Below are 125,059 nucleotides of genomic sequence, written 5' to 3'. Positions count from 1 at the left end.
AGGCTGGAGGCTGAGAGAGTCAGACCCCACATATAGTTACCACACTGTCACCCTCCCAGCAACACTGTGATCAGCTGTCACCACCAGCCATCCCCTTCACCACCATCCAGTCAGATAGTGCCCTGTCATTTCCACCAGCATCAAGATCTAGCAGAGCCATCTCCTTTCCATCACTGACAACTCTACCATCCATGTCACTAAAACCACTGCCATGATTATCCCCCATTACCTCTGTCCCCAGTAGCAGGGTGGTGCCATCTGCCAGTGAGGTCATTGCCCTGCCAGGGCACTCCCAGAAATAATTGTTTAATGAGTTGGTCTCAGTGCTGAGTTACCCTGCACATCAAGGTCGGGAAATGGCTGGTCACTGGAAGGGTTTGCACTGAGAGGATGAGGGTGAGGCCAGTTGGCTATTTTCCTGCCTTGCTGGTGAAGACCAGGAACAGAGTTTAAGGAGATAGGCTGGAAAGATAGGACAGTGGTTAGGCCAATAGCCAGGCACACTGCTGGTTCCACTTTTATCCCAGGCACTGCATATGATCTTCTGAGCACTTTAAGGGATTACTTCTGAGCAAAGAGCCTGGGATAGCCCTGAAGTGGTGGCCAGCTATGACCCCCAAACAAATAAAAACAAGAATACAAGTTGAGTCAGTCTAGGCCTATGTAGGCAAGTGACTTCATCCTTCTGGCCTTCAGTTTGTTCATCTGTAAAATGGGAATTCTCAGAATGGCCATTGAGAAGAATGTGAAGATTTGAGGTAACATGAATCGAGAATTTGTAACAGAAGTATACATCTGTGAAGTCACTAGTATCTTTTATGGCTTTTAATTTTTTTAATTACTGTTTGGATTTTGGGTCACACCCATCGGTGCTCAGGGATTACTCTTAACTCTGTGTTTGGGGTTCACTCCCGGCAGTGCTTGGGACCTAATATGGTGTGGGAGATTGAACCCAGTTTGACAGTGTGCAAGGCAGCTGCCTTAACTTCTGGTCCTTTGGTTTTTATTTTTAACTATTTTGGAGGAGGCTCATCCAATGGTGCTTGGGGGCTAATCCTGGTTTGGTGTAGGGTTGCTCTAGCAGTGCTTTGGGGACCCTGAAATATGGGGGGATTGACCCTAGACTCTTACATGCAAAGCATTGTGCTCAGACCTCTGAGCCATCTCTCTGGCCCCTCTTTTTCTTTTTTAACACCTATGTGTGTTATTTATGTATACACCTATGTGTGTATTTAAGCAAACACCTATGTGTGCATAAATAAATAAATAAATAAATAAATATATAAGTTTAAAAATATAATTTTGTGCCAGGCAATGTTCTGAGCTCTTTATAAATTTTTATTCATGAATGGGAATCTCATAAAGCCTTAAGAGATGGGTCCTACATTACATCCATTTTATAGGTGAGAAAATAGGGTCAGATGCCAAACAGCTAATCTGTGATCATACAGTGAGCCAGTGACTGAGCTGGGACTCTTTTTTTTTTTTCGTTTTTTGGGTCACACTCAGCAGCCCTCAGGGGTTACTCCTGGCTCCATACTCAGAAATCGCTCCTGGCAGGCTCAGAGGGACCACATGGGACACTGGGATTTGAACCACCATCCTTCTGCATGCAAGGCAAATGCCTTTACCTCCATACTATCTCTCCGACCCCTGAGCTGGGACTCTTATACAGGGGCCTTCACTCAGGAAAAGCGTGAGGGAAGGTACAGGTCCAGATATAGCACAGGTCCTTGCCTCTGTTCTAAAGTGTTCCCACTCTGCCTCATCCAGCAGAGAACTCTGCTTGTTCTGTCAGGCAATCTAATGAGACCTTCTCAAGTCTCTGCCCCGGGCCTTATTTGCTCCAGAAATGCCCTCATTTATCTTGTTGGTCTCCCACCCCAGGAAATCCTTCCGGAGTCTGACTGAGACAGCAGTTCTGTGGCTTCTCTGAGGCGACACCTTGTGAGGAGACCAGGGAGAAGTGGTGGAAGAGGGACAGGATTTGAACTAGCTTCTGAGATTCTGAATCCAGGAGGCTTCTGAGCACTGTGGGGGTAGAGCTCATGGGGTCCTCCTCAGAGGGCCTGGTTTCTCCTGTACCTTCCCCCAGCTGTACTGTAGACTCATGGTCTCCCTCCTAGCCCCCTCCCAGCCTCCCTGAGGGCCCCCCTGTGATGTCCTGGGAACCCCTCCCCTGTACAGCCAGCACTGTGAGCTCCCAGGACCTCTGAATTCCATTCCCCCTTGTCACCTCCTCTCTGCCTTCATCTCCTTTACTCCATCACTCAAGGAGGTGACACCAGATCCCCGTGCCCTGGAGTCTTGACACACATTCTTGATACATCACAAATCCACCACATCTCCCTACTTTGATCACAGTCTTACCTAGAGGTGCCCAAGCCAGAGAGAAAGTTGGGGTCTCCCTAGACCTGCCCCTTCACTGACAGTTGGGCCACTAGCACCCAGGTTGAAGCTGTCTCCACAGGCCTTGAGTCTCGCTGCTTCAGGGAACAGTGAAGACTGTGTCTACACTATTCACACTGAAGTTGGGGTGAGGAGGCTCCCCTGAGAGCCATGTGAAAGGGTGCTGGGGCACCACCCAGACACCCTCTTTATGGCTAATGCAATTCCTGAAGCGAACTCAGATCAGGTTCTGCCCCCTCTTTTGTCTGGAATGTTCCATGTCTAAGATCTGAACATGCCCCACTTGGAGCTAACTCTGAAGGGCCCCTGGACTCCCAAGCTTCCCTGAGAGGGCTTCTATGCCAGCCCCACCTCTCCACTGCACAGGCCCAGGTGCCCGCTTTCTTCACTGCCTTCCAGAGCTGGTCCTGAGAGCAGCCTGGGAGATCTCTGGAGGGGGTCTGAGAATGAAGCACAAACTTGACTGCCTGGAGACATCAGCCCGTCAAAGCTGAGGCTTCCATTAGGCACTCAGAGGTCTGACTCACCATCTCAGTCTCTATTTCTCAGTCCCCATGTGAGGTTGTTTCAGGACTCACTAAGGTTACCTTTGTGGTTACCTTTTTTTACCTCACTCCCAGGACAGCTGTTCAGTCCTCCAAGGTTGCTTAGGAAAAGGAATCTAGAGCCTGTGGCTTTCTTCCTCCCTCCTAGCTCCTCTCAGCTCCTTCCCAGCTCCTACCTTTTTCGGGGACACTCCAACACCGACCAGCACCTCCATTCTCTAATCATCTCAGAGACAAAATCAGACAAAATGAAACTGGTGTTACTGGTGTCTTTGTTTTGTATTGTTTTGTTTGGGGCCACATCAAGAGTTACTTCTAGCTCTACTCAGGAATCACTTCTGGTGTGTTTGGTGGGGCCATAAGGGATACGGTGATTGAACCATGATTGGCCACTTGAAAGGAAAATATCCTACCCATTGTAATATTGCTATGGAGAGGGGGAATGGAGCAGGCACCATGTTGTGCCAGGGGTCTAATGAGACTGGTCATAAGCATAGGAGGGTGCCCTAACTCCTGTACATTCTCTTGCAGTGGCTGTCTTGCCTCAGATTGGGTTATCTTTTTATACTGTTGGCATTTTGTTTTGTTTTGTGGTGCTAAAAATCACAGAGTGAGAAACTAGGGCCTCACACACATAAGGTAGAGGCTCTAGATGAGCCCAGTTTGGGTTAAGTCTGAAGACTTTACTAGCTCCTTGGGGAAACCTTTTCTTTTCTTTTTTTCTTCCTTCTTTTCTTCCTTCCTTCCCCACACCCTGCTAGGTTCAGGGCTTCTCACTCTCAAGAATCACTCCTGGAGGGCTTGAGGAATCATATGGGATGCCAGGAATCAAATGGAATCAAACCTGGATTGGTCTATTGCTATGACCCCAGAAACCATTTCTTTCTTTCTTTCTTTCTTTCTTTCTTTCTTTCTTTCTTTCTTTCTTTCTTTCTTTCTTTCTTTCTTTCTTTCTTTCTTTCTTTCTTTCTTTCTTTCTTTCTTTCTTTCTTTCTTTCTTTCTTTCTTTCTTTCTTTCTTTCTTTCTTTCTTTCTTTCTTTCTTTCTTTCCTTTCTTTCTTTCTTTCTTTCTTTCTTTCTTTCTTTCTTTCTTTCTTTCTTTCTTTCTTTCTTTCTTTCTTTCTTTCTTTTCTTTCTTTCTTTCTTTCTTTCTTTCTTTCTTTCTTTCTTTCTTTCTTTCTTTCTCTCTTTCTCTCCTTTCTTTCTCCTTCCTTCCTTCCTTCCTTCCTTCCTTCCTTCCTTCCTTCCTTCCTTCCTTCCTTCCTTCCTTCCTTCCTTCCTTCCTTCCTTCCTTCCTTCCTTCCTTCCTTCCTTCCTTTTTCTTCTTTCTTTCTTTTTTTTTTTTTTGGTTTTTGGGCCACACCCGTTTGACGCTCAGGGGTTACTCCTGGCTATGTGCTCAGAAATCGCCCCTGGCTTGGGGGGACCATATGGGACGCCGGGGGATCGAACCGCGGTCCTTCCTTGGCTAGCGCTTGCAAGGCAGACACCTTACCTCCAGCGCCACCTACCCGGCCCCTCTTCTTTCTTTCTTTCTTTCTTTCTTTCTTTCTTTCTTTCTTTCTTTCTTTCTTTCTTTCTTTCTTTCTTTCTTTCTTTCTTTCTTTCTTTCTTTCTTTCTTTCTTTCTTTCTTTCTTTCTTTCTTTCTTTCTTTCTTTCTTTCTTTCTTTCTTTCTTTCTTTCTTTCTTTCTTTCTTTCTTTCTTTCTCTTTCTCTCCCTCCCTCCCTCCCTCTCTCTCTCCCTTCCTTCCTTCCTTCCTTCCTTCCTTCCTTCCTTCCTTCCTTCCTTCCTTCCTTCCTTCCTTCCTTCCTTCCTTCCTTCCTTTCTTTTCTTTCTTTCTTTCTTTCTTTTTTTTTTTTTTCAGAAATCATTTCTAACAGCACCACCCATTGTGTGAGGCCTCTTGTTCCTTCATCTGCAGGTTTCTTGGAATTTCCCCTTAAAGATCTTAGGCCACTATATTCATAATTGTATTTGTCTCTTCAATAGCTCTCAGGAACTGGGCATGTCCTTGGCACTGATGAAGCCGTGAACAGGAGATAAAACCCTTCCCTGGCTGGGAGACAGATGGTGACAAACCACAAACAATGGGACATGCTGATGGTAGAGGGGGATGGGTATTCTGGAAGAATGGAAGGCATGACAGGAAAAGAAGGCAGAAAGATGCTATTATCAAGATATAACATCTGAGGAGAGGCTTGTGTGAGGTAAGAGAGGAGGCCACAGAATCATTTAGACATGGAACATTCCAGACAGAGGGAACAACGAGTACCAAGGGCCCCCAGGCTCTCGGACTTGAGAAACAAGGAGCCAGTATGTCCAGAATGGAAAGAGCTGTGGCAGTAGAGGAGATAGAGGCCTGGTCCTGAAATGCTTGTGTGTCACCAGAGTCTGGATTTTATTGTAAGTGGGAGGCTGAGGGTTTGGGGGAGCACCAGGAAGCTCCAAGAAGCTGGGGAAGGCAGAGGACCACAGAGGTGAGCTGGAGGTCTCACTTGCTGCCTAACACAGCAATCCTAACTAGAGGTGGTCCTTCTGAAAGGGAGGAATGGTGTGGAAAAAGCAAGAAATACTGGTAGTTGGAAGAAGCTAGAAGGTGGATCCAAGAGATCATCTCTACGGATTCCCTGAGATATGAAGGTGACAGAGTAGAGTAGAAGATGACACCCAGCTATTAACCCAAAACAAAGGCAGCCCCCAATCTTCCGCTTTCTGTTAATCTCTCCTTTGATATGTAAAAGCCCATCTGGATCACTCTGTCCTGCCCTGGTGGATTTAGTTCTAGGAGAACAGAGTTTTGGTTTGGCTCAGGGAGAGACCATGAGAAACCACGGGCTCCATGTTTCTTTTCTGACTGGCTTGGTTTTATTATTTCTTTGCTGCTACCCTGCTTCCTCAGACCCCTGTGTGAGGCTTAGAAACACGGTGCCTAGGGTGATCTCACTTCCCATGGGTTTTAATTTATAGAGGAGGATAAGACTATGAGTGGAAACCAGATGTAATTAGGACTTACTCCTGAGTCTGAGCTCCCCTGAGTTTGGGGTTTGGTATATAAGGGATTGAACCCAAATTAGCTGTATCCAAGGCAAATGCCCTACCCGATGTACTATGCTCCAGTCTCCTGGGAATGTTTGACTGCTCTTGTCTGGGCAATGGCTTTGGAAGTGGCAGAACAGAGCACAGGGTCTGGTGGCTACCCAGAATATCCAAGACATGGCTTTCCCCAAAGCAGAGAAACCTTTTCCCCACTCACAGTCCAGTGCCCCAGGTCCAGAGGAAGTCCCAAACTAAGTCAGTTTTGCTCAAAGGATTGGCAGGTGTCCAGGGAAGGGTACACTCTGAACTTCTGATCCTGGGAGTTAGGGCCTGTACCCTATGCTCAGGAAAGTCAGGGGTAAAACAAAGAGGGCTCCAAGCAGGGGAAGGGGATCCTAGGGCCATGTAGTCCTGCCTGCCAGATCAGCTTGTCAGAAAGGAGGTGCAGGTGATGCAGCCCTTCACCTACTTCCTACCACTCTAGCCTGAGGTGTGTTGGGATTGAGTCTGGGCCCTGCGAGCCTTTCCCCAGGTCTGAATTTTGCTCTCTTTGCTTTCACCTCTTTTCTGCCAGTTCATTTGTGTCTCCATTGGGTCTCACTGCCCAGGTCTGAAGTCATGATCCCCGAGGGTACACAATGACTTCGCCAGCCATCTCCTCACTACTGTTATTTTTGCTTTTGATTTGGGGCCATACCTAGTGATGCTTAGGGCTGGGTTTTGGCTCACTCCAGGTGGGCTCAGGGGACCATATGGGGAGCTGAGGCTCAAACCTAGGTTGACCATGTGCAAGACAAATGTTCTGCCCACTGTGTCACTGGTGTTCTTGCTGGGTGGTTGGTTTGGGGGCCACTCTGACACTACTCAAGGGGTGCTCCTGGCAGTGCTCAGGGCCCATGTGGCACTGGAGTTTGAACTCTGAGCTCCCCAGTACTGTCATCTCCCTGTCCCCTCTCTTCACTTTTTTTTTCCTCTTCACTTTTAAATGTTGAAATTCCCCTAACCCTATCTTGCTTTTTTCTGACCCCTTGCTGCTTTGAGCAGGGCCCTGTGAGGTTCCCATCTCAGAGTTTGTAATCTTCTCTGAAATGGTTACATTCATCTCTGCTCCTTTTCCAGTGAAGGTCCTGGGGTACCCTCTGTAAACAGGGGTAGGGGCAGCAGGTGACTCCCTGCCTGTGGCTTGGTATGATGGGAGGAAGCTTGAGGACTGGGAGTATGTTAGAGGCAATTTGAGTATGAGAAGTGGAGTGTTGAATGTGGGAGGAGTGGGTGAGTAGGGGTGGGTTGGGGGGTGGGCAGGGTTGAGAAAATAGAGTGTGACTGAGTGTGAGTGTAGCCCTGCCTCAGGCCTCTTGGAGGTCATAAAAAAAAAACACCACATTTCCAATTAAAAAAATTTCAGCTTACAAAATAAGAAAAAAAAGACTGCATAAGACATGGTCTATTTTAAATGTTTACATTTAACAAATGAACGCTCTTAACACACACAAAATACAATGCGATATAATTGTGCTATTCAGAAGATAATTACAGGATTTATAGAAAATATTAATTCATAGTGCACTGCAGGAGGTGTGGCTGGGTAATGAGACGCAAGTTGAGAGCTGCCTGCTGTGCAGCTCTGCTCCTCTCCTCCATCTTTGTCCCTACATGTTGGAGCCTGATTTGGGATCAGTGGCCTCTCAGGCCCTGCTCCACCTGCTCTGCCTCCCTCAGGCCTCTGTGACTCCATGGGTCCAGCAGGCACCACCTTGCCCCACCACTTCTGAACTTGCTGTTCTGTCTGCTGGGGAACAATCTTCTTGCAGTGCTCCAGGCCATAATCCCACCACACCTTCTGGTTTCAGGGTGAGGAGAGAGTCAATGGGCTGAGCATGTGCTTTCTCAAGGGAACTCCAGGTTGGATCTCTTGTATTAAGGGTGAGAAGCTCAGGGGCTGGAGCGATAACACAGCAGGTAGGATGTTTGCCTTGCATATGGCTGACCCAGGTTTGATCCCCGGGCATCCCATATGGTTCATCGGGGGACCAGGGATTTCTGAGTGCAGAGTCAGTAGTAACCAGTGAGTGCTACTAGGTGTGCCCCCTCCCCCCAAAAAGGTATGAGTACAACTGAGAGCAATTCCTGAGCACTGAGTTAGGAATGACCTCCACTGTTCTTGTTGCCCAGGGATGTAGCTCAGTGGTAAAATAACAGCTTTGCATATATGAGACTTTGGGTTTGATCCTTGGCACTACAAAAAATAAAGTAAAGTAAACAAAAGGTCTCTGAGTGGGGCAGGGCATGTGGTTCTGAGGTACAGTTCCTGTTGTGTTCACAGCTCAGATTGTAAAGCCTGATTTTGTGCTGCCAAGGCCCTGTGTTATTTAGTGAGTCCTTGCTGCACTGTCTGTCCTATGTAAAATTCACGCTATTCAGGCTGGAACAAGTGTACAGCTACCAGGGCACTTGCCTTGCATGTGCTCAACCTGGGTTCAAATCTTAGGCATCACATATGGTCTTCTGAAGTCCACCAGAAGCACGACTGGGTGTGGCCCAAAATAAAACAATTTATACCACCTCCACTTCCCTCATTCTCCTTTTCATCTTAGTTTAGTTTTTTTTTCCCTTAGAGGAACTTTTTTTTTTTTTTTAAATTTTTTATTTAAACACCGTGGCTACAAGGTTATTCATAATACAAGGTTTTTTTTTGTATTTTTTTTTTTACTGATAAAGTTGTTCATGATTAAGTCATAGTCATACAATGTACAACCTTCACCAGTGCGCATTTCCTGGCATCAATGTCTCCAGTTTTCTTCTCACCCTCCCTGATGTCCTTTTCCTTCCAACCCAGCCTCCTCTACCTGCCTCAGAGCTAGACATTTTACTTCTCTCTCTCTCTCTCTCTCTCTCTCTCTCTCTCTCTCTCTCTCTCTCTCTCTCTCTCTCTCTCTCTTTCTCTCTCTCCTTTTTTGACAACCGTGGTTTGCACTACTGTCAATGAAGGAGTGCCATGCATTTCACTTTATTCCCTTTCAGGACCCAGTTCTTGCCTTAGAAGAACTTTTTATTTTTTTGTTTTTGTTTTTGTTTTTTAGGTCACACCCAGCAGCGCTCAGGGGTTATTACTGGCTCTAAGCTCAGAAATTGCTCCTGGCAGGCTCAGGGGACCATATTGGATGCCGGGATTCGAACCACTGACCTTCTGCATGAAAGGCAAACGCACATAGATCATGCTGGTTTATCATTCCCATGGCCTTGAATAAACAAAATACAGTAGGCAGGTGCTCAGTATACACTACTGGCAGGAAGATTACATTGCAGGTTATAGCAGAAGCAAAGTTCTTCACAGGCTCTGCCCTGTGAAAACCACCCTAGCTTTGACTTGCACCAGGGGCCAATTTTGAGGTCCCAAGCTCAGTGGGAAATGTCCTGAGGCTAGGAGATGGAGGGTTTCACCCAGTCCAGCTACATTTTGGGGGCAGATGGGGACCTCATGCAGTGATGCTCTGGGGTTAACCTTGGCTCTGTGCTCAGAAATTACTCTTGGCAGTGTCTTGGGAAACCATATGGGATGCTGGAGAGTAAATCCGGGTCAGTTGTGTGCAAGACAAGTGCCCTACCCAGAGTACTATCTCTCCAATTCCCAGTCCAGGTACTTTAAATCAGCACCTTAGAAATGGTAACACTGGGCCGGGCGGTGGCGCTAAAGGTAAGGTGCCTGCCTTGCCTGCGCTAGCCTTGGACGGACCGCGGTTCGATCCCCCGGTGTCCCATATGGTCCCCCAAGCGAGGAGCGACTTCTAAGCGCATAGCCAGGAGTAACCCCTGAGCGTTACCGGGTGTGACCCAAAAACCAAAAAAAAAAAAAAAAAAAAAAAAAGAAATGGTAACACTGGGCCCGGAGAGATAGCACAGCGGCGTTTGCCTTGCAAGCAGCCGATCCAGGACCAAAGGTGGTTGGTTCGAATCCCGGTGTCCCATATGGTCCCCCGTGCCTGCCAGGAGCTATTTCTGAGCAGACAGCCAGGAGTAACCCCTGAGCAAAGCCAGGTGTGGCCCAAAAACCAAAAAAAAAAAAAAAAAAAAAAAAGAAATGGTAACACTTGGAGACTGCTTGGGGCCCAGATATCCAAGCCCCAGAGGCATCATGAATTTTTATTCTTTACTATAGGTCAAATAAAATGTTATAGCATGGAATTATAAGGTCTGGAACATGATAAACTGGAGGGAGAAAATGAGGCTGAATTCAAGGAAATAGTGTTGACCTGGTTCCCTTACACCGGGCAGGCAGTTTCAGAAAGTATCACGAGATGGCGCCAGAATCCAGGTTATTCGGGAACCTGCCGTTCTTCAGAGGCCCCAAAAGGAACCAGAGAAGCAAGTGGACTTCTGTGGTTGGGACTGTTTGAAATCTAGCATCTTCCAGCCTGTCTCTCTTTACTTGTTATCTCAGGGTACCCCTTTTCATGTTTAAACACTCAAATCTGCCCACACCCACTTTCTTCATAGCCCCCAGCAAAGCTCAAGGCTTTTGATAAATTTGTATTTTGTTCACTTAGTGTACCAGCCTCTTGAGTCACATCCATTCTTCTGCAATCTGGGAGGGGGACTGAACACTTCCTCTGGGCCTTGTATCCTAGGGGTGGGCTGGGGTGCCTAAACCTTGTCATTACCAGTAACTGTACCCCAACCTTACATAAATTCCACATCAACAACTGCACCCTCCTAGGGGCCAGAGCAATAGCACAGTGGTAGGGTGTTTGCCTTACATGCGGCCGACCCAGGATGAACCTAGGTTCAATTCCGAGCATCCCATTTGGTCCCCCAAACTTGCCAGGAGCAATTTCTGAGCTCAGAGCCAGGAGTAACCCCTGAGCACCACTGGATGTGGCCCAAATCCCCCCCCCAAAAAAAAAGGAAAAGAGAGAGAGAGAGAGAGAGAGAGAGAGAGAGAGAGAGGAGAGAGAGAGAGAGAGAGGAGAGAGAGAGAGAGAGAGAGAGAGAGAGAGAGAGAGAGAACAGGAGGTTAGAAAGACATTTGCTTTTTGGCCACTTTGACTACATCTCTGGTTCTATCTCTGCTTCCACCAGAAGTGACTCTGAACATAGACCAGGAGTAAGTCCTTAGTACATCCAGGTATGAAAAACAAACAAAAACAAACACACACATAAACATTCATTCAACATCTTCTCCAAACCCTGCAGCCCCAGCAAGAAGCAGACCCAATCTTTACCCACAGGGTTGGCAGCCAGGAGGCAGAGGCTGGCAAGGAAGCTTACAAGGACAGTTTATCCTTGAGTCTTTACTTAGCACAGTGGGAACACAGTGATGCAGTTGCTGGCGCCACCTGAACAGGTTGGGGGTGCAGGAAGGGAAAGGAGGCATGAGAGACTCTGGAGATTCTTTGTGAACCAAGGATCTGTTCAAGCATGATTTTCCAGAGGTAAAAGCAAAGCATGACCCTCAGGCAAACAAAGGAAGTGATGCAGTTTGAGTTTTTCTGTACTTTTGTCACAGACAAGGAATTGGTCAATGCTAACTGATTCAAATGAAAATTTGACTTTCTGTGTTTACATTCTCTCCTGGACAAAATACCTTTGTGCAGATACAAGCAAGAATTATTTGCTTGCTATGGGCAGAAATGATGTGCACTAATTTTTTTCTTACTTAAAATAATTAAAAATAATTACTATTCTTTTCTTTTGGGTCACATCCAGTGGTACTCAGGGGTTTCTTCTGGCTCTGCACTTAGGAATTTCTCTTAGCAGTTGCTTGGGGGACTAGACGGGATGCCAGAGATCAAACCTGAGTTGGCCACCTAAGAGTCCTATCTGCTGTATTCCAGTCCCAATAGATAAAAATGTTTTAAAATAAGAACAAAAAGGGGCCGGAGAGATAGCATGGAGATAAGGTGTTTCATGCAGAAAGTCATCGGTTCGAATCCCGGCGTCCCATATGGTCCCCCGTGCCTGCCAGGAGCAATTTCTGAGTACAGAGCCAGGAAAAAACCCTGAGCACTGCCGGGTGTGACCCAAAAACCACACACACACACACACACACACACACACACACACACACACACACACACACACACACACACACACAAAAGAACAAAAAATGTTTCCTAGAGTTCAAACCCAGGATTTCACACATTTCTACTGCTGAGCGATTGTCCTGGGCCAGGAAGAATATGGGTTTTTGTGCATCTGGGTTTTTGTTTGCTTTTTGGTTTGGGGCCACACCCAGCAAGTGCTCAGAGGTTACTCCTGGCTCTGCACTCAGAAGTCAATCCTGGCAGGCTTGGAGGACCATATGGGATGCCGGATGAGCTGCATGCAAGGCAAACACCCTACCTGCTGTGCTATTGCTGCAGCCCAAGTATATGAATTTGAATGTCTCATATAAGTTAACTTCTGTTGCTATAAAGCTACAAAGTCAATCAAAGACAACTAGTCACACTCTGGACTTCAAGAATTATGTCATCCTCAGGAACAGACACCCAACAGATCCCTAGCCTTCTTTTTCCAGACACCCAGGGATTGAACCTGGGTTAGTCCCAAGCTGCAGTGTGCAAGACAAACACCCAGGAATCTCTTTGGCCTTTTCTAAGGCTTAATATGTTTCCTTGGCTAATCCTCAAAGGTTCGGATAAATCAGGGAGTTGCTGTTCCTGGCATGGCAAGTAACCTGGAGAGTGGATCTTCTTTATCCTGCTGTCCCTTGTTCCCCAGATGGCTTCTAACTCTAACAGGGACTATCTGGGACACAGAGGCAAATCTCAGTGACACCATAGGAAATCTGGGCCCAACCTTTGACCTTTGTTGGCACCAGGAGTCAGATTTCAGGATTTGGGATTTTCCATATGAGCTCACCTCTATAGACACTGCCTCCTACCCCTAAGCTTTGCTGGATGGAAGCTCCTGGGCTGGGGCAAGAATCAATCTTGCCTGGGGCCAGAGCAATAGCACATCAAGTATAGCATGTTTGTCTTGCACACTGCAGCTTGGGACTAACCCAGGTTCAATCCCTAGCATCCCATATGGTCCTCTAAGTCTGCCAAGAGCAATCTTCTTCTTTCTTCTTCTTCTTCTTCTTCTTCTTCTTCTTCTTCTTCTTCTTCTTCTTCTTCTTCTTCTTCTTCTTCTTCTTCTTCTTCTTCTTCTTCTTTTCTTCTTCTTCTTCTTCTTCTTCTTCCTTCTTCTTCTTCTTCTCTTCTTCTTCATCTTCTTCTTTGTCTTCTTCATCGTTGTCTTTGTCTTCTTCTCCTCCTCCTCTCCTCTTCTTCTTTTCTTCTTCTTTTTCTTCCTTCTTCTTATCCTCCTCCTCCTCTTCTCCTTCTCCTCCTTCACCTCCTCCTCTTCTTCTTCTCCTTCTCCTCCTCCTCTTCTTCCTTCTTCTTCTTCCTCCTCCTCCTTCTTTCTTATTCTTCTTCTTCTCTTCCTCCTTCTTATTTTTCCTCCTCTTCCTCCTTCTTATTTTTCCTCCTCCTCCTTCTTCCTTCTTCTTCTTCTTCTTCTTCTTCTTCTTCTTCTTCTTCTTCTTCTTCTTCTTCTTCTTCTTCTTCTTCTTCTTCTTCTTCTCCTTCTCCTCCTCCTTCTCCTTCTCCTCCTCTTCTTCTTCATCCTTCTTCCTCCTCTTCCTCCTCCTTCTTCTTTCTTCTTCTTCTCCTCCTCTTCTCCTCCTCCTCCTCTTCTTCCTTCTTTCTTCTTCTTTTTCTTCCTCCTCCTTCTTCTTTCTTCTTCTTTTTTTTTTTTTTTTTTTTTTTGAGCCACACCCGATGACACTCAGGGGTTACTCCTGGCTATGCGCTCAGAAATTGCTCCCGGCTTGGGGGACTATATGGGATGCCAGGGGCTCAAACTGTGGTTCATCCTAGGCTAGCATGGGCAAGGAAGATGCCTTATAGCTTGCACCACCACTCCAGCCCCAAGAGCAATTTCTAAGCCAGAGCCAAGAGTAACCCCTGAGCACTGCTAAGTGTGGCCCAAAAACAACAAACAGAATCAGTCTTGCTGTTAAGACCCAGAGGTAGATCTTTTAGGCCAAATTCAGGAGTTTCAGCCCACTCCTAACTTGCTTCTTCCCCTGGAAACGTATCCTTATGAAAACCTTGATGAGAAGGTTTACTTCTAAAATGTCCTTGCAAGCTCTTTTTGTTTATTTGTTTGTTTGTTTGTTTTGGGGGGACCACACCTGGTGGTGCTCAGGGGTCCTTGTAGGGCTTAGGGGACCATATGTGGTACAGGGTTAAAAGCAAGATTGACAGGATGCAAGGCAAGTGCCTTAACCCCTGTAAATCTCTCCAGTCTCTCCATTCAAACTTACCCTGACCATTTTGCAGGTGAGCTTGTGGCTTGCTCCCCTCCTAGGGCTGTCCTAGCAGGGGGAGGCACCAGGGAGTTCCCTGGCTCCCTTGTAGTGTGTCATTAAGACCTGGAGGGGGGGCCGGGAAGGTGGCGCTAGAGGTAAGGTGTCTGCCTTGCAAGCGCTAGTGTAGGATGGACCACGGTTCGATCCCCCGGCGTCCCATATGGTCCCCCCAAGCCAGGGGCGATTTCTGAGCGCATAGCCAGAAGTAACCCCTGAGCATCAAACTGGTGTGGCCCAAAAACCAAAAAAAAAAAAAAAAAAAAAAGACCTGGAGGGGGTTGAGATGCTAACTCAGATCTTTAGGTTCCTGGCCCCCCACCTCTACTCCATCAGCTCGAACTCTGAGGCTGTGCTTGAGAAGCAGCTCCCTAACCCTTCCCTGCAAAGTTCTCCAGGATGTGGTGGGAATTGTCACAAGCTCAGAACCAACCCAATTTGGCTGACAGTGCTCAGGGACCCTTTCTGGGCTTAGGGCCTCCAACCCAGGGAGTGAGGTAGGCAGACAGGCCCTGACAGGCCCACAGTTGATGAGGCTGCCAGGAATTTAGCTGCCTAACAGGCTTCCTGGCCCTCTTTATGTGCAGGACTTAGGAAAAAAAAAAAAAAAACTTTTGGCCTAGAGAGTAGAGAGTAAGTCCCTGTACCCAATATCAGCAGGATGAGTCACCCCAGTGCTGTGATTAAGCCCCTCAGGAATGTCCTCACAGAAGAGTGTCTGAGAGAAGAGCTGCATGTCTGTAAGGAGGCCCCTACCTCAAATGCACCACCCCCCAGCACCCCAACAGAGAGATAGATAAGATGGAGCAGAGACTTGCTGGGAATTGCACATTTATGAAGTAGAAGCCAAGAAAGGAAAAGGTATTGTATGACTCCCAGAGGTCCCCCTTTCCCTGAGGGAAAAGTACCACAGAGCAGCCAGAAGTCCTAAACCATGAGCAGAACCCTAAGACTACTACCATAAGGTGTTGGGGGTTGAAATGGAGTCCTGTGCTATCCAGGCATGAGCTCCAACCCTTTGAGCACCCACCTAACCTGTCTATGTCTCCCCTCTTTCCTGGGAAGCTGCAGCCTGACTCAGCAATCCCGCAGGACAGCTGGACCAATAGCTGTGCTTCTTTGTTCTAACAAATCTAGGCTTCCCAGACTTATTCCCTTTGGAAGGTTCCCTGGGGCTTTGTGAAGGCAGCATTCATTTCCACTGAAACTGCTGGAACTTCTGGTTTGGAGCAAGCTGTGCAGCAAAAACTGAATGTCATTGGCGGCTGAGACAGCTTTTCTGGTTTCTTCCTCTAGCATGAAAAATGAGCCTGGATGGCCTCCCTTGAACTGGCAGCTCTTCTGGACCCTTGGACTTAGCTCAGGAGAATAAAAGTGGTTCTTGACTTAACTAGGGTGGACACTCAGAAATCCATATGTATATTTTTTAAACCATGTCTGGCTTGATGCTGGAGGAATATGCAGCACTGGGTTTGAACTTGGGTCTCCTGCATGCAAAGCCCCACCCCTTTGAGCTGTCTCCCCGCCTAATCTTGGTATAGAAGTTAACTAAAAAATTGTGAACTTATTTGGACTTTCAGAATGATGAAGCAGGACAGACCTTAAAAAGACATAGGACAGGCTGAAACAATAATACAGCAGATAAAGCCCTTGTCTTGCCTGCGGCTGACCTAGATTAGGTCCCAGGTACCATATATGGTTTCCTATGTTCCACCAGAGTGATCGTTGAGCACTGTCATGTGAATGTGGCCCCCAAACAGAGATACAGGAGTTAACAACTCTTTCTGCTCCATTTCCCTCCCTCTTTATGCAGACTGGGAGGTTTTCTTTGGTTCCTCTGAGGCTGGAGTACACATCACCTTGTCTTTTTTTCCATCACCCCCTTGGTGATTGCTCTTTGGAAATGCTTCCTGAGAGTTCACGGTCCTCTCAGCTGCATTCACTGTCTAGCACTAGGTCACAGACAGCCCTGAGAACCTGTAGCTGAAATAACAGGCACGTTCCTTTCCCCCACCTTACTGCTGGCTCTGCCTTGGGGTATCTATCAAGTTGGCTCAGGGTGTGCTGGGGATCTGAAGACTAGGACTGGGGGCCCTGCTCCATGTACCTCCCTCAGGGTGAGCAGGTGGCTTCAGTGTTTTATCTTAGAGCAGCTGTGTGTGCCCACCACATGGAGGATGACTGGGACCAGGAGGAAGTGGTTTTGTGGAGTGAGTCTGCAGCCCTGAGCCATTTTGAAAATCATTTGCCATCTCTCCCACCATGGCCTATTGGTCACTCAGATCTGCCTTCTTCTCACTGAAGGGGGTTCAACAAGACCGTCATCCCTAGAGGTGATGTGCTGGGAGCCCCTGGCTGGGCTCCGGCTCTCACACCAACTGGGATCTTTCCTGGGACCTGGAAGTGCTGACGAGACCTCAAGTGTTTCTTACATCCCCTAGTGTTCACTGAGAGTTCTGAGGAGGGATGAGGCTGACATTCAGTACTGGCCTGATCGACTTCCCAGTCACCCTTGTCCTCCTGTGCTCTCTCTCACTTAGCTCCCACCTTCTGCATCTCCCCAGCGGGTTCCAACTGCAGCATAAGTAGTGTTTCCCAGGCTTCACAGCCCTTCCCACAAAGGCTTCAGCCTTTCAAAGTCCAGGCCTTTGTTAGGAAATCAACTAGATGGCCTATTTCATTGCTTTTCTTTCTATTTTTAATGCTAGGGCGCAGACTCAGGGCTCACATTTGAGGGGCATAATCTCTTAGTAATCTAAGTCCCACTATTTACTTATTTATTGACTGTCTTCTTTTGGGTCACACTCAGTTGTGCATAGAGCTTAGTCCTGTCTTTGCACTCAGGATCATGCCTGGCAGTACCAGGAATCAAACCAGGATTGGCTGCATGCAAGGCAAGCACCTATCCCTGTACTGTCACTCAGGTTCCCACTTCTCACCTTTCTTCTCTGCCAACAATGAGTATAAGTGCCCAGGAGTGCTGGGGCAATATGCAGTGCCGTGGATCAAACATAGTGTCTTGGACATGCCAGGCCTCTAACTTGCCCCTTGAACCACCACCCTGTTGGGCCCATTTCTTAAAAACAGCTCAATCTGGGTTAGGAGCTGCCTCTAACTCACCGAGCCCATTTCCATTTCCATCTGCCAGTCTGCAGCAGTTATGTTGCATCTGGAGGCCCAGAATGGATTTTGTGGAAGATGCCCATGATCACAATATGGAGGAAGCAGAAGAGTCTGGATGGGGAAGAGCAGGGAGCAAGCTACCACCTGGACTTTGGCAGCAGGGCGCAGGGACTACACTGTGCAGCTCAGCTTTCATGAACACAGCCTGCTTCCACACCAGGCAGAGAGAACCGATATAGCCTGAGCCAGGTGTCTCTAGTCCAATCAGCAAAAGCCAGGATGGCGGGCCTCTGGCTTGGTAGGGGCTGCTGCCACTGCAGGTCATATTGTTAAGGTTGTGACTTACTAGGAGATGTCTGTTTGGGGGAGAGATTTGTTCTGTGCAGGAATAAAGTATTGGTTTGTTTCTATCTTTTTGCATTCCCTTCCCCTTTCTAGAATTGTCCTGGGATTCTGAAAAGGAGCCATTTATTTATGCTCTCATTCTGCCCCTCTGATATGCTGGCCAGACATGTGTACTGGATTCAATTTCACTGCAAAATGTAATTCAAAAACCACCTACTTCAGCATCAGCTCCAGGGCATGGTGGAGCACTTGCTTTGCATATGTGAGGCCCTGGGGCTTATCACTTCTCTCTCTCTCTCTCTCTCTCTCTCTCTCTCTCTCTCTCTCTCTCTCTCTCTCTCTCTCTCTCTTCTCTCTCTCCCTCTCTCTCTCTCTCTCTCTCTCTCTCTCTCTCTCTCTCTCCCCTCTCCCCTCTCCCCTCTCCTCTCTCTTTCTCTCTCTTTCTCTTCTCTCTCCCCACATCTCTCTCTCTCTTCCTCTCTCATTAAACACCCTGAAGGCAGGGATTGAGTGGAGGAATCTATACCTGCCTTACAGGGGATCCTACTGACTGCAGGGGTGGGGGGGCAGGAGCAGTTTAGAGCAGCCTAGCCAGATCTGAGTACCTCAAAGGGGGTAGGGAGACGGGGTAGGGGGCTCTTTGGGAGCCATTGCCCCACCACAGACTTTTCTGCACTCTCTCAGGGACCCTCACCAGGCTCCTCCCTAGAGATACTCATTTCTAGGATGAACCTTTGGTTCTGACCCCACTTCAGCTCTCTGCTTTGCTTTCTTTTCTACCTTGATTTCTCTTCTGAGCCGCTTCAAAAACTCATCTTACATTGAATTCTATTATTGAAGAATCTTTTGCATTTACAGAAAGAACTCAAACCCTTTTTGGGGACCTAGGTGATGAATAACCAAATAAAGAAATGGATTTCAATTGTCCCTAATTGTAGGGGGTTATTAGTCTGTGCAGATGGGCCTAATGAGTACTGCACCAGGATTTCTAATTATCCTTAATGAGTTTCTAGAATTCCTGGGGCCTGATAGGGTGAGGCTGATTGTTGCCCAAATGACCCCATGAATTAAGTCTCAGGGTAGCTACGCCCTCCCTTGCTGACTCTGCGCTTCAGCATGTGACTTGCTCTGGCCAGTTGAGGGGTAGCAACATCCAGTAATAGAGCCCTGGATAGTATTTGTGCTTTGGGGCTTTGTCTGGGAACTATCATGGGACTACATAAGAGGAAGCCTGGCTAGCCGATCTTCCTTAGGGATAAAACAGACAGGAAAGCTTCCCACCCCCACTGTTTCAACTAAATTCTCAGCTTAATGCAGCTGCAAACACAGGCCCTGGAGAAGCAGAGAAGAATGCAACTGACCCACAGAATGATGTGAAATCATAATTCATTCATTTGTTATACAGCATAGCTAACTGGTACATAGAGTCACGGTAGTTCTGTCACTAGTTCTATTTTATCTTCTGGATATATCCATCATAATGAAGCAATAAAAAATAATGATGTGACTCATGCAGTATAGCACGTGCTGAGTTCCACCTCTAGCCCTACCTCCCAGCATCACCAGCTGTGACCTCTATTAAATAATAATTGTTGGGACCTGAAAGATAGCACAGCGGTAGGGTGTTTGCCTTGCATGCGGCTGGCTGGGGAGGGACCTGGTTCGATTCCAGGCATCCCATATGGCAGGGGTCTCAAACTCAATTTACCTGGGGGCTGCAGGAGGCAAAGTCGGGGTGAGGCAGGACCGCATAAGGGATTTCACACACAAAAAAGTCCTCAACGTCATTAGTAACAGTTTTAATTATTTCTTCTGAACATGAATAGAACATTGAGTGAAGATCATGAACAGTTCTTCTGAACATGGCATCTTTTGCCTATTCCTTGCTGCCAGAGACTTGACAGTGCTTCTGCTCACAAATCTGAACCACATTTGGCTTTAGAGAGGAAGCAGTTGAAACCCTCAGTATGGCTTGAAGATGATCATCATTAAGTCTAGACCTGTACTTTGACTTATTGAAGTTCAATGTGGAGAATAACTTTTCACACAAATATGTGCTCCCAAAAAGGCACATGGTGCGCTTGAACATTCGGGAAAGCTCAGGGAAGCTGTGGGGCAATTCTCTCAAAAATTGCCCATACGGGCCTGGAGAGATAGCACAGCGGTGTTTGCCTTGCAAGCAGCTGATCCAGGACCTAAGGTGGTTGGTTCGAATCCAGGTGTCCCATATGGTCCCCCGTGCCTGCCAGGAGCTGTTTCTGAGCAGACAGCCAGGAGTAACCCCTGAGCAATGCCGGGTGTGGCCCAAAAACTAAAAAAAAAAAAAAATCGCCCATGCATGTCTGCTTTTTCATTAATCTCCCTGAACTTGGCTTTGAGATCAGAGTTGCATTGCAGGTCAATGAGCTCCATTTGAAGCACAGGAGGGGCATCTTGCACATCAAAAGAAAAGGGGTCCACAAAAATTTGGAAAGTGGCTCTGTGCTTTTTGAAGTCTGCAAATCTGTGATCAAATTCCTTCTCTAGCTTAAAATAGCATCAACATATTTCTTACCACTGAATGGTATGCCTGCATCCACAAGTTCCTTGCATGCTGGGAAATGGCAAAGGTTTGTCTGAGAGCTGGGATTTCCATAACACAAGTTTTGTGGAGAATGCTCTCACGTTGTCATAGGCAGCACTGATAAGCTGCCCTGGGCCTCGTAACATCTTGTTTAGTACATTCAGCTTATGTGTGATGTCAACAAGAAAAGCTAAGTCCATGAGCCATTTGTGATCACTCAACTCAGAAACAGCATTCCCATACTTCTCCATGTAGGCTTTCACTTCTTCTCTCAACTCAAAAAATCTTTCCAGGACATTTCCCCTGCTGAGCCAACGTACCTCGGTGAAATAGAGCACATCTCCATATTCTGACTCCATTTCCTCTAAAAAAGCATGGAACCTCCTGTGCTTTAAGCCCCTGGATCTGATTTGGTTGATGCATTTCACAACAACAGACATCACATTGTCACATGGCAGGCATTTACTGCAAAGGGCCTGCTGAGGGATAATGCAGTGAAGAGCAATGGCCTTCTCTACACCCTCCTCTTCAAGTGTTTTTTTGAACAAGTGCCACCAGTCCATTTTTCCTCCCTTCATCGATGGCACTCCATCGGTTATTATTCCAACAAACCTCTTCCATGGCAAACCTGCATTCTCAATGGCATCACACAGATAACGAAATATCTCATTAGCGGTGGTCTGGCCATGCATTGGAATTTTTGTGAGCAGCTCCTCTGTCAATTCAAATTTGCAATCAACACCACGGACATACATTGTGACCTACGCAGTGTCTGTTATATCTGTGCCCTCGCCAAGAGCAACTGAGTATGCATCAAAACATTTGGCTTTCTCAAACAGTTGATGATAAATGTCACTTGACATGTCAGAAATGCACTCTGCCACAGTGTTGGCAGAAAGGCTGATTTTGCTAAACTAACCTTTCTTTTCCAGACAGATAATACTTGCAGCCTGTAACATACATTTTTTTTAAACAAACTTTCCTTCTGTGAATGGTTTCCCTGCCTTAGCAATCATCTCACTAACCATGTAACTAGCTTCGACTGATGCAACATTCTCTTTGATTGCTTTCTTGAAGAAATCTTGTTGCCTCATTAGACATGCTTTAAGACTGGCAACCCACTTGGCTCTCTCATTTCCTTGATATTTTGCACATTCCTCAGCATGTTTAGTTGAATAATGGCGTTTCAAGTTGTATTCCTTGTGCACTGCAACTTTCTCTGAGCAAATAAGACATGTGGGGATGCCTCTGTGCTCAACAAAGTAATACTGTGTCTCCTACTTTTTCTGAAATTGTCTGTGCTCATCATTAATCTTTCTCTTCACTGCAGGCTTTGATGAAGTCATGATGAAGGTATGACAAAATCTAATTCTGTAATAAACTTATCTCCCTTTTCTCCCGTAGGCCTCCAATAATGCAAGGGACAGTGGGCAGGAGCAGCGGAAATGACGTCTGTACTATGTGCAAAGTATTCATGATTATTTGCTTACTGAATATTCACAATAAAAAAATTGCATTAGTAAGAAAAAAAATCGCAAAATATCGCATTAAAAATTTGCATACCCCGAACGGAACTGCTGGGGTATGTGAATGTTTAATGTGAATTTTTTCTTACTAATGCGATTTTTATTGCGATTATTCGGTAAGTGAATAATCATGAATATTGCGATATTTGAAGGCTGGCCATGGGCCACAAAATGTTGTACGGAGGGCCGCAAATGGCCTGCGGGCCTCGAGTTTGAGACCCCTGCCATATGGTCACCAGCCTGCCATGGGCAACTTTTGAATGCAGAGCCAGGAGTAACCCCTGAGCACTGCTGGGTGTGGCTCAACAATCAATCAATAAATAAAGTTGAAAAAAATAGTTGGGGAAAGCAATAGCAGAGCTGTTAGGCCATTTGCCTTGCACATGTGTACCTGGGTTTGATTCCTGGCATCCCATATGGTGCCTTGAACCCTCCAGGAGTGAATTTAGAGTGCAGAACTAGAAGTAACCACTGAGCACTAATGGGTGTGGCCCAAAAACAAAACAAAACAAAATTGTTGGGCCAGAGAGTTGGTACAATAGGTACTTGTAACTGACAAGGGTTCGATCCCTGGTATCCCATATGGTTCTCCTAGCCTGCCAGGAGTGATCCCTGAATGCAGAGCCAGGAGTGATTCTTGAGTATTGCTAGGTGTGGCCACATAACAAAAAATTCGGGGGCCAGCAAGATGATACAGGGACTAAGATGCTTGCTTTACATGTTACCAACACCAGTTTGATCCCCAAGACCACATGCTCCTTGAGTACTATTCAGAGAGCTGGGAGGAGTCACCAGCAATACTAGATGTGGCTCTCAACAAGTGGTTAAATATGGGGCTGGAAAGATAGCGTGAAGGTAAGGCATTTGCCTTGCATGCAGAAGGATAGTGGTTTGAGTCCCGACATCCCATATGGTCCCCCGAGTCTGCCAGGAGTGATTTCTGAGCTTAGAGCCAGGAGTAACCCCTGAGCACCGCTGGGTGTGACCCTCCCAAAAAAAAATAAGTGGTTAAATAAAAGAATTTGTTTTCCTTGCATGGAAAAGGGCAGAGGCAGGTGGCTCAGGGCTGAAGGGCAACCCTCAAAATGACACTTCCATCTCCAGATCCAAGGAGACTGCTTCTGCTCTTGCCACTTTCCTGCCAGCAAGGAGAAGAATGAGGGAAAGAAGAACATGCCCAATCCCTTTTGGGCAAAGTCCCAAAGAGGAAATGACATTTCTTTTTTATTTGGATCCAGGAGGATGTTTGGGTCATACCTGATTGAGCTCTGGTGCTACTTGTGGCTCTGTGCTCAGGGGTCACTCCCAGTGGTGCTCATGGGCCCTACATGATATGGATGGAACCAGGGTCAGCCCATGCAAGGCAAGTGCCACGGTCTCTATATTGTCTCTCTAGCCCAGCTATCATTTCTACTCATATTTCTTTGTCCAGAATATGAACCCATGGTTTCATCTGGTTACAGGGCGACATGTGCATGAGAATTTTCTTTTTAAGTAAAGGAAGGAGAAACTAAATTATTTGAGATAATTTGCTATGAGCCAGGAATAACCCCTGAGCACTGCCGAGTGAGACCCAAAAACCAAAAAAAAAAAAAAAATTTGCTATGACCTGCTTCCAGGGCTAGTACTATCAATATTAGTGTTCCATGAGATAGGTGGTTTTATTTCTCATTGTAAAGCATCAGCGGAATCAAGATTTTTTTGTATTTGGGGGCCCCAAGACAACATAACAAAATTGTTGTTGTTTTTTGAGCCATTCCCAATAATGTTCAACTTTCCCAACAATGCTCCTGGCTCTGCACTCAGAAATTACTCCTGGGCCAGGGAGCAAACCCAGGTTGACCACATGCAAGGCAAACATCTTACCTGTTGTATTATTGATCCAGCTCCACTGTAGGGGGTTGGAACCACCACTGCTATCCCAGGAAGGGAAAGCTGGATCAGGAACAACTCTAAAAAAGCTCATGCTCGGGGCCGGAGAGATACCATGGAGGTAAGGCATTTGCCTTTCATGCAGAGGGTCATCGGTTCGAATCCCGGCGTTCCATCCATATGGTCCCCCGTGCTTGCCAGGAGCAATTTCTGAGCGTGGAGCCAGGAATAACCCCTGAGCACTGCCGAGTGAGACCCAAAAAACAAAAAAAACAACCCCAAAAAAACTCATGCTCACTTGTAACCAAATCTAAGGTCAGATTTGAATCCAAGGTCATGGACATTACTAGAAAAGTTCATGGTTCAGAGTTTGGTCCAAGAACAAATTTACTCAAGTGCTAAATACCTAAGGTGGCACTGATTGTCCCCGCCCCCAATACTTTAGTTTCATGCTGGGGTTTGAGTTTCACATAGAAAAGGAAAGGGGGGCTCGGAGAGATAGCACAGTGGCGTTTGGCTTGCAAGCAGCCGATCCAGGACCAAAGGTGGTTGGTTCGAATCCCGGTGTCCCATATGGTCCCCCGTGCCTGCCAGGAGCTATTTCTGAGCACACAGCCAGGAGTAACCCCTGAGTACTGCCGTGTGTGGCCCCAAAACCAAATAAATAAATAAATAAATAAATAAAAAGAAAAGGAAAGGGTAGTGGGAAAAAATGGGGAGTTGGGAAGGCGCTAGGCTGTGGCTGCTTGTTGCTATCAGTATTTGTGACAGCAACTTGCCTCTGATAAAAGAACAGAAATATCCGCTGGAAAGAAAGGGTTTAAGACACATGTCTTGAATCCCATTGATCTCTGTTCAAAGCCTTGGCACCACTTATGGTCCCCAGAGCATGGCCGGGGGTCAGTCCTGAGTGTAGAACCAGGAATAGCCCCTGAGCATTGTAGGAGTTGACCCTCCTTTCTAGACTGAAATACCATTTCTGTCTCAGAGGAAACTGGGATTGTTCTCTCTCATTCGCTATGACTGCTCTAGCTTAACATTAAACACATGGATGAAAACACTTCCTCGTATTAATAAACAGACAAGGCAAAGGCCAAGGGGAGACAGAGGTTAAGAGAATCATATGTGTGGAGAACAAATGGAGTCCCTAATGTCTGCTCACTCACTTCTTTTATTCTTGGGGAATCTTTCCCAGAAGATCCAGCTGATTTCCCCTCTGCCTCACTGGCCAGAACAGAATCATACCTTTGACCAGTCACCATGTCTTTTTTTGTTTTGTTTTGTTTTTGGGTCACACCCGGCAGTGCTCAGGGGTTACTCCTGGCTATCTGCTCAGAAATAGCTCCTGGCAGCACGGGGGACCATATGGGACGCCGGGATTTGAACCAACCACCTTAGGTCCTGGATCAGCTGCTTGCAAGGCAAACACCGCTGTGCTATCTCTCTGGCCCCTCTATTTTTTTTTTTTTTTTGGCTTTTGGGGCACAGCGGTTACTTCTGGCTCTGTACTCAGAAATTACTCCTGGCTTGGGGGACCATATGAGATGCCTGGAATTGAACCTGGGTTGATCATGTACAAGGCAAACACCCTACCTACTATTGCTCAGGCCCAAAGTTCTTTATTCTTTCCCTGAATAGAATCATCTTTTCAGTCTGTGTGCATGTGTGTGTGTGCACACGCACGCACAGACACGTACAAACATTGGTCCTGTAGGCAGAACCCAGGCTTGCCGGGACTTCTCAGATCACTGGAGTTGAAATCATTGGCTCAGACCCATCTTTCATCATTTTCAGCCTTCTGTAATTTCTCAGACCTGTGATTGTGTGGCTTTGGCTTCCTGCTTCTGTTAAATTCCAGCTGGTGTTCCCTTTATTTCTATCCTAGAATTGAATCAACTTGTATGAACCATTTAGAATGTACCTGGCCAGTCTTTGAGTACAATTTCACTTAAGTGTCCCCTGAAGGATGACCGGATAGACAGCTGTGCTGGGCCAGGGAGTGCATTCTAAGGTCCTGGGACATTGTGGGTTTGGTTTTTAGACTACACTCAGTAGTGCTCAGGGACTATTCGCAGCTCTGTGCTCAGGAGAAACCCCTGGGGTACTGGTTGGGGACCATATGTGGTGCTGGAGATGGAAGGGGAGTCAGGTAGGATACAAGGCAAATGCCTACCCTCTGCTGTTCTTGAAGTGGTAATGGGGTGGGTTTTCCTCACTCAGCCTTCCTCCCATCCCCACCGCCATTATGCAGGGCAGTCAGCCTTTTGCTGGCTCTTCACTTTCCAACCTCTCCTCCTTCCTTATTCACTGTCCAGCTTCTGTGCCCCCAAGGGCTTTAGCTATCTGGCCCTGCCCAGCCCCTCCTTGCCAAGTTGTAACTGGGTTGCTTTTTCCAGACCAAACTGAACAAGGGGCCTGGGAACAAAGGAGCCCTTTCTTTCCCAGTAGGCCCTACTCCACCAGGAAGGCACTTACACAGTCAAGATCCAGAGCAGGGCTGCTCTCAGAGGTTGGGAAGTGTTGATTTCAAAGCATGCTGGCTGCCAAGAGAAAACCCTGGGGACTGTAGCCCCTCAATGCTTGTGGCAAAGGACATGGTCCCTTTTCCAGACCTAGGACCTGGACCCTGACTGCATTAGCCATCTCCAGTCCTCCCCAAGTTTTCTCAGCCCCAATCCTATGCAAACTAAAAATCCCAGATGTCTAGGGGTACCTCTGGGCCCCAGGTTCTCTGATTCTGTATGACCTCTCATATTTCTTAGGAGCCTTTGTGAGGGTTTTGAAAGTTGAAGAAGCAGGACAATTCTGCCCAGCACCCCAATAGACTGTCCTAGAATTGTTCCCTATCAGGATAGTAAGAACCCTGAGGAGGCAGAATCTCCCCCTAGCCCTGAGCATCCCCACATCCCCACAGAACCCTAGCCCCAGGATATGGGTTTTCCAGCCCCAACCTCCTGGTTCCTGTCTATCCTCAGGTTTGCTCTTTCCCTTACTGAGGCTTAGTTCTCATTCCACACAGTCCTGTTTCTACACACTCTTACCCTGGGTTTGACCCAGGCTGGACTCAAATGGAGGTGAGGAAGAGGGCTGCAGTATGTGGGAGGCAGTTTGGGAAAAGGTGAGTGGGAAGAAGAGGAGGGAGAGCTGAAGGTGAGGAGATGAGAGCCTCAGGACTTTTCAGAGCTGGAATGTTCTAAGTCACTTGTGAACTCTTACTCAGAGCAGCTCTGGGAGCAGGGAAATGTACTTTGTCCTCTAACCCACATTTGGGTCAATTCCAGGGCAGAAATAAAAGCAACAGCTGCAAGAAATCAGCAGAAGCAGAGCAGCATCCAGGAGAACTGGCAGAAACCAGGAGAAGAGCCCTGCACAGTGCTGGCCTGGCTGGGAGCTCCCTACCCCCCATCTCAACCTGCAGGAATGCAGAGAGGCTGTAAGTATAGGTGTAGGCTATAGGTGCCACCCTCCACCCCCCATCCAAGCTGAGTTCTCAAAGTGACCCCAGAGCCTGCAGTGCCTCCAGCATCTAGAAACAAGAGATTGTGAGTCCAATGGTCTTCCCAGTGATTTTAATGGGAGTTTGCAGTGTACACTATGACCCAGAACACATTTAGGTGATTGATCACCTCCCAGGACAGCTTCTACCCTCCCCACACTGTTGACTCCTTGCCCTGCTTCACTCTTCCCATGTTTCTCTGGTCTGAGTTTGTTTGGCTTGAAATTTGATACATATTTTTGACTATTCCAGATATGAATAGATTCATGTGGTATCTGTCTTCCTCTAACTTATTTCAGTTAGCCTTGAGAATTTTTGTTTGTTTGTTTTTTGGGTCACACCCGGCAGTGCTCAGGGGTTACTACTGGCTCTGTGTTCAGAAATTGCTCCTGGCAGGCACAGGGGACCATATGGGATGCTCGGGATTCGAACCACCATTGGTCCTGGATTGTCTGCTTGCAAGGCAAATGCCCTACTGCTGGGCTATCTTTCCGACCTCTTGAGAATTTCTTAATGTCCTTAGATTCCATATGTGTTGTTCCAAATGTCAAGAGTTCCTATATTTTTTCTATGTCTGAGTCGTGTTTCCTTGTGTGATCACCCAATTTTTGGATGGCTCTCTAGTTTTGCAAGGGGCCACTATGTTTTCACCCAGTGATGCTAGGGAGTCCATACAATGATAGGGATTGAACCTGGGGCCCTGTACATGCAGGCATGTGCTCAGTCCTTGAGCTCTCTCCCCAGCCCAGTGCACGATGTCTTTATTCATTCATTCTTCAATAGGCATTTAGGTTATTTCCAGCTCTTGACTATTGCAAATGGGACTGCAATGAACAGGAAGGTGTATATTTTTGAATTGGTGTCTTTATAGAAAATGGACAATTAAAAAAATTAAAACAAATGTTTTTTTGGTTTTGGTTTTGGGATGTTCAGAGCTTACTCCTGGCTTTGTGCTCAGGGGATCACTCCCCATGGGGCTTGGGAGACCCTATATGATGGAAATTGAACTGCGTGCAAGGCAAAAGCCCTCTCCATTGTGCTATTGCACAAGGCCCTCTTTGTTTTCTTTTTCTGGGGGGAGGGGCATGCCCAGCAGTGCTCAGAGGTCATTCCTGGTTTTGTTCTCAGGGGTTGAACTGGGATCAGACACATGCAAGGCAAATGCCTTAATTCCTGCCTGTCTCCCTGGCTCTTAGCTAGTGACCATCACACATGCCAGGTGCTGCTCTATGCACATTGCTTAGGTTTCCCCTTCCATAGATCTGAGAGGTAGGTTCTATGACCCAATTTGTAGGGGCCCTTCAGGCACAATGAGGTTTCAGTGAGCTGTCCAAATACATACAACAAGTGGAGAATCTGGGTTCTGACCAGACCGTGATGTTCTCCTGGGGATAGAGTACTGGGTTCCCTCAGCAGTTGGTAGCCACTGAGGAGTTCTGAGCAGGAGGGAGAAGACCTGCTTTGCTTTTGTGGCAGGGTTTGGTTTGGTTTCAGTGCTGATAAACTGCACAAAGAACCACTCTGACACTTGCTTCATCCCTGACTACTCTGAGTGATAGCTTTCTGTCACGAATCAGCAAGCTTTTAGGGTACATCTTCCTTGTGCCCAGCATTGTGTGCATGGCAGGTCCCCTAGAGGTCCTAGAGTCAGCAGTGGCATCTCCTGGGCTCAAACACCTGCATGGCAATTCAATAGAAGCTCACAACAAAGTTAGATCTCCCAAAGTGTCCTAGTGCTGGGTTGGGTTAGGCTTTGAATGAAGTGCTACTCCATTTCTTGGGTCTACAGATTACAGGGCATCAGGGCATCTCCAAGCTTTTAATTCCAGGTGGCAAACATCAGTTGTGCTATTCAAGTTGTTGGGGGTGAATACAGAAACATGTTAGTCTCAGGGTGGGGATAAGGGGCTACTAATTGCCTTTTTGCCCACCAGCTGGTTGCCCCACCCTTTCTAAAAACTACTTCTTTTGAGACCAGAATGATAGTACAGAGCACTTGCCTTTCATATGGTCAGCCGGGGTTCGACCCTTTACACAGTATATGGCCCACAAGCCTCACCAGAAGTGATCCTAAGCTCAAAGCCAGGAGTAACCCCTAAGCATCAATTGCTGTAGCAACAAAACAAAAAATCACTTCTTGTGAGTGTGCCGACAAAGAAGTGGGTTCACTGTATCTCAACCACCAAGCTTGTTTTTTTATGCTTTTATTTTTTGTTTGTTTTTGGGTCAAACCAACAGCGGTGCTCAGCTCAGGGGTTACTCCTGGCTCTGTGTTCAAAAATCACCCCTGGCAGGCTTGGGGGACCATATGGGATGTCAGGATTCAAACTGCTGTCCATCCTGTGTTGGTTGTGTGCAAGGCAAACGCCTTACCTCTGTGCTACCACTCTGGCCCCTACCTCTCAGCTTGTTACTCTGGGGTCCTGGGTTTTGAATGAGGAGGGATACCATTTTGTAAAGGCCACATGGAGTAGCCACATACTAGGTTTTCATAAGCGTATTTCTTTTAACACCACACCAAGCTACCTGGTCATACCAGGTATGATCGTCTAGAGGCAACTCTAACCTGCCAGTTTTGGGGCTGTTGGCAGACAGATTAAAGTTTTGTTCATTTTTATTCTAGTTGTGTGGCTGCATCCTTCAACTCCTGACCCTAACAGTTACTACTCAAACTCTTTTGTTTTGTTTTGATTTTGGGTCACACCTGGTGGTGTTTAGGTGTTCTGCACTCCGGAATCATTCTTGGTGGGCTTGGAAGTCCACATGGGATGCCATAGATCAAATCTTGGTTGGCTGCATGCAAGGCAAATGCTCTACCTGCTGTATTATCTTTCTGGCTCCTTAAAGTTCTTAGTTTGGTGTTTCATCCCTGCTGTATTAATTTAGGGACCTTGAATGTACACTCAAATCTGCAAACACAGGGCATCATTCTTTTGGCACTGGAGAGTCTTCAGACAATCAGGCCTCCATACTGATTCCTTGCTGAGTCTAAATCTTGTAGTCCTTAGGCCTGATAGGACAGGGAGGCTGGGGCTTCTGTAGGTGGCCAGGTCTTCTGGTAGTGTGTCCCCATTTCTCTCCCAGGAGGTTGTGCTGTCAGCCTGGACCCTGGATGGGGTGAGGGGAACCATCATTTCCTCACCCCTATCTTCACGCGGCTGTTGCTCCAAAGCTGGGGTCCTTGGAGCCCTGAGTGCCTCTGCCTGTTGAGATGCCCTAATGGAGCCTGGGCCAGTCCCTGGAGAGCCTGTGCAGACTCAAGGCTTTATCCACGATCTCTGCCTTCCAAGAGCCTCTCTCCTGTGCAGAAACTTCTCTTATCTTTCACCAGCTGGCGGGCCCTGGGGGAGAAAGAAGGCCTGACACAAGGCACCTGGGGACCTTGTGATGAGAGCTGAGAACTGCTGTCTGACCCAGCAGCATCTGTTGTCAAGGGGAACCGACCCCTTGGGAAGAGGGACAGGCCTAGGCAGATCCTGAGGCCCAGGTGAGGAGGTGGCCCAGTCCTCCAGCCCCTTCTTGGGCTTCTGGCCCCTCCTTCTTCCCTAAGGTTTCTGGATTGAAAACACCAGCCTGTTTCTGGGAAGGAAGCAGTGGGTGTTGGTTGTATCCTGATGCAGATGGGCCATCCTGGGCATAACATCTCCAAGTGTGGCACCCACAATTGGTACATTAGCCTCTCTCCCCTCCCTGAGCCCTCCATTTTTAGAGGAGCCTGTGGGGGTGGAAGTAACTATTGAGGCTCAGAGACTGTGCCAATGGGCTGATGTGTAAGCTGCATAGGGCGTGGGGGGATGGTCTAGAAGCTCCTATGCCCCTGTGTCTCACCTAAGGGAGACTGAGTTCAGGAACAGCCCCCGTCAGGGCCACAAAGCCAGTGGTCTCTGCTTGCGAGTTGCCAGGCAACCCAGGATGAGCCATCGAGGTCATTTCTCAGATAATTCTGGCTTTCTCCACAGCCTGTTAGCAGATGGTTCTGTGAGCATCCAGCCCCATCCCCAGCAGAAATTGATGGTGGGGGCTCTGCTGTCCACTTCTGGCAGCCACAGTGACAATGACCGAGATGAGAAATCTTGTGAGGGCCCCCACCCTGTATTGGGGGTTATGAAATTTGGCTGTATCAGCTCTAGGCAGTGATCTTCTCTCTGGTTCATGGCCAAGGGCCATGGAGGGAGGAAGCATAGACAATGGGCATCAGGAAATACCTACATTAGACTCAGAACACACCCTGGCTGGGTGAGCACTGCCCAAAATCTCTTTAAGCAAGGGTACCTCTGCAAAGGAGGTGTATGGGTCTCCCATGGGTGGGGTACTTTTCCATTCTATATTTTTATTTTTTAATTTGATTAAATTGCTTTTATTTACAGTACTGGTATAAAACCCAAGGCCTCATAAGTGTACCTGGATAATTCGGAGATGATGTCTCAAGTTGATCCTGGATGCATTTTGCAAGGAGGTTAAATTTGAGGACAAGAGATACGGATGGACGGTTCTCAGCCTGTCACATTCTGGTGCTTTTCCCCAAGAATAGAACTGGTCATGACTAGATTGTGACTCTTACTCATGTCAGGAAACTTCAGCAGTGACTCCTCAGCATGATGACCTTGTCTTATCTTCTGAAGTGTGAGGAGCCTTAATGCTCTAACAGAAACATGCAACTGCAAGTCAGTGGTTTTATTTATTTATTTTTTCCTTTTTCAGGACAAGGACAAATTCCCTAAAGAACTTTGCAAGCATCCCACGTTCTCTTTGCCTGGTTGCAAGATGTATCGTTCATCTTCCAGGAGAAATTGCCTAATAGACACGGAGGTTCATCCATCTGCTCCCAAGAGGAAGACAGATGGTCACGTGGCAAAGTTCTGGGTCCTATGAGGCTCCCATAAGCCACAGCTGGTCCAGAAGCAGAGCGGTGGACCAGCGGTTTGTCTGCAGGCAACAGATCCATGCTGGAGAGAGGGCTGTGTGATATCTCCCCCTGCCTCCCCACACCTCCATTCATCACCTTTGCTGCTGGGCCTTGTTCAACACAGCTTGGTGTACTGTGTCCCTTCAAAAGACTCTCATTTTTGTGAGAACTGAGGATATAAGTCATTGGCCATTGTCCATGGAACTCACTTAGGATCATTCCACTGTGGTCTTTATGTGTAATCATTCCTAATGTGTGAACTCAGAGACCACCTCATGGGATCTGCTGGTTTGCACACTGGCATAGATTTGGAACAACAGTCAGGCAGGTCTGTGGTGATGCCAGCATCAGACAAAGAGACTACCAAGCCTATAGCACACTGAGGTGATGGCCTACTGGGACCACTGCTGTATATGTGGACCACTGGTGTGTGTAGGCTCCTGAATTACGTGGTAGTGGTGCTTGTACACCCATTTGGTTGCAGGGTGCCAGTGATCACACATTTTGTGGTGCTGCTAGGGATCCTAAAGGGCAGTATCCTCACCCCCCAATTGCATTTAGGGTGATGTTGAAGATTGAACTTGAACTAGCAGCCTCATGCCTGCAAGGAAAACTTTCTACTGTAAGGCTCCACTTGCCGTAACCTATCCCAGGGTTTGAAGCAGGGTCGCAGTACGAATTAATATCCAAGACACTCATAGAGGAAGAAAATCATGGATTCACATGGCTTCCAGCTTCTTGGACTGAGGTCCTGCCAAACAGACCTCTCCACTATCTTTACTGACCAGCTCAATCCACAACAGGGGTGGGGGTGAAGTGGGGGAGAGGGGGTCAAGTGATGGACAAAAGTACCTATCTCAAGCTAATGAAGTCTAGGTGGGCCTTTTACATGTTAAAAAGGATGGGTGAAAAGGAAAGAGGAATCTGGGGGAAATACTTATTTGGGTAAAACAGTGTACTCCAACACTCTACCATTTATCTATTCCTGGAGATTGAGATCACCATATTATTATTATTTTTTGTTTGTTTGTTTGTTTTGCTGGGTTTTGTTTTTGGGTCACACACAGTGGTGCTCAGGGGTTATTCCTGGCTCTCTGCTCAGAAATTGCTCCTGGCAGGCACGGGGGACCTGTTTTGCCTTTTTTGACATATCAGCAGTCCTCAGGACTTATTACCCCCCCTTCTCTTTCTCTCTCTCTCTCTCTCCCCCCTCAGGGTTCTATATGGGGTGCTGTGGATTGAATCTGGGTCAACTGCATGTAAGGCAAGAGACTTACTGTGGGTATCCTTTCCCCCAACTTCTTATTTATCGCACCCAAATGATCAGAACTGCCCATACCTGGAATGGATGGATGGGTAAAGGTGTTAAGGGAAAATTTATGAAAATACATGTTAGATGATTATAATGACTCAGATAGGTGATCAGATATAGATGCCTGTTAAGCCTTTCTCCACCCCCACCTTCTTGATTCTCTTGATCTGGAATTTCATCTTGAGATGTCAATGGTCTGCTGCCCTGGTAACCATTAGCCAACGCCCACCCTAAGAGGAACTCGACATAGTTGGGCAAAAAATGGACTTCTGCTCATGCCTCCTAAGGTTTTCTCCTTATTTGAGAAAGGACAAGCTCACCATCTGATTGGACATTGTGTTTGAACCTAGACTAGGGATTGGTGCATTCTACAGCCCTACTTTCCATATTGATCCTCCTCCTAAGGTTCCATAAACCTATAAAAGACACCTCTCTAGATTGCCTGGGGCTTCTGGTTTCAGTCTACAGGACAGAACCTGCACCCCCAACTAGCTGGAATCAATAAACCTGTTTGCTTTTGCATTCTTTGAAGATTCGTGGTCTTCTTTTTTTTTTTGGGGGGGGTCACATCCGGCAGCGCTCAGGGGTCACTCCTGGCTCTATACTCAGAAATAGCTCCTGGCAGGGTAGGGATGCCGGGATTTGAACCAATGACCTTCTGCATGAAAGGCAAAGGCCTTACCTCCATGCTATCTCTCCGATCCAGATTCATGGTCTTTATTTGAGGTGGTGGGCTTTCTCAGACACTTAACAAAGGGGCTGACTTGAGGGGAGAGGAGGATTAAGAAGAAGAGTTAGGGGCCAGAGAGATAGCACAGTGATAGGGTGTTTTCCTTGAAAGCAGCCAACCCAGGACCAATGGTGGTTTGAATCCAGGTATCCCATATAGTCCCTGTGCCTGCCAGGAGGGATTTCTGAGCAGAGAGCCAGGAGTAACCCCTGAGCGCCACCGGGTGTGGCCCAAAAACTAAAAAAAAGAAAAAAAAAAAAAGAGTGTTAGAGAAAGAGAAGTGTGGCAGAAGTGAGAATCAACAGCGAGACTGAACAGAGAGATTCAGCATCAGATTCAGTATCAGTGATTCAGCAAAGGGAGTCAAGTCAGTCATCAAGGAAGCCTGGAGAAGTAGCTGAAAGGGAGAGAGAGCCAGAGAAGAAGCAGAGAAGTGAATGCTAGGAAAAGGCTTAGCATAAAAGCCATGTGAGGAATTGTACATGGTGGTTAGGATAGGACAGTAAAATAAAGCTGGCTGGTTCCTGGAACTTTATCTGACTGTTTTGTAAATTTTTCTGCCTCACCCTGCATCCTTCAGACCTGCTAGGCCCTAGCAGCTGCAGGAGCAGAGCCCAGGCATCTGAGAATGGCCTTATCATTCTTCTATCAACTCTAGGTCTTTTAATTTATATATTAAAACAACAACTTACTATCTCTTTGGCCCCAACTTATACAGGATATAAAAGGATCTCAATCAAGAAGCAGATGGAGGGGCCGGGCGGTGGCGCTGGAGGTAAGGTGCCTGCCTTGCCTGCGCTAGCCTAGGACGGACCGCGGTTCGATCCCCCAGCGTCCCATATGGTCCCCCAAGAAGCCAGGAGCAACTTCTGAGCGCATAGCCAGGAGTAACCCCTGAGCGTCACCGGGTGTGGCCCAAAAAAAAAAAAAAAAAAAAAAGAAGCAGATGGAGGATCAGAGTGATGGGGCATTTGCCTTGCAAGCAGCTGACTGGATTTGATCCCTGGAATCATATATGGTTCCCTGAACACTTCCAGGAATGATTCCTAAGTTCAAAGCCAGTACAACCCCTGAACACCACTGGATATGGACCAAAAATAAAAGAAACAAAAAGAAGCACAGGGAGAGGTATGGAGAGAGGGCAGATGTTCTATGCCCAAAATTACCCTTCTTCCCCAAATCATGTGCTGACTAACTGGGTGCTTTTTGGGTTTCATCCTCTGCATTTATTGAGGCTTATTACAAAGACTAGGTTGATAAACTTATTGACCATTGGCCATTGAACTCAACCACCAGCCCTTGTCCCCTTCCAGGAAATCAGGGGACTTATCATTCCACCTCCTATTCAAGCTGGTTCCCAGGCAACAGCCCATGAATAGGTGCTTTCCAAAGGTTACCTTCATTAATGTAGCAAAAACAAGTTAGAAAAATCCCAAGGCTTTGGGGAAATATGTGAGAAAACACTTTTGTCATGCCAATGACCAAATAAACATGTTTCCTATAAATTATAGGAAACATATTTATATCATAGAAGGGAAAAAGTACCTAACTCTTAGGAGATGCTGTAACTAAAATTACAAAAGCGTCTAGAGAGAAACAGGAGAAAAAAGCTTTGTAATCAGAGGAAGGTAATGGTTTTGTTTCTATTTTTTTTCCCTTTGAGTTTTGGGTCACACCCAGTGGTGCTCAGGGGTTACTCCTAGCTCTGTGCTCAGAAATCACTCCTGGCAGATTGGGGGACCACATAGGATACTGGGGATAGAACCTGATTGGCTACATGCAAGGTAAAAACCCTACCTATTGTGCTATTGCTTTGACCTTAGCAAAGGTTAGGTTTCTGTAGAGGCACTGAAAACAAGAATCATTAAAAATGTGAAGGGGCTGGAAAGATAGTACAGGGGTTAAGGTGCATACCTTAAATGTGGGCCCACTTCAGTTTCATCCCAGGCACCACATATGGTCCTTCAAACACAAACACTTCCTTCTAGCACACATATGGTCCTTTGGCCACTCGGGAATCAGGAGTGGAGAGAGAGAGAGGAGAGAGAGAGGAGAGAGGAGAGAGGAGAGAGGAGAGAGAAGACAGGAGACAGGAGAGAGAGGAGAAAGGAGAGAGAGGAGAGAGTGGAGAGAGGAGAGAGGAGAGAGGAGAGAGAGGAGAGAGAAGACATGAGACAGGAGAGAGAGGAGAGAGGAGAGAGAGGAGAGAGTGGAGAGAGGAGAGAGGAGAGAGGAGAGAGAGGAGAGAGAAGACAGGAGACAGGAGAGAGAGGAGAGAGGAGAGAGGAGAGAGTGGAGAGAGGAGAGAGGAGAGAGGAGAGAGAGGAGAGAGAGTTGGTGTTCTGGGTATCAAAACTCAGGGCCTCACACATGAAAGAAGAATGCCCCACCATTAAGCTATATCCTCAGCCTTCAGGGTTCATTCTGAGTGATGACCTTGCCTCATTATTTTGCTGACAGACAATCTTTTATCTTCTCTCCACTGAATCTGCAAGCTCTCCAGCTCTGGCATGACCTGGAGAACCTGCTCTTTCTCAATTGCTTTCTCTTCACTTCTCCAAGTTTTTCCTTTTCAGATGAATCATTTTCTTTCTTTCTTTCTTTCTTTTTTTTTTGGGGGGGGGCCACACCTGTTTAATGCTCAGGGGTTACTCCTGGCTAAGCGCTCAGAAATCGCCCCTGGCTTGGGGGGACCATATGGGATCCCGGGGGATCGAACCTCGGTCCTTCCCTGGCTAACGCTTACCTCTAGTGCCACCTCTCCAGCCCCCAGATGGATCATTTTCAAATAGCTTACAAATATCTCTAAAAGCTCCTCATCCAGGCATAAACAAAACAAATATCTGTATTTGTTTCTTGCCACACCCAATGATGCTCAGGAGTTACTCCTGTATTTGCACCCAAAAATCATTTCTGGTAGGCTCAGGGAACCATATGGGATGCCAGGCCAGGAACTGAACCCAGGTCAGCTGCTTGCAAGACAAAAGCCCTACTGTTCTGTATAACTTGAAGTCACAAAATTAGTAATTAAAATATATAGAGAGTTAGAGGCTGGAAGGTAGGGCACTAATCTTGTATACATTAGACCCATGTTTGATCCTTAGTACTACATATGATCCCCTGAGTATTGATTGCCAGGAGCAAGAGTAATTCCTGAGTGCAGAACCATGGTAATCCCTGAGTACCACTGGGTGCCTCAGATCTTCCACTCACTCAGGGTCCTCCTCCTGTCTTGTCTCTATCTTGCCAAATCCAATAGGTAGGATTCTTCTAAAATTTTCCTTTCTTGAAATCTTTTTCTATTATTTACAGACATAACTAAAATAGAACAATAAGATGATGCCTGAGGTCACCAACCTGTTGCTGCTGTTTTCTGGCCCTCCACACCTCTCCTTGCTCCTCTTTGTTATTTTAGAAACAAAACACAGTTATTTATTGCATTAATGAAGAAATCAATACTCAGTATGGATTCCTAAAAGATAAAGACTTTAGAAAATATGACCACAGTCTCATTGTTAACATAAAAATGAACAGTAATTTCTCAGCACGAGTGTGGGTTTCCCTGATTGCTCCATAAATAAAGGTTTCTGACAGTGGGCTCATTTGCATAAAGAGCCAAACAAGAACCAGTCATTGGGCCTTTTTACTCCTTTTTTTTTTTTTTGGTCTGTTCTTTTTTTCCTGAAGAAAAGGATCATTGTTTCTGTAGAATACCCCCATTCTGGTTTTGTCCCCCGAGTCCCTGTATTTAACAAATGTTCCTGCTCTGACTAATGTCAGTTGGAACTGTCTCTGGGCCCACCAGACTCCTGGGTTAAGAGCAGAAAAGCTGGCACTGCTCTCTCCTTGCCTGACTTCCAGGAAACTCCCACTCTGTCAGACCTCCTCAGTTTGCGCCTCTTCTGCCTGGCCTTGAAGTGCTTGTTGGGAACCTCTCCCTTCACAGTGGGTAGCTTCAGCTCACCTGGACACTGGTTCTTCTCCATGCTCCCTGGTCCCCCAACTAGACCCATAGATGCCAAGAGAGACTCTCGATCTTCTACTACAACCCCTTCCTCGCTGGGTGAACATGCTTCTCTTTAAGAGCCTGGCACTGAGGTCTTCCTTGACCCTTGCCCTCCCCGAATGTCTTGTGTAGCCCACAGGTCTGTCATGGCACCTATGGAAGACACTAGTCTTCGGCCCTGTACACTCCCAGCCCCCTTCACCTGTGCCTACAACATTGTTCCAGTTCCCTGATATTTTTCCAGGGGAAGTTTGGGCCATACCTGACCGTACTCAAGGGTTATTCCTGTCTCTGTTCTCAGGAGTCACTTCCAGTGATGTTTGGGGGTCATATGTAGTGCTGGGGTCAAACTAGGATCAGCCATGTGCAAGGCAATCATTTTAACCCCTATCTTTTCAGTCTCCTTACATAATTTATTTTCCTTTATTAGTTTTTATTTTGGGGAGTCACACCCGGTGATGCTCAGGGGTCACTCTGGCTATGCACTCAGAAATCGCTCCTGGTTCTGGGAACCATATAGGACGCTGGGGATTGAACCCAGGTTCATCCTGGGTCCCCATGTGCAAGGCAAAAATGCCTTACCACTGTGCTATTGCTTTATTAGTTTTTCAGCAAGGCACCATGGTTTACAAAGTTATACATAGATGGGGCCGGAGAGATAGCACAGCGGTAGGGCGTTTGCCTAGCACACAGCTGATCCAGGACAAACAGTGGTTCGAATCTCGGCATCTCATATGGTGCCCGGAGCCTGCCAGGAGCGATTTCTGAGCACAGAGCCAGGAGTAGCCCCTGAGGGCTGCCGGGTGTGGCCCAAATCATTCCCCCCCCAAAAAAAAAACCCCAACAAAACCCAACCCAAAATTATACATAGTTGAGTTTCAGGCATATAATATTCCAGTACCAATTCCACCACCACCTGTGTCAACTTTCCCCTACCAATGTTCCCAGTTCCCTCCCTGATAAGTAATTTTAGTTGTAGTTTGGGTCTCTTGTTTACAATATGGTTGGCTTTGTGGTTCAGGTATATTCATATCTCACCTCTACAACACTGATGTAACTGAAGGCACTGTGCTTCCGATCCACTTCTTGTCTCCCCCCTAGAATTTATTTCTTACCCTGTCTTTTTTTGTTTGTTTTTTTGGGTCACACCCGGCAGCGCTCAGGGGTTACTCCTGGCTCTACCCTCAGAAATCGCCCCTGGCAGGCACGGGGAACCATATGAGATGCCGGGATTTGAACCACCGGCCTTCTGCTTGGAAGGCAGATGCCTTACCTCCAGGCTATCTCTCTGGCCCCTCTTACCCTGTCTTTAACATTTCTGCAATCCAGACTCAAAGATAAACATTCCCTGTTCTGCTATTCTAGATACCACAATAAGTGAGATAATCCAGTGTTTGTTTCTTCTTATCTTGACTTACTTCACTTAACATGTTATTCTCCACTTCCAGCCAAATTGCATGCTTTTATCCTGCGTTGAAGCTGCATAGTATTCCATTGTGTAGATATACCACACCCTTCTTACTCCTTACTCCACTCCACATCCTTCACATCAGTTATCCACAAAGCACAAAGCAATACCATTCCCACTTACAGCTGTGATCATAGTTTCTTCCCTCACCTGTGGAACCAGTGGGGCTGAACATGGCCCACCTCTCCTATGATGCTCTCTCCCTCATTCTCTAGCTGCAAAGACCTCTTCTCATCTCTAAAAAATGTCAGGCCTGGGGCCGGAAAGATTGCACAGCATAGGGCATTTACCTTGCAAGCAGCCAATCCAGGATAGATGGTGGTTTATATCCCAGCATCCCATATGTTCCCCTGCCTGAAGCGATTTCTGAGTGCAGAGGCAGTACTTCTGCCTCTGAGAGCTGCTGGGTGTGACCCAAAATCCCCCCCAAAAAAGAAAGAAAGTTAGGCCTGGGACCAGAGATAGTACAGGGGTTAAAGTAATTGCCTTTCAGGCAGCTATCTTCAGTTTGGATCCCTAACACTTTACATGATCTCTTAAATTCTCTCAGGAGTGATCCAAGAACACTGATAGGTGTATTCCCTTCCCCCAAAAAGTCAAGCCTGGGGCAGGAAAATTGCTTAAGTGTCAAACACATTCTTTTTTTTTTTTTTTCTTGGTTCCCCCCAACCCCCGCCCGGCTTCAAACACATTCTTACCTTGGGCCAGGTCCCGAGTTCAGTCCCCAGGGTTGCATGGGCCCTCCCTAGCATCCTGAGTTCCACTGGATGGAACTCTGGAGTCCCTCTCAGCACTGGGTTTGGTCCCTACAACATAGGTCCTTTCTGATATTCTAACAAGACACCCTCCAGCTGCCCTGCCTTCTTCAGCTGCATCTTTACCTTCTCAGGGGCCATATTAAGAGTTCCCACCTTTTGTTTTGTCCCCAGTAACGTGCATGCTAGCTAGGTGCTTCTCTGAGTTGCAACCCATGTCTGCTTCACTTGCTCTTGAATGTGAATTGGATCCCCGATAGTTGGGCGATAGGAGTGAGCAGCCCTAGCCAGCCAGACTCTAGGGCTCTCTCCTGCAGCATTGGAACTCTAGGAGCTCCTGGGATGAATTATTCAGGATGTAAAACCTAGAGCTGGTGGCTAATTTTTTTAATAGCATCTTTAAAAATGGAGACAGCATTTACAGAGCAAAATGCATGAGGTCCTAAGTTTGCTCTTCAATGAGTATTGACAACATCTGATCAAGATAGAAAATGTCTATAGCCCCAGAAATAATTCCTGCTTGCCCTCTTCCTATTAATGCCCAAACCATGAGCAATCAACCCAAGTATATATATATATACTGAGCCACATCCTTGGTTGAGTCGCATTCCACACTCCCTAGCTGGGTTTTCAAGACCTTCAGCAGGCCAGAGCAATAGAGTATTTCTCTAATAAATACTCTAGCTAGTCCAGGTCTCATGCATCAATTTGCCCCCTTTGCTGTCATTGCTGTTGTGGAGAGCTGCAGATGGCACACACACTGAGTTGCAGGTTGCTAGCCATAGTGCACTTTGAGGTGGTGCCAGCACCCCAAAGGTCAGCAGCTGGGATTATACTGATTATGTCTGGTGTAACTCAGAGCTCATCTATGCAAAGCTGGAAGGGCTTGACCAGAGTCAGCCATATTTCCTTTTTTTTTTTTTTTTTTATTTTTGGGGTCAAACCCAGCAGCGCTCAGGGGTTACTCCTGGCTCTCTGCTCAGAAATCACTCCTGGCAGACTCGGGGACCATATGGGATGCCGGGATTCGAACTACCATCTTTCTGCATGAAAGGCAAACGCCCGACCTCCATGCTATCTCTCCGGCCCCGAGCCATGTTTCCTTTATAGCATGTTTTTTTTGGAAATTCCTTACTGAGATTCAGGGTGTTAGCCTCAGGCATGGGTGGGAAATAAAATAAGCTGATACTCTGGCAGTGGTCAGCTTGGAGAACAGCTCTTCTGGGTAAATGAGGTCCACTTGGTGTAAACACTTTTTTTGGTTAAGTTTTTTGATTTGCTTTTTTGTTTTGGTAGGTTTTTTGGGGGCACACTTGATGGTGCTCAGGGGTTACTCCTGACTCTGCACTCAGAAATTACTCTTGGCAGGCTGGAGGAACCATATGAGATGTTGGATTAATTAAATTAATTACTTAAACCTGGATTGACTGCGTGCAAGGCAAATGCTCTACCTACTATACTATGACTTTGGCCTCTCAGTCGTGGACTATTGATCTGTCTACTGTTAGCCTCCGAGCAGAACTTAAATAGATGCATATGTAATATTTGTGTTCTGCTCAGTCACAGCTGCAACAAAGAACCATGGAACATAATGGGCAGCAGGGCCTGGTGTGACAGGGACTGTTGATGGGTCCAGAAAATTCAGGGTCATGGCTGGTGTTTGCTGAAACAAAGGGTTGGTTCGTGAGTCCTTCTAGGTCCAGCCTGAACTCCAGACATGGACCATATGGGACCACATGCTTCTCTGTCACCTGCCACTGAATTTTGGGGTCACCTCTTTATTCCTTCCCATGCCAGGGTGCAGGATGATATGAGACTCTGGGAAGGGAACAGACATATAACCAAAGCTGCCACTTTTTCTTTCTTAGAAGCCCAGACACATGGACGCCCACTCCTGGTTTAAGTATCATGTCCCTCCCTCCTGAGGGCCTTTTCTGGGAGACCTGAGTTCAAGGAGGGGAACTTCAATACTAAGAATTACCCCCTCCTTCTTCCTTTTCCTTAACATAGAGCACAACATACTGGGGCTCTCAGAAAAGAAGCCAGGCTGGGGGACCCCATTCCAGGAGAAGGAGGGAAGCTGTGTGCCCCCACCAGTGCATCCAAGACAAATGCCCTGCTCTATAGCAAAACACGCACATTACAGAGACACCACTACATATGTCACGTATTATATACATGCCATTTTATATATACATATACACTGCCTATACACTGCACACACACATACAACACATACAAACATGCTGTATATACACCACACACAACCCACTCACCACATATGCCACACATATACACCATTATACACACTGTATATCCACTACACACATTACATATATATATATATATATATATATATATATATATATATATATATATATATAGACACAGTATGCACAGCACATCTTATAAACACACCACTCATTATCCACACTCTATACTTTATACATGTTAGGGTTCAATATCTGAAAGATCACACCAAGCAATGAGCTTTGTATTAAAAGATTTTACTGGGCCCGGAGAGATAGCACAGCAGCGTTTGCCTTGCAAGCAGCCGATCCAGGACCAAAGGTGGTTGGTTCGAATCCCGGTGTCCCATATGGTCCCCCGTGCCTGCCAGGAGCTATTTCTGAGCAGACAGCCAGGAGTAACCCCTGAGCACCGCTGGGTGTGGCCCAAAAACCAAAAAAAAAAAAATTTTACTATGCACAAATCATAAGTCTAATAAGCATTGAGTCTTGAAGCTGACTGGGCAGGGCCATTCCCTTTATGAGGAGAATGACCCCGACCTTGGGTAAAGGGCTTCCTTTTATGCTCTAAAACCACAACTAACAATTTCCTTATGCCCTTTACAATGATTGGTTAGTCCTACCTGGAGGATGCATTGTTCACATATTTTTGGGAACTGTCAGACTACGGTTCCCTCCTGCCTTTTTGATGGATTGGCACTTTGTTCACAACATGGTTGGGAGGTTTAAGATTTGGTTGGGGGAGTAACTGCTAGGTCAGCTCACCCTGTCTGCTTGCATAAAGCCTCATTCCTGAGAGGGGAGGGTTTCAGGTTTCACGGTAGGGGGTTGATTGAGGTCAGACAGTGTGTTAAAAATGGCTAATATATAAAAAAAAAAGGCTAATATCTTAAGATGAAGAAACATGCTAATTCTTTTTTGTTGTTGTTGTTTTATTTTTTTTGTTTGTTTTTTGGGTCACACCCGGCAGTGCTCAGGAGTTACTCCTGGCTCTATGCTCAGATATTACTCTTGGCAGGCTTGGGGGACCATATGGGATGCTGGGATTCCAACCACCGTCCTTCTGCATGCAAGGCAAATGTCCTATCTTCATGCTATCTCTCTGGCTATGCTAATTCTTTTTTTTTTTTTTTTGTTTTTGGGCCACACCCGGTGATGCTCAGGGGTTACTCCTGGCTATGTGCTCAGAAGTCGCTCCTGGCTTGGGGGACCATATGGGACACCGGGGGAATTGAACCGCGGTCCATCCAAGGCTAGCGCAGGCAAGGCAGGCACCTTACCTCTAGCGCCACTGCCCGGCCCCTCTATGCTAATTCTTAATTCAGGGTGGCCTTGCAATTCACATCTCTGTAGACACTGTACATACCCCACTAATATATTCACACTGTGTATGCACAACACATAACATACACAATATATATATATATCACACATACCTCACACCACACAAATTAGACACTCCATCTACACATCATCCACATTACATACCCACAGGCCAACCCTGTCTGTGGGCCTGCATTGGGTTACTTTCCTTATCTGCAAAGAGGCTTGGTGTCCTGTGTGCTGTGTCTCCAGTCCAGCTGGCGCCTCGCCTTTCTCCAGTTTCCCAGAGAGGACTCTAGGACCTTCCCTGCTCAGTGGCAGCAGCAGCCTCCTGCATGTTTCTCCAGCCTTTAGGCCTTTTCTAAATCTGCCACCCCCCACTTTGTCACCCTCCCTTCATCACCCCCTCTTCAACGACCCCTTTCAATGAGCCATCTGTTTCCATCTTCAGTGTCAGGCTCACCACAGTAATTGGTTTTAGTAGCCAGGGAACAGGTCCTGGGCTTGCTCACACATCTTGATTGGCATCTGAAAGAAGGGTGATGGAAAGGACAGGGGAGGTGGGTGGCAGGCAGTGTCAGCACAGTGACTGACTCAGGGCCAGGAGTGACCTGAGAGCTGGGCTGGGGAACTGGGGTTTAGTCACTATGGAGACAGAAGTGCCTCTGGCACTTCAGAAACTGTGAAAGGAGAACCAGGGAAGGCTCCACAAAAGCTTGAAGAGCAGCTCTTGCAGACCTGGAGGGTTGTGTGCAGGCGGCTCAGAGAAGCCCCATGTCTCAAGAGTTTGTTTACTGATTTTCAGTACCTGTACTGGGGATTAACTACAGGGCCTCACACATGCCAGGCTAGCACTCAGTTGCTGTTACAGAAATTTGACCAAGAGGAGCTGGAGAGATAGTACGGTGGGTAAGTCTCTTGCCTTGTATGCGGCTGACCCTAACTTCAATCCAGCTTCAATCCCCTGCATCCCATATGGCTCCTGTGTCCTCCAGTAATGATCCCTGAGCACAAAGTTAGGATTAGGTTCTGAGCACCACTGATTACGACTCCAAACAATACCAAACAAACCAAACCCAAGAAATCTGGCCAAGAAACAGGTGCAAACACTTGGGAGCTTAAAGGGAAAGTCAGTTTTGTTTACACATTTAGACTCAACCTAGCTAACCTCAAAATGGATTGAGCTCTGAACATGGTGCACTAAGAGTTTATGTAGATTAGATACGGGATACACCAATTCTTTGGAAACAATTTTCTCATCTAACATATACAGTGGTTGCTAACATATGTAATGCTTGGTACAATCAAGGATTAATACATTTTATTTTAGGTTCTATATAGATGTGTACTAATTGTTTCTGTAACCCTACTCGGGCAACCTCATCAGTCTGACTCTTCTTCTCTATTCTGGGCATAACATTATGATTTGTAACTTATTTATCTTTGCCCAGCTCCTAGAATGGGTTGCAAAGAGGTCCTGTCTCTAGTTTTCCACTTCTGTGTCTAATTTTCCCACTATAGTGCTGAGTCACATCCATGGCCCATACCCCACCCCACTTTGTTTACTCCTGGCTCTGTACTCAAGGATCCATCCTGGTGGTGCTCAGGGAACCATAGTGCCATAGTTATGGGGAATCAACTGGGATTAGCTGTGTGCAAAGCAAGTGCTCCAAACCCTATACTCTCTCTCCAGTTCCAGAATATGTAATTTTTATTGGCATGAACCAGTATAACATACATATTCTGGTCTAACATAAATTTTTTTGTTTTATTTTTTTTTTGAGTCACACCTGGCAGCGCTCAGGGTTTACTCCTGTCTCTGTGCTCAGAAATCGCTCTTGAGAGGCACAGGGAACCATATGGGATGCCGGGATTCGAACTACCATCTGTCCTGCGTGCAAGGCAAACACCCTACAGCTGTGCTATTGCTCCGGTCCCTCTAACATACATTTTTTGTTTTGTTTTGTTTTGTTTTTGGGCCACACCCTGTGATGCTTAGGGTTACTCCTGGCTATATGCTCAGAAATCGCTCCTGGCTTGGTGGACCATATGGGACGCCAGGGGATCAAACCACGGTCAGTCCTAGGCTATCGTGCACAAAGCAGATGCCTTATTGCGTGTGCCACCACTCTGGCCCCTAACATACATGTTTTTTAAACATCTATTTATAGTTTTGGGCCACACCCATGGCGCTCAGGGGCAACCCCTGGCTCTGCACTCAGAAATATCTCCTGGCAGGCTAGGGAATCCATATGGGATGCCAGGTATCAAACCAGGAGGGAGGAAGGGAGAGAGGGAGGGAGGGAGGGAGGGAGGAAGGAAGGAAGGAAGGAAGGAAGGAAGGAAGGAAGGAAGGAAGGAAGGAAGGAAGGAGGGAGGGATGGAGGGAAGGAAGGTAGGAAAAGAGGGAGGATGGGAAGAAAGGAAGGAAGGGAGGGAGGGAGGAAGGAAGGAAGGAAGGAAGGAAGGAAGGAAGGAAGGAAGGAAGGAAGGAAGGAAGGAAGGGAGGGAAGGAGGGAGGGAGGGAGGGAGGAATGAACCAGGGTCAGTCCAGTGTTGGCCTAGTGCAAGGCAAAAGCACTACTGCTGTACTATCGCTCCAGCCCCTAACATACATTTTTTGTTTTTTTTGATTTTTCTTTTGGTTCTGCACCTGGAAGTGCTCAACTGTTGCTCTCAGTGGTGCTCAGGGGATCATGCTATGCTGGAGATAAAACCTAGGCCTCCTTTGTTTGATGACACCCTGCTTTTACCCAAAACAAAGGTATTCCCCCAACTTCCTCTTTCCTTTTCACCTATCCCTTTGATACGTTAAAGTCCACCTGGATCTCACTTGACCCTTCCCCACATTGAATTTGTACTGGTAGAATAAAGAAGTTTTGGTTTTGCTTTGGGCACAGGGAGACCACAAGGTGAGAAGCCAACCAGACACCATGATTCTCTCCTGACTGGCTTGCTTTATTAATTCTTTGCAGCTACCCTTCTTCAGACTCGTTCACCCAGGATTGGAAATACAGAGCGGGGATTTATTTCACACTCATGCATGCAATGTATGCATTCAAGCCTTTGAATTAGCTTCCTGGCCAGTTCTCTTATTCTTCCTTCCTTCCTTCCTTCCTTCCTTCCTTCCTTCCTTCCTTCCTTCCTTCCTTCCTTCCTTCCTTCCTTCCTTTCCCTCCCTCCTTTCTTCCTTTCTTTCCCTCCCTCCCTCCTTCCTTCTCTCCCTCCTTCCTTTCCTCCTGCCTTTCCTTCCTCCCTCCCTTTTTCTTCCCTCCCTCCTTCCTTCCTTCCCTCCCTTCCTTCCTTTTTCCTTCCTTCCCTCCCTTTTTTCCTTCCTTCCTTCCTGCCATCCTTTCTTTCCTTCCTTCCCTCCCTCCCTCCCTCCTTCCTTCCTTTCCTTCCTTCCTTCCCTTTCTCCCTCCTTCCCTCCTGCCTTTCCTTCCTCCCTCCTTCCTTTCCTTCCCTCCTTCCTTTCCTTTCTTTTTCCTTCCTTCTTTCCCTCCTTTCCTTCCTTTCCTGAAACCTTCCTTTCCTTCCTTTTTCCTTCCTTCCTTCAGCTCTCCCTCCCTTCCTTCCTTCCTCCTTCCTTCCTCTCTCTCCTTCCTTTCCTTCCTTCCTTCTTCCTCCCTCCCTCCTTCCTCTCTCTCCTTCCTTCCTTCTTTCCATCCTTCTTCCTTCCTTCCTTCCTTCCCAAATCTAGTCCCTATGCATGTAAAGAAAGCATTTTAACAGTGAGCCAAACTTATAACCTGCTGTCACTTATTTATAAGGTTTTTGGGGCATACACAGTGCTCAGGAACTTCTCCTGGCTCTGTGCTCAAGAGTTGATCTCAGCAATTCTTGGATCCATGCAGACCAATGAAGCAATAGATCTTCTTTCTACTCTGCCAGGGCTTTGTCTGATCTCTCAGTCTCTGTCAGAATATTGTCTGAAGGGGCATTGATCATTTGGATATAGCACAGGACAATGTGCTAATCCATCATGCTGGTAACTATGGTAACTGAGCTTTAGTGAGCAGAAAATTGTGAGCACTTTAGATTGTGGCATCCACATCCAGCAGTGCTCAGGGCTTACTCCTGACTTTGCATTCTGGAATCATCCCTGGAGACTTGGGGGACCATATGGGATTTGGGGCTCAAACCCTGGTTGGCCACATAAAAGGCAAGTGCCCTGAGTCTGGGTATTGAAGCCACATCTATATCACCCTTGCCTGTGTGACCAGAAAACACACTAAGCTGCAAATTTTGCCCAAGGCTTACAGCAGATCCAGACAGCCGAGTGAGTTACCTGTCACAGAAGCTGAGCTTGATGGTTTGGAAGTGATGGTTGCAGAGAAAGCAGCTCTGTGGACCAACTCTGATAGGAGAGTCAGAGAAGAGTTACAGACATTCATGCCCACTTCTGCCAAGAACGATTCTCCCTTAACAACAACTCCTGGCTTACAAGTGGACATGAGAGAGACTGAATGGCTGATTGGGAAACACCAAGTGGCCCAGGCAACTAGGACTGGGTATTATCTGATCCATCTAATCATAAAGCTGGACATGCATGGTAACCTTCTATTATTGGATAGTGTAGATCAGGCTAGAGCTGAGTGAGTCCACAGGTGCAGGAAATTGAGAGAGCAGGTGGCTCAGAATCCCGTGGCACCCACTCTTACTGCTTCACTGATTTCCCTGCAGCCTACAGTTGGGGAAAGTGGCTCTGAGCAGTTAACAGACAGGATTTCCAAACAAGGCTGCATGCTATGTTAGCACTAGCCATGTACAGATGACACAGCCTTAAAGGTACACTTTCACCGTCTCTAAAGGAGACAGGACCAGAGAGATAAGTAAAGGTTAAGACAAGAGTCTTACATGTAGCAGAACTGGGTTCTGTCCCTGGCACAGCATGTGGTTCTTCAGCAATGTCAGGCATGATCCCCAAGTACAAAGCCAGGCATAAATCTATATCATCGCCTGTGACCCAACCTCCTCTCCTCCTCAAAAGACATAAAAAAAGATGTCCTCAAGTGGGCAGAACTTGAGACTACACTAATGGTCCTATTTATGTGGAAGGAGAGAGGACTATCACACCAATTCCTGAGTAGTGGCTGATTGGCTGGTAGAGTCAGATATGAAATGAGGGGCCGGGCGGTGGCGCTAAAGGTAAGGTGCCTGCCTTGCCTGCGCTAGCCTTGGATGGACCGAGGTTCGATCCCCCGGTGTCCCATATGGTCCCCCAAGCCAGGAGCAACTTCTGAGCACATAGCCAGGAGTAACCCCTGAGCGTTACTGGGTGTGGCCCCCCCCAAAAAAAAAAAGATATGAAATGAACACGATGGGAACATTGGAGCTGCAGTCAACCAAGGGAGGGATCTATGGGAGGACACCCCAGTACACTGTGACAAAACAGTCTGAACTCACCAAGAGTCCTGCTGTGGAGGAGACTCTTGGAAATTAGGTGGACATGACTTGAACTTTCCTCTTTCCCTTTTAACATGAGAATTTTGTTGTTTGTTGTTTTTGGAGCCACATCTATTGTTGCTCAGGGATTATTCTTGACTCTGTGCTCAGAAATCATTTCTGGCAGTCTTGGGGGACCATATGCATGCCAGGGATTGAAAATGGGTAGGCCATGTGCAAGGTAAATGCCTTACCCACTGCACTATCACTCTGGCTCCTGAATATTTTGGGGGACCACACTCGGTGGTGCTCAGGGTTTACTCCTGGTTCTGTGTTTGGAAATCACTCCTGTAGGCTCAGGGGACCCTATGGGATGCTGGAGATTGAATCTGGGCTTGTCCCCGATTGGCCGCATACAAGGCAAATGCCCTACCACTGTGCTATCACTTTGGCCTGCCCATGAAATTTTGTTTTTATTGGGGAATACACCTGTCATTGCTCAGGGAGTGACGCTAGGGATCAAACCAGGGTCAGCCTCATGTAAAGAAAATGTCTTTGTAACTTCTTTCTCTCTGCATTTGATTAATTTATTGTTTAAGTTTTGTAGAGGGGAACACAATTTTTAGGACTTACTCTTGGTTCTGTGTTCAGTGATCATTCCTGGAAGGGTTCTGGGGACCATATGGGGTGCTGGGGATTAAACCTGTGTTCTACCTGCTATACTCTTTCTGACCCTATAGTCAGAGAAATCCTTACATGACTCCAAGTGCCTTCTCACTCATTCTTTGATAATTTCCCAGAGGCAACATGCCTTGTACAACAGATGAGATGCCAAAGCAGATTTCAAAATCTGTTTTTCTCTGAGCAAGTCTTTGAAAATGATCTGAAAAAAAAAAATGTCAAATAAGGTTCCTCTGGGGCCGGGCGGTGGCGCTGGAGGTAAGGTGCCTGCCTTGCCTGCACTAGCCTAGGACGGACCGAGGTTCGATCCCCCGGCGTCCCATATGGTCCCCCAAGAAGCCAGGAGCAACTTCTGAGCGCATAGCCAGGAGTAACCCCTGAGTGTCACAGGGTGTGCCCCCCCCCAAAAAAAATAAGGTTCCTCTCCTCACAATTTTATTTATTTATTTGTAGAGGGTTTGGATTGAGCCACGCCAGAAAGGATTCCTCTTCTCACAATTTTTATTTTAAATTTCCATTTTGTTTTGCTTATCTAAATGGCAGATAAGGGGCAAGTAGGCCAGACAGGGGATTGGCATGGATTACCGGGAGGAAAGCAGAAATGAGGCAGACAGATGATGTCTGAAATCCCAAGGATTTACTGGCACCTCTCAGATGTCCCATGTCCAGTAGAGATAGTGGGGACCTTGGATCACAACAACGTGAGGCCAATGCCAATATAAATCGTTGGCCAGAGATACAGTGCAAAGGATTGTGTACACTCTCTGCAAACAGGAGGGCCAGGCTTGGTCCTCAGCAATGGTACCCAAGCAGTTGCCAGGAGTGAGCCCTGAGGACTGAGTTAGGAGTAAGTATCCTCCTGAACACAGCTTGGTGTGGCCTCAAATCCCACAGCAGCAGCAAACCGGAACTGCACAGAAATAAAAGGCTTAGAACACCCCAGCATGTGACAAGCTCAATCAGCCAAAGTGTTGGCAGCTGGAATGGGGACGTGCTGGGGAGAAAGAGGCGCTGTGACTGCTCACTAAGGCTGTGCCCAGCTTTAGAAGGGGCTGTGCAGCTGTTTATTGTCTATTCTCCCCTCATGCTCCCACCCCTGCTGTCTCTCTGGAGAGAGCCCCGGAGAGGACTGAAGTCCTAAGTTTGGAACAAGTGAGGATGACTGAAGGATTGTAAGGATGTGGTGGCTGATGAGACTGTCCACTGTTGGGGATGAGCTTTAAAAAAAATAGATCGAGGTGACATTCACATAACAAACTCCAACCATCTTAATGAGAACATCCGGCTGCTTCTAATACATTCCTAATGCTGTATAAACAGCACCACAAACTATTTCCAAAACTCTTCTCATCACCTCAAACGTTGCAACTATTAATAGGGAAATCTGCTACTTTTTAGAGTTGTGGTGGTGTACCACAGCCAGCAGTGCTTAGACAGGTGAGAAAATGTAGGGAATCAAACTCAGGACCTCACACATGACAGGAACATGCTGTACTGTCCAAGTCACACCCCCAGGCTGGGACTCGAGCTTTTTTTCTGAGGGACAGGGTGGATGTTGCACTTGGCAAGTACAGCTTTGTGGGATCTGTCCCTCCCCAAGCCCCTTTCCACACTGCACTTACTGGAAGCATGCAGGCACCTTCCCTTCTGGCTTTCAGGGAAGATACCATGGAATCAGAGTGACTTACATCCTGCCTGGCTGGGCTGTGGTGCAGCTTCAGCACAAAGCCCCCGCCATGGATACAGTTCCCTCCTTTCATGTCATGGGAGTTCAGGGTAATAATTTCTTGTGCGGTGAGCCTTAAGTACTATTCCCACTAGGCCTCCTGAATTCTGCCCACCCCGCTGGAAATGGGCATCACTTGTATCCTGTGTGTGTGCAGGGATGGGCGGGGTGGGCCAAATGCCCTCTGCTGTCAGCTCATAGAAACGCACCCCAGGAAGCAGCCCACACCAGCATAGGGAGCATCTCACCCAGGGGTCACTGGATCCACATCACAGGTGAGAAGAGGAGGGTTCCCGCACCTTTCCTCAGCTCTGCAGTCAGGTCAATCATAACCATGCGCCTAATAATCTTATTGCCTTTTTTTTTTCTTGCCATAACCAGTGGTGCTGGGACCATGGGGTACTGGAGATTGAACCTGGGCCTCCTGCATGCAAAGCATGTACTACAGCCTGTTGCATACTCTCTTTCTCTCTGTGTGTGTCTCTCCTATCTAAAGTCCCTTCCTTTATTTTTAAACTTTATTTATTGGTTGGTTGGTTGTTGGGCCACATCCATCAGTGCTTAAAGGTTACTCCTGGCTCTGCTGCACTCAGAAATTGCCCCGGCAGATTGGGGGACCATATGGGATGACAGGAATCAAACCGGTTCCCTCCTGAGTCGGCCACATGCAAGGCAAACACCCTACCACTGTGCTCTCTCCAGCCTCTAAGGTCCCTTCCTTGCTTCCCACCACGTCCCTCTCTGACCCAGTGCCCCAACCTTTTTTCAGAGCCCAGAATGTTCGCAGCTCCCAGTGAGATAATTGGGGCACTCTGAGCCTATCTCTATCTGGCTAAGCTTCATTTCTTCACTAATCCCTTTTGGGTTAGAATACGCAGTGGTGGGGCCAGGAAAGATAGTGGCGGTGTTTGCCTTGCAAGCAGCCGATCCAGGACCAAAGGTGGTTGGTTCGAATCCCAGTGTCCCATATGGTCCCCCGTGCCTGCCAGGAGCTATTTCTGAGCAGACAGCCAGGAGTAACCCCTGAGCACCGCCGGGTGTGGCCCAAAAAGCCAAAAAAAAAAAAAAAAAAAAAAGAATACGCAGTGGTCCTCAAACTATGGCCTGCGGGCCACATATTGTATTTGTATCTGTTTTTGTTTCTTCATTGCAAAATAAGATATATGCAGTGTGCATAAGAATTCGTTCATGAGTTTTTTTTTTTTTTTTACTATCGTCAGACCCTCCAACCAAATGTTTGAGGGACAGTGAACTGGCCCCCTGTTGAAAAAGTTTGAGGACCCCTGCATGGGAACATCTGTCCCCTCACACTCAGCCTTTCATTCACAAATACAACTGAGCTATTCAGGGTCGGTGGAAGGGTGTAGGGTATAGGGTGGGCACTGCATCCCTGATTTGCTTAGCCCTGTACCCCTGTGGCCAGCGCACGGGACTATCTATCAGTGCTTGCCACTGGGTAAAGACCTTCAGGCCACCTGACCACCCTCGTCCCCCAGACCCAAGGAAGTAGCTCCGGACTCTTATAAAAAAAACTCACACTGATTTATTAGAATATGAAAAAGATTCGGTATCTTCTGTACAGGCGGCAGAGCAGCAGCAGCTGTGGTGGCTTTGACTGTGGCTGTCAGCGTCACCTTTGCAGGATGACGCCTACCCCAAGCAGCACTTGCATGGAGCGGGGGGGCACTGAGGAGCACCTGCTGCCCGGCCTGCTGGGAGGAGTGACTCAACTATTGCACGATCCTGGGGTTAGGGGCGCCCCAGCAAGAGAACAGACACCAGTGGACCTGGGCCTGGCCTCAGCGGCAGTGGGGCTGCAAATGTGCTTGTGGGGGCCCAGGACTCTGGCTGTCGCCCAGCCTCAGCCATGAGGGAGGCATTCAGGAGAGGCCTTCTTTCCCCGAGTACAGGGTTCCACAGCAAGCTGGGTCTGCTGCATGTGAGACAGGCTTGGGGACCCCATGTGGGGGGCAAGGGCAGGAAAAACAGGCCAGTAGGAACTGAGACTAGGCCTCAAAGCAGAGGAAGTTCCAGAGGCTCCAGCAATCTTAAGTCAGAATCATGATTGGGGCCCATGGGGGGTTTATTTCTGCAGATTCTGGGGCCACAGTGAAGAGCCCAGAGGCAGAGCAGGGATGGGGTGGGTGGGTGTGGAACAGACAGGCACACACGAGGTGGGATGTGCTGCAGCAGGAGGGCCAGAGCTCTGCTCAGCCAGGGGTTTAAAATGGGAACCCCCCCTGTGTGGAGAGTCCGGGGAGGCATGGACAAACACAACAGAGAAAAGGCAGCACTGTCCGGGGCCCGGGGCCTCCCCTAGCAGCAGCCCCGAGAGGCCTGGTGGTCCCATTGGAAAGCTCTGAGCACAGCACTGTCCAAAGCGTCCCAGCTCCAGACAGAACAGCTCAGAGAGGCCCTTGACCTGTGGCTCTGAGTAAGGACAGGCCAGTGGCTAGCCAGGGGAACAGAACTGGCAGGAAGGGGCACTGCAGAGGTCACTGATTCCCCGGCCCCCATTCAGTACCTGGTACCTCCAGTCCCCCATCAGGGCGGGCCTAGCCTGGGCCAGGGAAGGCTTGACTCTTTCCCTTCCCAGCCTGGCCCAAGGCTGAGCCGAGGCTCTTTGGTTAAAATGAAGATTGGTTTGAAGGAGGAGGGGACGGGTGGCAGGGTGGATGGCTGAGGCCCAAGGCACCCAGAGCACGGGGGCTGCTTCATCAGCCCCGCCAATCTGCCTGGAAGTGCCAGGGAAGCCGTGCTGCGGTGGGGCTAGGGCAGTGGGCCCTGCTGCCATGCAGTGGGGGAGGGCAGGGCCAGGCAGGGGATGAAGGACTAGGGAACCCCCAAACCCCCAGCAGTCCTGGCTCTGGCAGGTGAGTCTATGGCGGGCCAGTCACCACCCACGGGCCTGGGCACTAGTGGCCCTTAGGGATGAAAGGCTCCCCCTCTCCAGGGTCAGGGTGTGGGCCAGGGTCACTGAGGCAGCGCTGTATCCTCAGTGAGCTAGGGCTATCGCTGGGTCCGGGCGTGAAGACATCGTCAGTGCCGGGGGAGGAGGTATCCTTAGAACGAATCATGATGCCCCCGTCCTCGTCATCCTCCTCCGTCAGTCTGACTGGATCCCGGTTCAGTCCCAAGATCTTGCCCTTCAGCTCCTCATTCACCAGATCCACAGATTCGGGTGACTGCGGGGAGGCTGGGTCGATGGTGATGACAGGCAGGTCAGCTTTGGGCTCATAGGCCAGTGGGTCTGCGAACCAAGAGAAAAGCTGAGCTGGCTTCTGCCCAGTGGACACCCCAGTCAGCAGCCCTCACAGAACTTTCCTGGAAAGGAACAACTGGAAGTGTTCAATTTCTCAGGGCCTCTTTGAACACGCCCTCATGTGGGGGCCCGCATAGGCGCTACGGTGAGCTTGAGTGCCTCCCCAGCCACCTGAGCCAGATTCCTAGGCCCAGGAGGAGCTGCCCTGCTCAGAGGCCCCGCCAGCACTGGCTCCCCCTCAGCTCTCATGGTGGGAGTCAAGCTGGGTGCTTCTCCCCAGCCCACAGGAAGCAGGAGATCATGGCTTGGGAAGAGTCTGATACAGGGACAGATGCCCCACCCCCACTTCTCCAGGGTTGACCTGTTAGAGCCTCATCTCGGGGTCCTGGCACACAGCACCCCACCTCCAGGCCCCTTCCTTTTCTTACCTGAACCAATGCGGGCGCGAGACATGGTGGGTGAGTCCAGTTTGTGGGCAGGCACTGTCAGGTAGTTGTTGATCTAAGAGCAGAAAGTGGGTGAGTTTGGGCAACTCCTCGGTTAAATTTAGGAGACTTACTCTTCTTTTCTTTCTTTCTTTTATTTTTTTGGTTTTTCGGGCCACACCTGTTTGATGCTCAGGGATTACTCCTGGTGAAGCACTCAGAAATTGCCCCTGGCTTGGGAGGACCATATGGGACGCTGGGGGATGGAACCGCAGTTATGATCTTTCCTTGGCTAGTGCTTGCAAGGCAGGGACACCTTACCTCTAGCACCACCTCGCCGGCCCCGACTTACTCTTTTCTGTGATAGCTCCCCTTTAGGTTCTTTATCTGGTGGCACCAGTGGCCTCCTGAGGGTTTGGTCATAGAACCTCCAAGTTGACCTCTTCAGGCTGACAGCCCCATATTTCCTACTCAAGTCCACATGCGTCCCTGCTGATATCCTTGACTGTCAAAGCCAACCCAGCATGGGTACCCAGACCTTAGGTGGCCTAGTATAATCTGGCATTGTGTCAAAGTGGATTCAAAATCTTCCTTCATGGGAGTCCCCCGTCACTGGCATCAGTGTACCAGTGAGAAGGCTAAACATATTGGCTTCCTTTCCCTCGTTCCTCAGCCCTCCTCAAACTAGAGCCATGTCTGATGGTTACTTCCACCTCCTCAGTGTCTCTCCAGTCACCCTCACCTTTCCAGTCCCATGCCTGGGGCACTCCCTTGCTTGTACCCTTGCAGGAGCTTATGCATACAAAATGCTGCTCTCAAAAATCATGAGACTTGAGCCCAGAGAGATAGCACAGCGGCGTTGGCCTTGCAAGCAGCCGATCCAGGACCAAAGGTGGTTGGTTCGAATCCTGGTGTCCCATATGGTCCCCCGTGCCTGCCAGGAGCTATTTCTGAGCAGACAGCCAGGAGTTACCCCTGAGCAATGCCGGGTGTGGCCCCAAAACAAAAACAAACAAACAAACAAAAAAATAAAACAAAAAACCATGAGACTCATAGAAGTGGTGCCGCCTATTTCCAGTCTTCTCTGAGGACCCTGGCAGGGCTCGCCACACCTCCCTCAGGCCCACACTCCCGCTGCGCTCTTCCAAGCCTTCCTCCATTCCAGGTGCACAGGCTCCTCTCCTGCTTCCTATCCTGTGGGGACCATTAGGATCAGATGGGTCTACAGAGGTCTCCTGCTGCCTCTCACTTCAACAGCTTTGGTTTCCTCACTCACTAGAGAGATGGGAAGGTGTGAGGGGAGACGGAGTTCGTGGCCAGACTCCAGCTCTGAAGCCTGCAGATGAAATGAGGAAACACTGGACCTGCCCAAATTCAGGAGGGAGGAGGGGCTTTCTGCAATCTGCCCTGGGTATGGTTCTTCAAACTAGATCTGAGAGGCTTGACTCATGAAGAAACCTGGGGGATGGGGTCCAAGGAGGAGAAGCCAGACATCCTCCTACCCCCAAGAAAGGTCAGCACTGCTGAGATTTGAACTCACTTTCTGTTCCAGCTGTCGGACCTTCTGCCTCCGAATTAACATCTGGTTCCAGGCCTCCTCATAGGGGTCTGCTACCAGTGTGTGTCTGTTGTAGGAGCGCAGCTGTGGGGAGAGGGCCTGTGAGGACACAGGGGACACAGGACAGGGGACATAGGGAAGATAGGACACAGAGGGGACACAGGGCTCTAGCGCTGAGGGATCCTCACCCGCTGCCTTGTCTTCTGTAAGTTGTTTCTCAGGATTTTGCGGATCTCCTCCTCCTTGTCCTTGGACAGAGCTGGAAGGATGCGCTCGGCAGGCAGAGACTTGGGGTGGATGTTCCTAGAATAAACAGGGACAGGTTCAGTCCTCATCAAGCTGCCTGAGCATGGAGTCTATGGGCTGGTCAGAGGGAGAGGTTGGCCTGGTAGAGGGGAACAGCAGCATGTCACTGGACAGGTGGGAAGAGACAGGGCTGTGATCCCAGTGAGCACTCACTGCATAGAGACAGTGGACACAGCAGAGGGCAGCTTGCCCATGCCCCCACTCTCCACCAGCTCGATGGCCTGCTTCATCTCCATCTTGTGGTAGAAGGCGATGAGTTGGGGCTCCTTGGAGCGCTCGCCGGCTATCAGACACTTCTTCACGTACTTCTTATTGAACCGGTTGAGCCTGACAGGAAGAGGAGGAGGTGGATGGAGCCAGCCTCAGTGGGTGAGGAGAGGCCCAGGCCCTGGGAGACCCTTACCTGCCCCTCGCCACCCACCTGCCCACCGGGCCTGCCACCTACTTGTCCTTCCAGTGGTGGTGGCCGTAGTGGCCACAGATGTCCTCGATGCCTGTCAGAAGGTGGTCCAGGAACTGAAATGGGCCCAGGACTAGGTCAAGCCTCACTACTGGGCTCCTTCCCTACTAAGAGGTCTGAACAGGACCCCCCACTCTCCAGCTAGCTACACCTCGCCTCAGCCCAGCCCTGTAGTTCCAAGAGTTGCCAGGAGGTGGCGCCTGCATCTCACATATCCTCAAACTCAGAGGCTGCAACTCCAAGGCTCTTATATCCTGTGCCACTGAGGCCCCCATCTGAACTGTTTAGGTCTTATGCCTGCAGATCTGGCATGATGCCCACTCCTTGGTCTCATTGCTAGTTACCACAACTACCTATAGGGTAACTAAGAACATCAGGGTTTCAGGAGCACCCAGCATGAGGGTAAGGAAGGAGGATCTGACTGCAGACACTTGGCTGGGTGTCTAGCTGCTCTTGGGCTCCCAAAGCCTCTCCTGTGTCCAGGGCCCGGTTTCAGCTCCACGTACCTGGGTGTGGATCTCCTCATTGATAGAGCGCTTTGTCTCCTGCTTTTTCTTCACAGCCAATAGGTCTACCAGAGGCCGGATGGTCATGCCCTGGAGGGAAAAAGGGCACCATTTCCAGTGAGCCTGGCAGGGGACCATTAATCCTCTTCCTCCGTCAGTTCCAGAGACCAGGTGCTCTCTGCTAAGGTCTCCTAACTTGCAACTCCATAAGGCAGGGCTTGGGCACAGCTGGAGATCACACCTACATACTGCCACAGGACCCCAGAAGTCAGATCTGGTTGATGGGGGGTGAGGTTGGGAAGGACTGCCTGTGCTCCACAAGATCCCCACAGGATGTCATTTTATCTCTCTCCACAGGGACAAGACTAGCATGAGGAGGCTCAGCAGCCTTCTAAGGTCCCTTGGAGGCTGAGGGGCTGGATTCAAACTGAATGTGGAGCCCTAACCTGTCATTGCCATCCAACCTGGGGTGGCCATTACCTTCCTTTTTTCTATGACGGTCATATTTCCCATTGGAGTCCAGGAGAGGGAGGGGCAAGAAGGTAGCAGAGGCCCAGCCTAGCTCTTCACCTGAGGTTCCAGCTCAGGGGTGGGGGGCACCTTGGGGACCCATAGAATGGGGGTGAGGTCTCAGCTAAGTCTGTGTCGCAACACAGATGTCACAGATAAGCAGGCACAAGGGCATTTGGAGACTATCTGGTGCAAGCCCTTACTTCCGGGGGACACAGAGAACCATGGTGGGGGAGAGTCAGCATCTAAACACACTGCCCAGGTCAGAGAACTTCTCATCTGCCATCACTCTCGGTTCACAGATGCAGGAAGCGAGTGTCTTGAGATGGTCCCAAACATGCACATGCTGGGCCTGCTCTGGGGCCCTCTTCCTACTCAGTGTGGCAGAACCTGGTGCTGTACATTCCCATGAGTTGCTGAGCACTGAAACTCTGTTCATAACCTTCTTGCACAGCTGAGGAAACCAGAGATAGGAGGGAGAAGTAACTTGCCCCCTAGGCACAGCAAAGGGACTGGAGTCCTGGGCCCTTGTGGGTGGGTCACCCTGGTTCCCTCTTCCCAACCAGTACCTGCACAAAGACGGTGAAGAAGATGACGGTGATGATGGCTGTGAGGAAGAGTTCACACATAGGGAAGTGTTCTTTGTCCAGGAGGTAGCCCAGGGAGAAGGCAATGGCCCCACGAAGACCCCCGTAGGCGATGATGAACTGGTCCTTGGGCGTGAGCTTCACGATTCGGAACTTGTTGATGAACCATGTGAGGCCCAGTACACCTGCAGGGCAGGGATGAAGCAAGCTCAGGACCAGGGTAAGTGGGAAGATCCAGGCTCAGTCCCTCCCTAGTGGGTGTGCCCCCCCACTCCCACAACAACAATAAAATAAAACAAACATGAGGGGGAAAGAAAAGCCTCTCCAGGTTTCTGACTCTATGAAGAAGCCCACTTGGCTCACGTACTTCCTGATCTTTCTGGAGCCAGATTAGGAGCTCTGAAACAACTTAATGCAAAAGCTCTGAGCCTTTTAGAGGCTCCAAACTGAATGAACTCTGGAGATATCACAGATTGGAGGGATAGGAGAAAAGAAGAAAAAGCCTGGTCACAGTGATACCCCTTCAATGTCAGGCAATCAAGGTCTACTGCTGGTTGAAATGTTCCAGAGGGGCCGGGAAGGTGGCACTAGAGGTAAGGTGTCTGCCTTGCAAGCGCTAGCATAGGACGGACCTCGGTTCGATCCCCCGGCATCCCATATGGTCCCCCAAGCCAGGGGCGATTTCTGAGCGCATAGCCAGGAGTAACCCCTGAGCATCAAACGGGTGTGGCCCAAAAACCAAAAAAAAAAAGAAATGTTCCAGAGAAGAAAGTTCTTAGAGGCTTTGCCCTGCCTGTGTTAGGCCCTGGGTTCGATCCCTGACCTTTCAATAGTAACACCACAAAAGCTGAGGTTTGAGTCCAACCTCCACCCCTGAGAGTAAACCTTAGAGAACAGACCCAGGTAAACGGATTTGAAAACAGAGCACCTAGGGGCCCAGGAGAGAATTCAATGAACTGAGCATCTCCTGCTTTGCATGCAGGAAACCTGGATTTCATCCCAGTAGAACTGGGTCGTCAGAACCCTACCAGGAACGATCTCTGACTATTGAGCCAGGTGGTTTTGAGCCATACCCAGCAGTGCTCTGAGATCACTCCTGGAAGTGCTCAGGAGGCCATATGAGATCCTAGGAATTGAACAAGGGCTGGCAGCATGCAAGGCTGTACTATTTCCTTTTTTTTTTTTTTTTTTGGTTTTTGGCCACATCCGGCAGCGCTCAGGGGTTACTCCTGGCTCTATGCTCAGAAATTGCTCCTGGCAGGCTCGGGGGACCATATGGGATGCTAGGATTTGAACCACCAACCTTCTGCATGCAAGGCAAACGCCCCTCTATTTATTTCTTTAGCCCAGGAAGCACCTATTGGTACAGTCTTCAAAAGGGAGAATGCTGGGCAGGGGTGAGGTGCGCCTGCAAGTGAGCAGAACCCAAGCGCAGTGCCCTGGAACACATACACACACCCTGGTGTAGACACACAACGCGCATGCTTACCCAGCACACGTGCGATGAGGCAGAAGACCAGGGTGCTGATGACGAAAGTCCAGTTCCAACGGTGGGCGCCGGCCACAGTGGAGACGCCAAGGAAGATGAAGATAAGGGTCTCGCTGACACTACTCCACATCTTTAGGAAATATTTGATGGTGGTGTGGGACTTGTGTGAGATGTTGGCCTCCACATAGGGGCGCATTACCACGCCTGAAGCAATGATTCTGCGGAGCAGGGGGTGGGGGGGAGGTAGAGGATTCAGGATTCAGAACAGAATGACAGCCTAGAGCAGAGGTCCTCTAACTATGGCCCATGGACCATGTGGCCTGCCAAGGACTTTTATCCAACTGGTGGGGTGTTTTTGCCGCCACTGCCTGTCCTGTTTAGCAGCCAACTCATCCCAGGCTTGCAGTGCACATGTGTGGAATGCGCACTGCACTCTCTGACTTCCCTCTTTCTCTCAATCTCAGGCAGGGGGTCCTCAAACTGCGACCCGCAAGCCACTATTCATATTTTTTTTTTTTTTTTTTTTTTTATAAACTACAGTCTGGCCCTCCAATGGTCTGAGGGACAGTGAACTGGCTTCCTGTTTAAAATGTTTGAGGACCCCTGGACTATAGCCCTTCACTGGTCCAAGCTCCTGGCCCTGGGGTCCAACACCAGCCATGTTCTGCCATGGTACTCATGGCCACCCTGCAGCCACAGGCATGGGATTATGTGGTTCAGATAAGAGAAATGAGACCCGAGAATGTGAGTTTCCTACCCACCATGATACCAGCCTTGAATAGGGAGCACACAAGAACTTGTGTGGGGGGGAGGGTCTCCACTGGAGAGTCCCCAAGTTGGTACTGTGCTTAATTCATGGAGCCTTCAATCTATTCATCCACAGCTGGGGGTTCATGCAGGGAGGTTCCCACTCCTGGGCCTGCTCCTGCTAGCTGCTGCCCTCATTTTTACCTTAAGTCATTTGTCCTGCCTCCAGAAATCAGTCCCCCAACACTGAAAGAGCTTTAGCAGGTAGCACCAACCAAGGACCCTCTGAGACCAGTAAAAGGAGAAAGTGGCAGAGCCGAGACATCCCTAACTTTAAACTTTTTTTTTTTTTTTTTTTTTTGGTTTTTGGGCCACACAAGGCAGCGCTCAGGTTACTCCTGGCTCTGCGCTCAGAAATCACTCCTGGCAGACTCAGGGACCATATGGGATGCCGGGATTCAAACCACTGTCCGTCCTAGATCGGTTGTGTGCAAGACAAATGCCCTACTACTGTGCTATCTCTCCGGCCCCCACAACTTTAAACTTTAAAAGTGGCTTGGAGGGGCAGTCCCAGAGCTGAATCCCCCAGACTCACGCCATGATGCCTGACAGGTGGAAGAGTTCAGCAGACAGGTAGGCCATGTAGCTGTAGAGGAAGACGAAGAGTGGCTCGATGACGCGGATGTGAGAGGTGAACCGGGAGGTGAAGGCAGCGATGATCCCGTAGACCACCCCCACAAACACCCCGCCCAGGGCCACTACGAAGAAGCTCAGGAAGCCCAAGACAATGTCCACGATGCCCACTTTTTCGTAGTTGGCAAATTCCTCAAAGAGGTGGTACAGGACCTGGGAGGGAGTACAGGTTGGTGGGTGGATGCACAGGGACCCTGGGACCCCATCCCCTCCCTGGATTCTAGCCACAAGAGGTCATGGGAGAGCAGAGGGACCAATTACTAATCTGGTTGTGGGTCGGAATTGGGGCCTGCCATGCTCCAGCTAAACAGGGCTAAGTGTCCTCATCCCATTTCCTATCTATGAGGCGAGAAGGAGAGTACTTAGCTCCTGGAGCTGCTGAGAGGGTTAAACCAGTTCCCCAAGGGGCAGCACTGAGAACTGGGGCCTCTGGCCTTGCCAGCCTGTTCCCTCTAACCTTGGGACAGAGAACATATCTGCATGTCAGCATTGAACAGGAAGAGATCTGACAACAGGTGAACATGGGGCTTCTTTACCATGGCAGCCTACTTTGAAACCCGTACAGCCAGCCTATGTCCCCCACCCCCAATCCTGCTCCCAACTCTAGAGGTGGGAACCAGAAACCTCCTTCCAACTATCCCTGGGTAGATGCCAGGAGCAGAAGCACATATCTCCTGAGCTGGGGAGAGAAGATTCGGGGACAATGTCAGCAGCCAGGAACATCCTGGCCCAAAATCTCCCACTAGATCTGCAAAAGCCTCGGAAGGCAGGCAGCCAGCCAGCCAGCCAGCCAGCCAGCGGGCTGGGGATGGGAGCACAAGGGGCCTCAAGGTGCTTCAGTGACCTGCCAGAGGGGCCCTTGCTCGGGAGCAGTGGGACAGGGCCCAGAACCCAGTCTCTGATAGCAGAGGGGACCACGAAGCAGGCTCAGCCCTGAGCTTCTGTCTCCCTTTAGGCAGTGGTTCTTTGATTGCCAGGCCTGAGCATGCTGGGGGTGCTAGCTCCCTCCCTGAGGGGTAACCTCTGAAGGCTCTGGTACAGGAGTGTGAGGCGGGGCTGGGGTGGTCAGCTTGGACAGCCCCTCTTTTCCTGGCTGGGAAGCCGGTGCTCACACCTGCACATTCATAGAGGGGCATTCATGCTGCCTGGACCATGGTTACAGGGAGATGAGTCTGGGTTCTAGTGGTGTAGTCCTGCTCTCAGCAAGAGCCTTGGAGTGCAGGGACTGGGCAGTGGGGCAGGGAGAAAGGAAGGTCTTTTCCTCTGGCCCAAGAGTCAAGTCACTGATCTAGCAAGGCAGGGGAGCACAGTGCTCAACACCAGGGCCTGAACTGCAGTGACACTGCAATCAGTGAACCTAGGATGACTCACATACATAACTCATGGTGGGATCTTGGGCCTATGAAAACTGGAGGTGACCAGACTGTGGGATTACAGTGCAAACCAGATAAGCCAGGGAGTGGTCAGTGCAGTCAGCAATGGTCTGAGAGGCAGGGTGGGCAGACTGAGCACTCAACAGAGCCTCCCCCATAACACCAACATGAACCAACATCAGATCTAACAAATTTTTTGAGGGGGTAGGTTTACTTCTGGCATTCAGTGGTTCCATGGATCCTGAGAGGAACCAGGGGAATGACTGCTGAATCCTGCAATCCCAGGGCTCATGGGAATAAAGTAAAGCTAGGAGATAGAGGCCAGGCCAAACTGTGGTCCCGTCTAGCCCCATAGAGCCAAACTGGGGGCAGAAAAGCAGAAGGAAGAGGAAGCTACGATTCATGGCAGCAGACCACTCTGTCTGTCTCTTCTTGGAGGAGCAGCAGCAGGGGAAGAGGGAGTCAGCACCAGGAGTGCAGCCCAGGTGGGAGGGTGTGTTCTCACAATACACATACCCAGTGCCCAATGTGTCTATTTGCTTCCTGTGGAAGCCAGCTGGGAGCAAGGGCAGGTGCTGACACGCTGCACCTCAGCAGATCCTACCAGGAAAACGTTCACCATCATTCTCCTTGGAAGTCATCAAAGGTGAGAGCGGCCCAGAGAGGCCCAGTTATTTGCTTTAAGTCACAGAGTAAGCGAGTGCCCAACCTCTTTCACTGATCACTCCCTGGAAGTTTTGGAGGCAAGATCCCTATCCACAACTGCTGCCTCCAAATGCCCAAAACAAATGTGTTAAAACTATACACTTCCGCCGGGCGGTGGCGCTGGAGGTAAGGTGCCTGCCTTACCTGCGCTAGCCTAGGAGACGGACCGCGGTTCGATCCCCCGGCGTCCCATATGGTCCCCCAAGCCAGGAGCGACTTCTGAGCGCATAGCCAGGAGTAACCCCTGAGCGTTACCGGGTGTGGCCCAAAAAAAAAAAAAAAAAAAAAAAAAAACTATACACTTCCGGGCCCGGAGAGATAGCACAGTGGCGTTTGCCTTGCAAGCAGCCGATCCAGGACCAAAGGTGGTTGGTTCGAATCCCGGTGTCCCATATGGTCCCCCATGCCTGCCAGGAGCTATTTCTGAGCAGACAGCCAGGAGTAACCCCTGAGCACCGCCGGGTGTGACCCAAAAACTGAAAAAAAAAAAAAAAACAAAAAAACAAAAAAAACTATACACTTCCTAGAGTGAGCAGGCCTAGTGAGGGTAAAAACGGAGGCCTGGAGAAGTCATATAGCTGAACCAAGATCACATCATAAAAAAAGATGGGGAAGGAGTATGTGACCTGTAAGTAAGGTGACAGGCCTGGCCCCAAGAGTCAGTGAAATCTAGATTCTAACTTGGTTCTGAGTCAAGCAAATGCTTAGACCCCATGGGCCTGGCCCTCTTCAGTATAGCGAGATAAATAAACACCCGCTAAGGAGGTCCTGGGGATTACATGAGACAAGATCATCCATGTCAGGAGCTCAGCACGTGGTGAGCAGGCATGGACACCTGCCATCTTGCTACGGTTTAGTCAGGGGGTGGATGTGGGGGTCTCTGTTTGCCCAAGCGCACTGGGATGGCCCCTCACCACAGTGACGGCGTCATTGAGCAGGGACTCCCCGAAGACAAGAATATGCAGCAACTCATTGATGTGAATCTCCTCGAAGACAGCCAGAACGGCCACAGGGTCCACGGCTGAGATGATGCTGCCGAAGAGCAGGTTGGCCAGGAGGCCGATGTTATTGATCTCTTCCCCGCCTACCCGGCACACGGCAAACATGAGGCCGCCCAGGAAGAAGGCGTTCCACAGCGTGCCCACCACGGCGAAGATGAGGATGGTGCCCAGGTTCTCTGTGAATTGCCGCAGTGGCAGGAAGTAGCCAGCATCCAGGATGATGGGCGGCAGCAAGAAGAGGAAGAAGACGTCCGACTGCAGGATGGGGGGGTTCTCGCCCACGCCCTTGATCAGGCCCCCCACCAGCAGCCCCACCACGATCAACAGGCAGCTCTCAGGGACGATGCTGGAGATGGTGGGGATCACGTGGAAACCTATGGAGGGCGAGAGAATGAGAGGCCACGGTATTGTGGGGAGCCCGAGAAACAGAGCTGAGGCAGGGCTGGGGATGAGGAGGACAGCTGGGGACAGGAACACAGGCTGGTACAGGGCCTCAATTTCCTCTCCCAAGAGGTAAGTGGACCAGCCTCACAGGACTGTTGGATAAACTAACGGATGAGTTATTTTGGTTTGTTTTTATTTTGGAGTCACACCCAGTGATGCTCAGGACTTACTCCTGGCTCTACACTCAGGAATTACTCCTGGCTCTGCATTCAGGAATTACTCTTGGCGGTGCTATGAGGACATGGGCATGGGTTGCTGGGGTTTCAACCCAAGTCTGGGGCATGCAAGGCCAAGACCCTATGCACTATACTATCACTCTGCTCCTCAAAAGAGGCGGCCTTTTCTTTTTGGACCACACCCAGTGGATCTCAAGGTTTACTCCAGACTCTGAGCTCAGGGTGTAGGGGATCTTCTGGGATACCAAGGACTGAACCTGGATTGGCAGTGTACAAAGCAAGTGCTTTATCTGTTATCTCTCTGGCCCCAGGATTAGATTTTAAAAGGGCTTTATCTAAAGACACAGAGATACAATCTCCTATAGGAAGAAGTGTCTTTAGAAATTCAGTACAGATAAAGGAAGCTCTAGCTCTGCCTATGAGCTCAGCCTTGCCCTAACCCCAAGTGTTTCCAGTCATGAGTTTAAGGCAGGTTCATGCCTGCCATCTCACGTCTGAGGACAGCAGAAGTATCTAACAAGCAACCAGCAGGGGCACAGCAATTTGGTGAGAAGGGAAGCACAGAAGGATCATAGAGTTTCAGTATAGGAGCCGCCACCTGAGACCAAATTCAAGCACTTCCTGCCTTGCTGCTTGGTTTGTGACTTGAGGAATGCAGTACTAATAATAATCTGTGCTGACCTGGAAGACAAAGCCTGATGAGCCCAATCCTTAGTTAGCCATATGGGCCACACCACTGGCTCTTGCGAGTGTGCTGGGGTTATGTGGTGCTGGGGACAGAACTAAGCCTCAAATATGCAAAGCATATGCCTTCCCACATGAGCCATATTCCTGGCCCTTCTGAACTACCCACTTAAGTCTGAGATAACTGAGAGGAAGGGACTAGCCTGAAGTCACACAGCAAATCAACAAGTCACACAGCAGATCAACAACAGAACCAAGAGAGGATTCAGTTCTGCCCAACTCATCAACCCCAGCTCCCATCAACCTCCATGAACCCCACAGTTCTGCAAATCATCCACTTGTTCTCTTCCCCGCCAAGGCATAAACATGTCCCTCTATAAGCTCCACCGACCAGCCCTCCAGACCTCTCAGCAATGGCCCCCTAAATCCTGAGCTAAGAGGGAGCGAACATCCCCTTCATGGGTTCTTGCTTGGTATGTTTAGTCCCATCCCTGTGGGTTGCAGTCTGGCTTGGTGTTCAGGTGAGGAGGTGGGGAGGAACTGGGCATGTTGAGTACCATAACCTTTGCATCAGTTGGGCCTCAAGAAAAGGCCTCCCCCTCACCTATATGCTCCATGCAGGCAGAGTCCCATCTGCTTGTAATCAAGTTCCCCTGGCTGGGGAGCCAGCAGGTGCTCAAAAACCATCTGATGTGAAAATAAGCAGGGCTAGGCCATTGTCCACTGAATTTCAGAGAGTTGACTAGAGCGTAGTCACAAGTCAAAAATCACATCAAAGGGGCCAGAGAGATAGCACAGCAGTAGGGTGTTTGTCTTGCACGCAGTCAATCCAGGAGAGTGGTTTGAATCCGGGCATCCCATATGGTTCCATATGGGACCCATATGGTCCCCTGCCAGGAGTGACCCAAAAACAAAAACAAAAACATCACATCAAGGGGTCCAGAGATTATACCGTGGGTAGGGTACTTGCCTTGCACACAGCTGACCATCTGGTCCCTTGAGCACCATCAGGATTAATTATTGAGTGCAGAGCAAGGAATAACCCCTGAACATTGCCAGGTGTAGTCCCTCTCCCCCAAATTGCATCAAGGATCCTGGAGGTGGCTCAGCAAAGATTCCTACATTGTAAGCAGGGGCTGGGGGCCACTTGCACCAAGAGTGGTTGGGGTCGGGGGCTTCATTTTTTGGGACCTCTGGTACCACCACAGGGCATGTGATCTCAGGAGTACTACAGTTTTACTTGCTGGACTATCTCTCAGCCCAACTTTTCTTTCTTTTTTTTTTTCTTTGCTTAGGGTTAGGGTTACATTTAGATTTAGGGTTTGATTTCTGATTAGGATTTAAAAATTCTTCCCTGTGGGGCTGGAGAGAAAGCTTAATGGGGATAGATGAAATGGATGCTTTGCATGCAGGAGCATGGTGCTGAACACTGGCACTGCATAATTCCCTAAAGCACTGAACTAGTAGTAGCTCCTGAGTAACAACCAAGAGATATCAGGGGTGGGGGTGGGGGTTGAGAGCTCCTGTTTTATATGTGGAGGACCTGTATTTGAACCCCAGCACCAGTGTAACTCCACCCTGGATTTAGGTGTAGCTACCTGAGACCCACCCATTTCTGGGAGGGGTCTTGGGAACCAGATATGTGTGACCTTACCTGCAAGACCCCGCCCATTCCTGGGAGGGGTCTTGGAAAAGGTAGATAAGCCTCTGAGCCAGGGGATTAGGATTTCTGCCCTGCTGGGCTCTCTGGCTTTTGGGTCTTTGGCTTTTTGGTCTTTGACCAGCATGGAGGTCAAAGGAAGATGGCTGAAAGAAATTAAGATGCAGGGTAGCTAAGAATGGCTGAATGCTTGAAAGGTTATGAGATAGGCCACACACCTGTGGTGGTCAGGGCATGAATAAAGTTGATGCTTCCTGATGCCTGCCTGTGAGTGAGTTCAATACCCGTCGCTTTCCTGAACCCCAGACCCGCAGGTTGATGGGGGATGAAGCCACGTGGCCGGGGCCTAAGGACAAAGGCCTCCATCCTTCACCATCCAGCACCATCATTAATTATTTGATACAACACACCAGGAGTGATCCCTGAGCACCACAGATATGGCCCCAAAACAATAAATCTAAAGAGCCTATACTCTTGGGGCTCGGGATAGAGCTCAGCAGTTGAGCACTTGCCTTGTGTATATGAGGTCCCCTGGGTTCAATTCCCAGCACATTTAAACTAGTGGCTTCCCCATCCCTTTTAGGTCTAATCTACAAGGTTTCCTGGCCCCAAGATAAAGCAGTGAGTCAAGGTGAGTTAGTTCCAGTTCCTCAGTACAGGGTGCCTGAAACAAGCAGGGGCAAGGTGAGGGGTAGGGAGACATTTCCACACATGTCCACTGACCCCAGGCTGCACTGGATCTGGAGTTCTCTCCAGAGTGAGTGGGTATGGGTGGGTTTGCACCTCTTCCAAGTTTCTGAAAGAGCCATGTGCCGGCAAACTTGTCCCCAAATTGTAGAAGAAAAAACAGATTCAGCAAGATTCTGGGCTCCACTAAAGTTTAAGAGAAGAATTCCACTACTCTTCATGTACCTGTCAAAACCACACAGAGTGTGCTCATGGACCTCGTACTTGGGCGCCACCCTGGGGGCTCAGGCTAGTGGGAAGCTGGGGGGCTGCCTTAGCAGCCAGGCCTGTCACTGGGTGAAAAAAACAATGCTAGGTCTACCTCAAGGGTGGAACCAACTGGAGGACAGACCTAGGCCCCCACTGAATCCAGTCCTCTGACCCGTGAGTTCCACTTTCCTCAGCAGGAGCCAGCTGTCAGCTCCCTGGGGCTGAGGCTCTGTTCCCCAGGGCTTCCTGTGTTGGTCTAGCCTCTCTGAGAATGGAAGACACACCCCCTTCCCATCACAGAACTGGGGGCAGGGATGGCAAAGCACAGGGAAGGGCAAAGTTTGGGTTCATGGTTTCCAGGGCACAGAGTGTGGGTTCAATCAGACAGGCCTGTGGGCCTGCCCTGGCCCTTCCCCTCTTCAGACCCCAATTCCACTAGCCATTCTCATGCCTCTGGGTCCCCACAGAGTTCCCTCAGAGTTTAGGAAACCTGCTGACACCAGATAGGGGCCCCAGCCCCCAACTGAGTAACAGATGCCAGGAAATAAGGCAAAATTTTTAGGGCCCAAACCTGTAACTGGGTGATGTCATTGGAATGAAATCAGGGGTGGGGCAGAGGCCTTTAGAATCAGGTCCCAGGCCCTTGGAGAGTTCCTGCATCTTCTGTTACATAGATGGGAAAGGCAGAGCAAAGCACTCTGTGACCTGGTGCTTCTCTGGTCTGTTGCACCAGGGTACCACAATGGTGGTAGTCAGGAAACTGGGATGCTGGGGAGGGCATGCACTTGCCCAGCCCTAAAATACACACTTATGCTCTCTCTCACACACAGACACACATCCACACCCACGTTCTCTGACACATCCTTACTCTCACACGTGCTCACTGCTGCACACTCACCCACAATCTCTTCTGCACTCTTCTTTACTTGCCTTTACACACACTGTCCCCACACAGAGCTCAGACAGTCCACCAAATCTGGAGCAAGGCAGGGGCTCCACTGCCCACCATGGGAGAGCGACTTGTCTATTAAACTCCCCTGTCCCCAAGACCCACAGCAGAGCAGGCCGGCACCCATGTCACCCTTGTTCCCTGGGAAACCAGACACCTGGCTTCCACTTCCAGCCCCAGCCCTGGCAGTCAGAGGAGCATGCAGTGAAGGGTCGTCTCCATAGCCCACTAGGGCTAGGTCAAGGGGGGCACCCAGGGCTCCAGAGGGATGCTGTCGCCCTAATTCCAGGCCTGAGACAGCTTTGGGGCTCGCAACTCGGCCAGGTCCCCAGAGATTCTCGGCTACACAACGATTCCATTTCCTGAACTCCCTCTTCAACTGCCCCAGCAACCGGCCTCAGCGACAGCAGTGAAAGGCAATACCTTCAGTGGCACACCATAGTTTACAGTGCCCTGCTGGGGCCTTTTCAGGCCTGCACGCTTCCCCACATACACACAGGGGTCATGGTCATTGTTGACTACTTAGACAGAGGGAACAGAAGGGTAATGACTTCTTCTAAGTAATGTAGCTGGTAAGTAATTCACATCCTGGAAGTCTGACTTGGGAGCTTATGCACTTTGCCGCTCACTTTATCCACCCTGGTTTTCTTCTTTTGCTTCTAAGGGGAGTGTCAACACAGGACTACAGGGGCCCAGAGAGTTTTCCCCAAGAGCCAGAAGTTTCAGTTTTTCCATGGGCCCTTCTCCATGGAGAGTTTCCTATAGGTACCTTTCTACTTCACTGGCCCAGGCACCATCCCTGGCACCATTTAAAAATAAATAAAATAAAATAAAATAAAAATAAAAATAAATAAAAAAGAACTTGGAAAATCCTTCCTAGCTTTTAAGCTTGACCCTTCCAGGAAGCCTGGAAACCTTCCTGAAGGATCTCAGCCAGGAGAGGCCTGTCTTCTCCACCAAACAGTTAGAGCAGAAGGTGGGAATGAGGGCCAGAGCAACAGTACAGCGGGTAGGGCATCAACCTTCTAGGTGGCCGACCCGGGTTCATCCCTAGCATCCCATATGGTCACCTGAGCCTGTCAGGAGTGATTACCCCTGAGTAATGCTGGTGTGACCCAACCTCCCACCAATAAGATGGGAATGACCAGGATGTGGCTGTGTGATGTGTCTTCAGTCCTGGTCTCTGGGGGGATGGGGGGTTTTCAACTGAAGGAGGGGCTTATTCTTTCTGTCTGGTTCTTCTATTATAATGGCTAGAACCAGGGAGGAAGATAAATAGACTACAGCAGACTCAACCCCTGCCTCAGCAGGTTCCTAAGCAGACTGCAGAGCAAGCATGTGGCACTGGCCACACCACCCTGAATTCCAATCGGGCACATTCATCGACAAGGGGGATGGCGTTATTTCCTGCCCTCAGTTCTCCTATTTGTGTGAAGCCCATTGCAGAGGCTTCTGGAGCTCAAGAGGAGGAAAAAATAAAGAATGTGCCAAAGGATGATGGTGCTTAATGCTAGCAGAAAGTGTTATCAGAAGGCCTGAGGAGCACAGCGGGTAGGACATCAATCTTGCACAGGGATGACCCAGGTTCAATTCAGAGCATCCTATATGGTCCCCTGAGCACGGCCAGGAGTGGTTCTAAGTATAGAATCACAAGTAACCCCTGAGCATCACTGAGTATAGCCCACCCCACCTCCGAGAAAGAAAGTAGAGAAAGGATCATGTACTGGGGTACACTTATCCATCTCTCAGCTTTAAGCCCTTCCATGGGTGGGAACTTTCTAGAGTTCTGGGTCTCTACTGAGCAGGTACTAGCTATTCATGAACTGAGCTCAATTTGGTAAGTTAAACATAAAGTGTAGAAAGAAGGTGGGAGAATTCTGAAATGTCATGAGCAGGTGATATTCCCAGAGCAGCAGGCATGAGGATTGGGTTTTGAAAAATCACCAAAAAAAAAAAAAAAAACAACAAAAAAAAAAAACCTGGTGAGAATGCTATCTAGTCCAGCCTTTCTGAAAAAAAAAAAAACAAAAAAAAAAACAAAAAACAATATGGATATTCCTCAAAAAAATGGAAATTGAGCTGCTATATGATTCAGCAATACCACTCTTAGAGATATACCCTAGGAACACAAAACACAGTACAAAAATGTCCTCTCCGTGCCTATGTTCATCGCAGTGTTATTTATAATAGCCAAAATCTAAAATCAACCCAGAGGTCCAACAATAGATGAATGGCTAAAGAAACTAAACAATGGAATACTATGCAGACATTAGGAAAATGAAGTCATGAAATCTGCCTATACGTGGATGGACATGAAGATTATTATGCTGAGGAAATGAGTCAGAAGGAGAGAAAAAGACACAGAATAGTCTCACTCATCTGTGGGATTTAAGGAAAATAAAAAGTAGTATGGTAATAATACCCAGAAACAATAGAGATGAGGGTCAGAAGGACTAGCCCACCATATGAAGCTTACCACAAAGAGTGATGCACGCAGTTAGAGAAATAACTGCACTAAGTACCATGACAATGACAGTGAGTGAGAGAAATAGAATGCTTGTCTCAAAGACAGGCAGGGGGGTGGGGTGGGGGAGGAGGGAGTGAGAGGCACTGGTTGGTGGGAAGGTTGCACTGGTGAAAGGGGGTGTACTTTTTAAGACTGAAACCCAACTACAAACATGTTTGTAACCATGGTGCATAAATAAAGATATTATTAGAAAAAAAGAAAAACTAAAAAAGAAAGGAAAAAGCAAGAGGCCCAGGGAGGTGAAGTGCCTTGCCCACACTGGGCCGGGAAGTCCACATCAGCACCTCAGTCTCCTCTCTGCCAATCCTTTGTGCTTCTGTCGCCATAAAAACAGCCTGTCAGGATCAACAGGATGAGAATTGGAGCCTGTGAGTGCCTCCCGCACACATAGCCTTCAAGCAATCTGCTCTGAGTACCTGGGTGGAACTCACCCCCACACTAGGAGTCTGTCTCTCTCTCTCTCTCCCCCCCACCTTCCCCCATCTCTCTTCCAACAGGGCTTCTATTTCTTGTCTTTTATTTTTTTCTCCACCCACAACTCAGGGAGATGGGGTCCTGCTCCCTAGAACTTCAAGTCTGGGTAGGAGTTTCTTTACAGAGCTGACAAACAGCTGGTGCCCCGTAGGCCTGAAAAGCAGGAGACCAGAGTCCATGTTTCAGGACTTAACTCTGTCCTTTCTAAGGTGGGAGGCTTTAGGCAAACCTTTAAAGATGGGCCTCAGTTTCCCTGTGTGTGAGCACATGAAAGAACAACTCTGGGGGAGAGGGGGAAGGCAGGGGAAGAAAGGAAGACAGTACTTGGGGGCTCACCAGGCAGACAAGGAGGCTGGGGATTAAGTGGAGTCCACAGTGCATAAGAGAGGAGTGCAGGAGAGGCTGTTACATGGTGTGGGGACATTTGATCAGAGGGAAGAACAGGGCTCAAGAACCCAATCATACTTGGGATCATTCCTCTGCAATCAAACCTGTCAACCTATGTATTCCAGGGACCAGAAGCCACCAGACCCCATCTTTTGCTCTCACCCATCCCTCACACTTCAACCCACCTCTCAAACCCTAGGACAGGAATCACCTCCTCTGGTGAAGTCTTCCCTGAACAGCCCTGTACAGGGCCACCTCTCTGGAAGTGAGGAGTGGGTGATCTGTGGGGCATAAGCTGAAGGCAGCACTCAGGAGAGAGTGTTAAGGAGAACAAGAGCACTTCCTAGAGGTGGAAGCAGGTTGGAGGGTAGGAGGTGGGGGGGGGGGGAGAAGATATGAACACAAGCAGAGAGATCCTCTCAGCAGCACTTCTGGGCCCTGAAGCTGGAGCAGTCTAGAAATGAGACTCCAGCAAGGAAGAGGCTGGTGTGCAGCTGGAGCAGGCATGCCATGGAAGGATCTGATGCTGCCGGCCTGGCCTCAGATGCCCCTGTCCCAGCCTGTAGCCAGGCCCTACTCCTTCTGGACTGCCCTTTCTACCAGCCTTCTTCTTCCTGGGTCTCAAAGGTCCCTTCCAGATCTCCACCCCAGCTCACTACCTCCAGCCAGCCAGGCAGCCCCTCTAGATCCTAGGCATGCCTTCCCACCCAGCTCCCTCCTCTACACTCCCCTTAACCAGGTGTGGAGGGAATTTTAATCCAGCACTCTCCTCACCCCCACAGGAAAGGCTCTGTATGGAGAGTCCCAGAGCAGGGAGGTGAGGGATGACTCACAGGGGGGGAGGGGGAGGAGAGCGACAGGAACTGAGGCTGGCAGTAAACAGTCCCTGTCTGTTGACAAGACAGAACTCCAGCAGGCAACAAGGCCTGGCACAGGAGCATTACCAGGCAGCCAGGCAGAGTAGGGGAGCCCTCAGGTTCCAAAGGCTCTTGTGGCTGGTGGGAAGTCCAGCAAGGTGACCATGTAGTATATGACCATACATATATATGACCATGTTTCTTCTGACTTTTTTTTTTTTTTTGAGGGACCACACCGGACAGTGCACAGGCGCTATTCCTAGCCCTGCACTCAGGAATTACTCCCGGGGAGTTTGAGGAGTATGGGATGGTGATGTTGGAAATCAAACCTGGGTTAGCTGCATGCAAGGCAAGTGTCCTACCCACTGTACTATCACTCTGGCCCCTCTTCTGATTTTCTTAAAAATACTTCTTAAAAATATGTTGGTTGTGGTGGGGTGGGATGGAGGGAGATATGGTCCCCCAAGCCAGGAGCGACTTCTGAGCGCATAGCCAGGATTAACCCGAGTGTCACTGGGTGTGGCCCAAAAACAAAAACAAAAAGATGTTTAAATAAAGATATTATAAAAACATATGTTGGTTGGGGTGCAGGAGAGATAGTATGGAGGTAAGGCATTTATTTGCCTTGCATGCAGAAGGACGGTGCTTTGAATCCTGGCATCCCATATGGTCCCTTGGGCCTGCCGGGGCTGATTTCTGAGTGTAGAGCCAGAAGTAGGCCCTGAGTGCTGCCGGGTGTAACCCCAAAACAAAACAAAACAAAAAAACAAAACAAAACAAAAAATGTTGCCTTTGAATAGAGGTAGGATAGTATAATTCAGCGTTTTTCAACCACTGTGCCATGGCACACTAGTGTGCCATGGGTATTGTCTAGTGTGCCATGGAAAAATTCCAATTTCATCTGTAACATGTGGCTTCAGCTCACAAATAGACCAAATCATTACATCATTTATTATTTCATAATAAAGTAATTATAAAATAAAAAATATGTTGCCTTTGAGGCTGTTTTCTGGGTGTCAGGGCCTCATACAAATAAGCAAGCACTCTACCACTGAGTATGAAAATGTGGCCTACCTATCCCAAGTCTTAGGAAGGGTTGTGGAGAACATTTTCTAGCCACTTTGGTGATTTGATTAATTTATTTAGGTTTTGGGACCACACTTGGCTGTGCACAAGGGGCTTACTCCTGGCTCTGTTCCCAGGGATCACTCTGGTTTAGGGTACAATAAGCTAAGCCAGGAATCAAAACTACATTAGCCGATTACAAGACAAACACCCTTCTCAGTGTACTAGCTCTCTGGTGCCATAATTTGATTTGATTATGTTAGCTGTTTGGGGGTCACGATAGGGGTTCTCAGGGGTCACAATGGTTACAACAGGCAGTGCTGGAAGCTGGGTATCTAACTCAGGGTCTCGTTTGAATAAGGCTTATTGTTTCCACTTAAGCCATAGTCACAGTTGGTTTTTGTGATACAGACAGACAGACAGACAGACAGACAGACAGACACACACACACACACACACACACACACACACACACACACACATTTTTGCAACACCTGGCATTACTCAGAGGCCACTACCAATTAGGGGGGCCAGACCATGTTGGGGATTAAATCCAGGCTTCCTGCAGGGAAAGCATGAGCATGTATTCAACTTGTTGAGCTCTCTCTGGCCCCATTAATAGTTTTAATTGGAATAATGATCTTTTGACAGTTCTTGGCAACAATATACAAGTGTATTCAATAAAAGAAGGTTCTAGGGCCTGGAGAGATAGCACCGCGGTGTTTGCCTTGCAAGCAGCCAATGCAGGACCTAAGGTGGTTGGTTCGAATCCCGGTGTCCCATATGGTCCCCCATACCTGCCAGGAGCTATTTCTGAGCAGACAGCCAGGAGTAACCCCTGAGCATCGCCGGATGTGGCCCAAAAACCAAAAAAAAAAGAAAAAAAGAAAAAAAAGAAGGTTCTAGTGATTCTGCTTCCCTGTACCCACCACACAACCTCCCAACCTCTGCGATCAACAATGAAAACAGTATGGTACCCCCAGACTTGCTGCAGCTGCTGTGTGTAATTTTGGTAGAAATGACAGTCTGCACACTGTACTGCGACTATGGGCAGAAATTTCATTTCCACACGCTCCTGAATTTGTTCTCTCCAGGACCTGCCCCATTTATTTTTTTTTTTGGTTTTTGGTTTTTGGGCCACACCCGGCGATGCTCAGGGGTTACTCCTGGCTGTCTGCTCAGAAATAGCTCTTGGCAGGCACAGGGGACCATATGATACACCGGGATTCGAACCAACCACCTTTGGTTCTGGATCGGCTGCTTGCAAGGCAAACGCCTCTGTGCTATTTCTATGGGTGGACCTGCCCCATTTTAAGATAAATAAGAAGGATGGGAGAAATAGTATAGCAGGTAAAGCACTTGCCTTGCATGCAGCCAACATGGGTTGGATCCCTAGCACCCCGTAAGGTCTCCTGAGCACCGCCAAGAATGATCCGTAAGTGCAAAGCTAGGAGTAATCCCTGAGCACTATGGATAGGGGGATGTGGGGACAATGACCCCCAAAATAAAACAAACAACAAACAAGATAAGCGAACACAAGAGGGATGACCATTATGCCATTATGCCCCCAGGCATAATGTTGGTGTCAAACCCAATGGGTACTACCTACCGCCATACGGGGTGACCTCACTGTAAGGAAGGCCTTTCCAGTGCAAGAACAGGTTGTTCCATTCTTCCTGGAGGCTCAGGGAAGGAAGGCTGTGTTCTCCTGGCTCAAGGTCCTCCACTCAGACCCAGCAAGCCTGGCCTCCAGGGTCGCTAATGTAACTAGAGAGAGCCTTGGCTTCTACCTTCCCCACTTCTGTGGTTAACCTTGGCATTAGAAAAATCTAAATCATTTTACTTGCAAAGACAGAAGTGCAAATTTCAATCACAGAAATATGGAAGAGATGAAAGCATAGGATGCTTAGTTGGTAAAGCACCTGGGTTCATCTGATTGTAAATTCCCTTCCTATCCTGCACACCCCAGAAATGTGGTTCCCAGTGAAGTTCTCCCCCATCCACACCCTGTCCCTGACCTCCTGCGAGGCAGTTCTCAGGACTTGCCAGCGGCAGCAGAAGTTCAAGCACTGAGACACCCATACCTGGAGTCGGGGAAGAGGCAAGAGACTCAGTAAAAGCAAAACCTTGAGAGCAGTGGGAAAGCTGACTTCTTCCTTTCTTTTCACCTGGTGGGAGTAGAGCGTCATTTGCAAAGAGCAAATTTCAAAGAAAACTAGCACTGAATACCTGATGCTCCTATGAGAGTCCCTTCCAGGTTAAAAAAGTAAAAGGTCGGGCCTGGAGAGATAGCACAGCGGCGTTTGCCTTGCAAGCAGCCGACCCAGGACCAAAGGTGGTTGGTTCGAATCCCGGTGTCCCATATGGTGCCCCGAGCCTGCCAGGAGCTATTTCTGAGCAGACAGCCAGGAGTAACCCCTGAGCACTGCTGGGTGTGGCCCAAAAACCAAAAACCAAAAAAAAAAAAAAAAAAGAGGTAAAAGGTCACTTTGCTCAGAGTATAACAACAAATTCAAACCATGAGCCACAGTTTGAACTTCTTGACCATACCACTGTACTAGGTTCAGGAGCAGGATCAATATCAAAGCAACACAAAGGGAGATGTAGCATTTCCAGGACAAGAGCTCTGCAGGAAGCTGGTTCAGCGTCCCATTTTCAGCTGCCACTGGGCAGGATGGGGGTGAGAGATGGGGAGGGAGCCCGGAGGGAGAAGAGACAGGTGGGAAAGGAGGATGGCAGCCTCAGAGAAGCACCTACAGCCCCTCTGCCTGCCCCAACTTCTACAGCTTAGCATCAACTTATGCTTTACAGCATCTGGAGGTACTGATAAAGAAGGGGTTCTGCAAAATTTGGGCAGTATGTGACCTTCAGTAGGCCAGAAAGTCAACCATGAGAGAAGATGCTTTTGAGCAGAGACCACTCACAGTGGGCCAGAGAAGATCCAGGGCCACAGGAAGAGTAGAACGAATGGCTCTAGGCTGATGTTTTAGGGGTGTGTTACACAGGTTGAGTCTGCACTCCAAAGCCTGCTCTTCAGTGCAGTGGGCCCAGTCACTCCAGCATCATTCAGGTGTTTGACCCCTGGCCCAGGAATCACCCTGACCCCTATCTCTCACCCCAAGCCTATCCTTGGACACCCCAGCTGTGCTTGCCTCATTCCCTTTGGCTCTGCAGTCTTTCTGCCTTTCCTTGAGCACCACTTCCTTATGGCCTGCACGTGCCTGCAGACAGTCCCCTCCATCTGGCTGGCATAGGGCCACCCTCTTCTATTTCCTTGGGGGACAAAAGGCAAAGCTCATCAGAGACCTGATAGGGCAAGGCTCTAGGACAGGAGCTGACAACTCTCCTTCTGGCTGCTTCATCAATTCCTCCAGAGGCCTCCCAACATCCCCAGGGAGTAACCCAGTGACTATACTGAGTAGCTGTGGTTATGTCCTCAGGGTGCTGGGTCTGCCTACCACAGGGCTGCTTTATTGCCCCCCCCCACTTTGTCCCCCTCCTTAGACCTTGCCTGAGGTCTTTGTCCCATAGGTCTTCGATGTTTCTAGCTCTCAATCCTGGAGCCTGTTCAAGGGATAAGAATTGCTGGGGCCAGAGAGATAGCACAGGAATTAAGGTGTTAGTTTGACCTCAGGTTGATCTCCGGGACCATATACAGTCCTCTGAGCAAAGAGCCAGGAATAGCCCGAGTACTGCTAGACATAACCCGACTACACACACCACCACCCAAATTTGCCAAGACCACAGAAACCCTGTCTGAGTTAGCCTTACCTGCAGCATTGCCCTTGTCATCCATGCACTGAACACTAGCTGTACTGGCCTGAGCCTGAGAGGATGAGCACTAGCAAGGCCCAGGAGATCGTCCAGACAAAGCAGCAGCATCTAAAAAGACTGCCATGTAGGCAAAGGATTTCTACTGGGCACAAATTACAGTGAAAGCTGGCAAGGAAATAATTACTCAGACTGTCAATGACCAACCATTCTACTAGTTTCATTGTAATGCAGGCCAGGAGACACCAGATAAGGAAACAAATTTCAGAGAAGTCCAAAGACACTCCCATGCTCCCATGAGTAGCAGCATAGTCAGGTAAGAAACTGGGGACCACTGACTCCCAGAAGTGTTCACTGGGGCCTTAAATGCCATGGAGAGAGAATTCTAGGTGCAGCTGGTAGGCCTAGCAGAACTACCAGAGGGCACTCACCTGGGGTAGGTGTGGAGGTCCTACCCGAAGACGCTTCAGGGAAAAAGCAAGGATGCAGGCACTGCTCCCAGAGCTCCCCACCCTGTCCTGCCGCAGACTCAGGAGGGTTGAGGCCTCACCTCCTCGCCCCTCCCAGGGTCTTGAGACCAGATCACTAGCTTCTTCAGGGTGGGTGGCTACACCAAGCCCAGCCCAGGGATCAGGAGATAGAACTTGTTTCCAGTCTAGACTCTGCCACCAACTTGGCAGGTGATCAACCAGCCCTTGTCTTTCTCAGTCCTCATTTTCCCCATTCCTTGAGGCCTGCCAGGAGATGACCCACACATTCTCCTACTGGATGAAACTAGGCTCTCACACTCATCACTTCCATCCACACCCACCTGCACAGTGTCAAGTCAGCAAAGTCCTTGTGCGGGACAAGAATGCAGAGATAGTAGGGGAAAGAGCCTGTGCAAGCAGCAGGGGAGCAGGTCCCTGTCTGATCAGACAGAAGCTGTGGTGTTTCTATTCTGGCTCTGAACCCCGACTTCTCAGTAATCTCTGCCCCCCCCCCCCGATTCTTCCTCTATAAGCAATGCCCAAGGGGTCGGAGAGAGCACAGTGATAGGGCATTTACTTGCACGCAGCAGACCTAGGACTGATAGTAGTTCAATTCCTGGCATCTCATATGGATCCGAGCCTGCAAGGAGCGATTTCTGAACAAAGCCAGGAATAACCCCTGAGCTCCACGGGGTGTGGCCCATAAACCAAAGGGAGGGGGGAGGCAATGCCTATGGCATAAGGCCTATCTTGAAGGCCCAGTGGTCCTCAAACAATGGCCCGTGGGCCACATATTGTATTTGTATCTGTTTTGTTTCTTCATTGCAAAATAAGATATATGCAGTGTGCATAAGAATTCGTTCATGGGGCCGGCGAGGTGGCGCTAGAGGTAAGGTGTCTGCCTTACAAGCGCTAGCCAAGGAAAGGACCACGGTTCGATCCCCCGGTGTCCCATATGGTCCCCCCAAGCCAGGGGCAATTTCTGAGCGCGTAGCCAGGAGTAACCCCTGAGCATCTAACGGGTGTGGCCCAAAAAACCAAAAAAAAAAAAAAGAATTCGTTCATAAGTTTTGTTTTTACTATAGTCAGACCCTCCAGTGGTCTGAGGGACAGTGAACTGGCCCCCTGTTTAAAAAGTTTGAGGACCCCTACTTGAAGCAAAGACAGAAGACAATTAGAATAATAAGTCATAACTATGACATACCCATTTCTGAGAAGAGTAGAGAATCCAGGCAAATGCAGGAAGGGAAGCAGGGGCTAAGGCTCCCTCCCAGAGCTTGATGTCAGGTGGAACAGAACTTGTGACCATTCGGACAGCAGGGGAGCTGGACCTCTGGGCAGAAGCCACACATGGTCAGATTCTGCCACACCAGAGGAAGCTCCTTAGGGAGCTGCAGCCACATGCTTGGGCCAAGGCCTGGAATGGTCCACACCCAGGCTGGGAAATCCCAAGTGAGCAATTGAAAACATGCCTTGCATCCCAACAGGGATCTGTTCAAAGTTTCACTCTAATTCGGACCCCAGAGAGGAAGGAGCCCCAGCAGCTGAGGGAGCACAGGCCTGAGAGTCCAGCAGTCTGGTTTCTGGTCTTTGCTGCCACCAGCCATGGATCCTTCCTTCATCTGAAAAGGGCTCATAATCTTTTCTATCCCAAAGCACTAATTGAGGAGCCCAGGGAATTCTGTTTCTGGAACAAAAGGGTGTAGGAAAAAAAGTTAGAGATAGGGCAAAGTTTCATCTCTGAGCTGGGCCTCAGGCTTGCAGCCCCAGAACACAGCAGCCAGGAGCAGCCAGAATTGGGCCCCAATGAAGGCAGCTGCTTGCTCCAAAATGAAGCTTGGGGCTCTGACCTGGTCATCATTAGTACCAAGATAATCCTGGCTTGTAGCAGTCTCCAGAGGTGCTAGAGAAGGCAGAAGGCAAGGCTGAGAGAAGGCTGACAGGAGCCTGAGGGAAGGCTGAGAGGAAACTTAAGTGGGGCTGAAGGGAGACTGGAGGGAAACTGAAGGGGAGGGAGAGACTGAGGAGAGGTAGAAAAGATGCTGTAGTCTCAGAAACACTCTGAACCCGAGTCTTATCCCCTCCATGGTGAGCCTTTTCAAGGTCCCTGAGCTCAGGTTACAAGAGCTGTGGGTGTGAATGGGCCAAACAGATCTCCAGAGAATTGGCAGTAGAGTCCCAAAGGCTGGCAGAGGGGCAGGACAGGGCTCTCCTATAAGCAGATGCATTCTATGGGCCCAGAGGGCATGCTTGAAGGGCCTGGGCCACCACTCCCTACCCTGGGGAGCTGTCGGTTCAGAGAGGCGCTGAGTAACTGAAGAGCTGAGCATGCTCAGAGGAGCTGCCCTTCAGAGGACACTGCAGAGAAAAGATGAGGGCACAGCTGTGGGTTGCTGCCAGGAGGGCCAGGGCTCAAGGAACAGCAAAGGGAAGTGAGGGCGCAGCAGGGAGAGTAGGGACAGCCAGAGGGGTAAAAGGAAGTGGGGCCTTCCCAGGCCATTATGGTCCAATCCTTCCAGATGCAAGAAGGAAACCCAGAGAGGGGTAGATCAGCTGAGGTTCCACAGGGTGGCAGGGCTGGGCTTAATTCCAAAGTCTAGCCCCAAAGCCAGTCCTCTCACAGAGCACAGCATCATTGCTCCTCCATGTCCCACATTCACCTTTTACCAAGAAGTCCACCAGAGGTCCCTCTACGGCCTGGGTCTGGCCTGCAGAGGCTCTTTTTGATGCTTGTTTGAGCAGCTGGGGGACAGTGTATGTTTTCAGCTGTAGGGCAGTGTGGAATGAGTTAGTACCATACCTTGTACTGTCTCGTTGGATCTCTACAATGCCCAGAGGCAAGCACTCTATTTTGTTTTTCCAGAGTTTTGAGAAACCTAGGCTGGGCTGAAAGAACTAGGTTGGTCAAATGGCTCCCCAACCAGTAGACAACAAAACTGGCATTTGATCCCAGAAGCAGTGTTTGACCCTCACTAGGCTACCATGTGCCCAGGAAGAAGTCAGGAAGCCTCCACAGCTCTGCTTCCATCTGGTGTGATCCTGCATGTGGCAGAGGCAGGGGCTAGGGAAGCAGTCAGGTATGTAGGACAGAGCTTGGCCATCCAGAGATTTCTGGCCAGCTCCAAGGCCCGCTTCTGCATGAGGCAGGCAGCACACAGGGCTCTGGGTCCCCAAACTACACAGAGGAGGAAACTCTCACCCCCAGGGCCCAGGTTAGGAACCCCAGGCTAGGAAAGGTAGAGGAGCTGTCCAAGGCCACCTCCCCAGAAAGTCACACAGGACTGAGGCCTGATAACTGCCTTCCAGGCTGCCCTCTGCTCATAGCCAAGGTGTTTCTCATTCAGGTAACCTAGGAGCAGAGACACAGGAATGGTTTGGATCACCCCCATCTCAACTCAAAGGGTCCATCTCGGAATCACTGCTTCAGCATATCCAGAGAAGCAGGCTAGGGCCTCAGGATAGAAGTGACTGCTGGTAAGATCCTCAGAATAGGACGAACATGAATTCGCTGCACCAGTACTCACACTGGCTCGGGCTGACTCACTTAAGATTCAGGATAGCAACAGAGAACCTTTACTAGGCCTTCCTAGTGCCTCGGGCTGCCCAGAGCCACCATAAGTTGGTGTGTGTGGTTTTGAGAGCTGGCCAACCTTTCTAGACCACATGGTCCCCATTTATTGAATGTGGATACCACCTTTAAACACCTCACAAAGAAACATGTATGACACTGGAGACAAGTGGTCAGGCAGGCGGTGGTGGTATTGCCTGACACTCTTTGTGCAGTTTTATGATATCATCATTCACTGCCACTAGAACCATGAATTACCACTTCATCCTGAAAACATACCAAGGGCCAAAGCCCTAAACCGCACCCTGGACCAACAGGGCCTGCCCAGTACCTATCACTGCCTGGTGAGCCGAGAGGCAGGGGCTAGTGGCCAGTAGCCAGGACCATCGTGTGTGTGCCTGGTACTGTGTGTGGTGGCTAAACACTGGGCAGAGCCCATGAACACCTTATCACTAAAAATTCTCCTGGCAAGACAAAGGCCCCAATCTCTCTAGAGATTTTGGGGGGAGGGGTATAGGACTTTATGTTACTTACTCTATAAGTAAGAACTTACTTTATAAGTTTAAGGGACTTGAGAGCAACTTACAGTCATACTTAGCTAACCTGGTTGGACAATTCAATGCCAGGGCCTGATGCAGTGCTCAGCTCTGCAGTGCTAAGGACTACCAGGGTCACTCCTGCTCAGACTTTCAGGGCCAATGCCCATAGTGTGTTTGGTTCCATGTGGTACCTGGGATCTGGTTGGGTTGGTTGGAATCATGCTTTGCATACTCCCCTAAACCCTGGGCTAGTTCCTCAGCCTGTTTTCAGTTTCTTGTCCACAGCAGAGACCACATTGGTGGAGGGGATCCCTCTTCACTCCTCCTGAAGAAGTTAAGAGGGAAAAGTTCAGGAGAGCCAAACTCTGCACTGTAAATCAGACTCCCAACCTGGGCCTGCAACTGCTTGTAAGGAAACAAGTAGAGTCCTGACTGGGTTTCCTGGGGGTAGGAGAAGGCTGAAGAAGTAATAAGCCTAGCCTGGAGTACAGGGGAGAGTTATGGTCTAGACTAGAACACAATTTCTCTCTCTGCAGGCCCTGGGTGATGACTCCAGGGGTTCATTCCAGCCTCATCTGTGTTCTGCTCTTCCTCCTCTGTTCCTGTCTAACAGATAAGACTCTTAAATTTTTAAGCCGAGGGGTCAGGGAGATGGCTCAAAGGGTCAGAGCACTACCCCCCAAATAAAACATTGCTACCCTCTGTAATACCAAAAGAATAATGGGGTGGGAATAAGACTTACTGAAAAAAAAAATGAGTTAGATACTGCATAATTTTTTTATTGTTTGGTTTTGGTGCCACACCTAGAAATGCTCAGGGCTTACTCCTGGATCTACGCTCAGGGATCATTCCCAGTGGACTTGAAAGACAATATGGGGGGGCCGGGCGGTGGCGCTAAAGGTAAGGTGCCTGCCTTGCCTGCGCTAGCCTTGGACAGACCTCGGTTCGATCCCCCGGTGTCCCATATGGTCCCCCAAGCCAGGAGTGACTTCTGAGCGCATAGCCAGGAGTAACCCCTGAGCGTTACCGGGTGTGGCCCAAAAACAAAAAAAAAAAAACAAAACAAAAAAAGAAAGACAATATGGGGTGCCAGGAATCAAATGTGGGTTAGCCATGTGCAAGCAAGGGCCCTACCTGCTGAGTCCAGCAGTTATCTGGCCTACCTGACTATCTGGCCTCTGTGATTTATTTTTATGCAACTATTTTTATTAGAAGAAATTCACATGACTAGAAAAAGGACCAAGTGTGTCCATTGTGATGAGATGCTTGGTTCTGAGAACAGGGGTTCAAAAGGATATAACTTGCAATTTTTTCTCCTATATTTATCAGAAACTTTCCTCCTTTGTATGAACCACAACAAAACCTGGGAGAAAGATGGATGCCTGAAATTTATATGATGTGATAACAACAATTTTATTTTTTTTAGAATATGGGAGAAATTTTCCTGAGTACCTGCTTTGATTCAAAACTCAGAAGTAAATTGGGACTGGAGAGATGTTCTGAATGTAGAGGCCCAAATTTTTATTCTGGCACTTCATGGTCCCCCTATGTACCATGCTGGAAGTGTCCCCCAAAGACTAAAGAAGCTACTGAGCATTGCTGGTGAACTCCCAAACCAAAAATAAGATAAAATAAACACATTATAATTATCTCATTTAATTCTCCCCCAAACCCTATAGAATTTAAGAGTTTGTTTACAGCCTCAGAATAGTCAAAATAAGGGGAATCAATTCCAACCCCTGGGGTTGTAGTGATAGTACAGCTGGTAAGGTATAGGATACTTGCCTTGTACATGGCCTACCTGAATTTAATCCCTAGTATCCCACATACTCCCCTGAATACAGCCAGGAATGAGTGCAGAGCCAGGAGTAAGCCCTGAGCACCAGGACTTTGTTGTGGGTCAAAACACACACATACAGGCCCGGAGAGATAGCAGAGCGGTGTTTGCCTTGCAAGCAAATCCGATCCAGGACCTAAGGTGATTGGTTCAAATCCCGGTGTCCCATATGGTCCCCCGTGACTGCCAGGAGCTATTTCTGAGCAGACAGCCAGGAGTAACCCCTGAGTACCGCCAGGTGTGGCCCAAAAACCAAAACACAGACACAGACACACACACACACACATATAGACACACACACAGACATACGCACAGACACACACAGACACACACCCCCAAAAAGCCCTATCAACAGGAGAGCAAATCAATAATGGGATTCATATATGGCAGCGTTGTGCAGAAACCAGAAGAAAAAATACCTGGGACATGGGAGGGACATCAATGAACCTCCTGGGTTCTCTGTACAGCAGATCCAAACTCAGGACTGCTGGATGACTCTAGTTTCATAAAATTCAACAGGGAGATCGATAGATGTCCAAAAGTCTGGACTGGACAGGAATTGGGGGGGGGCAGGAACTTAGGGGCACACAGAGGTCTTCCACTGAGATCTCAGCAGTTATTAGTAGATGCAATATTTGTGATTAATTTCTGAGCAGCACACTTTTTAAGATCAGTACACACAATGAGGCCAAAGTGAAAAGGCTGTGCACATGCTTTGCATCAGGAGACCTAGGTTCAATCCCCAGCACTCTTGGCTCCCAAAATATTGCCAAAGCTGACCCAAATGCTGTGCCAGGGGACTGGAGAGATAGCATGGAATTAGGGTGTTAGCCTTGCATGCAAAAGGACGGTGGTTTGAATCCCAGCATCCCATATGGTCCGAGCCTGCCAGGAGCGATTTCGAAGCATAGAGCCAGGAGTAACCCCTGAGCACTGCCGGGTGTGACTCCCCCCCCAAAACAAATGCTGTGCCAGGAATACCCAGAGTACCACCAGCTGTTGCCCCCCCAAAACAAAACAAAACAAAAACAAGGGGTTGAAGCAATAGCACAGCAGTAGCCTTGCATGCGGCCGGCCCAGGACAGATCCCAGTTTGATCCCTGGAATGTCATATGGTCCCCCAAGCCTGCCAGGAGTGATTTCTGAATGCAGAGCCAGGAGTAATCCTTGAGCACCACTCGATGACTCAAAAACAAACAAAAACAGACAAACATAAAACAAATTCGGTACTAACTCTATGACATGTATGTATGATATTCCTCAGATTGGGGGGGGGAGTATAATTGACACAAATAACAGGCAATGGAGAATTATCTTATCCCAGCAAAATGAAGTTCAGACGGATGTAGAATAAAGCTGGCAGGCAGTCCTGACAGTCCTGAAGGATTGAATCTCCAACATCCAGGCCCTGACATGCAGCCACACCCCTGGTACAGATGTGAGATCTGTAAGGCTGCTCCCTGCTCACCATAGGTCGCTGTGACCCCAACACCTTCTCACAGCAACTGAGCCTGCTCTTAACTAACTGGCAAGAATGGGAGCAGAGGTCAGGCCCAGAAGCAAAGCTTTGGGCTTATTGGAAGCTGGGACTACCCTGTGCTAAGTGAGGGTGCCCAGTGCACACCCACCTGTTGGCTCACAGTGATGGGATTTCAGGTGTGAACAGGCACAGGCTGTTGGCTGAACAGGGCCTGGGATTGGCTCAGACACCTGGCCAGGGCTCTGAGAGCTGGGCCACCTTGCCTTACACTATCCCTTTAGGTAGGACTATCATTCCAATGGACCCAGAAAGTCAAGAGCCTATCCTGCATGTCTCATCCCCTTGCTTAGTCAGGAACCAGGAACAGTGGGCTCAGAGAGACTAGGTTTCCCTAGAGCCCCCCACTTTCTGCTTCAAACTCCCTCATACATAGGCTGCCCTCCCTCCCCTTCCTCAAAGGTACCACCTCCTGCTGCTTGGCAGGGAGCCCCCTCCTGCTACATCCTCTCTTCAGTGCCCCAACTCCTACACAATCATTGCTCCAAACCATTGCCTGCGGTTTCCCATCTGATCAGTTTCTCAGGAAGGATAATTACCCATGAAGGAAGGAGGCGGAAAATCCCTGGAGCCAAGAACACAGGGAAAAACTTGAGCTCGGCCATTCTCCACCTGCCAGGAGAGCCTTCATCCTAAGCAGGATAGCCAGGCCTCTCCCCCAACCCCCAAACCTCCGCAGTTCCCACACCTACAGCACAGTCCATGCCCCTCTGCGTGAAACCAGAGGCATCTCTTGTCTGACCCCTCAAGTTTGAGCCTCAGTTCCACCATGATCTCAGTAACAGAGCCTGAGCAGAGACCCACAAGACCTACACTGCACTATACTACCTCCTGGGTCACTGCAGCTTGCTCTATGTACTTCTGGGGTTTGGTTTTATTTTATTTTAGCAAAAAACAAAAACAAAAACAAAAAAGCTTAATCTCATTAATGTGTGTATTTTCACAGACATTTACTCTGAAGAACAGTGAAGTATGGAAACAGTCATGCATTTACACAACCTGAGGGCCCCATTGACTATCCTGTGACTGAGAAAAGCAATAGTCAAGCAGGGGCTCTTCTTTGGGGGGGGGGGGTGTCTCTATGGCCTTAAAGAAAAGCTAATTGTGGGTTTTGTCTAAAAAAAACCTTTCTCTCTAAATTTATCTAGTCTAGCCTTGGATAGACCAATGACTTGAGCCACCAAAACCCCAGCAGGGAGAAAGGCTGGGGTAGACACTCTCAGCAAGATGAAGAAGCAACAAATGTAGGGGGGTAAGTACCTCAAGGTGTCAAGCTCTTCTTTCATGGCCCCCCAACCCTCAGTCCCTGACTCAGTGGGGGACAGGCAAATTTGAGGTCTAGGGAGAGCTGGGTTCTCAGACCAAAGCGAGAGCTGCTTTCAGTCCTGACCGAGGGAAATGGCGGGCAGAACCTGCTGCCATATTTGTCTCCCACAAACCAGCAGCACTACAGGGGGTGGGGGCACAAAGGAGGTGCTCAGAGGAAGCTAAAGAGGGTTGGGGACTTGATGAAGGACTGATACTGGGAAGGGAGACATTATACAGGGCCCCTGCACTCAGCGCAGCTCCACCACTCCCTTTTATGTCTGTGGGCAAGTCATTTCCGTTCAGTCTTCTGGTTCCTGCTCTGTAAGATGAGGGAGTTGAGCAAGGACCCAGCAGTGTCTGTAGTCACTGGAGCCCCTCTTGCAAGCTGTGCCCACCAGGAAAAAGGAGGCTGCAAGTCTAAGGGCTGATATTCAAGCACCTGGATTTTGACTGCTAACTCCCTGAGCACTTCTATCACGGGCCTGAGTCTTCTCTTAACCATAATGACTGATTTTCTCACTCCAGATCCCCCTTCTGGGCCTGGAATCCCAAAGCCACGTGGGATCTTTAGGTTCAGCTGGGAACAGGCATGCCAGGGCCTCAGGTTGGCAGTGCCATGCCTCCCACATGACAAGTCTGGTGACTGCCTGCCCGCAAGCGTTGGGCCTGGGCAGAGCCTGGCATCCCCCTCAGCCTCTCCCTTTTCCACATGTCCTCACAACCTCTCATCCTGTTCCCACTCTACTCTCTGTTCACACCTCTCTGGAAAAGGCTCATGCAAGATGGAGCAATCATCTCACTGTGGCCTGGCTAGAGTCCTCACTGCCAGTCGTGCTCAAACAAGTCCACTCTCTCATGGAACAGGGCCAAGGGGCTATGAACCAGGGACCTGCTTCACCAACTTACACCTAGAACCAACTCCCACCACTGCCACTCTGCACTTCCCTCCCCAGGCCAGGATGTCATCCTTGATGAAATCCTCTAAAGACATCAACACAGGGGCAGAAGAGATAACACAGTGGTAGGGCATTTGCCTTGCAAACAGCTGACCCAGGACCAACAGTGGTTCAAATCCCCGCATCCCCAATGGTCCCTCATGCCGCCAGGAGTGATTTCTGAGCACAGAGCCAGGACTAACTCCTGAGTGCTGCTGGGTGTGGCCCCCCAAAAACAAACAAACAAACAAACAAAAAGACACAGTACTGAGAATCGAACCTTTACTCCAGGTGCCCCTCTCTTGCTCCACTCCTGGTTCCTCAGAAGCACCCTCCCTTCAGAGTACCTGGTCTCTCTGAAAGGCAGGCCCATCCAGTCAGCTCAGCAGATCAGCCAAAGCAGGCGAGTCTCATCCATTTCCTACCAGAAGCTCATAACTGCTTTTCATGGCTACTGTCCAACATCTCTCCTGGAATCTGAGCCCCCTCATCAGAAGTCTCCTTGTCCTGATCTGGCTTTGTTCAGTGCCCAGTGACATGAGAGTGACATGAGGGGAATGAGTGTAGGCTTGCCCCATGGACTGGGCAGGCTGGGAGGTGGGGTGGCGTTGGGAAGCCTCAGTGAAGAGGTGACATCTGACTGCAGCTTGAAGGAGGGAGCCAGCCTACATAAGTCCTGTGGGAATATGGTAACAGACTGAAGGACAGGGCCTGGCAAGACTCCGTGTGTCTGTGAAACCCAGAAAGGCACTGAGAATGAAGTTGGGGAAAGAGCAATAAGGCACTGGCCAAGAGCGTGGCAGCACTTGTCTAGCAAGTGTGAAAATCAAGGTTCGATTTCTGGCACTCCAAAATATATAGAGAGGAACAAAGCCTTAGAGAAAGCTAAAGAGAGGGAGAGAGAAGTAAGAGAAGAGGGGAGAGAGGGTGGAGTAGAGGAGGGAGGTCTAGATCACACCTTTCCTAGATTTTACTCTAAGTTCATTAAGAAGCCATTGAAGGGCCCGGAGAAATAGCACAGTGGTGTTTGCCTTGCAAGCAGCCGATCCAGGACCAAAGGTGGTTGGTTCAAATCCTGGTGTCCCATATGGTCCCCCGTGCCTTCCAGGGGCTATTTCTGAGCAGACAGCCAGGAGTAACCCCTGAACACAACGCCAGGTGTGGCCCAAAAACCAAAAACCAAAAAAAAAAAAAAAAAAAAAAGAAGCCATTGAAAAGCTAATAACAGGGAGTACCCACATACATTGCTCTCTGCTTCCAGTGGCTCTATGGAGTCATTATAGATAGAAGGGAGTGGAGCTAGGCAGTGTTCCAGAGTCTACTGGGGCCATGAAGTTAGAGATGCTCATGGCTTAGCCAGGCAGAGCAGGTGGACATGGGGTGATGGGACTCATGCATGTGAGGAGTCAGAATTTCCTGAGCCTGAGAAGCCACAGTGATCTCGTTGGTGGCCCCACCAGCCCATCTACCTCACCATCCTCCTAAGATCCCCAGCCCAATTACCCCCCAGCTGGCCGGGCATCCTTCCAGGTGCCCATGCTCCCTTCTGCTCAGAGCCTCAGGGGCTGCTGCACCCTTCCCTGCTCTGAGACAGTAGTCATATGAAGGTACAACATATGAAGGTACATCACAAAGGCTCTGCACCCAGCTCATGCCAGAGTTCTCTGGACTTCGAGACGGTAGCAATACTATCATCAAGCACTTAATCATTCCCTGTTTTACTTAGCAAGGAAGTTAGTTGAAAGCTGTTTGATAAAGGCTGATAACCACAACTCCCACCCTGATGGTGATTGTGGCCATCAGAGGAGGGTGCCCTAGGCACAGTTCAGTCTGGCCTCCGGTGCCACCCATCCCTGGAATTCACTGCCCCACAAGGACTAAGGCAATCAGACAGGTGGGCGAAGTATGTCAGGGGTGAGGAGGAAGGGGTGTAGCTCCCGAAGCAAAGGTTAATGGTTCTGCTTTATCTGTGGTACTGACTCTCCCTCACTTAAGTCTCTGTGCCTTTCTCCAGAGCCTCCATGTGAGCTCGATAAATGCCAACCATAATGAGGTTTCAGTTCCACATTACAGAATGTCTTCCCCCAAACTCTTGCCTCAACTTCTTCCATACCTTTTGAGCTGGACATTTCATACTCCATGAGATGGAGTGGCCTTATAGATGGGCCTCAGTGAGGCCATATTAGGCTGATTTGTCTTTCTGTCCCCAAACAGCATGTTTAGCATGAATCAATGTGCTGAAGAAGTTTTGCCTTCTCCCAGTTCAGACCACTCAGACCCCAGATCCCATCTCAAGTTCAATCCACCACCCTATTCCTCCAATTGAACCAACCTAAATGCCCCCTGGTCCAAACACCTAAGTCATCCCCCAGAGCTATAATAAGCCTTCTTATAATGCTATCAGAACAGAGCAACTCCCACTTCTGAGTACTTAGTAATACTACCCCTTATGGGGAAACTGAGGCTCCGACAATGAGCTACTAGAGCTAGATAGGGGCAAAATTCTTTTCCCTATGATGTTGGCTCTGTTCACCTGGCACTTTATCATAGTTGGGCCTATTTTAAAAGCCATCATATGTTCTGCAAAATTCAGTGCTCTTATAGCTGCATATCAAGTTGTCACACAAAACGTGCTTTGCTCATTAAATGTTTCAAGTGCTAAGTCGGCTATTCCAGCTAGGTGGTGAAATGCTTATAATGTAGGGGAAAAAGCACCGTACTTGGCTTCAGCTGTACAAGTGATCTATTCCCTCCCCTCAGTGTCTTGAAGTTTCCCAATGCTGGCAGGCATGATTTATTGTGTTCAGAATATGACAAACTATGCCATGACATCTGACATGGATACTCCACAAATCCTTCCCAACATCCTTGCCAGGTATTACCCCATGCTGCCATGAGACTCAAAGAGTAGAAGTGATGGCCCTAGTAATACCAAGCAGTGAAAAATATTAAGAGGCACCAAGTGCAGAGATGTTCAGTGAACCCAAGTCCACCAAGCTACAAAGTCTATATTCCAAAAGAGTCTGCTCTGAGACTTCCTTGAAACTCAAGAGGGTCTGCCTCCAGTAGAAGCTTCTAGAAGTCCTCAATTCTTAGCTCTATCTCATTCCACCATGTCATTTCAATCCTATCCATTCTTCAAAACTTGTTCATTGGGGGCCAGAGAGGTAGAGCAGCAGTAGGGTGCTTGCCTTGCACACAGCTGACCCAGGATGAAACTTGGTTCAATCCCCAGCATCCCATATGGTCCCAAGCCAGGAACAAATTTCTGAGCACATAGCCAGAGAGTAACCCCTAAGCATCACCAGGTGTGGACCCCAAAACAAATAAACAAAAAACAGAAAACAAACAAACAAAAAACACATGTTCATTGATCACCCCTACAATCCTCCCTGGTGACAAGGTTTTTTTGCCTCCTCTGGACTTCTATCCCTACTTGAATTTCATTTGTGTCCTGAAACACAGTCACTTTCTACAGCCCAACAGATTAGCCTTTCTTTGGCCTTTCTCTATCCAGTTGCAGAGTTCCTTGGAAAAGCAATCCTTCAGTTTCTTTATTCATTCCACCAAGCAGGCAGGCCTAGAGCTAGGATGAGCAGGGCAGGGTGCTGGCTCCCCTCTCCCAGCAAGCTGCAACCTGAGTCCTAGTCTGTCCTCAGCTAGGTGAGCTAGTTTGCCTCATGTTGGCATCCTGCCTCTCTGGTACAGCATCCAGATTCCTGTGGGCCCTGGAGGTAAGATCTCAACCCCCAGTTTGATGGCAAAGATGTAGAAAGCACAGCATTCAGGCTCAACACTGGCCTGTTCTGGACTACAATGGAACCCCAGGGCCTCTCGGCCAGCTCAGGGTCTGGAAGCTTGCTCTTGGCTCCCTGAAAGGATGAGCATAATCAAGGCCAAAGTCTTCCCAGAGAAGAATAAGTCTTTGATAGATACTGCAGCAGATAGAGGCCTTTCCTCATGTCCTAGAAGATCTAGAGTTACCACTATTTAAGTGGTCTACTCTTAGAGAGTACCAAAGTCCAGGCTAAAGCCCATAGCCTTTCCTCTTGGTCCTGCTACTGATTCCAAGAGTCCCAGAGTTGGAACGCAGAACAGTTAAGTCCTGCCTCTCCTGTATTGCTCTGTACAATCCTCTCTGGACCAGCAAAGGAAACTAAGAAGAGGGATCAAAACCTTTTCATGGGGCTGGAGAGATAGCATGGAGGTAAGGCGTTTGCCTTTCATGCAGGAGGTCATCGGTTCGAATCCCAGCGTCCCATATGGTCCCCTGTGCCTGCCAGGAGCAATTTCTGAGCATGAAGCCAGGAGTAACCCCTGAGCACTGCCGGGTGTGACCCAAAAACTACCAAAAAAAAAAAAACCCAAAAACCTTTTCATTCCCTCTGGGACTTGCCACCACAGACCTTAACAAAGTTCTTTCTGACTCTAATGTCTAGGGGTACAGTTATTTTTTCTTTTACTCCGACAGGCATAGTAAGCCCAAGAAACAGGAGAAACCAATCGGGGTTGTCCAATTCTATGCCATCAGAGTATGTCCCCATAAGTAACTCCCCTGTTTCTGTGCTCCCCCTAACAAAGCCTCAGAGGAGTCTGGGCCCTGGGCACTTTGGGGAAAAGGGCAGGGAAACATGAGTCACCTTACTGGGTGTGAACTGAACTCACCATGGAAACCTAGCAGACCCAGATGCATAGCAAGCTGGTACCTTCCTAACTTCTACCACACAGGCAGGAGGGGAAAGGTATTGATCTGCATGGATCCCCAATCCAGAAATCTCTACTTTAGTAATTCTACCTACTCTCCTCTTAGGACACAGTTTACTAGTTCTGTGGATTCCAGTTCATAGCCTAGGAATCTCATAGTTCAAACACCAGGAAAACCCCACCATCCTAACATTAAGTACCACTTTGTCCCTTGCTCTATTCCAAATTCTAAAAGCACAAAGGATAGATGCTCTAAATCTTTCTTTTTTTTTTTTTTTTTTTGTTTTTGGGCCACACCCGTTTGACGCTCAGGGGTTACTCCTGGCTATGTGCTCAGAAATCGCCCCTGGCTTGGGGGGACCATATGGGACGCTGGGGGATCGAACCGCAGTCCGTTCTTGGCTAGCGCTTGTAAGGCAGACACCTTACCTCTAGCGCCACCTTCCCGGCCCCAACTCTAAATCTTTCAAGGAGCCGTTAGATGCCTCTGAGAACCTGAGGCTCTATGGGATCTATGATGAAATGTCTGTAGAGACCATTTTGAAGGCAGTGGGAGGTAGCCATGGACCCCTGAACACCACCTAGAACTCAGGAAGAACCTTAGAAACCTAGATCCTAGAACAATAGCATGTCAACTAGTCAATTTTCTCATCTAAGCTATCCCTTCTTACACAAGCCCTTCTGAATGAAGTTCCTCTTTTCCATCTGGTTCAAAACCACTGTGGCTCAGAACTACCTTCTGGGGCTGGCAAAATAATTCAGTGGGCCGAGCACAAGCTTTGCATGTAGGTCCAGATTCAAACCCAGTACCACAAGGTTCCCCGATCTCTGCATAGTGACCCCAGAGCATAGAACTAGTTCTACTTAACATAGCAAAATAAAAAAGTCCACCTTCCCCAGGATGGCTTCCCTTCACTCAGACAATTTCCTGCCATTCTTTCTCCTGGTGTGTTGTCTTATTTATTTATTTATTTATTTATTTATTTATTTTCAAAAAAGTTGGCCTTCTGCAGGCCCATTTATTCAATCCCATAACCTTAATCTTAGTTAGAGATGATCGTGATTCCAAATTTGAGAATTCTGTGCTTTGATGCAAGCACATCCTCAATGACAACTGCCTTTTCCAAAGGCAGGGGCCATTGAAACCCTCTGAAGGTCTCACAATCTGCCTGGCCTCACCAGGACAGGGGTTCCCTGGGAATGACTATTCTTTCAACTGATGAGCACAAGAGTGTTGGGGCCAGGGAGCTAGTTCAGGGAGACAAAATGATTTGCTATAGGTCCATGTACAAAAGAAAAGCAAAGTTAGAAACAGGTCTCAGGTCTCTAATTCTCAACTCACAGCTCTTTTTCTTCATATTAATTTTTGTTGTTGTTGTCATTTTGTGCCACATCCAGCTGCACTCTGGAGTTATTCCTGGCTCTGTGCTCAGAAATCGCTCCTTGGGGGGCCGGAGAGATAGCATGGAGGTAAGGCGTTAGCCTTTCATGCTGAAAGATGGTGGTTGGAATCCCGGCGTCCCATGGGTCAATTTCTGAGCATAGAGCTAGGAGTAACCTCTGAGCGCTGCCAGGTGTGATTCCCCCCCCCCCCAAAAAAAATCGCTCCTGGAGGGGCCGGAATGGTGGCACAGGGCGTAAGGCATCTGAATTCTGAATTGCGTGTGCTAGCCTAGGACAAACTGCTATGCGTCCCATATGGTCCCCCAAGCCGGGAGCAATTTCTGAGTGCATAGCCAGGAGTAACCCCTGAGCATCACTGGGGTGGCCCAAAAACCAAAAAAGAAATCGTTCCTGACAGGCTCACGGGACCATATGGGATGCTGGGAATTGAACCCATGCAAGGCAAATGCATGTAAAGCAAATGCACGCAAGGCAAATGCCCGCCGCTATGCTATTGCTCTTACCCCAGCTCTTTCTCTTTAAACAAATAGTCTTGTGAAATCTAAATCTAACTTCATGCTTACACACTTGGCTGTCAAGAGAATTTTTGCAAAGACTCGTAAGTAAATCAACAGTGGGAGCCTGTTGGACAAAGAAGAGAGATAGAGAACTCTGACTTTTACCTTAATACATTTTTGTTTTGTTCTATTTTTTGTTTATGCTGTTTGTCTGTTTTGTTTTGTTTTTAGGGTCACACCCGGCAGTGCTCAGGGGATACTCCTGGCTCTACACTCAGAAATCACTCCTGGCAGGCTCGGGGGACCATATGGGATGCCGGGATTCAAACCACCAGGATTCGAACCACCATCCTTCTGCATGAAAGGCAAACACCTTACCTCCATGCTATCTCTCCGGCCCCCATGTTTATGCTGTTTACACCATAATCATGCTTCATGTATTCAGACCAAAGGAATAAATGCACAGAAAGAAGAGATGGTTTTACAACACACACAGGGAACCAGAGAGGAACCAACCTGCCTGGGTCCTGATATAAATGAATGAGATTGTCTTCAGCATGGTTTATGGCCACTGGTTTTGTTAATTCATAGTCATGAGGCAGTTGATGGTTTGAGGAATCTTCCTCAGAAAAGCTTAATTCAATTAGAGTGCTTGGCAGCTCCCTAAGGAAGTTCTGGTATCTCACTTTTACTTATACAAATTGAGGGTAGACCAAATAGATCTCCTTGGTCCCAGAGAGACCCCCACCCTGCCCAGGAGAATTCCTGGCAGACCAGCCACTGCAGCCTGAGTACACAAGCTGAGTACTGAGTACTAGTGTACCAAATCTCACCCCCGGGCTGGCAGGTAGACTCTTGTGCTGCGTGCTACCGTCCACACTCAGCCAAGCTCCTGGCGTGGCACTCGCCTGGCATCTAGCCTCTCCAACCTCTGTTCTCCCTCCCCTCTGAGCAGTCAAACTGGTTTCTTGTGCCCTGAAGAATTTTCAAGGATCCTTTCTCTATGAGGAAGCCAGTCTCTGCTCTTTAATCTTCCTCTCTTCCAGGCAGATAAGAAAGAGAAGGCCCTGTCTTCAAGGGGCTTCCATTCTGTGGGGTGAGGACTAGCAGATCCTGCCTCTAATCTAACTCCTCCACACCCTCAAGACCTGCTCAAGTTCTACTTCCTTGGATGATCTTTACCTAACAAGCCCTGTCCTTGGGGAGAGCTCTGCCCTCTGCACTTTGCCTCTGCTGGACTGCCCAGCCCTCCTCCCCAGTTCAGCTGTTTTCTCCCTAAGTTGACTGGAAGCTCTCAGTGAGCAGAGCCTGGATTTCTCTCTTCTTGGACCTGGAAGGTGCCCATTGATCACCTGGGGCTGATTTCAGCCAGTCTGTCTCATGCACCCTTAGAACAAACTCACACATCAAGCTGAGACTCAGTCCTAGCTGGCCAGCAGCACCCACCTGGCCTTTGTGACTGTGCCTGGCACATGGCAAGTGAAATGCATAAGTGTTAGCTCATTATTCTGCTGAGTTTGAGGGCTCTGCCTGTCACACAGCTATGATGTCATTCCCTCCACCTGTGGCCTGGTGTCAAACAGATTGAGACTGGGGAAGGGTAAGCCTAAGTATATATATAGATGAATGTTCCTAAAGGATCCCCAAGAAGAAACAGGACTTTTCACCCTCAACTTGCCTCAGAGTTACTTAAAAGACATAAGCGCTTTTCAGGAACATACTTGCTGGAGTCATGTGGGAAACACCAGCCTCTCACCAAGTCAGACTTAAATTCAGGGGTCAGGTCTGTTCTACTGGACTCCTCTTTCCCCACCCTCATCCCCAGATGGCCCTGCATACTGGATGCATTTTAGGAGGGAGAAAATGATGTCAGTGTGATCCCAGAGAAGCGGGGCAAGCCACTGATCCAGGCCCAACCCAAAACTTAGTTCAGTTAAAATTAGATTAGCCCATAAGATTAAAAATACCCACATATAATCACGGGTTGCCTAAAGTATCAGTTGATGTTTATCGGCATCTAAAGAGACGGTTTGGCCTGGTGCGGTGAGTGCAGACAACCTTGGGAGACATGTCTGACTCAGACATTTGCAGAGGGAGTGAGCGCTGCAACGAGGCCCACACAGGCGATGGATGACTCAGGAAGAACCCGGGTTCCAGGTTTGCTGAGTGAGCCTCCTCACCCCACCAGGGAAGGCAAAAGGGCAGGTGGGCGCAGGGAAAGGAATCTGGGATGGGAAGAAAGGGGCAAGTCAGCGAGCTCTGTGTGTTGGTGGTTGGTATTCTCAAAGGGAGACTGGGGACCCCAGCTCCATTTCCCTGTCCATCCTGTGTTTCTGAACACCACCTCTTCTAAGAAGGGCTATTTGCTTCACAATGGAACTTGGAGGGGGTTCCAAAAACTCAAGAAATGATCCTTAGAAAATAGCCAAAATTAACTGTACTAAAACCTTTACTTTTTCTGTTTGTTTTTGGGCCAACCCGGTGATGCTCAGGGGTTACTCCTGGCTATGAGCTCAGAAATCACTCCTGGCTGACTGGGGCAGGGGGGGGGGGGGTCAAATGGGATGCCAGTATCTGAACTACCGTCTGTCCAGGATCGACTGCATGCAACAAAAATGCCCTACCACTGTGCTATCACTCCAGCCCCTGCACTAAAATCTTTAAACTATTACTGTTCAAAAGAAGTATAGGAAGGTGAAGGTGATGCCTCATGGGGCAGGAACATTTGCTTTGTATGTTTAAAGCCCAGAGTTTTACCTCTAGCACCACAGCCCCAGCCCCTTCCTCTCCCCAATGCCAGCACCATCTGCAGTGTGGGCCTGGTGGGTCCAAACACTGATCAGGTCCTGCCAGCTGAGTAGGACCAGAGGTTGCTCCCAGGTCTCCTGAGCACTGTTTGGGAACCTCCCCACCTTCACCAAAAATGATAAATAAGAAAGAAAAATATTCTGGGAAAACCAAAATTTATTATATATATAAATATATAATATATAATATATAAATACATAATATATAAAGCACATAAAGCAATGCATAAAATTATTGAGCTTCATCCTCTGGATGAAAAACTAAATTTCTGAACAAAAAGAGAGCCAGGACATAATGATGAAAAGAACAAGGGGTCCCAAGCCAGAGAGATATAGGCATATGCACCAATGATTTCTAGCCATACTATTACCTGACACAACCTTTATAATGTGAGCTTAGTAAAAGGCAGAAAATACAAGGAATATTTAATAAAGACATTACAAATTAGCAAACAAGCTCAGAGAAGTCATGTTTTGTTTAAAATCACACAGCTCCGTGGCATCTCTCCCCACCCATCCAGCAGCCTTCAGAACTTACTGCTCTTCCTTTTCTTGGAGAAATTCACCCAAATATAGTTACCTTCCAGGGGTTGATAAGAACCCCCTTAGGGCAAGGGAGATAGCAATGGGTCAGAGGAGCACATGCCTCCAATGCAGGAGTCCTGGGTTTAGTCCCCAGAAAGCCACCTGAAGCAACCCCATGTCCCTAAGAACTGCTGGGGGTATGGTCCAAAAGTTAAAAACAAAACAAAACAAAAAACCCTGTGATCTGAGTCTACCCTGCTATCTTCCAAAAGAAATAGCCATTGTGATTACCATCAAGGATATGTTTGGTTGTTTATTCTCCTCAAAGCTATTTTGGATTTCCGGTTCCCCTTGATCCTTCCAGAAATTCATCATGTCAGTCATGCAGGAAGAGGATGGTGCTTGGTCGGAGAGACAGTTAGAGGGATTAGACTTGCCTTGCATGCATCCAGTTTCAGTTCGATACCCAGTATTGAATAGGGTCCCCAGATCACCACCAGAAGAAACCCCAGAGCAGAGGCTGGAGTAAGTCCTGAGCACTGTGGGGTATGGACCACCTCCTCTAAAAAAATACAGGTCTGGAACCAGAAAGATAGCTCACCTGGCCGAGCACATGCTTTGCATGTGGGAGATCTGGGTTCAATCCCAGGCATTGCATGGTCCCCCAGTATTGCTAGATGCAGCCCTCAGACACCAGCAGGTATGGCACCCAAATAAAACAAAAAAAACATACAGGGTTTGGTTTTCTTTGTGAGGGACACACTCAGCTGTGCTCAGGGGTTATTCCTAGTTCTGTGCTCAGAAATTACTCCTGGTAACCATATGGGATGTTGAGAATTGAACCCAGTTGGCTGCATGCAACACAAATGCCCTCCTGCTTTACTATCATTCCAGCTGCAGGGTTCAGTTTCTTTATCATTTAGTTGCTCAAAGACTTCAGACAGGCCACAACCTGAGAGAGTTTCCTTAGACTTAAAGAGAGTATGTCAATATTCTACCCACGGGACCGTTGAGAAGATCAGAATGAAATACTATATGTGTGAATGTTTTGGAAACAAATTATAGCTTTAATGAGAATACATACTAGACTCCACCTCTCACGAGGCTAAAAAACTTTGGGCAACCTGTTCCTCGCAGTGACTGCTCCTCAGGCTATCCTGTTGGTTCCTGAGGCTTGGTATCCCAGTCCCCTTCCAATGCTGAGGTAGGAGATCACTATCCCAGGGGGAGGCTCCCCACTAACTGAGACTCCCCTGAACATACTCTGGCCAGACCATTGAGTAGACACCAGAGCCAGAGAGATAGCAAACGGTATGGCATTTGCCTTCCACGCAGCCAACCGGGGACAGACCTGGGTTTAATCTCTGACATCCTATAAGGTCCCCCGAACCTGGCAGGAGCAATTTTTGAGTGCAGAGCGGGGAGTAACCCCTTAGTGCTGCTTGATGTGACCCAAAAACCAAAAACCAAAAAATTAAAAATAAAAAAAGGCACCAGCAAACTAGTGCCAAAGAGCTGGCAGGCAGGGTCACTGCCAGAGGTCAGGGAGTCCTGATGGTGGGACTCAGGGGAACCCATAAACACAGGGACAGAGTTTGAGTTGCCACTGGCGCAGAGATCCTCCAGTGTTCTCAAGAGAAGGCTCCCCGACTAACAAATGCCCAGCCTCTACAGGGCATCTTTTGGTTTCTGTGTTTGTTTGGAGCCCACACCCAGCAGTGCTGGGGAACTACTCCCTTTGCTAGAGGGTTGAATCTGGCAGTGTCTGGAGCACAAGTGCAGGAAGCTGGGATATCCATCCGAACATGAGGGCCTGGAACACCCAGGCACATGTCTATGGTCCAAGACTCAGAGAAAATATTTAGCAATGCCACATCCTGGGAGATGACCTTTTTGGGGGACAAAGGATGTAGTTCAGAAGGATTCATCCAAGCATACACACATGTGCGTGTTTGCATGCACGCACACACATACACTATTAAGTGCATGACACTACTCTGTACTCAATAAATGGTCATTCTTATAAACACACAAAGCAAGAGATGTCTCAGGGCAGACTAGGCCTAATGCCAGAGTAGATAAACAATAATAGAAATGGGCTGGGGTGGGGGGGAGTGAAAGCAACTGCTTTGTGCTGGCTGTGCTGGAAGAAGACACAAACTCAGAACAGGCCCTGATCCACCACTACTGGCTGAGCACTGTGGGAGTTCTCATAATCCCGCTCTATAGTGGCCCAAGAGGTAGAGACAGCATCTTTACCTCACTGACAACCAAGTCAGGTCCAGAGCAATAAGATACCTGGCACATGGCCACATAGGTGCCTATGTCCTTGTCCTTTCTAGGCATGGCAGGTGGCAGGCAGGGCAGGAAGAGGAAAGGTAGACATTTAGTCACTGACGTCCAGGATCCTGGCACTCTGGAGATGTATCGGACCTGAAGACTTCCGGCCCCGCTACAACTGACCTCTCACTCACTGTCTCCTTGTTAGGTAGCTGTTTACCCAAAGAGGAAAAGGTCACCTCTTCTTTTTAGAGAGTCCCATCTGGGCTTCTTGAGGCAGTTTCACGGTGACCTTTAAGTTGTTCCTGTCTCCTCAAGAAAAGTGAGAAGCAAGTTCATAATTTTACAGGAACCAGTGGCTGGAGCTGATATCCTCCCATGTGAAGCGGATCATGAGCCCCTACTCACTGGCTTGTTCCAAGGAGGAAATGGCAGGATCTGCCTTGCAAATACCAACCCCCCCCAAAAAAAAGCAATAGGGATTTGAAGGGACAAAAGGAGGTTTATTTGCCACCTGTCAGGAGACAAGTTGAATACCTGCTTTATGGGCTCACCGGCCTCTGCCAGGAGTTCCAAGTAAGGATAAGAGCAAAAAAGTGCAAGGGGTAAAAAAAATAAATAAGTGCAAGGGGTGCCAGTGGTGAGCTGCCTCAGAATGGGGTTGTCTCTTGGAACAGGCCGGGTGGGTCTGGGATGGGTAGTGAGGGTTCCTGCAAGGCCCAGATCACAAAGGGAGAGGTGGGTGGGAGTGGGCTGAGTCCCTCACAGCTTATCCAAGATTCTAAGATTCAGGCCTGAGAGAAAGCTCAAGAGCTGGATGGAGTTTATATGCTATGCAGAAACCTCAGGTTCAATCTCCAATCCCACTTGGTGTTCTAAAAACCAGGGGATGTGAAACTCCCAAAAAAAAAAAAAAAAAGAATTGCAAAATGATTCTAAAAGTCTCCCAAGCTTCACTAACCACTCCCCACCATGGAAAAGCCAGAATCTCTGTCAAAGAGAGGGAGAAAAAAGTCTAAATTTGCCTAATATCAGCCACAGAGTTAATCAGACAAGAACCCAGAATATCTACCCTGAAACTTCAGCTTTTACCCCACCTCTCCCACACCCGCCCGCTGGCTGCACCCACCTGAGGCTCTGGCTCAGTGATAAGGAATCAGGAGCAAATAGCATGAAAGGAGGGGTACACCTTGCAAAGGAAACAGCTGCCAGAAGTGACAGAATGAGGCTGACACAGCTCCTGCCCACACTGGGCAGCAGGAGATTAAGCAAGACCCAGCCTAAGGTGTAGAAAAGTACAGAGGGGGGCCAGGAGAGAGAACACAGCGGTGTTTGCCTTGCAAGCAGCCGATCCAGGACCAAAGGTGGTTGGTTCGAATCCCGGTGTCCCATATGGTCCCCCGTGCCTGCCAAGAGCTATTTCTGAGCAGATAGCCAGGAGTAACCCCTGAGCAACGCCAGGTGTGGCCCAAAAACCAAAAAAAAAAAAAAAAAAAGAAAAGAAAAGTACAGAGGGAACATGACCTCAGCCTCACCCCTGAACCAATCTACTCACAGCCCCCCCAAAACACACACAAACTGGAGGCAGTTAAACTGAAAGATGGGGTGGGGGGGAGAGAACACTTAACAGGTTGTAGTACAGGTTTTGCATGCAGGCAACCAGGGTTCAAATCATAGCCCAAAACCAAAACCAAAAATCAAAGAATAAAGTCAGTAGGACACACCCCAAACCCAAAAATCTTGAAGAGGGACATCCAGTAATAGTGGAGGTTTGAGATAACTTGAAAACTTCCAGCCTCAAGATAGTAGGAGGTGAAGGTGGGGATTCATTGCCTTAGGTGGTTAAAAACCTGCAGGGTGGGGCAGAAGACAGTACAGCACTTAGGTCTGCTGGGCTTGGGCCTAATATCCACCCTAGGCCCCAAGTATTCCCCCAAGCACTGCTGGATGCAGCTCTGGCAGCCCCCAAGCACTTCCAGATGGTCTGGGGATGCCAGTCCTGAACTGTATCTCATCCTCCAAACCAGTTTTCGAAGAATCACAATGGGGCCCCAGTCCTACAAAACACCACTTGAAAGCCCTCCAACCTCCCTACACACCCCCAAAAAACCCCACTGGCTCAGCTTCCACTCATCAAATGCTTCTTGTAGGCAAAGTTCAGTTTTACATACATTCACTGTTATCATGGTCTCAAGCAGCAGCATGCTAGCTAGCTATTACTACGACTCCTACCTCCATCTGACACATGGGGAAACTGAGGCTCAGAGAGAGAAGTGTCAGCGTGGTAGAAGCCTTATCTAACCACAGCAACAGGAAGTAAAAAACTGGACTTTCCACTGGTAAGTGGTTCAACAGCAAAATGTGTGACTTGGATGCCTCAGACCTGGGTTCGATCGACAAAAAAAAAAAATGTTGATGAACCCAAAGATACTTAGTTTTGGGCCAGAAGATAGTTCATAAGGCTGGAATATATGCTTTGCATGAAGAAGCCCTGGGTTCCATCTCTAGCAATGAATGCATGACCCCCTGAACACTGAGCCAGAATTAGACTCTGAATATCACCAGGTGTGATCCAAAATGCAAATTAAATGAATTCTCACTCTGACTACCTGAATGAAGACCTTGGGTTTTTCAGGCTTCCTCTCCTTACTCTCTTCCAGGATGCCAGATGCTGGGGTTCCTTTGTCTCAGAGGCAGAAAAATGTCATTCTAAGCCAAAGGCCCTCAGAGATCATATCCAGCCTCCTCATTTTACAGTGGGAAAACAGGTCTGAAGCGAAGTGGTTTGCCCAGAAGAAAGGCAGAAATTTCAGTCCTAGAGGGGGCCACAGAATCAACTGCATAAGGAGAGGCATGACTGGCCCAAGGTCACAGAGGGCTGGGGGAAGAAAATTCATGTCTCCGAACTTAATCTAGCATGAGGCACCCTTTTCATGGCCCCTGCTGTTCTCCCACTGCCCAGAGTCCTGAACACAGGTCCTGGTCATGACAAAGCAGTCCCAGCTACCTAGTTTAAGAAAAAACCCCTGACTCCCCAGAGCCTGCTCTTCTCCCTCCAGAAGGCTCAGAGATTCAGGTGTGTGGCCCAGCCCCAGGGCCCTAACAAAAAGCCAGTATGAATGGGAAGTGAGCATAATGGTAATTTACAGAAAGGTCTTAACACTGGCAAATGACACATCACAGTCACTGACAACAAATTAAAACAAAGGCTTTCTGACTAAACTGATAGAATCAAATTTAGAAATTCTGGTCAGTTTCACAGGTGGGCAAGAAAAGGCCCCCTGTTTGTTCAAGGTCATATATCATCAGAATCTATATATACAACTCCTCCGGCCCAGCCCTGATTTTCCTGGGAAACGAGCTGCTTTCAGGGTGTACACTGGTGTACTGATTCTGTTGGGTCACCACAGATCCACATCAGCAGTGAGCTCCCAGGTCTGACAGAACAGCACTTCCTGCAGCGGTCCTGAGCCCAGCTCACACCAGCCAAGCATCAAGATCAGCTCCTCCGTGTCCTTGGGAAAGCCGTGGGGCTTCCTGCCAAGAATTCCCCAATCCCCCAGCAGCAGAACCCAAGCTTTGTGACTGCCATAGCTAGCTGGGGGCTTAAAGCAAAAGCAATTTTCTAGCCCCCAAATATTCCCGTTTCAGGGACTTCTGAGAAACCCAGGCTCCGGTCACTTCTATCAAACACCCAGCATGCAGACCGCTTAGCCTAGCAGAGTGATCTACACTCTAGAAATAATCAACTTTACTCTTTTCCTTTTAGAAATGTTTAGCAGTGTCTCAAGCAAGGCCTGAATCTCAAGTCCCCTCTGTGTGTTCTTTGCCCAGAGTTGAGTGACACATCAGCCCAGACAGCATCTTGAAACACAGTTACTAACAACCAGAGAGTGAGCTGGGGCCAGTCTCAACCTTCAGAACGACCCCTGCACTTCCAAGATAAACTTCAGAAGTTTGCCCAGCACCCTGGCCAGAAACTGTACTATGAGGGAATGCACACCTGAGCTAGAATTGGATTCTACGGCGTCTGCCTAACCTGGGTAGGCAAAGTTGATAGCTAACACTCTTGGGATGAAGGATTATGGGGATCCCCTGTTCCACCAGACCGTAGAGCCTCAGAATTAAAACCCATCCTGGAATGCCTCCCATGCAGCATGCAATGGCACTGTTTGTTGATGACAGAGGAGACTATGCCACTTGCTGGAAGACACTCATCTTGGTCTCACACATAGCTAGGTGTCTGGCTCCTGTAGGAGTCTCACCCAGTGAAAGACTTGACAGACCATGGCTCTTGACTGAAGGTCTCTCATGGTCTAATCCTGCTCTCCCAAGCCCAGCCTGGCATCACTCTTGCAAGGTCTCGGGTAGCAGAGGCAAGAACTCCACTCGGAAGGACAGAGGTCAAATGTCACAGGAGTGGTCCAGATCCTTCCAGACCCAGGTAGCCCCCGGTTTAAGTTAGCAGCAAGAAGCTCACCAGTTGGATGGTTCCACCAGACTCACCTATCTTCATGAGGCAGGCCAGCAGGATCCAGAGGGAGATCTCAAAGGGCGTGCGCACATGCCCATAGTCAATGCCCAGCACTGGAAAGGCCTTTCGGGCCTTCATGCCATGGTCAGTGACTGACCGGTTTACAGGGCGGCTCTCGGGGATAATATCAGGAGGGGCCGTGGTGACATCCCCAATGGAGCGTTCCCGAGGCGGTGGGACAGTGCTGGCAGTAGGGCTGAGCTGGAGGCCATGACTCCTGAGAATTGGGGGTAGCCCCAGCAGAGCCAGCAGCAGTAGTAAGGAAGGGAAGATGCGCGGTGGAGAGAGCCCACAGATGCTAGACCACAGAAAAAGCATGCTGCTAGCTCAGCCCCAGAGGCCCCCCGCCCTCAATAAAGTGACAGCAGGATTCGGGACATAGGTAGCAAGGATCAATGGGTGGGGAGAGGCACTGGGACAGTCTTTAGAGAAAGTTCATGTCTCAGAGAGGTATCAGTCTGTCTGGGAGCAGTCCACCGAGGCTAGTAGAGGAAGGCTGGGTTCTCTACAGAACTCCAGGCTGGTATTAAAAAAAGGGACAGGAGACCTAAGGTTTTCAACTCCAGGTCTGGGAAAGAGGGAGTGAGGAGGAGAGGAGGCCCTTAGAGACAGAGAAGGGATAGGACAGGATGGACCCCAGGTAAGGAGGAGGAGGAAGAGGAAGAAGGAGGAGGAGGGAAGGCTGGGAGCCTGAGCAAAGTAGTGAGGAGCTGGGAGCCTGAGCTAAAGGAAGGGGAAGGAGAAGATGGGATCCAGTCAGGAAAGGAACAGAAGGAGCTGCAAGCCCAGGCGGCGAGGAAGGAGTGAAGCCAGAAAGCGGTCGGGTGCGTGCCCAAGCAGAGAAGGGCCGGGGTGCTGAGATTCCAGGGAAATGGAGTGGCGGAAGGCGGAGGCAGGCGGCCTGACGAGAGGGCGCCTCGGGGCGGGCCGGGGGTGGCTCGTAGGGGGACCAGCGGCAACACGCCCTCCTTTCAGTCCTAAGGCGGCTCCGCACTGCACTCCGGCCCGGCCCTGCTTCGGCTCCTCGAGTGCAGCTCTGACTTCCGCCCCGAGTCCAGTCCCAGCGCCGCCGGCGGCCGACTGCTGCCTGGTTAAAACGCGGTGTTACCTCTTATAGGCACCAGCGAGCAGCCGGTGCTCCTGGCTAGAAGGGCCCGTCAGCGCCCAGGCGGCGCAGCGACCCCTACCGCGGGGGAAGGAGTCTCGCAGGGGAAGAGATAGAATCCAGAAGAAAAAGAAAACAGAAAAATTGCAAACCGCAATCTATAAAGAGTCTAAAATGGATAAAAAGCTTCACCATATACAAAACGCTTTTATGTCCATCTCTCCAGTCACACGAAAGCTTTCTGAGTACTCTTGGGGAAGATAGATTATTATTCTATGTGTTTCATTACCATGTGACCTTGAGTAAATTACTCAACTTCCTATCTTCAGCTTTCTCCATGCCAGATGGAGACAGTAGAGGTACCAATATCAAAGGAATGTCGTGATCGACATGTTAGATCGACGGAATGGAGCCTGCATAGAAAATGCAGATTATGTGACAGTTTGTAATAATAGTTACAGTTAGTTCTGCAGGTGAAGAAACAAGTTAAAAGAGTTTCCTAGCTAACACGTAACTCTTTCGGAGTTAGTTTTCTAAGGATGCTGTAATAAAATGCCACAAGCCAGAGTTGCTTCAAGAACAAAAATGCTTAGCTTTAGATTCTATGACTGGAGTTCTAAAAATGAAGATATTGGCAGGATTGGCTGCTCTGAGGGTTATGAGGAGCAGAGAATCTATTCTGTCTCTCTCCCAGTCCTAGCAGTTTGCAGCATTTTTTGATCTCCATTTTACGGAATCTAAAATTTACCTCTTTGGGGGAGGGAGTAGGGGCACACACCGCCTGTGGTGCTCAGAGTTACTCCTGGCTCTGCACTCAGGAATAAATCATAACAGTGCATAGGACCATATGGGATGCTGGGAATCAATCCCAGGTAGACAGAATGCAGGGCAAATGCCCTATCCAAACCTAAGTCAACAACAACATGCAGGGCAAGAACCCTATTTGCTGTATTATCTCTCTAGCCCCTACAATTTTCCCTACTATAAGGACATTAACCAGTCTGGATTAAGAAATAATATTAGTCATAGCTTTATCATTTACAATAGTCCTATTTCCAAATAAGGTCACAATCACAATTACTGCGGTTAGGACTTCAATGTCAGTTGAGAGGACACATCTCAACCCACAACAGTAGTAGACCTGAGAACTGACCATATACTATTTGGTTAGGATTAGTAAGATTCAAGAGATCATGACTGTATAATGGAATAACTGAAAAGATTTTATTTTTTGTTTATTTGTATGTTTGGTTTTTTTTGAAGGCCCCCACACGAGCAATGTTCAGGAATCATTCCTGGCAAGTTTGTGGAATGATATGGAATGCTGGTGATTGAACTCCGGTTGGCCACATGCAAAGCATTCCACCTACCTGCTGTACTATCTCTCTGGACCCAGTTTTTTGTTTTGTTTTGTTTTGTTTTTTTGTTTTTTAATTTGAGGTTTAGATCTATAAGTAGTTGGAGACCCTCCTCAGAAGTTTTCACACACACACACACACACACACACACACACACACACACACACACACACACACACAAAAGGGCCCGGAGAGATAGCACAGCAGAGTTTGCCTTGCAAGCAGCCGATCCAGGACCAAAGGTGGTTGGTTCGAATCCCGGTGTCCCATATGGTCCCCCGTGCCTGCCAGGAGCTATTTCTGAGCAGACAGCCAGGAGTAACCCCTGGGAGTAACCCCTGAGCATCGCCGGGTGTGACCCAAAACCCAAAACCCCCAAAAAAACACAAAAAACAAAAAACAAAACAAACAAACAAACAAAAAAGAAGTTTTCAGAGGGCGGCCGGCGAGATGGCGCTAGAGGTGGGGCCAGAGAGGTGGCGCTAGAGGTAAGGTGTCTGCCATGGTCCTCCCAAGCCAGGGGCAATTTCTGAGTGCTTAGCCAGGAGTAACCCCTGAGCATCAAATGGGTGTGCCCCCCCACAAAAAAAGTTTTCAGAGGACCATGCAGTACCAGGGATCAAACCTGGACAAAGTAGGCACTCCACATTTTAAGCCATCTCCCTGAGATCACTAAAAACAATTTTGGTGGGGGCTGGAGGCCATACTCAGTAATACTAAGAGTTTACTTATGGGAGGACAAAATTATGTGCTCAAAGATCACTCCCGGTGGTGCTTGGGGGAACATATGGGATGCTAGATATTGAGCCAGGGTTAGCCATGCTCAAAAGGAAGCACCCTAACTCCTATACTATTTCTCGAGCTTTTTAAAATATAATCACCATGGGCTACCGAGATAGTACAGTGGATAGGGCACTTGCCTTGCATGTTGTCTACCCAAGTTTGACCCTTGGTAATCCATATGATCCCCTGAACCCTGCCAAGAGTGATCCCTGAGCATAGATGCCACGGAATACAGCATAGACACCTCCATTCTAGGGGAAGCACACCTCCAGAAGTATCTACTATGATTTTCCTGGAGCAGTGAGCTGTTATTCCCCCAAGAAATATTTTGGCCAGCAGGCCCGTTGGTGGAATTAATTATAAACCCTGCTTGATCACTGGCTATATTTCTGTTATATATGACATGGTGGTGACATTAAATATCTCTTTTCTTATCATTTGGCTTTGTCTCCCTTGCAAAACTACAGACCAAAATTTGGCCTCAGTCAATGTGCAGTCAGAGAAATTTCAGTACCAAAGGCAGCCAAAGTTCCCCGCTGGCTAAAAATATTTGCAACTCAAAGACGAGTCCAGCCAGCTACCTGCAACCTGTTTTTCTGTTTTTATCTTCTATGTGGTAACAATAGTTCTGTCTTGCATTTTACTATTCCTGCCAGCTGCAAAAATTGTAGCAGAACAAGTTTCTCATCCTTTGTTATAAGAACATCCTTTCTAAACTAGAACACCCCCTTACCTTTTAGCTGGGGATTCTGTTCACCTGTATCGGCTAGTTCTTTGATATGTATATTGTAGGGCTTGGTACCATTGTGTTGTTTTCTCCTAAGGTTCTCCACCTTTTCTTAGCGCGGAAATATCTTGCATTCCAGAGACTTGTATATATTTTCCAACATGGAGAGTAAATTTATCTCATGTCTGTTGCAGACGCAGGTCCCCATACAATGTACTTGAGTGGTCTCATTATTTCATATTTCATATTCGGTCGTTTGTGTGCCCGTTTTCCTTTCATGAAGGATTTCGTCCCCACTAAGAGATGCTGAGACGCAAGACGCCTGCAGCACATAGTGCCAGGAGTAATCTCTGAGCATTGCCGAGTATGGCCCCAAAACTAATATATCTGTATCTATATACCTATCTATTTATAGATATAGCCCATGGCCTGCACTGAAGAGAGAATTCAATGGGTTGAGAATGTTTCATATACAGGAGGGCTGGGTTTAATTCTCAGCTCTGCACAGTTCCCTGAGCAATGCAAGGAGCAACTCTATAACTTTGCCAAGAGTATCTCCCAAGTACTGTGGGTGTAACCACAAATATATATATATGTGTGTGTGTATATATATATATATGTATTATGTACATATATAATTGACATATCATTGCCTGGGATCCACATGTAGAAATTTAGATTTAATTGTTCCATGTTATTACCCTAGCATAAATGGCCTTTCAAAAGCTCACACACCTGCTACACACACACACACACACACACACACACACACTCCTCTTCTATTATTCTACTGTACATATAGGGCTGAGAACTATTGAAATTACTAAAGTGCTACCTCTGTTCTCAAAAAAGTATATCAAGACCAAGAAAGTCAAAGTGACTAGCTCAAGATCACAAAATGATTTCAAAGAGGCTGAATTTAGTTTAGAAAATATTTACTGAGCCTTCTGATTAGGTTTATGTGCTGAGCTTTGATGACACAGAGATAAGACATAGGGAAGAAGCAAGTGTTAAGAGTTAAGAGGGGACCCATATTGGGCATAACATGGCCTTCTAGGTTGCTAATATTGTTTTTTTTTGTTTGTTTGTTTGTTTGCTTTTTACAAAAGAAGTTCTTTTTGAAGAGCTCACCAAGCCCTAATGATGAAATGTCCTATCCTTTCACTGGGTGGTATATTACAATTATACTAAAGTGATATAATAATGACTGGAGGTGCCAATGTTAAATCCAATTCCCTGTACCCCACATCCTCCTGGCACAGTCACTTGAGAAATGACAGACACTAGAAGAGCCTGTCCAAGGACCTTATGCCTCCTGGGAGCAGATGAAAGAAGAACATTAGCTATAATGGAAGTAACAAAAAGAGAGAAACAGCATTTATGGAAAGGATCAGAATATTACAATGAGGGCCCAGAGGGATAGCACAGTGGCGTTTGCCTTGCAAGCAGCCGATCCAGGACCAAAGGTGGTTGGTTCGAATCCCGGTGTCCCATATGGTCCCCCGTGCCTGCCAGGAGCTATTTCTGAGCAGACAGCCAGGAGTAACCCCTGAGCACCGCCGGGTGTGGCCCCCCAAAAACAAACAAACAAACAAACAAGAATATTACAATGCTACTTTATAATGACACAAGACCTAGTGCATAATGAGAGCTTAATAAATAAGAGCAATTATTTTCATTTCCATTTTACAGATGAAAAGGAAAAAAAGACACCATGCCCAGGGATATAGTACAGGGACTCATGCCTTGCATGTGGTCTACCCTGTTTCAGTCCCCATCACTACATAGTCCCATGCGTTGCCAGGTTCAATCCTAAGCACCACTGGGGTGACCTGTGAAATCTCTAGTACTGCAGGACTCAAGCAGAACCACTCCTTGGGCTCTGATATTAAACTATGGATTGTTGAATTACAATTACTAGGAGGGACTTTATTAGTACCACTTGGGACCCAGTTTACATTGAACAACTAAAAATAGCCAGGGATATAGCTCAGCAATGTAGCACTTGCCTTATATGTGTGAGAGTCTGGATTCAATCCCCAGAACTACAGGAAAAAACAACAACAACAACAACAAACAAATATCAGTGACATAAAGCCTCTTAGCCAAGATTTCATAGCAATTAGATAGCAGATCCAAGACTCTAATTACCTTTCTAAAATGTGAATCCAGTACTCCTTCAAAACTATCTATGTTCGTTGTTAAAAAAAAAAAAAAGGAGTGATGGTTGAAAGGACTTTCCACTGGTGACACAAAACTGAAGCCCTTTCTAGTTTAAGGGTGGTATTCACTGGCATGCTTGAATTCTTTCTTCTCTGGATTCTCTTTCATTCTAGTCCACAGTGTCTAGAATGTGGGCCAACCTGGAAAGAGCAGATCCCATGAGAGCCAGGAAAGCCAACCCTGAGATCCTCAACAGCTTGGAGAAACTTGTAACCACTCAAGTGCCAGGGAAGATCCCTTGGGGGAAACCACTGTGACATGCAGGATGTTTAAGTAGTACAGGGGGTGCCTCACTGACATAGACACCCAAACTGTCTGGTTCTAGTCCTAGCATACCCCTTATTACTTAGAAGACTTTAGATAAACTAATCAACTTCCCGGTTCTGAAGATGCTTCCTTCAGAGTGTGGGAACAACAGTAAAGCCAATTGCATGGGACTGTTTCCAATCTTGTCAGCCAATATATGTGTAGCACTTAGAGCAGCACCACATATAGTTCCCATCAATATTTTTATTTGCAAGTCCTGAGTATTTAAGGTATAGATTATAGTTTTGGTTTGGTTTGGCTTTTGTTGTGGAATTATACCCAGCAGCGCTTAAGAGCTACTTCCAGGGGTTGGAGCTGCCGACCTAGGACTAACCAGGGTTCAATCCCTGGCATCTCATATGGTTCCCTGAGCCTGCTAGGAGTGATTTATGAACCCAGAGTCAGGAGTAACCCCTGAGTGCCACTGGGTGTGGCCCAAAAACAAACAAACAAACAATAAATAAATAAAAAAGAGCTATTTCTATTTCTGTGCTTGCAGGTTGCTCCTGGAAATGCTCAAGGAATCATGTAGTAACAGAATCCAGGCCTCCTGCAGGCAAAGCATGCACTCAGTCTACTGTACTATCTCTCTGACACCAGTATTTTTTGTTTTGTTTTTTTGGGGGGAGGGCCACACCCAGTGACACTCATGGGTTATCCCTGGCAATGCACTCAGAAATCGCTCCTGAAAAAAAGAAAAGAAAAGAAATCGCTCCTGGCTCAGGGGACCATATGGGACACTGGGAATTGAACCTGTGTTTGTCCTGGAGCTGCCACGTGCAAGGCAAATGCCCTACCACTGTGCTATCGCTCTGGCCCTGACACCAGAATTTGATAATAATTGTATGTGAGAGATAGTACAGGAGGCAAGACACTTGCCTTCATGTGATCATCCTGGTTCCATCCCCATGCTCAAGGACTCTCCTGAGCATTGAGCAAGAAATAGCACAATCTCCCCCAAAATAGTAATTTTAGATAAATCATCCTGCTTATTGACCATGTTAAAATATGATCTGAGCCAAAGCAATTGTACATGATAGGGTGTTTGCATTGCGTTCAGCTGACCCTGGTTCAATATTCAGCACCCCATATGGTCCACTGAGCCTGCCAGGAGTGATTCCTGAGTGAGCAGGTGTAACCCCTTAGTACTTCTGGGTGCAGCCCCCAAACCAAAACCAAGCAAGCAAACAAACAAAAAGCATGATCCTCTTAAGAGTCAAAAGTTAAAATATACTGTAATATTTATAACCCTATTCTAGCAAGTCCTCTCATTAAAAATGTATGTTATATTTTTCATTTTTATTGCTGTTTCTTCTGTGATAACTGAGGTCACATCTCTGGCTATGGTATTCAAACATTTAGCTGTAGGGCCCGGAGAGTTAGCACAGCGGTGTTTGCCTTGCAAGCAGCCAATCCAGGACCTAAGGTGGTTGGTTCGAATCCGGTGTCCCATATGGTCCCCCCTGCCTGCCAGGAGTTATTTCTGAACAGACAGCCAGGAGTAACCCCTGAGCACTGCGGGTGTGGCCCAAAAACCAAAAAAAAAAAAACAAAAAACCAACAACAACAACAAAAAAAAACCATTTAGCTGTAGTGCACAACAGGGATTCTACTCTAGAGTGTGGTACTTGCACACTCAACAGTGTGTCCCCCAGGCTTAAACTTCTTTCAGTTGTGGTGATTGCCCATGTGCTCCCCAGGAAATGTGCTCCTTTTGGGAATAAAAAAAAAAAAAAAAAAAAAGGATCACATAGTTGCCAGGGTTGCACTCAGTGCATGCATCATAGACCTGTGAACATACCCACACAACGCATGTGTTCTAGCTACTGAACTCTTCTGTGGCCCCAAATCTCTTTTTGAGGGGTAGGAAGGGGATAGGGTCACAACTAGAAGGACTTAGGGCTTTCTCCTGGCTCTACATTCAGGGATTTCTGGAAGGGCTGGGGGGAACATATGTGATTCTGGGGATACCCTGGTCAACTATGTACAAGATAAACTCCTTACCTGCTGTACTAGTTTTCCAGTCCCTCTTTTTTTCCTTTTTCCTTCTTTTAAATTCCAGACTCACACTGCTCCTTTTTTGTTGTTGTATCGTTTTTATGTTTTGTTTCAGAGTCACAACCAGCAGAACACAAGGATTGCTCATGGCTCTGCACTAGAAATTACTCTTGGCAGGCTTGGGGGACCATTTGGAATCCTGGAGATTGAATCTAGGTGGGTGCAAAACACTCTACCTGCTCTAAAATCACTTTTTTCTAGCCCATATTGCTCTTGATTCAGACAAGCCATGGCTTGTAAATCTTCCCCTGTGGATCACTGACAGCATTAGGGGGCTAGAGCAATAGCTCAGTGGGTAAGGCATTTACCTTGCATGAAGCTGACCTGGGTTCAATTTCTGGCATCTCATATGATCCCATGAGCCTACCAGGAATAACTTCTGAGCACAAGGCCAAAAATAATCCCTGAGTGCTGCCAGGTATGGCCGAAAAACAAAAACAAAAAATAAAAGAAAAAAGACAGTATCAGAATGCTTGATGCCTCGTTCCATAGCCCCCACTGAATTCTTTCACTGAAAGTTATGGAAATTTATTGAATGGAAATTGTCAGCAGACACATGGCAAATAGTGTGTGGGAGAAAAGAATTTTCTGGATCACTTGCTTATTACCTGTGGATCATTTTCTACCTTATTACATAGACAAGCCACATTTGCTTCTGTCCCTCAGTTTGTCCCTCAGGAGGTAGGTGGAGTCATAATTCCCATTTTTGTAAGGTTAATGGAAGGAGTCAAAGCCTGGTGTATGTCAAGCTCAGTTCCTGTGACATAGTTGGCACTCATTAACTGAGTTCATTTCCTTCTTTCCTTTGTTATATAATATCACAGCTCCCAAGGCCTTCTAATCTCCCCTCCTCTCACTCCAGTACAACCACACTTCCTTCTTGACATTTCTCAAATACTACTTTAGGCCTTAGCATATTCTGTTCCTGCCACATGGAACATCCTTCCCCAGTTAGCCACTTGATGTATTTCCTCACATTCTTTAAGCTTTTCTCCAAATCTCCTTTACTTGGTGTCGGTGGTGGGAGGGCGGCACACCCAGGACTTTAATCCTGGTTCTATGTTCAGGAATTACTCCTGGTAGCATTTGCAGATCAAACTAAGGTCAGCCAAAAACAAAGTAAGTGCATCACTCCCTGTACTGTCTCTCCAACACCCAGATCTTTCTTTTCAACACAGTCTACTATATGATACTTCTGCTTTTTGTTTTAGGGACACACTCAGGACCTATTCTGGGATCTGTGCTCTGGAGTGAGTCCTGACAGTACTCAGAGAACCATATATGATACTGGGGATTTAAAGCAGTGTTGGTAGGAATCAAGAAAAGTACCTTAACTCCTATGGTACCTCTATTTAATAAATAATGCTTCTTTTAACTTAATTAAAAAAATTTGGTGGCCGGGCGGTGGCGCTAGAGGTAAGGTGCCTGCCTTGCCTGCACTAGCCTTGGACGGACCGCAGTTCCGCAGTTCCGTCCCTGGTGTCCCATATGGTCCCCCAAGCCAGGAGCAACTTCTGAGCGCATAGCCAGGAGTAACCCCTGAGCGTTACCGGGTGTGGCCCAAAAACCAAAACAAAAAAAAAATTTGGGGGGGGGGGGCCCAGAGACATAGCACAGCGGTGTTTGCCTTGCAAGCAGCCGATCCAGGACCAAAGGTGGTTGGTTGAAATCCCGGTATCCCATATGGTCCCCTGTGCCTGCCAGGAGCTATTTCTGAGCAGACAGCCAGGAAGTAACCCCTGAGCACTGCCGGGTGTGGCCCAAAAACCAAAAACAAAAAAAACAAAAAAAAATTTTTTTTTTGGTTTCTGGGCCACATCTGCCAGCACTCAGATGTTACTCCTGGCTCTGCGCTCACTCCTGGCAGGCTCTGGGGACCATATGGCACGTCAGGAATCAAACTGGGGTCTGTCCTGGGTTGGTCACATGCAAGGCAAATGCCCTACCATTGTGCTATCACTTTGGTCCTATTATTTAGTAAATAATGCTTCTAATCAACACTCATTACTACCACCAGTCCCAGATCCTTTTGTTTTATTCCACAACACTTTACCCTCTCACATGTGGTCTAATTGTTTTACTTATTAAATTTATTGTTTGTATCATGTATTTTGTTTTTTGTTTTTTGTTTTTGGGCCACACCTGGTGGAGCTCAGGGGTTACTCCTGGCTGTCTGCTCAGAAATAGCTCCTGGCAGGCACAGGGGACCATATGGGACACTGGGATTCGAACCAACCAGCTTTGGTCCTGGATGGGCTGCTTGCAAGGCAAACGCTGCTTTGCTATCTCTCCGGGCCCTATATCATGTATTTTAAATTTTTCTTTAAAAATGTATTTGCGGGGCCGGCGAGGTGGCCCTAGAGGTAAGGTGTCTGCCTTGCAAGCGCTAGCCAAGGAAGGACCGCGGTTCCATTCCCCAGCTCCCCATATGGTCCCCCCAAGCCAGGGGCAATTTCTGAGGGCTTAGCCAGGATTAACCCCTGAGCATCAAATAGGTGTGGCCCAAAAAACCAAAAGAAAAAAAAAAGTATTTGGGGCGAGGCCGGAGAGATAGCACAGTGGTAGGGTATTTGCCTTGCACTCAGTTGATCCAAGACAGATGGTGGTTTGAATCCTGGCATCCCATATGCTCCCCTATGCCTGGCAGCAACGATTTCTGAGCACAGAGCTAGGAGTACCCCTGAGTGCTGCCGGGTGTGACCAAAAAAGGAAAAAAAATTATTTGGGGGATCATACTCAACTGTGTTCAGAATTTACTGCTATTGACTGTACACAAAATTACTCCTGTCAGTTATGACGGGCCATATGAAGTAGTGTGGATCAAACTTGGGTTGACCATGTGCAAAGCAAGCTTCTCACTCTGTACTATCTCTTCAGCCAGTTCTTGCTATTTTCTTGAAAAATCTAAACTCCATAAGGACTTGAAGGACCAATTGATTAATGAATGAACGAATGATTGAATGAGTTGCACCATACATTATTTGCAATTTGAAAAACACTGCTCTGGGGCCTGAGAGATAGCATGGAGGTAAGGCGTTTGCCTTTCATGTAGAAGATCATCAGTTCGAATTCCGGCGTCCCATATGGTCCCCCGTGCCTTCCAGGAGCAATTTCTGAGCATGGAACCAGGAATAACCCCTGAGCACTGCCGGGTGTGACCCAAAAACCACAGAGAGAGAGAGAGAGAGAGAGAGAGAGAGAGAGAGAGAGAGAGAGAAGAGAAGAGAAGAGAAGAGAAGAGAAGAGAAGAGAAGAGAAGAGAAGAGAAGAGAAGAGAAGAGAAGAGAAGAGAAGAAAAGAGAAGAAAAGAGAAGAAAAGAGAAGAAAAGAAAAGAAAAGAAAAGAAAAGAAAAGAAAAGAAAAGAAAAAAAAGAAAAACACTGCTCTAAGAGACCATCTTTTACAAGACCACGGAACTAGGAAGTGAGAATACAGGTATGATTCTAAAAGCCAAAAATTTACCCCCCTTCTCTTTGTTTTCTTTCTTTGTTTTTTTTTGTTTGCTTTAGTTTGGATTTTACTGTTTTCTTCATTTCTTGAGGCTGAGAGGTCCCAAGGGAAAACATGCAAAGCCTCGAGATCATTTGAATGATGGAAGTCAGAATATAGGACTCGATGAGTTGGGTTCATCATTCATTCAGTAAGAGTTCACAATCTACAAGGTGCAAATCACTGTTTTCTGCCTCCATACTGAATCAGATCAGTTCTATCAGTGAACTTGATATGCTCACCTCTACTTGCTGACTAGGCAGTATGAGGCAGGTCAGAAAAATAAAAGTTTAGACTGGAAAACCCAGCTGCCTCTGCCACATCCGCCATCTTCCCATCAGGAAAACAGCTCAGCTTTTCTACTACGCTTCAAAAGAAAATCATGGCCACAAACTTCCCAAGTAATCTGAAGTAATCTGGTTCAGGCTGAAATCTTTGGGTTCTTCTCAGAAAGAGTGGGGGCAGATTCTCCTTTCTGCCTGAACGCCCAGCAGCCCACAGCCAAACCTGACACCCGCCAACAGAAAAGGTCCACAATTTTACCTTATCATACTGCCATGCCATCTTATTTGTTCCAGATATATAGATCCTTTTCTATATTCTATATTCTATATATTCTATATTCTACAGGTGTCAGCCCAGTACAAAAGTTGCATAGGAAACCACCAAGCTCAATGAGCCTAAACAGTAACACTAAAGGTTCAACTAGTATCAACCACAGCTCAGGAAATCCTTAGATGCTGACTTTAGTAGATCCACTGTCAAATATAATAATTATTATTGAAAACTGGTCCTTATTGATCAAAGTTTTGATAATTCCATTTGTCTTTGTATGATAAAAAACAATATGAAGTAAAGTTGTGCCTGCAAGAGGGCAGGCTTCGGTAGTGAGTAGGAAACGAGACATTGGTGGAGAGGTCACACTGATTGGTGGAATTGGTGTTTAAACTATTTTTTGTTTGTTTTTTTTGGGTCACACCCAGTAGCACTCAGGGGTTACTCCTGGCTCTGCACTCAGAAATCACCCCTGGCAGTCATGGGGGACCATATGGAATGCTAGGATTCGAACCACCGTCCTTCTGCATGCAAGGCAAATGCGTTACCTCCATGCTATATCTCCGGCCCCAATGTTTCAACTATGTAATAACTTAAAAAACTGTATTTTGAACAACTTGGTAAGGTCATAGTGTTATAATAAAAATAATTTTGGGTCTTATAAACAAGAATATCAGATACCCAGAAGTACATGCCTAAAGATTTGCTTAGAACGTGGGGCTATATAGCATCATAACAGGAAATAAATTCTCTAAGGGAAGGCAAATACGAGGCAAACAGAGGTTGGTCAGTAAAGTTTATTATGTCATTTCCTCTGCTCTTATGTACAGCTTGGTGTGAGTCTAAAGTTGTCTCAAATAGATAACTTAAAAAAATTTTTTTCGGGGCCGGAGAGATAGCATGGATGTAAGGTGTTTGCCTTTCATGCAGAAGGTCATCAGTTCGAATTCCGGCGTCCCATATGGTCCCCCGTGACTGCCAGGAGCAATTTCTGAGCATGGAGCCAGGAGTAACCCCTGAGCACTGCCGGGTGTGACTCAAAAACCACACAAAAAAATTATTTTTCAGGCCACAGGTGGCAGTACTCAGGGATTCCTACTGGAGTGCTAGGGGTATGTGTGCTGGGGACTGACCTTATATATGTGGTGCTGGATATTAAATAATGTGGGTTCATAAGGTGCAAGGCAAGCACCCTGCTCATTATGTGATCTCTCCAGTCCCTCAAGTGATTAACATTTTTGAAAGGGAGATAGGGTTTGGATCACATTGCTCAGGGGCTACTCCTGATTTGTGCTTTAGTGATTTTTGTGGGCCAGGTTATCCTGTGCCAGGCTCAAACTTGAATCTCCACATGTAAAGCCTTCAGCCCACTGAGCTGTCTCTAAAGTTCAAGAGTTTTTCTTGAGGCCAGAGCAGTAGCACAAACGGTAGGGCATTTACCTTGCACGAGGCTGACCCAGAACGGACCACTGTTCTATTCTTCTGTGTCCCATATGATCCCCTAAGCCAGGAGGGAGTGATTTCTGAGCGCATAGCCAGGAGTAACCCCTGAGAGTCACCGGGTGTGGCTCCTACCCCCCCAAAAAAGAGTTTTTCTTTATTTACTTCCAGCTCTAAGTAATGTTTATGACTAAGTGGCATGTTTAGGACCATAGATTGAAGGCCTTCAACTGTCATAATGGTTTAGTGTTCACTTCTCAGTCTTCATTTGTTTTAGCTTCAATCACTGATCCCCCCCTCCTTTTTATTTATTTATTTATTTATTTATTTATTTATTTATTTATTTATTTTGTGGTTTTTGGGTCACACACGGCAATGCTCAGGGGTTATTCCTGGCTCCAGGCTCAGAAATTGCTCCTGGCAGGCACGGGGGACCATATGGGACGCCGGGATTCGAACCGATGACCTCCTGCATGAAAGGCAAATGCCTTACCTCCATGTTCTCTCTCTGGCCCCAGTCCTTTTTATTTTTTAACAAAACCCACTGATTCCTCTTGAAACATTTTTTCTTTTTCTTTATTTTAGGGGGCTCTTCGGAAGGGGGGAGCTGACATACCTAGGATGCTCAGGGCTTACTCCTAGCTTTGTATTCAGGTGTTACTCCTGGTGGTGCCCAGGGACCATATAGGGATATAGGAAGTGGGGATCAAAGTTGAATAAATGCCCTACCCACTGTAGTATCACTCCAGCCCCTTGAAACACTTTCTTTAATTACCTCATGAGATCCTTTCTTACCTAGATATCCTCCCCTCCCTAACTGCTCCTTCTCTATATGCTATGGCTGAATCCTCTGAGCTTCCCGAGTCACTTCTCGCCTTTGCACTCTCTCTATTTGTTTTTCTGATGATCTCTCTTCCTCATGGCTTCAAAGAACATGAACGGGCAGACACTGCATAGATTTGTACCTCTGCTGTAAACCCAAGATACTGCATCCCACTGAGCATTCCACATGTCCACCTGGATTCCTACCAGAAATCTCAAAAACAGTAGTTCCAAACCAGAGGGGCGTCTTTCCACCTCCTCCCCAGTTCTGCTTCCCCCATCATCTTCCCCATGCAGGAAGCAGTCACACCATCTTCCCTCTTACTCAAGCCAAAACCCTGAGTCATTCCAGATTCCTTTTTTTTTTTTTTCTGTCTTGTCAATTCTTGGCAGATACTATCAATTCAGTCTCAAAAGCATATTCAGAATCCAACTGCTTCTTATTGCCTTCTCCACTCCCACTCCCATCCCAATCACAACCATTTCCATTTCTTGTCTAGATTATTATAATCATTTTCAAGCAGCATTGGTTCCACAATGCAGTGAGAAGGATCTCTATAAAGTTTCTGTTAGATGCTGTCCCCTCCTTCCCAAACCCCTTCAAAGTCTTTATTACTCAAAAAACTCCACTCAGTTTTGTCTGGCTTCATCCCAATTCTTCCTCCTCATTTTAGCTACACTGACTTCCTATTTCTTCCCCACCCCACCCCACCCCCTTATTTTGGGAGGGGGGGCATAGGGCTACAACCAATCGTGCTTAGGAGGACTTACTCCTAGCTCTGACTCAGAGATCTTGGTGGTGCTTCTTGGGGAACCAGGAACTGAACTCTGAGTTGGTTGCACATAAGGCAAGTGCCTACCCCATTGTATTATCTCTTCAGTCTCCCTTTTTTGGGGGACTAGGGGTACTTCTGGTATTGCTCAGGAAGCTACTCCTAATAGTGTTCAATGGTGCTCCTGGTGGGGTGCTGGGGTGCTGGGGATAAAGTCCAGGGCTCTCACATGTAAAATATGTGTTCTAGCCCTTGAGTCATTTTCCAGCATAAATAGGAAATGTGTTTAATTTGCTGTTCTGGGTTTTTTTTTTTTCTTTTATTTCTGTCCTGGAGATTAATGTAGATTCTTATACAGGTATAGGACGTGCTCTACCACTGATTTATATCCTTGGCCACTATTTATTTCTAAATACTCCAGGTTTAGTGGTTCTTGAGAGCCTTTGATTATGCAGTTCCTCTGCTTGGAGTATAATCAGCCTCACATATTTGCTCTTCACTTTCCTCCTTTGCTCTTCATTTTCCTCTTCACTTTCTTTAGGTCTGAGCTCTTTGCTCATATACTACCTCTCAGTGAGCCTCATTCTCAGCCCCAATCCTCTCCTTCTGTTTAATACCTTGGCCAGGAATGTGCTTGGTTGTAGAGTACTTGTTTTATATGCATGAAGCTTTGGATTAGATTTCAGCCCTACAATGACTCCTATGCACTTCCAGGAATGACCTTAGAGCAATGAGCCAGATATAGCTCAAGAGAATTGCTGGGTGTGGCCTCAAAACAAACAAACAAAAAAGAAGTAATATCTGTATCTCACATTTCCTCTTTCCTCCTTTATTTTTATTCATGGTTTTAACTATCTGACACACTACATTATTACAGTCTGACAGCAGGCATTCAAGGCAGAGAGCAAAATGGTTGGTAAATCAGACTTGAAGGAGTCAGGAGATGCCCAGTGGTGAAAGGTTTCCCTTGCGAGTGTGAGTGAGGGTCATGGGGCATGTGTTGAGTACAATTCTGTCAGCTCTGCTGTGTGTGATCCCAAATGCCTTAATCATTCTTGGCAGCCAACTGTGTGTAAGTACTACAGATAAAAGGTAGGAACTATGGAGAGAACAACTAAAATGGTACAGGAGCACAATGGCCAGTGATGCGGCCCACTGCTCAACATACGAATGCACCACACAAAAACTGTTTGAATAGCAAAACCAAGTGTATGTATCATCCCCATTCTACACATTAACATGGAAAAGGAAAATCAAACTCCCAGTACTTGAAGGCTCAATCTCCCACTGCTTAGCTGTGTAACTGTAGGCAAGTAATTTCATTGTGTCAGGGTCTTTATCTATAAGATGGGATAACAATAAAATCATTTCCTTAAGGTTTCTAGGAGGGTTCAGTGAAGTGTGCCTATAAAGTATTTAGAATTATAATTGCTACTTAATAAATGCCACATTGTTTTGCATACTAATACATTATTAGTATTTCAAAATGCTTAGTTCATAGCAAGTACTATATAATTGTTACTATTGCTTTAATTTGGGGGGGCATACCTGATGTGCTCAGGACTTACTCCTGGCTCTGTGTTCTGAGATACTATATCCTAAAGGTGCTCAGGGGGCCATATGGGGTACAGGGAATCAAAAACAGGGTTGACTATAAGCAAGGCAACCCTTCCCTAATGTACTATTGCCCTGGCCCATGTTTGTTTAATTTTGAATTTAGTTTTTGGACCATATCCAGCAGTGCTCAAGGATTACTCCTGGTTCAGCATACCTGGCATACCTGGGTCAACACATACAAGGCAAGTGCCCTAACTACTTTAAATATCTCCAACCAATATTTTAAAATCTCTCTCTTTCTCTCTCTCTCTCTCTCTCTCTCTGTCTCTCTCTGTCTCTCTCTGTCTCTCTCTCTCTGTCTCTCTCTCTCTCTCCTTTTCCCCTCCTTCCTTCCCCCCCCTCCACCGCCACACCTGGTGGTAGTTGGGGCCAACTCCTAGTACTGTACTTGGGAACCACTCCCAATGATACTCCAGAAACCATGAACTGCTGGGGATTGAATTAGGGTCTCTTGCCTACAAAGCATGCTCTAAACCCATTCATTCATTTCCCCTAACCCATTTGTGGTGCTTTACATTTATTTCCATGTCTGGAAACTGAACATTTTTAGCCCCTGGGACACAATAGCAGAGCCACTGAGCTTGCACTTGACAGAGCGGAAGTCACAATGTCAACCCTCAGCTCTAGCTCTTCAGATTTAATCTCACTTTTTTGCTTAAATAACATAAATATTGTATTATGTTGCGATATTTCCACCTTATGTCTATTCTCCTATTGATGGAGATGGGGACTGTTATTATATTAGTGTTGTCACAACTATTCTGCATATCTCTTGGTCCACATATGTAACAATCCTTCCACACCTACCCTGGAGATGTGGTTTTACCATTGAGCACTTGCCTTGTATATCTGTGCTCTTGGTCTAGTACACACACACACACACACACACACACACACACACACACACACACACACACACAAAATCTTTCTTTTTAAATACTTGAATGTGGCATTTCTGGATGTAGGATTTGTATATATCTGCTTTCCTAATTTGTATTTCCTTTTTTTCCCCTAAATTATCTTTTTGCCTTCCTACAGTAAGTATGAGGGAAACTTTCCCATACTGTCAATACATGTAAATTCATTAATTTAATGTGTAGTAAATAGTATCTCACAGAGTTAAACTATTTTTGTTTTTATTTATTTATGCATTGAGTTTTGTTATTGTTGTTATTTTGGTTTTTGTTTTTGCCACACCCAGGTGTGTGTAGGGCTTTCTCCTGAGTTTGCACTCACGGATCACTCCTGATGAGGCTTAGGGTGTCAAGGGTGGAAACCAAGTCAATTGCACATAAGGCAAGCACTTTACCTAATGTACTATCTCTCTGGCCCTCTTCATTTTTTGGCATAAACTTTTAACTTCAGATACTTTAAATCTACAGAAAAGTTGCAATGATAGTCAATAGAGTTTCCATGACACCTCACTCAATTTTCCCTAATTTCTACAATTTATGTTGCCATGGTAGGTTTCTCAAAGCAAAACAAAACAAAACAA

At 48.0% G+C, this 125,059-nt stretch overlaps 1 protein-coding gene across 1 annotated transcript; it reads right to left on the bottom strand.

The window, feature by feature from the left end:
* Positions 1-53,337: 53,337 nt before the first annotated feature.
* SLC9A1 (solute carrier family 9 member A1) lies at positions 53,338-106,957 on the bottom strand. The gene is made up of 12 exons (XM_049774704.1): positions 106,281-106,957; positions 65,347-65,807; positions 62,257-62,507; positions 60,915-61,132; positions 59,408-59,610; positions 58,329-58,418; positions 57,808-57,878; positions 57,516-57,689; positions 57,245-57,359; positions 57,039-57,140; positions 55,502-55,574; positions 53,338-55,061 (listed from the first exon to the last, which is right to left on the bottom strand). The coding sequence occupies exons 1-12, from the start codon at positions 106,624-106,626 to the stop codon at positions 54,727-54,729; spliced, it is 2,439 nt and encodes an 812-aa protein (XP_049630661.1). The 5' UTR covers positions 106,627-106,957; the 3' UTR covers positions 53,338-54,726.
* Positions 106,958-125,059: the final 18,102 nt, after the last annotated feature.

Source organism: Suncus etruscus, chromosome 6, assembly GCF_024139225.1.
Source record: "Suncus etruscus isolate mSunEtr1 chromosome 6, mSunEtr1.pri.cur, whole genome shotgun sequence".
Classification (NCBI taxonomy): domain Eukaryota; kingdom Metazoa; phylum Chordata; class Mammalia; order Eulipotyphla; family Soricidae; genus Suncus; species Suncus etruscus.
This window is presented reverse-complemented; position numbering and strand designations above follow the sequence as displayed.

Excerpts from the sequence above, each read along its gene's own strand:
- SLC9A1 (XM_049774704.1), bottom strand. The coding sequence starts at position 106,626 with ATGCTTTTTCTGTGGTCTAGCATCTGTGGGCTCTCTCCACCGCGCATC. Across the intron at positions 57,690-57,807 it reads CACCACCACTGGAAGGACAA|GCTCAACCGGTTCAATAAGA; the intron begins GTAGGTGGCAGG and ends TCTTCCTGTCAG. Across the intron at positions 55,575-57,038 it reads TCCGACAGCTGGAACAGAAA|ATCAACAACTACCTGACAGT; the intron begins GTGAGTTCAAAT and ends TTCTGCTCTTAG.